General features: G+C 45.0%; 1 protein-coding gene and 1 long non-coding RNA gene across 3 annotated transcripts; one reads left to right on the plus strand and one right to left on the minus strand.

Annotated features, from left to right (window-relative positions):
* Window positions 1-25,988: 25,988 nt before the first annotated feature.
* JCAD (junctional cadherin 5 associated) lies at window positions 25,989-66,221 on the minus strand. 2 transcript variants are annotated; one of them, XM_041766107.1, is made up of 4 exons: window positions 66,083-66,221; window positions 53,640-53,984; window positions 35,664-39,445; window positions 25,989-30,894 (listed from the first exon to the last, which is right to left on the minus strand). In XM_041766107.1, exons 2-4 carry the CDS (start codon window positions 53,924-53,926, stop codon window positions 30,860-30,862), a joined length of 4,104 nt encoding a protein of 1,367 aa, XP_041622041.1. In that variant the 5' UTR covers window positions 53,927-53,984; window positions 66,083-66,221; the 3' UTR covers window positions 25,989-30,859. The 2 variants fall into 2 exon arrangements, with proteins under 2 accessions (XP_041622041.1, XP_041622042.1); XM_041766108.1 differs by lacking the exons at window positions 53,640-53,984; window positions 66,083-66,221 and adding an exon at window positions 53,436-53,626.
* Window positions 66,222-66,811: 590 nt separating this feature from the next.
* On the plus strand, window positions 66,812-81,386 carry LOC121496567. Its single transcript, XR_005989267.1, has 4 exons — window positions 66,812-66,923; window positions 68,280-68,432; window positions 77,178-77,554; window positions 78,619-81,386. It is a non-coding gene; the product is annotated as an uncharacterized LOC121496567 (long non-coding RNA).
* Window positions 81,387-144,179: the final 62,793 nt, after the last annotated feature.

Raw genomic sequence — 144,179 nt, forward strand, 5'->3', positions numbered from 1 at the left:
AAGCCTCTCCTGAAGAGCAAGGAAGAATTTGCTTGTTAAAGCACAGGCTGCTGGGCCCTACCCCCAGAGCTGCAGATTCCTTAGTACTAAGACTGGGGCCCCAGAATCTGCAGTTCTGACAAGTTCCCAGATGAGGCTGATGCTGCTGGTGCAGAGAATACACTTAGAGAACTTCTAGAAAGAAAGAAGGAAAGAAAGAAAGAAGGAAAGAGAAAGAAAGAAAGAAAGAAAGAAAGAAAGAAAGAAAGAAAGAGAAAGAAAGAAAGAAAAAGAAAGAAAGAAGGAAAGAAAGAAAGAAAGAAGAAAGAAGAAAGAAAGAAAGAAAGAAAGAAAGAAAGAAAGAAAGAAAGAAAGAAAGAAAGAAAAAGAAAACGAGAAAGAAAACCCATGAGCATCAACTAGCAGACTGGTTTTCTTCTGTGAGGACTCTTGGCTTCTTTTTAGTTGTCTCCAATAACCATGTAGGCCTCCATAGGCAGAGAAGCAGAAAAATGGGGATGGTGATGGGGTTGGTGACACAGAAATGGACATCCAGAGACCCAGGCCAAGCCCAGGAGATGGCAGTGGAGCCCATGGGCAGGATGGGGAGCTAAGGCAAAGCTGGGAAAAAAAGGCAGGTGAGCCTGGCAGGTGGAGGGGAGACCACAGAGCTCTAGAATGCAAATGAATCATTCAGAGATTTTATGACCATGCAAATTCATTAGGGCTGGGTGGGACCAGAGAGACTAACAAGATCCTAGGTGACATTAGTATTGCTGGTCATATTTTGAGTAGGAAGAGTCTAGAAGGCACAGGTGAGAGGTCTTAGCATTAAACCCAGGGCACATGTACAAAAAGGAATTGGAAATAGTGTTTGCCAACTTCACCCCAGAAACTGCTTGTACTCCTGGCCAACACAGAGCACTGCAGCGCTCCAAGCCTACAGCAGAAAAGACTGTGTGCGTGTGTACAACAGCATGGCCCACCCAGAAGCAAAAGCTTGAATGAGGAAAGAAGGTGGATTCCATTGGTCATTAACTCACAGAATGACTTTAGTCAAGTCTTTAATCTACACAATATCTTTATCTGAAAATCGGAGAGATCTATTTGAAATGGGAAATGCTTACAAATGGCCTTTAAAAGTCCAAATGAGGAAATGTTACTTTTCAGGTGACTACTCTTGAGGCTGAATTGCAAAGTCAAAGAATCACAAGTCACAGACATCTTAAGGACCTCAAAACTAGAAGCTCCTATATGGCCTGGTATTCCAATCATCTGGAATAATTTCATAAAAACATGGGTCCCGGGGATCCTTGGGTGGCTCAGCGGTTTTGCGCCTGCCTTTGGCCCAGGGTGCGATCCTGGAGTTCCGGGATCGAGTCCTGCATCGGGCTCCCAGTATGGAGCCTGCTTCTCCCTCTGCCTGTGTCTCTGCCTCTCTCTCTCTCTCTCTCTCTCTCTCTGTGTGTGTGTGTGTGTGTGTGACTATCATAAATTAAAAAAAAATTTAAAAAATCAAAAACAAATCCTCTATGTCTATCATAAATAAATAAAAATAAATCTTAAAAAAAAAACGAATCCTATGACCCAAGCCCAAGAGAATTTGAATCCACTGAAAGCACACAGGTTATTATTACATCCATTTCTGCTTTTCAAATCCCATTTCAACATTGTATTTCAAGCCTGGCCAACCTCATTCCCAAGCATTCCCAAGTTAATTTTTTCAGTTACCTTTTTTTTGAGCCAATATTGATGTATTATTAAAGTTCATAGTTGACCTTAGAGTTCACTTTTTGTGTTGCACATTGTATGGATTTTGACAAATGTATAATGACATGTATCCACCATTACATTACCTTCATCTGTTAATCCCTCCCTGTCCCAACACTAGCAACCACTGATCTTCCATCTCTACAGTTTTGCCTTTCTAAGAATGTCATGTTATTGGAATTGTACAGTTTGTAGACCTTTCACTTCTTTTACTTAATTATATGCATTTAAGATTCCTCCATGTTTTTTCATGGTTTTGGTGGCTTATTTCTTTTTATCACCGAGTAATATTTCATTGTATGAATGCACTGTTTATCCATTCACCTCTCAAAGGAGTGCTTCCAGGTTTTGGCAATTACGAATTTGTGTGCAGATTTTCATGTAGGTGCATACCAAATGAGTTGAAAATACCAATGAGTTGAAATACCATGGAGCCCAATTGATGGACTGTAAGTTAGAGTATTTTTAGTTTTCTAAAAATCTGCCAAAGTGTCTTTCAAAGTGGCTGTACCATTTGGTATTCCACCAACAATGAATGAGAGTTCCTGTTGTTGACTAGTATTTTTCAAATATTATATTGATCTAGTCATTCACTTGTTCAAAAATCTTCCGTGGCAAAATAGCAAATGTTGGCAAGGATGTGGGAAAAAAGGAGCATGTGTGCACTGTTCATGGAAATGCCAACTGGTGCAGCTATTGTGGAAAACAGTATGGAGTTTCCTCAAAAAATTAAAAATAGAACTACTCTATGATCCAGTCATCACACTACTGGGTATTTACCAAACAAACAAAAAACCCATTAATTCAAAAAGATATGTGCATCCTTAAATTTATTGCAGCATTATTTACAATAGCCAAGATATGGAAGCAGCCCAAGTGTCCATCAATAGGTGAATGGATAAAGAAAGTGTAATATATGTATATACACATATATGCATTATATACATGTAATGTATATATGTGTGTGTGTATATGTGTGTGTGTGTGTGTGTGTGTGTATATATATCTTATTCAGCCATAAAAAGAATGAAATCTTGCCATTTGCAATGACATGGATTGAATACAATGCTAAGCAAAATAAGTTCGCCAGAGAAAGACAGATACCATATGATCTCACTCATATGTGAAATTTAAGAAACAAAACAAATGAACAAAGGGAAAAAAGAGAGAGACAAACCAAGAAACATACTCTTAACAATAGAGAACAAACAGATGGTTCCCAGAGGGGAGGTGTGTGTGTGTGGGGGGGGAATGGGTGAAATAGGTGATGGTGATTAAAGAGTACACTTATCATGATGAAAATAATAATAATAATAATAATAATAATAATAATAATAATAATAAATCTTCCATGGCTACTTGCTGCTTCTGTATAAAACCCTGGTGTGCTGGAGACAGATCTCAGCACAACGTCAGTGTTGTTTTGGTTACTTCCTCTTTCTGTAGCTTTGACTCCAAAATCCTCCCATCAACCCAAAGGACTATTCCACTGGAAATAGAAATAGAAACGCAGACGGTGGAGAAACACTGCCCTGGAGGCTCTGTGCATTTCTTCTTTCCATCTTTCCTCACATTGCTTAACAGCTTTTTGTTTATCTGATGTTATCTGGCTTCCCAGTCAAAGCAGAAGTATCATTGCCTCCCAGATGTCCCTAACTGCTTTCTCTTCCATCCACCAGCACTGACTGCTAGCATCTCCTGCCATATTTGCAGTACCCTCTTTGAAACTTCATGGGAACTAGATTATTAGGCATTTTAAGAACTTTCTCATAAATTAGGCTTGAACCGGTGAGTCAAACTCAAGTAATGGATATTCCTACAAGTATGTGCGAAAGATAAACATTTGAGTGAGCATTATTTATCTCTAAGGGAGTTAGTCTGGTAGTCCTCTTTGAGTCTTCAGTACTAATTTACACTCCTTAACCCCTGAGACTTCCAGAAAATTCCAGCATTATTGGAGAAAATGCTTGACTCCTTTCAGGATAACATCTTTATTTGATTGTACTGGTTTTAAGAGGTGATAATTTTATTTTATTTTTTTAAGAGGTGATAATTTTATGTTTAAAATCAGTTCTGCTTCTTTATGGTGCTCTCCTGCAATATTCAATGAATATTAGACATAGAAGAAAAAAGAAAGAAAATGAATTATTTCTTATTTAGAAGCAAAAATACTAAATAATTAAATATACATGAAAGGAAAAACAAACTATTTTAACACACTGAGATACTTTAACAAGTCTAAGGTACTTTCTATGTAAAACATCATAAATTTTTATAATAAGATCTGTTATATCCCTATTTTCTAAGGTCTGGAGTTAAAACCATATTTCTGAATATCCCAGAGACAATCAAGATAGAATCCAGGCCTCCTTTCCAAATCCCATGATTTTGGAGCTCACCATCAGATTTGATATATTAACATGAATAGTCAGAACAGGGTCTGGTTGCCGTAGAGGGCCCAACACTCCCTACAGAGGGGCACATAACATGTGCTCTCCATCCATTATAAGAAAGAGACTCACACCATGGCTCTCTGCTGCTTCACAATTACAGAGTCTTCTTTGGGTGTACAAATCTCTTTTATTCATGGAAAAAGGTAAACACTTCTGGAAAGCAAATATGAAACTCTGGCAGCCATATTGAATTCATTATGGGGGAGTCTGTGAGAAACTTTACAGGAAGTCTTCCAGGGCGAAAAAAAAAAATTAGAGTCCCAGGGCAGTGAGACAAAGTGGGAAAGACCTCAGGAAGAGGAGGCAAGGAAGAGAGGAGGCAAGACTCTGACTTTGTGATGGTGCAAGCCCTTTACCGTGTGTGGAAGACTGTCTGCCCTGCCCACTGTCTTCTCCTATTCATGGACCAGATGGGGGTGGGGCAGCAGAAGGTGGAGCTGAGGGGTTGGGGTGGGGAGTGACAGGCTGTGTCTTCAGAAATGTAAGCAAAACTCCGAGCCTCGGCAGACTGTATGGTAAAGCCAGGTTGACAGCACTTGGAATGATTTCTCTGCTTTATACAGCTTGACTTGTTGAGAGAATGAGGCCTTTTAAAATGAGCCATTAAATATCACGGGGCACCTGAGTGGCTCAGTTGGTTGAGTGTCTGCCTTCGACTCTGGTCATGACCCCAGGGTCCTGGGATGGAGCCCCACGTCAGGTTCCCTGCCTGCTTCTCCCTCTGCCACTCCCTCCACCTTTGCTCCCTCTCTGTCTCTGTCTCTGTCTCTCTCAAATAAGTAAATAAAATCATTTTTAAAAATACATACACTAATACATATACAGAGGCAAGTATTACATAGCTCTTCTTTAAATACACCTGCACATATTTGCAAAGATACGTATACATTTACCATTGTCTTGATTTTCATAAATGGGATCACACTATACGTATAGTAACAACTAACATTTTTGGGGGTATTGCTGTCATAAGTCCTTAACATGCACAACTTGTTTTAGTCTCAGAATAGCCCTGTAAGTACTATCTGTACCCCATTACACAGATGGGGGAAAAGGCACACAGAAAGAAAGTGGCTTAGGTCGCATAGCTGGGGAGTGGCAGAGCCAGGATTTGAGCTCCAGCTGTCTGGTTGTAGAACTCTTGCTTATGACCAAATCATACCATCTCTCCCATCGGTTCTATAACTTTACAGTAACTATAAAATTTTGTACATAAAAATGTCTTTGGAGGTACCTGTGTGGCTCTGTTGGTTGAGCATCTGACTCTTGGTTTTCACTCAGGTCCTGATCTCAGGGTCCTGGAATTGCAAGCCCTAAGTGGGGAGTCTGCTTAGGATTCTCTCTCTTCTTCTGCCCCTTCCCCCGCCCCACTCACAAGTGTGTATGCTCTTTTCCTCTCTAAAATAAACAAATAAATCTTTTAAAAATGTCTTTTGTAAATATATTTCCCTATCAGTTCACCTCATCCTTTTAAATGGCCGAATAATGTATAAAATTCCATTCTGCCTATACTCTGTATTTTACTTAATCATTTCCCATTGATGTTCAGATTGTTGTTTGTTTTTCACTCAGGATGCTGCAATGAACATCCCTCCTCCATGTACACAGGTCTGTGTGCACACATATACACTCCTAGAACTGATTGCTGGAAGAGACGTTGTGCCTCCTAAAACCTGTAATCAATTACTGCCAAATTGCCTCCAATTTACCCTCTCATCATCTGCGTGTGATAGTATCGATTGCCTCCCCCCGCCACACACACATAATAACTCTGGATTTGGTCAGTTGTAGAAATTTTGGTTTAGCAAAGCAATTTTAAGTCATCATCAGGCTTTATTCCCTTCACTCAAAAAGGGACAAGAGGAGGACATTGTGTGAGTGCTTACAAAAGACCCGGCACTTCAACTTCTAGATCCACACCACCAGCCCCTGCTCTGCAGCTCTTGCATCCCCACACACCACTTACAAAGAATAAATTGGAATGGTTTTCTTTTTAAACTATGAATTTATTTAATTGGGTTATTTAAAGTAAGGGACTAAATGCTTATAGTAAAGCATGTAAAGTGTCCTCTGCTTAAGCATGCAGCTTGGTGCATTTTACATTCATAATTGACCTGTAACCACCACCAAAGCTAGACATGGGACATTTCCAGCACCTCAGAAGCCCCTCATACTCCTAGCTCTCTCCACAAGTGTCCACTATTAGCTTGGCTTCTGTTATTATAGATTAGATTTGCCTATTTCTTTTTTTTAAATGATTATTTATTTAAGAAAGAGAGAGCGCGCGCATGAGCAGAGGTGGGGGGTGGGCAGAGGGAGAGGAAGAAGCAGACTCCCTGCTGAGCAGGGAGCCAGATGTGGGGGTCAGTCCCAGGACCAGGACGCTGGGATCATGACCTGAGCCAAAGACAGCTGCTTAACTGACTGAGCCACCCAGGCACACCTGCCTGTTTCTTAACTTTATATAAATGGATTTGTAAAATATGTCCTCTCTGTGTCTGGTTTTGATCATTTAATATTGTGTGTAAAATCCATTCATTTTGTCACAGGACTAGGCTGCTTGTTAATCTTCATTGCTGTGTATATTTCATTGCATGGATATACCGTAATTTAGTTATCCATTTGTATTGTTTCTAGTTTGGGGCTATTCTTGCACATCTTTTGATCAATGTATTGGGTATAGACTGAAAAATGGAATTACTGGATCCTAGGGTTCATGTATGTTTCAACAGATACTTGCAGCCAGTTTTCTGAGGCGGTTGCACCCATTTACAGACCACCGGCAGAGCTGGTAGTTGGCATTGCTCCATCTCTCTCCAACACTTTATATTCCCAATCTTTTAAAAAATTTGTACCATTCTAGTATAAGTGTACAGATACTACGTTGTGGTTTTAATTGCATTTCTTTAGTAATTAATGAGATTGAACACTTTTTCATATGTTGATGCCATTTCAATATTTTCCTCTGGTATGCATTCAATATTTTTGTAATATTTCTTTGGGTTATCTGCCTTTTTCCTTATTGACTTGTAAAAATTCTTTATGTATTTTAAATCTAATTTTTTTTTGTTGGAACATGTATTGCAAATATATTCTCCCACATTGCGGCTTGCCTCTTAATTTTCTTAGTGGTAGGTTTCAACTGAAAGAAATTCTTAATTTTAATATAGCCCAATTTTTTTTTAATTTTTAAGTCAGTTTTTTGGTGCATGCTTAACAATACTTTGCCTACCCAAAGTCATGAGGTATTCTGTTGTATTAGCTTGTGGAACTTTATGATTTACCTATCATAATTAAGTCTAAATTCCAACTGGAATTGGTTTTATTAATAAACATAAGGGAGGTATAAAATTGATTTCTCCCTTACATAAATATCCAACACCCCTAGGCACAATTGATTGAATAGAACATCTTTTGCCACTGCGCTGTCATAAATCAAGTGACCATGTAGGTGATGATCTGGTTCTGGGCTTCTCCTTTTTCACAGGTCTATTTTTTTTCTCTTGGGCTAACAATTATGTAGCATTGTAATAAACTTGATATTTGATACTGCATACTTCACAGCTTTGTCCCTCAAAATTGTCTTTGCTACCCTTGGCCCTTTACATTTCCCTGTAAGATTTAGAATCAGCTAATTTCTACAGAAAATGACAGGTGTTTTAAATGGAACTGCATTGAATCTAGGTTCAGCTTGTGGAGAATTGGGGAGAAAAGTGTAGTCTTTATGATATTCAGTCTTTGTCTCAATACATGAACATGAGATACCCCTCTATCTATTTAGGTTTTCTTGAGTTTCTCTCAATATTTTGTAGTTGTTGGTGCAGAGATACTGAATGCCTTTAGTTCCTAGATATTTGACTTTTTAATTCTATTACAAATGTAATTTTAAATCTAATTTTCTAATTGTTTGTTGCTATAAATACAATTGAGTTTTGAAAAATTAAAATCCAGTAAGCTTAAGAAATTCACTTACTTATCTGAATAGTTTAATCACTATGTTCAAAATCGTAATGCCTGCAATAATGAAAGTATCATTTCTTATAAAAGTGATTTATTTATCAATTTATTTTTCTTGCCTTTCTGCACCTGCTAGGACCTCCAGTAACAGAATGAATAGAAGTGGTGAGAGCAGTTTCCTTCCTCATGTCAGAGGTAAAGCCTTCAATATTTGACTACTAATAAGCCTGTTTGCTGGCGGTCTTTTTAGAGTTACCCTTTAGCATATTAAGGAAGTTCTATTCCTAATTTTCTGTTTACCATGGATGAGTACTGAACTAAAAGTACTACATATTTTACTTATTTTGTTTGTCTATATTCTTCACTAGAATGTCACCTTGCTGAGAGCAGGGATTTCTGTCTGCTTTGTTTCTGTTGTTTCCACAGTGTCTAGAATAAATACCTAGAGTAACGTTCATGAGGTTGCGGGGCTAAATGAGATAATGTACGTAAACCAGCAGGCATGACATCCAAAGCACAACAGAACCTCATGAATGGTAGTGGGGTTGTTGGTTCTTTGCGTTTTTTTTTTTTAAATCATTGTCCTGACTGTGTTGTGATAGTGCCAGATGACTTGTCTGTAGCTCAAATTCTGTCCAGGGGTGTACCTGGGGCTGTCCACCAAGAAAGGCTCCCACAAGAAATGTGAAACAAGGTACCTGTTTTACCTCTTCAGCCACGAGACCTTTCTGAAGCCTCTCTTCTTGCTCCTACAGCAATTGCTGCCCTTTGTGCCACCCAGAGCAGGGCTGGAGAGACTCCCACAATCACACAGGTGCTGTTCATTGACATCTGGCATCTCATTATCAAAATCGTGCAGGACCAGTGAGGGAGCAGCAGTTAGAGAAGAGCTCTGGTTCCAATCAAGACAGCTGACAGGCTGGTTTACAAGGCATGGCTGGAGAAAGGACCACTGAGAGCAGAAGATTCCACCAGGAGAGCAACTATCCATGTGGTGCAAGGCTAGCAAGAGGAGGATGTTTCTTGAAACACTCCAGGATAAAACCAAGGAGAGACACTTTGAGATTGGCTGTTGTGGGGTGTCCCTGACAACAAGAAGCAGGTCAGCAGAGTTCTTTTTTGAACAGGAGAGTAGGAGCATATGTCACTTAACAAAAAAAATTAGGCAAGATAAAACACCGTTAATTATTGTTGATGAAACTTCCTCAACCAGCCCAGGATTGACCCAAATAGGACATCTTTGGTGTCGTGGATACTAGTACATAAAGGAAATTGTCAAGGATCCATGATCTTGCCATCTTGAGTTTGATTGGTCCAAAGGATCAGCAATAGCAGTTTATGTAACTTACTCGAATTAAAACTAAAGTAAACATGTGAAGGTCAGGGAAAGGGCTTGGTAGAGTTCTGGAAAGTTCATGTACAACTTCACCTGCTAATCGACTCTCAATAACCTATGTCTTAGAGCAGGGGTTTTCAACCTCAGGACTATAGATGCTAGGGGCCAGAGATTTCTTTTCTATGGGGACTGTCCTGCGCATCATAAGATATTCAATGGCATTTCTGCCTCTACCCACCAGATACCAGTAGCACCCCCCTTCCCCATCCTAACAATCAAAAATATCTCAAGACATTACCAGATGTGCCCCCCTGAAGGACAGAACTGCCTCTGGTTGGGAACCAATGCCCAAGAGAAAGTGAGCCTGAGAATCTGCTCTTTGCTCCACCTCAGAACCCAAATGCTTGTCAAAGTGTGAGTATCTTGTCACACTAAACATGATTCAAAGGCATTTCTTTGGGGCGCCTGGCTGGGTCAGTTTGAGACCTTGATCTCAAGGTTATGAGTTTCGGCCCCACGTTGGGTGTAGAGATTACTTTAAATGTGTGTGTGTATATATATATATATATATACACACACACTCACACAGAGAGAGAGAGATTTCTCCTACTACATGACTTGTGAATGCAACCCAAACACTTTATCCAGGATAGATGAAAAGCTGGCCTGTGGTGGGCTTATTAAGAGGAACTCTTGACATAGAAAGGCACTACCAGACTTGTCAAGCAGTACTTGACTCTACATGATCCTTGCTTTATGCTCTAACTTTAGATCCAAACCTCTAAGTAGGATGTCATTCCACTGTAAGAACCCTCTGCTGCTCTGGGATTATAAGGAAGATACATGGATGGAATTCAAGGCATTTTGAAAATAAAAGTATACAAGTTGCCACTCTTGGGAAGACAGGCATGAATGGCTGCACGAGGAGTGGACCTAGATACGGGGCATGTGGTCCATGAGACTTATATGGTGAGTGAGTTCATTTGGGTAGAGGCTATTCACTTGTAATAGAGACCCCAAAATTGGTGCCTTAAGGAAGACAGATGCTTCTTTCCCACTCATTAATAGCCCTCACACTGGGTGACCAGCTCTGTGAAACAAATTAGAGCTTTGACCCCTACTGTCAAGGACCCAGATGAATGTCTTGTGACCCTGCCATCTCCTAGGATGCTCTCCATGCCTGCAGGACTGAAGCCAGGTCACAAGATGTTACTGAACGGGAAGGAGTGCAGGGCAGCAAATTCCTTCTCGAGCAAGTGAGGCGGGAGTGGTGCATACCTCTCTCTTCACATTCCACGGGTGACAACTAGCTATGTGACCACACCCAGCCACAAGGCAGGCAGAGATGTGTATACATGACTTGAGTTGCATGGTCATGAACCCAGAAAGAAAGAGAGAACAGATCGGGGTGGGAGAACAGTGACTAGCGTTTACCAAGTGAGGAATTCCATTTCAAATTCTGAAGTGGTGAATCTCTACTTAATGTGTTAATTAATCTCCAATTAATGTGTTTTTTATAATCTCCCTAGATTGTACTTGATCTCCTCAAACTTGACACATTTTCCTTGATTTGGGACCAAAGATTGTTTAAAGACAGGCATCTACTTTTTCCTGAAACACAGTCCAAATTGGCATGAGGGAATGCCAATTTGGTAGGTTTAGGGGCCTCCCTAGCAATGCGGGGGATGTTCCTGAAGGCGATATGGGGCAAGGACTGTGGGAATGCCAACATTGGGCAGCCTAACATTTTTTTCTACCTCCCTAAAGAATTTCCGTGCTGAGGGAATTAATAATCTTCCCATCTTCCTCCTCTTCCCCCCCATCTCCAACAATCAGAGCTAAGTGTGCATAACACAAAGGCCCAGGAAAAATGATAAACAAAGACAAAGGGGCTTCCCTTGCCCTGGGTTTTTGGTTCAGGTACCTGAGCAAAGTCCACAGACCTACACCTGACTGGGCTGGGGAAAGGAAGAGAAGGGAGCACTCCTCTTACCTCCTGAGCAAGATCAGGAAGAGTAACCAAAGGAAGGGGTCTGTGGCAAGAACAAAAGGCAGATATGAGGCAGGGGGAGAGAGCAGGACTTGAGGCTTGTGTTTCCTATGAGGAACATTGGTCCCCATTCCACCCACAGTCAAGACTCCCTTAGGCCAGGTTAGTAAAATGTCACAGCCTGCTCATCATTCCACCACAGCCAACGCTCGCCCCATCACCTGCCCTTGGGAGTACCCAGAGGATGGTAGAGGGGGGATGTGTCCATTATGTGATGAACACAGCCTGGCCCAGCCAGGGCAAACCTTGATGCCTGATCCAGACCCCCGAAAGTTCTGATGAAAGGGTCTGGGTGGAGACAGGAGCAGCAGTCTTTCTAAATGTGTAGCCAGCACTGGGAACCAGTGTCATCCAGGACCTCAAGCGATCCTCTGTTACCCCATTGAGAAAAGTTGGGAAGTTTTATAGATAAGGAAACCATCTCGAAAGTGAGATGGTTTGCATAAGATCATCACAGACTAGTCATTCCATTCTTGTCCGGAAACCACAATTTAACTGCCCCTTGGAGGGAAAAGAGAATGTTTATCAGAGTGGATTCACTGGTTGCCCCTGCCTATGTGGTTTCTAGGGATAATATGATTTAACTTTACTCTTGCCATAGTAACTGAGGGAAAGTCATTTGAGTTCCTGGGGCCCCACCTGTGTTCTCTGTCACACTCGGGTGAGCCTGTGTGCAGGAGAATTAGGACATTCAGTCACTGGTTCACACGTTGCTAATGCATAAGTATTTGGGCCACAGGTTTTTGGTCTCTCCAGAAAGCTCAGCTATTAGACATTTGTGTCTTACTTTTTTCTTATCTGGCATAAGGCAAGGGCCTCTCCACTCTGGAGAATCCAACTGTCTCCTTCTGCTCTCAATCATTCACTCCCCCCTTCTGTAAGAAAATATCACCTTGGGGACTGAAAGCAAGCTGTGTGCTGCAAAGCCAGGGACATGTGAACCACAAACGGGGTTTGAACTAGAATTTCCTACTTGAGACTTCTTGTGGGCATCAGAGGACATTTGTGTACAATTATGGAAATAATCTGGTGTAGAAAGACCCGGCACAGCAACAAGACCTTCATTGTCTGGGGACCCTGACTTGTAAACAGAGGACTCCTCCCACAAGCCTAGCAACTGCTGCTACAGGGATGGGAGGAAACCGGCAAGCTAAGGACACTATCGTCTCTGGAATGTTAAAGCAGGTGAAAGTGTTGTGCATCATCACCCCCCACTGCAACACATGGTCATCCCAACACACATAGTACTCGCAAAACACATGCATATGTAATGCACGCTCATGCAACAAACACACAACACATGTTCTTGTAACACACACTCACACAACCTACACTGCATGTAACACACTCTTGCAATGTATATACATACATGCACGACACACAACACATGCATGTGTAACACCTGCTCATGCCACTCAGAGTACACACACAGTGCACATAACACACTCATGCAATACACAACACAGAGCACATGCACATGTCACACACATTGATGTAATTCACAGTATACACACGTGTGCTCACATCTGCACCAAAGTTGCTTGAGGGACCTCACCAAGCATTTACAATGATCAACCAGCAGGGGACAGCATTGCAAAGGCTTTGCAGGACCAGGACTTTGCATCCAGAGGCAATAAGCCTGGAGGTTAACTTTAAACCTGCATCAACTGATGGCCTGTTGTGTGCCGAACATTGTGCTAGGTGCTGCGGGGTGGGGGTGGGGGGGTGGGGGGCACAACCAAGACAGCAGGAATATCTCTAGCTTTGGGACTAAGTTTCCTTCTGAAACTCTCACACGTGGGGCTGCATCTAGAGCCAGCGTGTGGCCTACTGACTCTCAGGCCGTCGTGGGTAGTGGCGGTGCTGCCTTAGATGGAGCCCTGCACTCCACAGGTGTGTGATAGTAAGCAAGCCACTTAATCTCTGCCCCTTTTCTGGAACACAAAGTGGCTGATAGAGCAACAGCATCCAGTAGAAACACAGTATGAGCTACAAATGCAAGCCATGTTGGTGACTAAATTCTCTAGTAGCACCCTTGAAATAAAAGAAACAGGTAAAATTAATGTTAATAATGTGTTTAATTTAACCCAATATATTAAAATAACATTTCGATGGGTAATATAAAAATACTGAGCTATTTTACATTTCCTTTTTGCCTGAAGTCTTCAAATCCGGAGTGTAGATTCCACTGACAGCACATCCCGGGACAGGCCACAGCATAGGTGCTCCATAGGCACATGTGGCCCCTGGTCGCCACGCTGGACGGAGTGGCCTGAGGCCTTGTGGGGCGTGAGAACCAGCTGGGGAGCTACTAAAAAATCACAACACACAACAAACAAACATGGAGCCCAGGCCACACTGTACCAGTTCTATTCTGTCAGAAGCCTGAGGTGATCACCAAGTGCCAAATGCCAGGCTAGCCCTCTCTTTTCCCTTTCCCTAGAGTTTACACTTATCCTTCCCCGCCACACGTAGATACACAGACACACACAAATATACACACACATACACACAAATATATGCACACATACAGACACACACAGACACACACACAGGTACACACGGACACACACAGACACACACACAGGTACACACGGACACACACAGACACACACACAGGTAAACACACACATAGGTACACACAGATACACAATATCTGGGACTTAAGTCAGAGGTTTGTTAAAGTTTCCTTTTATTAAAAAAAAACACAAAACAAAGGGATGGAGAGATAATCAGACTCGGGCATCGCCGCGTGGCTGCCCTCTCAGGCCCGCTCGGCCCCCGGGCTCGGGCTGGGGTCCCCTGGGAGAGCTCGGTGCTGCCCCGCAGAGCCCCTCCTCCGCTCCTGCACCCGCTGCCTCTTACCTCTGCCCTCCAGGCCGCACAGGCCGGACGCCCCGATGCTGAGGAAGCCGGGAGTGCCAGCCACGGCCTCTCGTCCCCTGACTGAGCTCATCCCCCGCCCTGCCCACTCCTCTGCACCCACAGGTGATTTTCAGGGTCCCCAGGCATCCCCATGGTGGAGGGAGCCCTGCTGGCGGGTGTGGCCTGAAGCTGTCACCTTGAGGCACAGGTGTCCGGGTGTGTGGCCGGCCCAGGGGCCCCCCGCACCAGGGAGCCCCATGCAGGAGGGTGGCTGAAGGAAACCCCGTGTCCTCTGGCCCCTGGGGCGACAGGATAATAAAACAAATCCCATCGGTACTGCTTATAGAAGCCAGCACCCATGTGACTCCCAGCCACCCCATCCAGGTTTGGGAAGAGGAGAGAGGTTTGGGGCAAACATTGTTTTCACTTATCACTGGCCCTGGAGACATCCCTAAGCTTCCCGAGCCTCTGTGGCCTCACCTGCAGAATGGAAATCCCGCTGTGCCTGGTGCTGGGGTGGGGGTGAGGAGCCTGGAAAGGACCCCCCCCCACCCCGGGTCAACCTGGTTCAGCACAGCGAGGCTGCGGACTGGGCCTTCCTGGGAAGCTGGCCGGTGAGCCTGCCCGTCCCTGGGGCCGTGGTGACGACACAGACTCCCGGGTCCCAGATGAAGGACTCTACTGCCCACAGCTATGGCAGCGGGCAGGGACCAGCGCTTCTCACAGGCATTCCTGGACCCCAGCCCCCACTGGGAGCCCTGGGACCCGCCCAGGGCGGGACCCCGCACCCAGGAAGCCTGCGGGGCTGAGGATGGGCGGGGAGCCCGGCTGAGCTCTGCCCCAGAGGGACACATTCTCTTCATTCTATTGTGCAGTGCACCGACCTGCCTTATGTGCAGACAGCACTGCCTCTGTCTTCCCAGGCTGTCGGCTCCGCAGACACCCTTCAAAAGCTGGTCCCGAGCAAAGGCCAGAACAAAAGCAGTCAGCTCCTCTGTGGGCAGGAACAGACGGGCAGGAGACCCATGGAGAATGTCTCCCCACAAAAGTGCTGTGTGAAGGGTGAGTGCTGTGCACACGTAGTGTCCTGCTTTGTTCATTCTGACAATCGCCCTGAGAGGAGGAGAGGCAGAAATCAGCATTTTGCCTCTTCTGTGGATCTGGAGCCTGGCGTAGGAAGAGGTTAAGTGTTGCCCATGGCCACCCAGCCACTTGGTGAACTGCCATGTCTAACACTGAGGAGTCTAGACTCCAGGCCACTGGCAAGACGATCTCTCATTCATTCGTCCCCACTACAATCTACAAATTGTAACACCCGGGAGCACTCAGCAGTAGCTGCCGTTAGAATCTTCTGAAGCTTCCAAGGCTGAGCTCATTTGAAAACAGGTGATATGGGCACTAAATAACTAGGCTCTGTTCTGGGTTATCAGAATGATTCCAGGGGCTGCCCTGCCAACTTGGGCGTCAGAGGGATGGGAGAGAGCTCACAGCCACCCAGAAGCAACCAGGCCCCACGGGACATCTGCCCCCATGAGCCAGCCTTCTGAGCAGGAGCCGCGTGGAGCCTCCTGGGAGGAGCAGGTCTGTGGTGGTGGTGGGGGGGGTCAGCCGGCACCCAAACCTCTGCTCCATCCTCAGGGGTCGTACCCAGAGGGGTTCCTTCTGTGCAGCTAAGATTGCCAGGCTCAAGAGGCCCTGTGGCCTGGGACTGAGGTCTCTGCTTCCACAAATGTGGTGCCCTGGAGGGGCTCTCACTGCACCCCCTACAGGGATGGGTTTGTGCAGGAGCAGCAGCCTGCCAGCTCTCTCTCTTCAGGAGGCTCCTGCCCAGTGGGGGCTTCTTTCCAGTCCACCGGTATGACTGCTCGCTAACACTGGTTGAGCAGGTGCTGTGACAAGCCCTTGCATGCATCATCCTACTTAATCCTCCCAAGAGCCATTTCTGCGGTGACATGCTCAAATCACACGAGTAACAAAACTCCAACTCATCAGAGTCTCATCCACATATGCTTCCAGCCGAGGGCTTGTGGGTTATCTGCGCGTTTCCACAAATCAACTAGGGGGCCGGGAGCAGGATCCCTTAAAAGTCTCTCCTCCGTGCCAGCCCGTCTGGGTCAAGTTCCTCAGCTCAGCTCCGTAGCTGAGCTGCTGCTCCTTGGGCTCTGGTTGCAGAAAGGCTGCAGCCACGGTCACATGCAGGAGGGACCCGAGCAACCACGTCCTTGGCATGAGCGAACGCTGCCCTCTAGTGTTCAGAGAGCAGCGGGTCACCCGCGGGCTCCGGGCGCGCAGGGTGGTCTTCCCTGGAAGGGCAGGACCCACCACTTTCCCCCTCCCAAGACTGGGCCCCTCGCCTGCGGGCTCTCCCGCACCCACAGCGAGGCCCCTGCGTGGAAATCCTGAGCGTCCGGGCGCCCCCTGCACGCTCAGCTCCACCAGAAGGGATGTTTCTCTGACGGGGACTTTTGTGGCTGTCCTGCAGTCACCTCCTTTATCCCAACGGCTAATGGCAAGTGTTGATATGGAAGTATTTTCAGCTTGGATTCCACAAACCTCAAATATATTTCCTATTGTTTCCCACATCACCATCTCTTTTGGATCCTAGTTCTAAAGACAATCATCTGTACGCTAAGGAACAACACAACTCCTCATGTTAGGATTTTAGAGAAATGTTTGAGTCGAAGAAATGTAAGAGGACAAGTCTGAGTTCTACTTGACCACCAGGAATAAATGGAGGCGGGGGTGCGTGGGGAGACCTCCCAAGGCAGCATGCCTGCATTAATCTAGCATTCGAGTTTCCAGAGCAGGCTCCCGATCAAAGGGCAGAGAGAGAGCCTCTTGAATACACATATCAAGAATTTCCAGAAGATTCTTGATACTCCTGCAGGCCCTGACCTCGGGCACATGTTCCCCTTGGATACAATGATATATAAATAAAAAATGTTAACTAGCCCATGTGGCAGTTAGCAGCACTGCCATTGTAAAACTGTGTAACAAGTAAGCACAAGCACTTCAGGAAGGAATCCCAGGGAGCATTTGTTTTTCTCATACATCTGTGGCTTAGCTGAGCTGACCCTACTTCAAGCTGTGCATCTCCACATTGACTGCGGTGGCCCAACTGTCTGTGTCTCTCATTTCTCCGGAATGAGGAGCTGCCCCGGGCATATTCTCCTGGCAATGGGAGAAGCACAGTAGGGAAAACCCAACCATGTGAACACATTTCCAGCCTTTGCTCCAATCACATCTGCTGATACCTCATTGGCCAAAGCAGGCCATGTGGCCAAGCCTCAAATCAGTGGCCTGGATTTATTCTTTGTCTTCAGAGTGTGCACTGAAGGGGAGAGTGAAGATCCGAAAATAAAGATTTGTTCAACTCTGATCCAAACAATTACACCCTTTGGGACGCCGATGTGCCTTTGACTTAATCAATGGGTGGGACACACATGGCCATGTGGAGGTGATGCTGCACTGGCTGTCCGGTGGGTGACTATTTGCTATGTACCAGCTTCAGACAGGGGGATTTACTTATGACCAATTGCTGCTCTTCATAAAGACCACTCAAGAATAGACAAAACTGTTGAGGCCAAGTTGGCAAGGGGGATGGTCCAGTTTCCTAGGGCTGAGGGTTCAGGGTTGTCAATGAGGGGCCGTCTGTGGAGATGCTGCTCTGTGAGACTCCTGGTTCTCATCCCAGAGCTCACTCTTCGAAACGGGCAGCCTGGCACAATGAACAAGGCATATTGGAGAAACCTGCATTTTATTAACATTTTATACTTTTATTTGCCATACAAAGACATTTTCTCTGTACTGTGTGTGATACTGGGATCTACACCATGGTTCTGTGACCTTGAAACTTCTCTGGATTAAGAAAAAACCTAACCCCTCCACAGGCACCATCCACTGGAGGTACCCGAACTTAATAAAGATGGTCTATTATAGAGAGAATAATTTGATAAACTTCAGCTTAATTTTTCTTCATGGTACAACCTTACATATATGGGATGGGTCCGAACCAGAGATAATATGGGCACAATTATAACTCTGACAGGGAATCTTCCATGTAGCAGACCTTCATCATAAAGATGGTCATTTTTAAAATAGTGGTATAAACTGTGCGGCCCGCAGGCAGGATTCAAACTCAGCGTTCCACCCAAGTGCGTGCATGCAGGGCTTGTCAGAGGCAGAAATGACTCTCCTGACAGCTCCCACTTGTTCTTCCAGAGCTGAAGCCCAAAAGAGCCAACCCTACAGTGAAATTATGAAGCTGTCAAAACGAATCCTCCCAGGCCCCAGTCTGACATTTCTTCTTCTTTTCCCAATGGCAACCACAAGTGTCCCTTTGCCTTTTGACTTCCTCGCTCAGTTTAAGGTCAAACATCCAGGATCAGATTTCCATTTCTGCAAAACAAATCACCTCCGAATGCAGCAGTTGAAAAGAACGGTACACATTAGTTATTTCACCTCATTTCTGTCAGCGGAGCCTGGGGGCTGGGCGGAGCCCAGTCTCTGGAAGGCTCCATGGGGCGAGAAGGTCTGCCTCCACGGTGGCCCCCTGGCACAGCAGGCAAGCTGGTGCGGGCTGTCAGTGGGAGGCCTCGGCGCCCCCCCCAGGGCTGCGGGCACGTCCCCCTGCCAGGGCAGCAGGCTTCCCTCGAGGCATCCAGGAGAGCAAGTCGGACACCACAGTGGGGTTTTTTATGATCCAGCTTCAGAATTCACACACCATTAAGTTTTGCAACATGCCGTTGGGTACAAAGTTCAGCCTTCCTTCGTGTGGGAGAAGGCTCCATAAGCACGGGAATAATTTAGAGCCAAGAGCATTGGGGCCATTTTGGAGGCTGGCTGCCAGGCCTGCAACTCACTGTCAGGGGCCTTTTAAAAAGAAATCCCTTTCTCCTGTCCAAATGGAAATTAAAATCAATTATTGACACAGGCTCCCCGGGCGGTTAGATTTCAGAGTGAATGTCAGGCCACAGTCGCATCAACCAGCACTAGCAGCACAATTCTCAGTTGTCATAAGAGGTTTTGCCCCCTACTGAAAGGATATAGGAATGCACCGAGAGAATGGGGATGGACCCTAGCGTCACTTCCTGCTGACATAAATAAGGTCGGATGTGAGGGGCAAGGGACCGCCCCTTGGGATTGGGATAAACTGGGATAAGCTGTGTGGCATCTGCCAGCTTTCTGCAGTGGGGGCCTTCCCTTGGGCCCTCAGGACCCACCGGCAAGACTGGTCAGAGCCAGCCCAGGCTGCTTGGGACGGAGGGGAGGGAGGCTGTACCTGCTCAAGCCCTCCGCCCACTTGCCCTGCGACCTGGGGACAGAGCTGCGACTTTTTCTGTGTTTAGAAGTCTCCAAGGGCCTGAGTCTCCCTCCCCAGCAAGCCCCCTTACCCCATCCAATTTCCAGAATTCCTACCACCTCGCATCCACGCAGGCACCTTTGGCCCACCCCCCACCTCAGGATCTAGTTCAACTCACTGTCCACTGTTTCTTCTCTCTCTCTCTTTTTACCCGTCCAGGCTTGTTTGACATGGTGGCTGCTCCATGGTGATGACTTCCTGCTCTCCTGAAATACAACAGAGGAGTAGCCTCTCCTCTTCTCTTGCATCTTACTTCTGAAGGCTTATTGCTAACCTAGGTCGTCAGTATGTGCAAGGGACTGTGTTAGGCTGTGTGGATGCACAAGACGGACATGATGCAAACCCTCAGAAGCTTGTCACCTAGGACAAAGAGACAGTGACATCTGATACTTTAAGGACGCTCCATCACAGTCATTATGGTCAGTGCCTTACAAGAGAAAAGCATCCCTTTGGTCTTAAGAGCGACCCTACCTGTCTTTAGCCGTCTCAGGCTGCAATCACAACACCCACAGACTGGTGCCTTACAATGAAAATTGATTTCTCACAGTTCTGGAGGCTGGAGGTCTGAGGTCAGGGTGCCCACGTGGTTGGGTGAGGGTCTTCTGCTGGGTGTTAGACTTCTTGTGTCCTCAAGGGGCAGACGGGACAAGGGCACCCTCTGAGGTCTCTTTAAAAGGCTGCTAATCCCATTCACGAGGGCTCCACCCTCCTGACCCCATCAGGACCCAAAGGCCCCACCTCTTAATCCCATCAGGCCATGAGGCTTCAACATATGGATTTGGGGGGGACACTTTCATACCATGCCACCACCTCATGTGGCCAGGTCAGGGAAGCTGTGGCAAAACCTGAGGTTTCATCTTAGAAATGAAAGGCCCGTGGACATTGTCCAGGGAAGAGAAGGGGCTCTGAGTTAGGAAGGGTAGAGGGAAGCTCTGGATCTGCCCTTTGAATTGCTTCTGAAGACTCCAGAAGAGTTTCCTCAAATGTCTGTGGGACAGTGGACTTGGAAATTACATGCCCACTGGTTAAAGAAGTGTCCTAGTTGTCACTCCAGAAGCACTAAAACTAAGCCTCTTTTTTTCTTTTAACAAGTTCCAGGAATTGGGCTACACACTCAAGTTTGGAAGCCACAGCCTGGGGGCTGCTCCTCATGCACGTGGGCTGCATGCTCTTGGAGGGCAGGCTGGTCATTCCAGAACCATCCCCGCAGGGCCTTAGCTAGGGAGAGGGGGTGTTCGCGAAGTCTGGGAGAGGGAGTGAAGGCCAGTTATTGCATCTCATCAACTGGATGGGCACATCTCTTTCCCCCATCTCTGAAATTGGGATGAATTTATAGTCAAGGGCAACTAATAATTTAACTGACAACATTTTCTTCCCAACAAATAATGACATATCTCCTAGGTTTGTCAAAATTTGGTAATCATCTTTCCCTACCGTCCCCTAGCTTCTCCTCCCTTGCTTAGCATAGCACACCCACCCAATTTGAGCTCATCTCTTCCGCCCCTCTTGGGAAGACCCACCAGGGAGAGGATTCTACATCCAGAATGTTCGCCACCGTGCTGCTGGACCAACAGTGCCACCTGCCGCAGCTTTCTCCCCTGACCTCTTGAAATGTTTTCTTGTGGCTCCTGTTTGATTTTTGTCTTTAGTCATGAAGTCTGAGTAAAAAATAAAAGAGTTCCTGGGGCACATCTTCTTCCATAGAGCCACATCTATAAACGCAAATCTCCATACCCAAGAAAGGGCTTCGGGAACCTTCCCTTGCAACGTCCACTGGCTGAGATTATTAACTAGAAAGGCAGAAGATTCTGCTGTAAACCCTGCTATCTGAACTGCTCAGAGCTCCATTCCGGTGCCCTTGTGGTAGGCCGCAGGGCTTCCAAGGCTGAGAGGGTCCGTCTTGGGCAGGAAGGCATTGGCATAAGCCCTTCAGGGGACCTTCCCGCAAGGATGTGGGAGGCCGAGCTGCTCCATCTGTCTCCATGGCGTCGGCCCCAGGCTCGCCCACCAGGCGCCCCTCCCCCTTCCCTGGGGGGCTTCCCTAAGGACTGTTGGGTCCTCAAGGAAGATAGTCCAGAGTTCAGTCTGTGCCCCTGGGCGGAAGGTGTGATGACGCAAGGGTAAACACAGTCTGTGGTTCTCAGAACCCAGCGATCATCTGCACCGGTATCTCCACTCCGGTGTTGGCCATTTGCCTCTCCCCACATTTCCTTGTTGTGAGTACGAAGAGCACCAACGTGGAAAAATCATTTCCTTCCCCTGAGCATGGATCTCCCGGAAAGTGAGGGTTTGCTTTTGTCAGACCCCAAGAGTGGACTGCAGGGGTAGCTGCTTACAGCTGCTCCTTTTGGCTTGGTGGTTGTTCCCTTCTTGGATTAAAGGCACTATTAAAAACTCTCCACTTGGGGCAACATGTTTAATCTTTCATTAGACAAAATCTTCGGTGCTGTTTGTGAAGTTCTGCCACAGAGCTTTCCACAGAGACCGAGAAGGCGCATGGACTGCTCTGTGTTGTGGCTGGTGAGCATCCATCTCTCCGGGGCTAATGATGCCTGTAGGTAGTTTAACTGCAGCAGAGGCTGCTGGTTGCCAGTCAATAACTATCATTCCTCTCTTTGTTACTAATAGAACTTTGATTTTATTCAGACCTGCGATGTGCCCAGTTTAAAAACAAAACAAAAATCCCTGCATTTCCCAGCCTCCCTTGCAGCTAGTTTGACAGTGTGACTGAGTTCCAGCAAATGGAATATAAGCAGAATGGTGTAAGACACCCTGGATGTCTCTTTAGGGGAAGCTAACTCATTTGCAAGGAGGATTTTTCCTCCTGTCAGCTACCTGGAAAATATTTGAGATGGCTGGCACCCTGGTAGCCATCTTGGACCATAAAGTTACCTTGAGGATGGAAGCCACCATGTGAAGACGCTGCATGGTTGGTGCAGGATTTCTTTTTCTTTTTCTTTTCTTTTCTTTTCTTTCTTTTTTTTTTTTTTTTTTGGTGTCTACAGTTCTTGGTCACATTGCTTCAAAAAATGAAGAGGTTGACCAGACAAAGAGTGGTGGGTGAAAGAGCAAAGTTTATTGCATGATAGTACAAAGCTCTCGAAGATAGAGGGGACCTGAGAGGGCTGCCACTGGAGTTTCTAAGCCTAGGAGTTTTTAGGGGCTTATTGGTGGGCTGTTTTAACCCGATTAACCCTCCATGAGCCTGTCACTCAATCAGGTTTTTATCATCTACCTATCACGTGGGAAAGGGTGGAGGGCTCCTTGCAGGGTGGTGTAAAATCCTTTAAAGGGTGGTTTCCTTTTGTCCCTGTCTTTCTTCCAAATATCCTTCATTCCTGACATGCTAGCCCTGAACCCTCTGGTTCCTTTGAAATGTGAGAGAAATGAGCTTCCATCTCATTAGGTCACTGTTGTTTCTAATTTTTTGATGTAAGCAGCTGAATCTGATCATAATGAATGTATTTAGTATTGTAAACTGTTATCCTTGAATTTCCTAGCTGGAAGATCATTGTCCATCCTCCTGGGATGCAGCAAGCTAAGGTGAGCAGCATGGACTTTAGGGTAGAGAAATCGGCTTGAATCCCTGCTCTACTGCTAGCCACATGCTTCAAGTTTCTGCCTCCCCTTCTCTGTTTCTGTTTATCTTTTGTAGAGTGACAGGCATTAAATTAGTCCATGCATACAACATACCTGGTGCACCACAGGGACCTAACAATGTTTGTTTCCTTGTCTTCCCTTCATCTCCGTGTTGAGCATTTTATTTTATTTTTTTTTTTAAGATTTTATGTATTTATTCATGAGAGACACACAGGGAGGCAGAGACACAGGCAGAGGGAGAAGCAGGCTCCCTGCGGGGAGCCCAGTGTGGAACTCGATCCCAGGACCCCGGGACCACGACCTGAGCCAGAGGCAGACGCTCAACCACTGAGCCCCCCAGGTGCCCCGAGCATTTTATTTTAAACACTCAAAAGAAACTCTAGGTAAATGAACATTTGAGTTTAAATCTCCACAAGTTGACCCTGCTGTCATGGCTGGAGAAACACCAGTAGGGTTAGGCTAGGTTAAAAAACAAAACAAAACAGGGATCCCTGGGTGGCGCAGCGGTTTGGCGCCTGCCTTTGGCCCAGGGCGTGATCCTGGAGACCCAGGATCAAATCCCACATCGGGCTCCCGGTGCATGGAGCCTGCTTCTCCCTCTGCCTGTGTCTCTGCCTCTCTCTATCTCTCTGGGACTATCATAAATAAATAAAAATTTAAAAAAAAACAAAAACAAAACAGGGACGCCTGGGTGGCTCAGTGGTTGAGTGCCAGCCTTTGGCTCAGGGCATGATCCTGGAGTTCCAGGATCGAGTCCCACATCAGGCTCTTTGCATGGAGCCTGGTTCTTCCTCGCCTGTGTCTCTGCCTCTCTCTTTCATAAATAAATAAAACCTTTATTGAAAAACAAACAAACAAAAACCCCAGCCACAGTTAAGGCCGTGGGAGCATAGGACACAGGGAAGTAGCCCAAAGAGGAAGCCAGTGGAGTCTGCACGTGATCCGGCACAAATCTCTCACGTAAAGAAAAGTGAGACTATCCGGCTGAAACCAAACCAGTGGCCCCACTAGACGTGGAGAGCCGATGCTCCCAGGGTTCCATGGAGTTGTTGTCTCCCAAATGCTGAGTTCTGGGTGATTTGACAGCATTTCCAGCCTGTGGGACACAAGCTGACCCCCTTGGGAAAGATTTCTGTGAGGGACTGAAGCAGAGAGGCCAACTTAGCTGGTAAGTCACACATATCTCCAAACCCAAGTGCATTTAAAGGGACCCCGAGCAAGCCAATTGTGAGAAAAGTGCTCTGTGCAGACGCTGTAGATGAATGCTTTGGGCTGCCAGCCAGGCCCATAAACACCCAGTGCCCTGCTCTCACATAAGAAAAATATGTTTGGGAGAATTCAATATTGTCAGTCTCTTGGCTGGTCCCAAACTATGAGAAGGGGGAGAGAAGTATGATAAGTTATTGGAATGGGGAAAGGACCACCCTGGTGAAAGAAATAATGGCAGGGCTCCCTACCCAGCGATGACCCGGTCGGTCCTCAGGCCTGTACAGTGGTTTTCACATTATTTTACTCTTGGACCCTTCTGGCAGGACAAAGACCCTATGGACTTCCAATTTTGCCAAAAAATAACTACATAATATTAGAATTGGAAGAAACCAGTTAATTTAGTTCAATCCCACTTCTCCACTTGTCAAGTGTTCCAGAGAGAGCAGGGGAGGTGGCCGGAGTCACAGCTAGTTCATGCAGAGCTGGGCCCGGACAGGTCCCCCGATTCCTAGGCTGTGTGTTTCATCTTACAGCATTAATTTGGTCAAGGGACTTCTTTTTCAGTTTTATTTTCTTATGCGGATTCAATTACCAACCAACTGGGAATAGCTCTTACTTTAAAACCCGCATTTGAACATGATTTGAAATTTCAGATTATTGAGAGGGCCTGGGAACCCTCGAGCGTGGAGACCCACACATGTGGAGACTCAGAAGGAATGAGGACAAGTCTCCAGAAGCAAATGAGGAAGAGAGGGGGCTTAAGCTGGAAAGAAGGACCAAATCTATTTTTTTAAACTCAGACACAACTGCTTCTAGGTTTCCTGGGCTACTAGAAATAAGTTGAGAGCATGATGCGGTGCCGAAATTGCATCTGCTTCCGGAACTGGGATACTAGAAACAAGGTGAATCCCTGTAAGAGAATGACGGCCTGGCTTTCAAAACCTACAAGCTCCCAGACAAGCAGTTTCCCCTTACCCTGTACGGCACAGGTCAACCTCCATTTTTCATTCATTGGACACTCACAACATGGGCTTTTCTAGATGCTTGGGTCTTATTATATTCAAGGAGTAGGAGAGGTGCGTGGGGAAAACAGAAGCCAGGAATGGGACATGGGCAAGACCACTTGGCTAATAATGGAGCCCAAACTCAAACCCAGTCCCCAAGTTGACCAAAGGCCTCTTTCCACCCTGTAGTGAGTCTTTGCAGGGTAGATGTCAGAGTTGCTTAAACACCCAGGAAATACTTGGTGGAGGCCAAAAGGTGCTGGACCTCCTGGGACCACCGGTCCCCATATTATGGCATCTGAGCAGCAGCAGTCTGTGCCACCTGCTGCCCTCTGAGGACCAGCCTTGAAGGGCTCACAGGGCAGCTCCTGCTCTCACAGCCAAAGACAACGGACAGAGGTACTTCCATGCAAAATGTTTATTTGGAATGTGTGCTACGAGCAGGCCAACCATCCTGAAATAGCAAGTCTTTACATTGTGCAGAGATACAAGAGCTCCTGGAAGACATTCATCTGTGCCCTGTGGGCATGACTACTCTACCCATCTCCACCGCTAGTCACATTAAGGCCTCTGGTGCTGCTTGATGGGGGGGGGGGGGGGGGGCGATGACCCGCAGCTGGTGATTGGCCATTACCAGGTGTGTCTTTTCCTGGAATCCTCTCCACCTGCCTTATGTATCAGTGGCACTCAAAGAAATGATGAGCAAAGTTTCTGTGGGGTTACAGAGCCTTGTTTTCACCACATTTTGGAAGTTTATTCATTTATTTATTTACATATTTGTTTTTTGAGATCCCTCTGCCTAGCTTTCCTGACACATCCGAGTGTAGTGTGAGGGCTCAAATTTCAGCTGCCCCAAGTGGGAGAGTAATTCGTTGATTTTTATAATCTGTAGGTTACTGCTTTTCTCTCTGGCTGGGACATATGGTTTTCATTTCTAATTTCTGCCATATGCTTCTCAACTTGACTTGCCTTTGTCTCGCTCTTGCTGTGACAGGGAGTGTCACACGTGTTGGCCCTGCCACAGGGTGGGCTGAAGGATAGCAGGAGAGAGAAGTCTTGCTCCTTCGGCTTTGCTGCAAGCCCCAGCAGACCTGGCTTCTGTATGGAAGCAGGGATGGGTCATCTTATGGGGAGAGCTTCCTCCTCACCCCCTCAATCAAGGCAATGGGACGAATGGTTGGACAATCTGGACTTGCCTTTGGGTTCAAATTTCAATCACTGAGCAGAGGCCACAGAACAAGGCCCTCCCTGTCTTCTGTAACAAATACAAGTGTGACAGGGGCTCCCAAAAGTCAAAGCCAGGAATCTGCAGGCACTCTGCCCACCTCTCCGCACTGCTGATGAACCCAAGGACTGTTTCAATGGGCAGTTGGTTAGACCATATTGACCTTTTTATGAGGTCTTGATCTGGATTGTATTCTTAACCACTTTTTTCTTCTTTCTTTCTTTCTTAATTTCTTTCTTTCTTCTTTCTTCTTTCTTTCTTTTCTTCTTTCTTTTTAACAAAATGTGAAGGCTGGGGCCCTATTCTCTCTTTTTAAGCTTATTTTACCATCCCCTCCTTCTTCGCTTGGTGGGTCCCAGAGTGGACCAACCCACACTCCTGGAACAGGACCTCCCACCATGCACTCTTAAAGGTCACTTGGAATCTGTCTCTTAAATCCTGTCCTGAGTAGCAACTCTCCTCCCACAAACAGATGTACAGAATCTGCAGTTAAAAACAAAAGAAAAAGCAAATGTGAAAATCCCCCAGGCGTGCAAGAGCAGCCTGAGACTCACTCCCACCCCTCCTTCCATCCCTCTAGCACAGATGGATCTGCAGAAAATGGCCCAAACACTGCAGCAACTGCTCACCAGCACTTAGAATACTGAGAGTGTTTCTCTAAGCCCGGCTATTTAGAGAGTGGGAACTCTGCTCTACTGGTCACTTTCCAAGAGCTGCTAACCTGACACTTAATTGTGTCCTACTTCATCATTTTAAACAAAACAAAACAAAGCAAAACAGCCAAGACACACAAACACAGTCTTTGGCGGGGGGTCCCAGACGAAGTGGTGGCCTCATCATATTTTCCATCAGTTCTTTCTGCTCTGAGCTGGGAAGCAGTCGTGTCAACAGCAGGTCAGCTTCACCCTTCCTCCTCCAAAGCCCAAAGCCAAGCTGCCACCAGAGTCAGTCATCCTGCTGCGGCAAAAAGCGGTCAGGGGCTAGTTCCAGAGTCATCTGAGTTTACGCATAGGAACTTCCATGAACAGAAACACTCCAACCAACAGTCAAAGAGGATAGAAAAAGTTCTACTTAGAATTTGCCCATGGATCAAAACCCTAACCTACAATTCTAGTAAGGAAACCAGGATCTCCAAGAGTAGATGCATTTTCAGGGACTTTTAAAGAATTCCATGTGACAGGCAGCATGGAACAGAGTTCTGCAGACATGCGCCAGAACTGCACCCCCTTTAGTGGGAAGGTTCCTGCAATCCACAGAAACCTGAGGTCGAAAATGATAATGAAGATACCTGGTTTTTGGCAACCTGAAAATTTTCTTCAAAGAAAGGTAATTAGAGCCAAATTACCAACATGTTCTCTTTCCCTTCTTTTGCAAATCAAAAAATACAAATAAATTTCATAGGCAATTCCTCATGTAATGTTTAGTCCAAATGGTCAAAGGTAGAACTTTTAATTTCATAAGCCCAAAATCATGAAACACCAACAGTTAGCATACATATGAGAAAACAATGACAAAGACAAGATAGGAAAACTTTTTTTTTCAGGCCACAAATAATAATGGAGAGTTATATATGCATCAGAAGTAGTAATAATAAAATAATAATTAGCATTAAGTTCAAAACTTCTGGGAAAGCTATTTTGGATTACAGGATGTATTATTTACCTCAGAATGTGCAAGCTTAAAACTCAAATTGTCAAAGTTATCCCCCAACACACACCAAAAAGATTTATATACAGGCTTAAGTCCAGAAATTAAGGTTCAAAGTAGAAATACTGATAATTTCAACAAAATTCAGAATGGTTTCAGAAAGATGGTACAATTTAGAATAAAAACCAGAAGACCATCATTATATTGCTTTGTGGTATACATAGGTTACCATGTTTTTTCTCTTCAGGATCCTTTTCTTTCTCTTGAGGAATAAGCTAAAATTTGATTACTTTCATTTAAAGAAGTTTTTAGATGGGATCAACAAATTTAAGAAGTCAGAGTAGAGTTAATAGACATGTATATATGTATGTTTCTATATGTGTACATACATACATATACGTACACCTCACCTTCTTCCATTTGTAATTTAAGGAGGGAAGCACACCCCACAAAGACCTCCAGGTAGCCACCCTCATTTGGTTTTAGCAGATGACTTGAGTGATTCACCAACTATTAGAGTAACTGACCTCTTCCCTATTAAAATTTTCCTGGGGAAAAAGTTTCCGCCATTCCTAATGCTAAGACTTGGCCCATCTCATTTGTTGGGAAAGCAAGAGCCTAGTACAACTTTTCACAAGAGCCAAAATCTGGAAACAAGTAATAGAAGACTGCATAAGAGAGGTAAGGACCAAGAATGCAGATAAGTGTATTTGAAACAACTGTTCAGAACTACTTAGATTCTGTGTTGTTTATTATAGTCCAAATACATGAAGTTTTTATGAAATAAAATCATATGGTACAGATAAAAATGGGCCATGAAAGCCCAGTCGGAGTTGTTTGCAGGCCAAATTGCAGACCACCCAACAATTTACATCTTAGGAATTTGAAACATCTAAAAATAGAGAAGGTGGTTTCTCAAAAAAGAGAGAGGGAAGGAAGGAAAGAGGAAGGAAGGCGACAAAAAACCATTCAGGAAGTGTTAGCTAACAAGATACCCTACTTAGAAAGAAGGGACAAATGCATAAAAATGCTTAAAATTTGTGCAGGCTACTGCAATAGTAAACACAGTAGAATACATAGGCCTCGTAGTACTTTTGTATTGGCATATATATAATGTCTCTAGCACTTTTAAAAAATATGCAGAGACTAATAATTAAGGATCATTCTAGATAAAAATACAGTATTTCATAAAGGGGCAGGGGGCAGTGGAGAGGAAAGTATCGTCTCAGGGGAGATCCCCACAGACATACCGAGATGAAACTATGTTTTTTGGTAATTCTAGTGGATATGGCAGCAAAAATAGTTGTAAGGATGTTGGCTGGTTTTGAGAGGGTTATTTTCAAATATAACCTTACAGCTACATTTGCGAAAGCATCTTTGTGAAAAGTTCATTTTATTAACCCTGTAATACAATGTCTATATTGACATCTCTTTTTAAGATAACATAAAAGTAGCTGAGCTGTGAAGGGGTAAGGGGTGTGTGCTTTAAAGCAAATGTGAACCCTTTCTGGGTTCCTCTCACACAAAGGGATACAGACTCTTAAATAAAATAATACTTCCTTAAAAATCTGCCACCTCATAATTGTTTACATCATAGAAAAATAGCATTTTTGTAAAAAGAAATATAGTTACTTTGTTAAAATGGTCTATTTTAAACCAGCAATTACTTTTCATATAAAGAATTTCTAAACATCCATACAGAACATAAAAATAGATAATACTGAGGGCAAAGCAGACGATGGCATGTTTGCGAATGATCAAAGTATTTCATCGCCAGATAAATAATACTCTGAATACATTATGGTACAATTTTTAATCTTTTAGAAACTTAAAAGATATTGCTTTTTATTCTCTGATGGCAAGTTACTTATAAATAGAGTTACTTGCAGCAGCAGAAGGCCAAATTGATTAGAAACGGGCATATAGATTCATCCCATTTCCCCTAAACTCAAAGTGCTGGAATGCCGGGCAGTTGGCCCAAGTCCCAAACTCCTTAACACGAGCATGGGCCACAGGCTATGGAGATGCAAAGGGGAATTAATGACATTCACAGTCCCTTCAAAACCATTCCCGTTTGAATTTTACATGGAACCAGATTAACACCAAACTATTTACCAGCTTGGCTAAATCCATCACTAAGGAGAGTTTATGCAACTCCTCTCTACATACAGGCATTAACTCTTCATATTATAAAAACAGATGGTTTCAATAGACTAATGCTTTATTTCCACAAAGTGATTCTGGAGGGATGGTGAATTTCTTGGTGGCAGTGGTAGAGGATGCGACAGTACAGTATAAGCCGGCAGGCGCCAGCCAACACACGGGCAGGCGGGGCGGACAGGCCAAACAAGAAGATACCCAGTTAGTAAACTCTAGCGATCCGGTGCTTCACTGGCATCTCCTCACACCCTCTCCACTCTGCTAGGGTCATATGAATCTATAAAAGAGAAAAAAAAATTAGTGGTATATTCAATTAGAGTGTTTTCTGTTCAATCCTCAGACATACATAAATATTTTGAGGGAAAAAAATTCACAGGTGTAAAGTGAACGCTTAGACATTTAAACAATATGGTTTTCACTGAGGAGTAAGAAACTATCATCAAAAGGCTGTTTTAAAAGGACACTGTATTGGTCATTGTACATTGTACAATTGGTACATTGGTCACTACCTAATCAGAGAAATGGAACATCATTCAACTTTAAATGTAACACTAGTAGGGCACCTGGGTGGCTCAGTGGTTGAGTGTCTGCCTTCAGCCCAGGTCATAACCTCTGCATCCTGGGATCGAGACCCACATCAGGCTCCCGGGTCAGTGGGAAGCCTGCTTCGCCCTCTCCCTCTGCCGCATTCCTTACTCATTCTCTCTCTCTCTCTCTCTCCCTCAAATAAATAAAATCTTTTAAAAAAAAAGAAAACATGAAATCTAGGATTGGTACAATTTGACAGCTATAAAAACTATTGTAAAACGATTTCTTCTTAAATGTGCCTGGACAACTGTGCAATACGAAGGCCGTACCGATCCCAATTTCTCCAGCAGCAAAACGCCCTACCACGTCTGCTGACAGTCTCAGCTTAGCCATGACATGCTTACTATCCAGACGACACACCTGTGATGGCTAAGACCGTGCTTACAGCGCTGAGTCAGACATTACAAACCAAATAGGACAACAGTGCCTGCATTTAGGAAAAGCAAGCGGCCTGCTCCTCCCCAAATGTGATTTGCTGCACCAAGTGCCCGCGTGGCTAAAGCAAGTGGAGCTCAAGTGGGTTGGCTGCCTTCTGATTTTTTACACTCAGCAACACCCAGTGTGATAACATCCGATATGAACAGCTGAGTGCTACATTTTTGTGCTCAGTCAGCCTCATTGTGTGTGGATTTGGAGGGGGACCTCCTCTATGCAAGAACAGTTTTTTCTCTGCTGGAGATGAGGGGGGGGGCGGTCACTTCCAGCCGGTGAGAGGCCAGAAAGACGCTGAGCATCTATTGAGCATAGGTTACATCCAGTGGGCACCGAGCAGTTCACCTCGGGCCAGGTACAGGGGGACACCTCTGCAGAACAAGTCCACACCCCACAGCCCTACTGATGCAGCTAATGGCCCGGAGCCAGGGAGCCAGGGAAAGAACTCTGTAGAACAATGGGCTCCTTCTGCCAATCACAGACAGTGTAGGTCCAATAAAAATATAATGTGAACCACATAACATTATTTTAAATTATCTAGAAGGTGTGATAAAGCAAGTAAAAGGGAACAAGTGAAATTAATTTTAATAATATATTCTATTTAACCAAATACATCCAAATTATTATTTCAACAGGTGATCAATATAAAAATTGAGAAACTTAAAAAAATTTTTTTTTAATCCTAAGTCTTTGAACCCTGGTATGTATTTTACACTTGCAGCACACCTTACTTTGGATAAGCCCCGTTTCAAATGCTCAAGGCCCCACATATGACCAGGAGCTACCATCCTGGCATGTGGAGATCTAGAGGACAGAGAGGCTACTCTGAGTAGTGAGAATCCTGGTTCCAGTGGGCAGGATTTCGGGTAGAGACAACACACTAAGGCCTGCCCTTGTGGGTGTTTTGTGCATCAACATGCTGGAGAGCTACATCCAGCCTTCCCATGAGTGGCATTGCTTGGCATCTCACACCCTCCCAAGATGCACCCCTTTGGGCCCAAAGCAGTCTCTCCTTGTTCTCCTCCTGCGCCCAGATGGATAGAGTATGCCACGGAGGTTGACAGAACCAGGGTTCTGAACACTACCAGTTCCTAAGATTACACTTCCAAACTGGAACACGATCCATCTAGCAGAAATGGCATTTTGTCACCTGAGTTAAGTTTTGAGGTGCTGACTTCTTAGCCAGAGGCCCAAAAGACCACTAAAAAGATATCAGTTGAAAGGACCACCTTCAAGGATCACTGCATGTGGAAGGGCATGTGCATGTGTGTATGCTGGGCGGGGGTTAGATATACGGTGGCATAAACTTATTTTCAAATTCCAGAACAAAAATCTGAATTCTAAGTGGGCTGTGAATTCGGGAATAGTGAAGTGGTTCCTACACACTGGGATGACAGGGGCAAGGGTGGGTTGGGGGATGGAGATGCTGATTCTTATGTAGAAAATGATAAACTATATCAAGAAGAAAACATGTCCCACAGTTTATCAGCAAAAAAAAGCAACAAGGCTTTATTCTCACTTGTGAAGCAACAGTGAGGAGAAGGTAAGACATCTCAAGTTTGACTGTCATAGTCATATGATCCACATTCCTCTCAAAATGATTCTGGATACGCCTGGTGACCATCACATGAAGGAGGTGCACCCGAGCTCCTCTTCCTGCATGAAATTGTCCCTAATGGTGTCCTGCTCTGCCATTATTTAAGAGTGCCAGAGGGGACTGTGTGCATCATGAGCAGCTCTCTGCCTTTAGATTTGTGGTCACTTTATTATGTATTAATAAATGCATCAGATGGAGAAGAGGGAAAAAAATATTTACTAAATGTCAGTAACTACAGTTTATTTTTTATTTTTTATAGATTTTATTTATTTGTTCATGAGAAACACACACACACACACACAGAAAGAGAGAGAGAGAGAGAGGCAGAGACACAGGCAGAGGGAGAAGCAGGCTCCGTGCAGGGAGCCTGATCTGGGACTCGATCCCGGGTCTCCAGGATCACACCCTGGGCTGAAGGTGGCACTAAACCACTGAGCCACCCGGGCTGCCCAGTAACTAGTTAAAAAAAAAAAAAGTAATGGAAGAGGTGTTCCTAGTGGTTAACATTAAAATTGGCATTACCTACATGTTTGCAGATACCTGTCCAACCCTCTTCACATGCCAAATGAGCTAAAAATTGAGGGAGTGCTTTATTGGACTAGAAGTTTCGTGTCATGAAACATTCCCTGAAATATGTGGCCATGAACTGAGAAAGAGAAATCTTGACAAACTGGTAACAGGATTTGCCTCATTTAAAAATCCTTACAATCTTCAGGATGAGACCAGACTGATGAAGAAACTCATTTTAACTCACACTCAAAAGCGAGTGGGCATATTTTGCATGGGAGGAGAGAGGACCCATTTATTAGAGCTGAAGCCTAATCCCAACAGCTCAAAAAATGGGTCGTATAACACTTTTTCCCCACCATTATGGCAAGAGTTCCACATCTTAGTGTTCTCTTGGCAAAGACCTTTATCAAGTCAGATGATCCAAGAGGGCCCTGACAAATGGCTTATTTCAATAATGTATTTCATGTAAGAAACTAAGAAACACTGGCCAACACTAAGAATCATACTGCATTCGTGGGAAAATTTAAGAAATGCCACATGGATGTTTTGCAGAACAAAAATTCTGGATTTTTTTAGCTGAAACAAGTAATCTTGTCCATTGACAGAGAAGAGGGAGTAGGGGCGCTGCCCCACTGGGGGTTGCCTCAGGAGGGGGGCTGGGGGCCCAGGGTCAGCATGGTCACACACACAAGGGCAGTTTCCCCCTTGCTGTAAAAAGGTCTAAATGAATGATTTGAGGTCCCTCCCTGTGTGTGGCTTATGATGCAGGCCTTCTGACATATACCTCCACTCTTTTTCTAATCAGTGCTAGCATAAATGATTTCTAATTGCCCAGCCTCTGAAGAAAATGCTGGAAATGGAGATGCCTGTCTACATCAGAGCTGAGAGGGTGAGACTGTTTGGGGACAATCCCCGTTGCTGCCCCTGATAACCTGCCTGGTGGTTTGACCTGGAGCAGCTCTGAAGGCATTAAGGTGACAGAAGGGAGAGGCCCAAAGGCCTGGGGGTGCCCTCTGTCCTGGGCTTAGCCCTCAGACCTTAGGACACCTTATGGGACAGAGCTAATGGGTGAAACTTTTAGGGGTGGGGTGCTGAGAAAGTGCAAACTGTTCCTTCTATCTACTAAACCTTTTTAAAGTTTCATAAATGGTGTGGTAGCAAAAACAGATAAAATGGGACAAAGGACTTTGGAAGGTTCGGTGTAAGACACAGCAGCCCGGCTGGGTAGTTTATTTAATTATCTGGGTATCTCTTTCTTATTAGGTTAATAAAGAACACGCAGGTGGTCCGGGTGAATGTTGTTTGGGAGAGAGTGCAGAGCATGTGCGGCACGGTCTCTACAAGGTTCATCAAAGGGTGGCACCAAAGCTGGGATACTTTACTGATTTACCTCTTCACAGTCAGGGACCCAAGATTTATTTATACAGATAATTGTATATAATTGTTTGCATAGGTAATTTCCATAAAGACATAATCATTTATGATGTACCACGGGATACTGATTTTTAAGGAAAGCTTCTGGATGACTCTTTGGAAAATGAAGAATCTTCTGGTATGATAATTCACAAACTCAGCTTTACCAATACAGGATTTTCATCATCTGACAACCTGGTATTTTTGTTTTTGCTTTTTGTTTTTTAAGATTTTATTTATTTGAGAGAGAGAGAAAGAGAGAGAGGGAGGGAGGGAGAGAGAATGAGAATGTGAGGTGGGGAGGGGTGGGGGCAGATCGAGAGAGAAGCAGACCCTCCACTGAGCAGGGAGCTCATGCAGGGCTCAATCCCAGAACCCTGGGATCACTGCCTGAGCTGACAGCAGAGCTCAACCGCTGAGCCACCCAGGCATCCCCAACCTGGTGTTTTTTATACTCTAAGACCATCAAATTAATACTGAGCCCTGCCTGCGGCCTGCCTCCTCACCTGGGCACCAGAAGTCCTGCTGGACAGTCTTCTCTCTCTGTGCTGCTGGATGCCCGTCTTCTTCCAACGAGGGGGCCCCCTTGGAGACAGGGAGGGGGTGCCCAGCCTTCAGGTCCCCCGCATTTGGAGATACCGGGCCTCCGGGTGGCACCCTCTCGGCCTTCAGGTCCTCGGCCTCCTCCACGGAGTCGGCGCTCCGGGAACTCAGGAGCCTCATCCGAGACACAGAGCTTACTTCCTTCATCCTCATCAGGCGGTCGGGGTCTGCTCTCCGAGGGGGGGCGGCCAGTTTCTCTTGTAAACTTTCGATCACTTTGGAAGTGCTTCTGAGCCTCTTTTCTGCGCCTGCCACGCTCGGGGTCCTTTCTATAAAGTGGAACAGAGTGGACCTGAAGGGTGGTTTTGTCTCCGTGTCCCTGTGATCGCAGGATGTGAACTCCTGGGGGCTGGGCTGAGGCTCAGGACTGGGAGCCTTGCTGGGGACAGTCCTGTCCACACTCACGTGCTCAGCGGTCGGGGCAACCCGACGGGCACCGTCCCTTTCCCCTACAAAGAGAGGGCTTTCGGTCCAGCCACACTTCCTCCTGCCATAGAAGGCGTCCGTGGACACCGCGGGGTCATCTGGCTGTGCTGAGCTGGATGCAGCCTCCTTCCTGGGGGCCTCTGGCCTGCAGACACTTCCATCAGGCTCAGGGTGCTCGTTCTGCCCTGTTCTCTGGGCACCTGGCAGTAGGGATTCCACAGCCACCTCGATGCCCAGGATCCTTGCAGCCCTTGCTTGCAGGGACTCATTTGGGGGGATTTCTATGGCACTCGCTTCCCCTAAAGAGCCATCTGACTTCTCAGCACTCCGCTCTGGTGCAGGTAGCAGCCCCACAGACCTCAAGTCTGGGGCGGACAGTCCTCGGGCTTTGCTGGCAAGAAAGAGTGGGAGCCGCGGGCCCTGGTCCCCTCCACCACCAGCCTTCCGAGGGGCTGCTGCACCTGGCCCACCAGAAATGGACATGCCGGGCAGCTCCTGACTTTCCCCGGGCTGCCTCAGCTCAGCTGGCTCAGACGAGAGCACTGGCTTCGTGTCATTGGACTTAGAGGACGTCACTGCGTTCACAGGACCCAGGCTGACTGCTGGCTTGTTCATCCTGTGCTTGGCCTCCTGGTCTCCGTTCTCGGTGACCGGGCTGGTGCGTGGAGACAGTGAGGCCGCAGCCCTTCCACCTACCACTGTCACGGGGCCCAGGGACCAAGGGGGGACGTGGGGCCGGCCCAGCTTCTGCTCCTCGCTCCAGCTCTCGGACTTACTCTTCACTCTTCCCGACCTGGGCCTGGGCTCCTCGGGTGCCAGCATCCCTAGGGCAGCCTCAGCTCTTTGTACCTGGCCTGCCTCACCCAAGCCCCGGCTCTTGGCAGTGGTGTCCGCGTGGCCTTCACACCGCCACTCCGTGTCACTGTCCTCGCTGCTCCTGCCACTGCCACTGTGACTGCTCTCCTCCTCCTCTTCCTGAAGCTCCTTGTTAAAACTTTCCAGCTGGCTTATCAAATCCCAGGGACGCCGGCTCACTGGCTTCAGGAGAAACTGGCCAAAGAGCTGCTGACTATTGCAGGGGCCGGTGGTCTCCCCCTTCACCACCTCGCCCCGGGGCACAGGGCTGGCGTCGCGTCCGCGGCCATCCACGCACGGCTGAGTGGGCCCTGTTTTCAGAATAGGTGCGTGGCTTATGCAGGAGGAAGTCTTCGAGAAAGCGCTGTTGCTGGAGGGGCTGAGGGACATCTGACCTTTCAGGTGATGAGCATGTGGCCTCTGGCTCTGGTGGCTGGAAGCTAACACCCCAGGCAGGTGAGCTTCGGAGGCAATGGGGTCTGAAAATCTGGGTGTCAGTACTGCTTTTGGGGACCCTCCCGGCTTCTCGCATGGGAGGGGCAGAGGGCTTTTGGAGTCCTCGGTGAAAGTGGTTTGTGTTTGCTGATCTCTGTACTGGTGCCCTGGCCATGAGCCAGAATACTTGAGCTCTCTGTGCTTTGTAGGGTGAAGGAATCTGAGGTCATTTGTTTGTTTCCCTTCTTCTGGTTCCCCCAGATCTTGTTTCTGGAACTCTGTTCTCCCAACCATACTTCCTGTGAGAGCTTGCAGCTCCAGGTCCGTGGAAGACATGCTCAGCAGACTTTGTTCTTGCAAAGCCGGGCTCTTATCAAGCCTATTCTTTTTATCAGAGCTCTGTTTTAAGTCATTGTTGTTCGTATCTATATCTGGCAGATGTGATTCGGATTTAACTGGGATGGAAACCAAACAAAATATCGTTTCGTTCATTTTTTTCTTTGAACTTTTCTTGGTCTGAATCCCAGTTTCAAACTTCTTGAGCGTGGTTCGAGTTTCGCAGGTACTCTCACCCTGCGGGCTTGGGGAGGGGGCCGGGCCTTCTGGGTGGCCACGCGGGCTGCCACCCACGGCAGGCCACTGTCCTCTCACAGCACCATGGTCTCTTTGGTCAGGAAAGCTGCCATTCTCTGCATCCCCGGGGAGATGGCCCCATAGCCACCGGGGACCAGGACTGGCTGGGGCGGAGCTGCTGGCGTTGCCTGGTGGGGTCCTCACGCTCCGTGGGCTCAAGACGGCGCCGTCCTGTTGACTGTTGCCATGAGCAGGTGCTGGGGCAGTACCCGGACTCGAGCTGTACAACATCTCAGCAGCCTGTGTTTCTGGATGGAAACCCTGGGGCTGGGCTAGTTTAAAATGTCGTATCCGGGGATCATCAAAGGGAATATACAGGACAGAGCTGTCATAAGCGGTGGTTGGCCGGGGCTGTAGAGGGAACGCTCGAGGAGAGCGCGGGCTCGCACCATACTCGGTCCCGGTTCCCAGCGGCCTGGAAGGAGGCTGACCCCCGGCACTGGGCACCTCCGCGGGATGCTGCTGTTGACGGGGCCCAGCACACACGGGCCTGGGGGCCGCGTCGTCCCCGTAGGGGTTGGTGATGTGCTGCAGCGGTGACCTGTACGACGGCGGGGGCACGTACACCGGAGGCTCTAAGCCGGAGTCGGACGCACAGAGCTCCAGCCTGGGCTCGTTGGCTCTGCTCAGGTAGGAGGCACACAGGTCTGCCTGCTGACCATCTGGAGAGTCACTGCTCTCCATGCCCACTCGGGAGTTCTGGTGAGAGTCGTAGGACGGAGGCTTGAGGGGTCTCCCAAACTTGGGCCGGGGCAAAGGGGCCGAGGAGCCACTCTTCTCGAGGTTCCTTGTGGATTCCAAATTGGGGGCACAATTTGGAGGGTAAAATGGCATTTTAGGAACACTTGGAAAATGTCCATCATTCAGTGGAATGGGAATCTCCATGCAACTCAGGCCCTCGGGGGAAAGAACCCTGGGCAAGGACTGGGATTTCCCTTTGCTTTGAGAATTCAGCACCTGTTCTCCTTGCATGAATGGGTACAGATCTTGAAACAGTCTCTCCCCGTCACCATCAGACATCTGCCTCCCTAACTTCCTTGGCTGGTGCCAGCTCTCAAGGCTTATAGTCTGCCACTTGGCAGGTGCTGCCATTCTCAGCTCTTCTTCCCAAACTGCCTTCTTCATCACATTCTCTGTCCTTCCTCCAACTTCCCATGGACTCTCCCTCATGTGGACAGGCAGACTGTGGGCTTGGGCCATTCCTCTGCCCTCCAGGTCTTCTCGGTCCCTTGGCCCCAGGAAGCCACCAACCTCCTGTCCTCTTCTTCTCCAGTAGGCGTGGTCGTGAGCAGTCTGGAGCTGAGAGGACCACCTTAGCACGGGCTGGTGGTAAAACCTACAAAACAGACAGGCACAGAAGTTATAGCAGGGGAAGACCCATGCAGGAGAAGCATTCCTTCGTCTGCTCTATGACTGGTGCTCCCAGTCAAACACAGGTCAGTGCTTCTGCAAAATATATTCCCAACCCAAGTACTTATTGACTTTAAAGAAAACATGTCCCACTAATTATGGTTGGAAGGCAGCCATGTGTTTTGCCACCAAGGGCCTAGGAGTGGCAGCAACAGGCTGCCCACAAACACATCAGGACACTGGTGATACTTGGGAGATGTCAGGGCTCTCATAATGTTCAAATGCCCAAGGGAACAAGGGTCAACTCGAGAGTAGTATTTCTCAAAGTGTGGTCATGGGCCACTGGGAGTCCACTCTCCCCCTGAGTCCTGACCACTGAGGTCTCCTGGGAATTTGTCTGGGAACCGGCTTTTTAGAACCCCACCCTCGGGCAGTGGTTCTTAACCTCAGCATGGGCAGGAATCACGAGAAAGGGTTGTTCAGGCACAGACTGCTGGGTCCCACCCCCAGTTTCTGATTCAGCAGTTTCAGGTAGGACTCTACAGTATGCATCTCCAACACGTCCCCAGGCGATGGGGGTCCCAGCACCCCACTCTGAGAATCATCACTGCACGTTAGACTCTACAGGGACTTCCCAGGTCTTGAGGCCCAGCCAGCATCCCTGCTGCATCACGCTAGAGTCCCAGAGGCAGGAGACTTGGCATCGGGGTTTCTCGGGCACCTTAGATATGCCCACTGTGCAGCTAGACAGAACCATGGCTTCGTCAGAGTTCCTGCGATTCCCTGATGGCAAGAATCCCCCCATGGGCTCCCTAAATACACGTTACCAAGTCCCTCGGGTAAAAATCCAGATTTGGTAGGTCTGGGTTAGGGTCCAGGTGCCCACATTCGTAGCAAGCACTCTAGGGGAGTCTCACCTTAGGTGATGTGGGAAAAACTGCTCCGGCTGATTTCGAAACTCAGCCGGAGAAGAGGGGCTCTGTCCATGTGCCAGAACCCCCTGCCAGGCAGGACACAGTAGCACCAAATTCTAGCCTGGTTCCAGCCTGCTGCCCATCACCTGGCCACATGTCAGAATTTCCCTGTGAACCTTTAAAAAATATGAAGGCCCAAGGCCCACCAATCTAGCAAGCAGCACACCCCCAATGTATTCCGACATCATCCAGAGTTCAGAATCACTGTTCTAAGGCAGATGAGGAGGAAATCAGAACAGCCCTGTTAACCCTGCACAGAAACAGTCAGCTGCTAAGTGACAAGAGACCAGGACTATGACACTGGAAAACCCAGAAACTGTTATTTTGATATATATCACGTAGTCTTGGTGTGGGTGAGGGTGCGGATTTTCGAAAAGCCTTAGTTCTCTACCAGGAATCTGGGTTCTTGGGGACATTAAGTGCTTCCTGCTTGTTAACGCACCCTCACTCCGCTGAGACAGGTACTGCTGTCATTCCCGTTTGACAGAGGAGGAAACTGAGGCACAGATGGTAAGTCATTTAACAGTAACATGCACTTGGCTGTGTCAGGCACTGTGCGAAGGATGCCAAATGAGCTGTATGCATTTCCACTGTTTGTTCTCCCTTTTAAGGGACTGGGGCATAGAGAGATTTAACATCTCTCCCAAGTTGCACAGCCTGGAAGTTAGTAGGGACAGCTTCAAATGCAGTCAGTGTGGCCCTAAATAAAGCCCATTCAGGTAGCCATTCCATTTCACAGCTCCCAATGTCATGCAAAATTCCTCAAGTGAATAATTTTAACAGATGAATATTGTATCATACATACAGGATTGTATGTATGTAACAGATGAATTGTATGTATGTAACAGATGAATATTGTATGAATTGTATGAATTGTATGTATGTAACAGATGAATATTGTATCATACATACAGGATTACTTTAAGGGCCTCTCTGTAGATGACATTCTCAAACACTATGAGAAACGCTATTGCTTGCAAACACTAAGCAGGTCTCGGGTTATTTAGAATAAATCCTTAGAAAAGGAATTAATAGATCAGGGGCTTTATATTATCTCTATTGTCAAATCTGCCCTTAGATCAGCGGTTCCAATCTACTTTCCCACCTGTGGTGCAGAGGAGAGCCAATCTTGCCAGACCTTTTCCATCTCTGGTTATTACAATTAATTTGTTTCCTTATGAGAAAAGTGGAAATAACTTCTGATTGGTTTTAATTTGCATTTCATTGATTACAAGTGAGGTCAGCTTTTTTTTTTTTTTTTCATGTGCTCAGGTGTCATTTGTGGTTCCAAACGATTTCTACAACACAGCCCACTTTTCAGTTGATGGACAATGGAGGGAGGGTGGTAGGAATAGGAGGAGCTTTGGGGCCACTGGTTCTGGGCAACAGCGGGAGGCCTGGGAGGCAGGGGAGTAACCTCCAGGGACAGGCTGAAGGGGGACCATTCCCAACACACTTGATGGAGGCTGCTGTCCTTTAGGAAGGAGCCTGGATGGTCAATAAAGAGCGAATATCTATGATGATGACATTACAGGCATACCTCACTTTGTTGTGTTTCACAGATATTATATTTTTTACAGATTGAATGTACAAGACTTCAGTGGAAGAAGTTATTGCAAATGGGGTGGAAACAGCAAGAGAACAAGAATTAGAAGTGAAGTCTGAAGATGAGATTCAATTGCTGCCATCCTGTGATAAAACTTGAATGGATGAGGAGCTGCTTTTTATGGATGAACAATGAAAGTGGTTTCTTGAGGTGGAATCTGCTCCTGGTGAAGATGCCGTGAAGACTGTTGAAATGACAATAAAGAATTTAGAATATCATATAAACTGAGTTGATAAAGAAGCAGCAGGGCCTGAGAGAATTCAGTACAACAGTGAAAGAAGTTCTACTGTGGGTCAGATGCTATCAAAAAGTATCACATCTCTCGGAGAAATTGTTCATGAAAGGAAGAGTCAATCAATGTGGCAAACTTCACTGCTGTCTTATTTTAAGAAATTGCCACAGCCACCCCCACCTTCAGCAGCTAACAACCTCAAGGCAAGATCCTCCTCCAGCAAAAGGATGATTTGCCGAAAGCTCAGATGGTGGTTAGCATTTTTAGCAATATTTTAACTTTTTAATGTTTATTTTTTTAAGTAATCTCTGTGCCCAATGCCGGGCTCAAAGTCACAACTCTGAGATCAAAAGTCGCATGCTCTATCGACAGAGCCAGCTAGGTGCCCCAATTTGGCAATATTTTAAATTGAGGTATATACTCTGCTTATTTAGACATAACACTATGTGCATTTAATAGACTATTGTATGGTGTACATGTAACTTTAATATGGATTGGGAAACCAAAAAATTCGTAACTGAAGCAGCAACATCTCCAAGGCATGCCATCATTAGTGTAGTAATAGTAGTAGTTAGTATTTTGGAATTACTTCTTTGCCTCAAGTCCTGCTCCCATCCCCACTCCAGATAACTTTTTAAGCAGCCACTTAAAGCAAAGCTGAGTTATGAGTTGAAAAAGCAGAAAATATTTAAAATCAATGTGAGGTAAAGCATTTGCCACCGAGCAATCAAAATGCTTCTGCATTTATTACTTTTTTTTTTTTTTTAAGATTTTATTTATTTTTTTTGAAAGAGAGAGAGGAAGAGAGGGAGCAGCAGACTCCCCACTGAGCAGGGAGCCTGATTCAGGGCTCAATCCCAGGATCCTGAGATCATGACCTGAGCTGAAGGCAGATGCTTCACAGACTGAGCCCCCCAGGCGCCCCTGCATTTACTGCTTACACATAGTGTCAGCAGTCTTGCTGCTTTTGTTGTTATCAAAATCTTGTTTTGAGCACTTAGGATTTGAATGCTTAGCAGAACACTTCTTGGATCAGTTTCTGTAAGGACTGGTCAAGGTGGAAGCCATCATCTCCACCCTCCTTGCACGGCCCCCACCCCCTACCCTGGTAAGCCAGCAAGTCGCCAGCATGAGCTCTGGAAGCTCCAGGCTTTTCCCTGAGTAAGTCCTCTGTGACTGTCTGTCCATCACAGATGTCCTGAGAAACACCAGAAGATGAACTGATTGTGGAGTCATAGGCTCTACGCAGGTCCTGAGAAACACCAGAAGATGAACTGATTGTGGGGTCATAGGCTCTACGCAGGTCCAAGGGCAAGACTTAAACATTGCAACTTAATAAGAAGTGACAATTGCCACGGACCCAATTAGGAGAGAGTAAAGAATCTCCTTTCTTGCCTCTGTTCTTCAGCAGATGGTGAGTGGGCTTTATATACCACATGGCTTTAATGAGCACCGTTCTTAGTGCTTATAGGCCTATAAACATTTTCCTGGGGCACTCAACTTTGTAAGAAAAACCACATTGTGTGGCTTTTGCTCATTTCGAGTGGATTATTCTGGTTTCTCAGTAAATATGTGGTGTGCTTAAGTGCCAAGAGGTGGCTGGAATCCCAAGGTGCTATTTGTCTATGTACGTGCTACGAGCGTGATCAGAAGACAAATAAAGAATGACATAAATAGGGCAAGAATACAGTCAGACCTAATCCATTTTCTTCCCCACATAAAAAGGTTACATTGTATCACCTTCACCTTGTCAAAACTGCCCTATCGAGCCAACTGAAATGGCTAAGCATTCTGGGTTCAACTTTTTTCTATTAGTACAACACACCAAAATCCCAATTTAAAGTAAATACAGGTCATCTGAGAAATATTAAATAATCTATATAATTGAAAACGCTAAGGAAGGTATTTAACAAACATCTATCCTGTACCCAATATGAGCCTGACTCTGACAGGTTCAAGTGGCCTCCACATGGTAATAGTTCCGCTACAGTTCTCCCTCAGACAAGTTATCAAGCATGGATATCTACTGGCTTTGATATGTGATGTCCATTCTCCATTAAATTGTGTGTTCCCTCACGTGGCTTCAAAGCCAAGAACAGATTTTCTCATACCTTTGAGGAAATGAGATGAGATCAAATTTTTCTTTTTAAAAAAATGAGTCCTAATAATTTACATCTTAAAAAAGTGAACAATGGGACGTTTTACAAAAACATGCTGAACACATGTATTAATGTGGGGAAAAGGGTGGGAAAAAGATAAGAAAAACAAAGTGGAATCTAAGAGCTCAAATAAATTGTGTGGACAAGTTCAAAGAGACAAGCAGGGTCTTTATGCAGAGCCCCTGGGAAAGCACAACAGAGGTGAGACACACGTTACAGCTGCTAACAGCCCCACGCCTTATCACAGAGAAGAGACATGATATCAACAAGACAACTGATAAAAACTGTTTGGAAAATATCTGAAATGTGAACATGTGAAAAACAACATGTCCAAAGGAAAACAGGCAAGCCCATTTGCTGTATAAAAGGTAATGATGAAAAAAATTAGAAGACATTTCTATTAGTGCACTCATGACTCACTTTCAACCAAAACAGAAAATAGTGTCCTTCTTTTTTTTTTTAAAAAGTAAAAGCCTACAATAGAATGACAATATTTGACATGACTTGTAACCATGGTTTCACACATCTTCTCATTTCACACACCATCTTCTCATTGGACCCCGAGATCCTTAGAAGCTGCACCAAACTTGTTATCATCCAGGCACACTACAGCCTAGCTCTGCATTGATACTGGTGGGCATGGGAGAGATGTCCTCCTTCTTCCATGAACGAAGTCCTGAACCCAGTTCTCCGGGGGCAGATCCCAAAGTCTAGCCAACTGTGCTTCCCTGTGGAGGTCCTGGTGGAGGGTGGGAGGTTCCACTAAAGTAGACTCCAGGTCCTGTGATTTCTTCCAGTTGGCAAGCCCACCAGCCTAAAAGATGGTCACATCCTACAGGACGTGGGGGACGGTTGTAGCACTTTGCCAATGCTATTCCTTCAGAAGCCACTCCCTATTCCAGATGGGTCCATCTTACCCAGATGCATAATCTGAGCATAAAGGTCACTTAAAGAGCCTTCTACACCTTGAAGGAGAAGCTCTCTTCTACTAGATTGGCAGAGGCATTGGGGCATCTCTTTAGAGTGGCTCATATTCACCAGTCCCTGTGTGAGATGTTTGCTGTTTCTGTGATGGAGTCAGCCATCTACTGCTACAGGATTTGCTCTTAATGTTCTCTGGGCCTGGAAGCCTGCAATTTTATTTTTCAGTGTGCCTTGGTATATTGAATATAATATACTGTGTAAATAATCCTCTGACCCAGGGTAATAGAAAGGTAATTTTGGAAAAGGGAAATACAAGGTCAAGAGAAGATTAAGACTCACACATGGAGGGCAGCATAAAGATCAGTCAGAAAAGATAAGGCTGCTCTGGAAACATTATGGATCAATATTGCTTATCAGCAAAAATTCAATTTGAACAAGGATTATTAGTTGTTATTTACTGTTGGTTACTAGTCACCTCCTGATGAATTTCTTAGCTGTCAGGAAGACAGGGCAGCAGGGAAAGAAGAGTTGGTGCCTGCATCCAAGGAGGGTTGCTCCAGGTCAACAGGATGGTCATGGTTGTGGCTCCACAAAGGGCTCAGGGAGTATCAGTGGCTTTAGGCTTCTCAGTGGCCAACAGGGTGAGTGTGGCAATGCTACCAGGGGAGTGTGAGCACCTGGCCCGGACACTGGCTTTCCAGCCTATGCCTTCCACAATAGAACGTCACTTCAGTTTGTCTCCAATTCTTCGTTTATACTCAAGGGACGGGAATAGTTCCTTCCTTCCTAAGTTTGTTGGGAGGGCTTAATGAGATAATACATTCCAACTGTTTAGTGAAGTGTCTAACACACAATAAGCCCTCTTTTTTTTTTAAACAATTACTACTATTATTAACTCAATTAAAATAAGTTCTCAGCGGCACAGATCATTTTGAAACTCTTTTCCTCACATCGTCCCAGGAAGGAGGTGAGGGGCACAAAGGAAAGACAGAAGAGCTGAGTGTTTGTCTTATGTGATGGTTATTTTAGATCCGTATTGTGTTTTTCAAAGTCGTAATCAATGGGCCTTCACAATAACAGGAAATAATGATATAGTTGACTGTCATAACAAGACTCTGCCCCTCCGGTGATAGCTGGTCTCTAAGGAAGAAGCTACACCCGCTTCCACAATGATGATGGAGAACAAACCAATATTTAGTTTATTAAAACAAAGCGGAAAGAAGAGCAAGCTCTGATACATTTTTCTTGCACATAAATGCAATAGGTGAGGCAAATATTGAATTTTTCTGTTTTCTCTTTCATAAGGACACACTTTTACTGTGAAAATATCTTCACCAGTGCAGTCTATATGGTGTCATCATCAATAATGAAAAAAAGCACCCCAGTTTCTTGCTTCTATTTCATGATTCCATTGTGCTCATGTGGACATGTGGAGAGTGCTCTCTGTGCCTAAGAAGCTAAGCTTACAGCAGTGAAGATTGGGGGAGGCAGCCACCAAAGAAGGTAAGCCAGGGCCAGAAGGGGCTAGAAGGAACTAGTCTCACGTCTGCATAGACAGATGAGGACACTGCTTCCACCATCACGTATAGCAAGTGCACATCAGTACAGCAGCTAGACCCTCTAGGGTTCTTTGTACCTAGTCAAGAACTCAGAGGTATCATCATCTCTGAAACAAAGTGAACTGGAACTGAAGATGCACTCAGGGCTTTCTGTGGACCCCCTTAACCATCCAGTGCCCTCACTTGAGTATCTCCTGGCTTCCTTAATGGACCCAATTCTCTAGCAAAAGAAGGAACTTGACTTACAATGCTCCTCTTGATGAGGACCCAGCTTCCCAGACAAATGAAGTTCTAGGCTGTGTTGCTGGAGCCTTCCATCAATTCTAGAGGTACCCCCCTCTTCCCATTGCTGTTCTTCTAGAAGTCACGTGTTCAAAGGGTCTAACCTGCTTCTTGTTGGGAAGAACTGGTAACAGTTGAGCAGCACGAGAGTGCATGCTGGAGAGGGGACTGGCTCCAGGCACTTCTGGATGGTGGCAGGGCTGACCAGCAAGGACAAGGCATCTGAGAAGAAAGGTTTATCAAAGACCCAATGGAAAACAGAGGGGGTCGGAACCTTCACTGTGTATTCCTGAGCTCACCAGCTCAAACAATCTATACTTTTTTTCTGTGGAGGGGTCAGAATACCACCACCTACCTAATAAGGAGAATATGGAGCAAGCAGCTAAAAGACAAATATTACTAGTGGAAATATAATTTTGTAAAGAAAAAGATATACATGGAAACAGATGTTAAACTTGAAGTCTTCCTTTCTGGAAAACCATTATAGGCAGGATGTGACTTGAGAGAAGTTTAAAAAGCCTCTGAAAAAGTGACTATTTATCATATCCAGTAGCACCATCTAGAACAGACGTTTGCTGATCAAATGTAAACCTCCCAAGATGAGGCCCTGACCACATCAGAGACTCGTCTGGATTGCTATGTCTCTACTTAGTGATGCCTGCTGCTGATGACAAGACATAATTGTAAGTCAATCTCATAGTTAACTTTACAAACATCTTTACCAGAATTCCTAGGGCCAAGCAGAGAACAATCTATTATGGTATGACTTTCAGATCCAAATTCCTGCTATGTTAAGTTATTTTACAGCTTCCTCTGTTGTAGTCTTTCAGAGGAAATGCAGTAAGGAAATCGTGAATGCCCGAGAACAGTCTTCTACATATTTTAAAGGTAGCTAAATATTATTCAGTAATGGCTACTTACATTTTAAGAATGCAGTTTCCTCCATGTATAGATAACAGCTCACTTTTCCCCTACGCCCACTTCCTCTGTTCCCTCCTTAATCTTGGGGTATGTGTATGCGTGTGTGTACGCACACATGTGTGTGTGTTGGGAAGCAGGCCTTTCTTGGAGCATCACAGTATGTGCAACAGTAGCTAAACTTCGTGCAAACTGATGAACTAAAGAATACTCCTCATTATAATCTTTGAACACAAATATAAATGTAAGCTTCCAGAAGCATCCTCTCCATATTGCCAGAGGGAGGACAGAGATGCCAACATATGATGCACTCAAGAAGTATCTGTCATTGATTATATGGCAAAAATTAGGACATAGTAAAAAATCTCACAACAAATCATTGGTTATATGGCAAAAATTAGGACATGGTAAAAATCTAGCACCAAATCATTTGATGTATAGAATGCTGTCTGCAGTTTTATGACATCTATGGTTTTCCAGCTATGAACCTATCAATCCTGCAGTGACATCTGACATGGCCTGTGAGGTTGCTCCTGTACTATCAGAGTGACTTTTGTGCAAAGCCTACAGCCAGCTGCATCATCACAGTCTGCTGACTGAGACCATTTAGGAGTGGTTTAACATTGAGATAAGCTCTCTGGAGTAACAGACTTAAGCGGGAAATGCCACATCTCTGGAGTTACTAAGTGAAGGACTTGGTGAAAAGAGCACGTTTGGGGTGCATAGTCAGCACTCACCTCCCTCACCTACAGCCCCTTTATGGAGGGCAGGTAAAGATCAGACACTTATATTGGTTCACCCCCTCCTTCCCACCCACCGTAACCAAGGTCCCAGCCCAACTACTGATTCCTTCTCTCAAAAATGTAAGAGGCATGGGCAGTGGTCACCAGGGGAGCTAAAGCATCACATAGAAGCAAACATAGAACAAAACTCACTGTGAGCCAAAGTCACTGTCAAGTAAGGGCCGCCGGTGGAGGGAAGAGGCTAGCCCGCAGAGGAAAGCAGAAGCACAGGGAGATGCAAAGCCAAGTCACAAGGTGGGACAGAGAGGGAACAGTCCCCCATGGGAATAACCCACAACCCTGAGAAAGGTCGACAGACTCCCAGTCTTGGGTCCTCACTTTCTCATTCCCACGTCAGTGAGGCCCGGCTCATCTTCACTTCCTACCTGAGGCGGCTCCATGAGACTCTCCTTTATAGTCTCACGACAACTTGCCCCTTATCACTCTGGCGGCTGATGTCTTACACCCGCAGAATCTACAAAGGAGGGGAACCTCCCCTGCCCAGGCTATTCAGCCTCATAGGAGTTTTGAGGAGGAGGAGTTTTGAGTCTGTGTCTGCTCCTTCCTTCTCTCTTCCTCCCTGGCTGTCCCCCAGGAGGCAGTCCTGTGGACAAAGCCATCAGAACTGCCACCTCGGCTGCCCGGCCTGGAAAGCCAAGCACCCTTCCTTTCCACAATGGAACCTTCCCAAACCAGCCTCACCTGGGTCCTCTCACTGGAAAAACCTCCTCTACTTCACATCTTATCTTCTCCCAATCTTCTCCCAATGTTCTGAGATACTCACACTTCCACAACTGCCTTGGCATAGAAGTACTAGGTTTCATCCAACTTATTAAAAAAAAAATTGGTTTGAGTGTTTAATAAATGCAAAATTCCTTAATAGGAGTTAGCAAAACCAGAGATGAATCTGCAAGGGTGTCACCTTTCAGAGAGTGGACCATCCTGGGGACCAGGATTGGGTGCTGGTAAGACACCGGGGCACAGGAGTGAGGCCTTCCATCTGGGGGAACCTCAGAAGCCCTTACCCTGATTGGAAGGGGTGCGGTGGGAGCTGGAGAGGGGGGCTCTGAGAGTTTCCAGGCAGGGTTCGGGCATAGGGAGCACCTGGTGGTTCCACACACTTGGCATCCTGGAAATGGGAGAGGACACAGGACTCGGGCTCGGAGGAGAACGTGGGGGGCCCATTCAGAGCTGGAGGCTGATGTCACAGGCAAAGGGGGCCAGGGAAGGGGCTGAAAGGCCCCTCTGTGCTTTAAATGCTCATACAGCCTTGACACACACAGTGCAACACCCCATGGTCGCCCTGTCCTCACTAATTCAGATACGTGCGTCCAAGTAAGAAGTGACTCTTGGTCCTGTTTCCACCACCTGCATACAAGAGCTCCTTGGAAAGCCAGAGGGTCACTCCCCTCCGCACACAGCACAACTGTTGCTCTCTTCCCATCTTGGGAGCTCAGTATCACCTGATCTGGGAAGAGTGCAAGCTCAAAGCACAGCCTCTTTCACAAGTTGGGAGACGTGCATACTGCATGTTTGAAAATCGAGTCAAGGTTCCATATTTGAGGGGTCTGTTTCTCTGAATTTTGCTGCATATAACTGGCCCTTACGTAAGAAACTCTGTTGGAAGCTGATGTTAATTATTGAAAGAAAGAAAGAAAGAAGTGCTATCATTCTCACCAGACAATCCTGACATGCAAGGCCTGCCCCAGATGCCAGACAGTACTGCCCTTAACAACACACACAGAGCACCGGCATTGTGTGCACGCATCTAATCGAGGCACGACAGGATGCTTTCCTTCTGCGGCTCCTCAGACAGGAAAGGGACGCAGCTGTGCTCTGACAGCCACTGCATATCCACACAGGCCACAGGACAAGGAAGTGAGAGAGGACAGTCCCCCTCAGGGCAACTGTGAAAGGAGCTCGGAGAAGCCAATGTCCATTCCAATGAGGACAGGTCTTGGGGAGAGCTGGCCCCACCTGACACTCTGCAGCACAGCACCCACGAGCCTCCCTGGTGGCCCAGAGCCTGAGGCCTGAGCCAGGTTTCCCTCTGCTGTGGCACAAGTGAGTGGCCCTTACAGAGTCACCACTGAACTCTGGGCTTTGTGTCCTTTGGCTATAAAATAATGACACTGCTCACATGCCATCCTACCAGAATAGAGCAAACCAGTCTTCTTTTGGTCCCTGGGGCCTTCTAAACCACCTTGACCACCGTCTTCTCCTGGAAGCCCATGGGACCTTGAGGACTGGCCCATGGTGTGGGGCAAACCTCAACCCACCTGGGAAATGCAGGAAGAGGAGGCCCTCGTGCTGCTTCCTGGCCTGACTGCTGGGAGCTGGGGCCCCACTGCCCCTCCAGACCTGGGGATCAGCCCCGCAGAGTCACCGTGTGGGACAGGCAGGCAGCAGGACTGCAGCTGCTCCAGTCGAGAAGCTGAAGGCTAGGATTTGGCAGAGTACCACCGATTCATCCAGATTCAGAACTCACATAGCCAAAGTATTGTGGGTTTTCTTTTTCTTCAATTTCCAGGCTTTAACTACTAGCACCTATTTACTTCCTCTCAAGGCACTTATTTTTTCCCTGAGAATGCTCCTGCCTACCTGTTTGCTTTTCTGTTTTCAGTTCTAAGTGACTAAAGAAAGAAAACATCTTTTCAGTTCAACCCAAGAAGCCCTGCAGCTGCTCTCTGAGGCTCTGGGCACTGGCACAGAGTTCTGCGGACATGTATGCATACTCTCCTTTTACCCTACAAGGCAACCTTCTATCCGAAGGTTAGAAGCCAACCTCAGAAATGGGGGGGAAATGGCCAGATCAGCTGAGAACTGTGTCATCTGTATAAAGACATGCCCGTGCTACCCAAAGCCACTTATCTGAGCACTTTGCTCATGACAGAAAAAAAGACTGACTACAGACCCTCGTATGCCTCCCTACGTAGGAGGGAGACTGAGCTGTGAGTGCTTGCGGTCCTCAAAAACCTGTTAGCACAAAGGCCTAGAAAGTCCTGAACAAGTTGTAGATGAGGCTGGGAGCCACACAGCCCACCCCGCCCCCAGAATTCTGGACAGGATTTTACTGCCCCCTACTCTGATCTCTGATCCAGCCCTCTGGGACTGAGGGAGACCCACACTGCCTACGAGGCCCATCTGCAGGGACTCCACTGCCACAAATGGAGCCTCCTGCTTTTTGACAGCTGTTACAGTGGTAGAAGAAAGAAGCGAGTCCACAGCACGTATGAAACACTGTGTATCCAACACCACAACAAGCTCTATAGCCAAGGGAGGAAGGAGTGGACCAGGCACAGCCTCAGTGCCCTGAAATCCAAGGTGGAAGGTACAGATACACTCAGCACCAAGCTAGAAGCTACGGAAGGCAGGAAGAGAGTCGGGCACAAGCTTGTGTAGTGGTAATTAAGGCTGCTCTAACTCTCTGCCAACTCCTCTGGAAGCGGCCTCTCCCAAAATCCAAGGTGGGCATGGCATGTTTTTCAGGAAACGTGGCTGAAAAGGGACTTATGCCCAAGACAGTCATGGGCACAAGTATGAGTCTGCAGGGCAAGGTTTAAGCCCTTTCCCATTTTGGGTTTCCCCCTGAGCCCACAGAAGTGGTAACCCTCGCCTCTGGCTGAAGAAATGATGCTGACATGGCAGCAGACGCCTGCCCTGACCACACTGGGCATCAGAAGACCAACCATCTTGGCTTTTACTCATAACCAAGGTGGCAAATGCTCTAAATTTTAAGAATAAAATCCCTCCTGTCTTCACCTGAAAGCCATCAGCCAGCAAGGAAGATCCTTTCCGTGAAAAGGGGACCTTCAACCCTGGAAGGCTGGCTCGTTCCCTTTAGACAGGAATTCACTTCCCTTCTTGTTTGCTTGGTTTTTTGTTTGTTTCCCTAGAAGATGGGCCTCTGCTTCCATTTGTGTGTTGGTCCATTTCTTGTCAGTTATGCACGATTACATAACATGATCTCACACCGACCGGCAGGGCTCTCCTCCCCCAGGCTGAGCCTGGTCCCAACGCAGCATCAAAGACAAACACACTTTTATGAAGTGATGACACGGGCTTCCTCTAGGTTGGATAGGGGTTGCAGGGGCTCCCCTCCCATGCTGGCTCTGTGGCAAGCTGCCCAAATTCCCTTTTTTAACCCCTCTCCTCCCCCAGCCAACCTGCCCTCTTTTTTGTTGTAAGAAAACACCCACCGATACAGCTGTATTCAGATGGGACACCCACACTGGGGCCAGCGTGTGCAAGGGAAAGATGGGTCAGAAGCCAATAGAATCATATGAATATACAAGAAGAAAGGTTTTCTTCTTCACAAATGGAGGGGGAGATACACCTCTTTGGACTCTCTAATGTACACAAGATCGAAACCCATTAATAAAGCCTAATGGACTCGGAATGTGTGCCTGATGGAAACTAGCTTTTCCAGAGTTCTGAAATGATGCCTAGTGAAGGCAACACGAGGAGCTTATTATAAGGGGGAATAGAGGGTGGGGATTAAAATGCTGCGTGTTTCACATGATACGAGGCATCTACTTACCACTGTTTACTCAGGGCCTCCTATGGCCAGGCCCCGTGCTCTGTGCTGCGGCGATGCCCCAAACACCCCAGTGGGGAGATCTTCTTGTCTCTCACCCTCTCCCTCCAGGCTCCAGTCAAACACAAGGCACAGAAGGATCTGATTTAGGAACCTGCTGCCAAATCCCCCAAACAAAGGAAGTGGTGGGTTCACACTGAGGCTTACCCCAGCTCCGGAGTTCTAGGAGCACAGGCGCTCTGGGGCTCGCCGCGGGCTCTGGGAGCGCGGTGGCTGCTTTCAGAGGTGCTGGCGTGTCCCTTGCCCAGCGACGGCCTGCTGTGGGGGAGGGCGGCAGGGCCATCGTCGCACCCGTTCAGCAGGCCCTGGGCAGCTCGAGCTCGGGCACGGGCCCTCGCCTGCCGGCGGCCCTCTCGCTCCTCCTCAGGCGGCGCTGGGACGCTTCTCGACAGCTTGTAGCCATGAGAAATCAGGAGGTCTTCGACGCTGTACATAATGCACCGGCTTCATCAAAGCTCAGCCCCTGGGAGCAGCGCGCTGGCAGGACCCACACTGGAGGGACAACACAGAGGGTCTGAGAGGAGTCGCCCATTCCCCCCGAACCCAGCTGACGCCTCCCATGCCCTGCGCTCCGACCAGGCAAGACTTGGGTTATGAACACCGCCTGGTGCCCACAAGGACGGGGAGAAGAGTGGATCGCTCCACCCGAGGTCGCTCTCCATCATGTTCCCCCGCAGAGCGGGGCGCCGCAAGGGCGCTGCAGGACGTGGCGGGAGGCTGGGGCCCACCCCCCGCCGGCTGCCTCTCGCAGAGGAGTCTGGAACAGTGTCTAAGCAACGAGATGATTAACGGTGTCCACCATTCCCTGGCCCCCGGCATCTGAAAACAATGGGCAGAAGCAGGAGGACAAAATAAATACAGACTCGGAAGCTGCAATTACTGGGAGTTTCTAAAAAGAGCAACAACCAGCCACCGGCTTTACCTTGTTACACTTCCCGCTTCCACCTCGTTGCCCTACCCCTGCTCTCAGAGGGCGAGGGCGAGGGCGAGCGGGCGCTGCTGGTGATGGGCTTAGGGGTAACCCTCTGCGTGGCCACTACACCTGGAGGCCAGGGGAGCCTCGGAAGGCAGAGCTGAAGTCTTGGGGCTCGCTGGCCCTGCACACCCCGCCCGCACCCTGCAGCACCCCACATGCTCTCCCCCTGGGAAATCTCTAAGAATCACATTTCTCCCCCAGAACCCTTGGGGCAGCTCTTCCCTCTGTGGGCTGAAGGTGGCCACACCCCCAATCCCAGATCCCACCAGGGTCCACGGGCTCAACAGCGGTCACTCCCCTGGGGTACATGGTCCGAGGCCACAGCCCTGGCAAAGAACAAAAGGAACCCACTGGAGAGCCCGCGTGTAAAAACAGATGGGGCTGCCACAGTTATTTTTACACAAGAGAATCTTCTTTCCTGTATCTGCGGATGGTTCGTGGAGATGGGCCGCGGCCTGGGGCCTGGAGGGAGCACACGGAGGCCGGGCCCACTTGGCTGCTGCGCGGAAACAGCCTGTGGCAGCCCCGCCAACAATGGCCAGGAAATGCCTGGCGGTCTGTGTGCAGGTGAAAGGGAGACACATGTGCTTCCTGTCCTGGGATCTAACTGGGCCTGCCGTGCAGTTCTGCTGACTGCAAGTCCTCGCTCTTCATCACATGCTAGACGACGGGAGGCAAAAGAGTCCCGGTTGTCAGTACAGAGAGCATCAAACTTGGGAAATTGAGAAGTTCCCATCATGTGCCTACATTTTATGGAAGGTTGACAAGCCCTGGGGTTACTGTACTGGTGGGAACGTCTCCGTGGCGATTCTATCATTCCTGACACTCCCGCTACCTGTCTCGCTGGGGGCTGTACCACTAGTGTGCCCCTTGTGTACCACTTGGGTCGTTCTCCTAGGAATGGAAGGGCCACTGGTTCTTTCATTCAATTGAGCAAGTCACTGGACTACAGTCTGTGGGGGAAAGTGATCCCATTACAAACACAGGGCTATGGGAACACGGGGGCAAGGCCATGAAGCCAGCGTCCTCATTTTGTTCAGTGCTGTACCCCCAGCATTTAGCACAGAGCATGCTCTCAGTAAATAACTATTGAATGAATGCAGAAATAAGAGAAAGGGACATGTGATCTGGGTTTTTGAAGACTGATTAGGAGCTCACTAGATAAACTGCATGGGTGTTTGTGTATGAGAGGGAATTGGTATATAGCATAAATCTGGGGTACAGTTACCTCAGAAGTAAAGAGGTGACATGGCCACAAAATCCTAGTAGCCCAGACCAGGGAGGGTCCCCACCGGGACTGGCTCAATGTCACACAGCCAGTTGGCACCACAGCTAACCCTGGAATTTAGGTTGTATTAACACTCAGTTTCTCTCTCTTACTATGTCAGGCTCTTTAAAAGCAAAGTGTACTATACTCCAAGTGGCCATGCGACACACAGAGGGTGGAAGAAGAAAAGGCCCTCGTAAAGTACGCAATGTGGGTCATTTTCCTACTGGGAGAGGAGTTGTCCTAGTTGGTCTACTATGGTCACATCTGCATGATAATTATATTTAGCAAACCCTCAAGTGGCAATGACAACCCAGGCCAAGTTGTCTTTCAAAAAAAGACTCAAACAATAAGAGCCATAACTTGACCTTACAGGTCTGAAGTCAAAGCTGTATTGATTATTGGATACGTCTAACTTGTTCTATCTTCACAGAGGTCAGGAACCTATGGGGGGCAGGAGTACAAAGTACACCAGCTTCCACACACAGGACCTGGAGCGATGCAGGTGAGCCAAGAGGAGAGAGGATGACACACAGGCCTCACAGCCCCAACGAGTGTTCCCAGCCACCATCCAATCTCCCTGTGGCTGACACTCGACATGCTCTGATCCCAACTCAGAGCCCAGAATTCACCCCTTTCCCACACCTGTGCTAAACATCACCACTCCCCTGAAACCAATCTCTGAACAGTTACATCATTTTTCTGATCCCTATCAGATTTAGCTTAGTTTCTTTAGCGTCCTTATCTACTTAAGGCTTAATGGGCTGCCTCAAGAGGCAGCAAGAGGCCCACCATGAACACATCAGTCAGAGCTGCCACCAGGAGAAGACGCTGACATGCTGAGGAGACAGGCATCCAATGAACTGCTGCACAAAAAGATGTCCCTTTTAAAGTTGCTTTCTGATCCAGAGATACCAGCATCCTAAATCAACAGCATTTAATTTGATCACCCACTCACCAATTCAAAGCGCTGCTATAAAGACAAACATATAGCAAAATTTGACATAAATGTAAGTTATTTTAACATCAGAGTTAACAACTGGAAAAGGTATGTGTGCAGTTAAAATAGCACAGTAGCAGGTGCAATCCTTTTAATCCCAGCATTAGTGCTGACACCCAACCCCAGCTATGACCCCTGTAGTAAGTTACTAACTGCACCAAACCTGTTTTCTGATCTGCAAAACAGCAATGTTACTATCTTCCCATCCCACCAGACTGTTTTGCAGATCAAAAAAGAATATGTATAAGTGAAAATCACCACGCAAACATGAGATGATTTATCATGCTACAATGACTCTAGTTTGTCTCTGAAGAATTACTTGCCTTAAGGAAAGACTCCACATTGGCTATTAATTTTCATCATGAAATTCAGACCATTTCCTAATTCCTCTTGTATCATGTAGGATGTAACTTTTGATTTCCAAGGTCATACCTGCTTTATATCACCCACATATATTGTCTTTTGTGAATCGATACCTCAACCTCCATCCAAGTCACTTAGAACAGGATTATTTTATATCCAGAACATTAAGACACAATTCCTGAGTGCCTAATTCACCAGGCACTGAAACTATAATAAAGAATGAGATCCATTCTTCTCCCTTGAGAGTCTTACTATCTTGTTGTATAGACAGCAAGAAAATAGGCAGAAGGGTCCCTAACCTAGTCTCAAGGGGTCAAGGAAGCTTCTGGAAGATTGCTTCAAAGCTAAACAAATCCTCCCCATCAAGGTAGGTCTACGCTATATGATTTTCCAGATAGTTCATTGAAGAAATTTTTTCCTTCCGTACTTTTATTTGTTGCCTTGTATCAAAAATCCATAGTGAACATCTAGGAAGAGTGGTCACAACAGTAGAGGTGTCTAGACACAATCTCAGGTAAGGAGGGGACTTCTAGCATTGGCTGGACCAGAACACAAGACACAAATGAACCCACTTTGAATCTCCTTCTAATTCCATGAATATCTAAACACACATTCACACAGAAGAAACATTTAACAAAGAACAAACAGGTAAAAAGAGAAAGCACACTTCATTTCATCTTATGCTCCCAGGAAACTTCTAAGGTAGCCACGAATGTTTCCATTTTACAGACAAGAAAATTGAGGCTGAGATCTTGGGCCTGTAAGTACAGAGCTGAGGTTCAAACCAAGGTCTATCTAGCTTCAAAACCCTTGCCACTTGCTACTCTTTTAGGCTCACCCTAAATTTTCTTCCTTAATAACAATAGAAGTTTCCTAATTTACCAAATAATGCATAAGAATAAACAAGAAAAGATGGAAGGCATAGTGGCATCAAAATGAAAAAGGAATATTTAAAAGGATATCCTACATTTAAAAGGAAAAAAAAATCTCCTTTGTTCTCTTGGATTCGGATGGCTCTTCTACAGAATTCTTTCCTTATGCACACAAGGCACACACACACACACACCATGCGTGCACACATACATACATACACACACAAGACCTGATGCCTCACTTGACTGTGATGTTTTCATGGCAGTGCTAGTATTAATTTTAAATGCTCAGTAATAGGACTCATGTACAAATAGACCGTGTCATTGCTTGGTGACCTTCAGCAGACCTCAGATCATGTTTGGTTTCAGACTCCTACAGAGCTATTGCAAAACCTGTTGTGTGAATCTGAGAAGCAAATTACATCCATGATAAATGGGAAAGGAGTGAGTAGCTTTTAGGGAAAAAAAAAACCACCCTAAATTCTAAAACAGAAATTATCAACAATAGTCACTCTTATCTACAACACTGATAGAATTTGGACTTCATCTGAGTAGGCAATGGGAAACCACAAAAGTGTTTGGGCAAGCAGGGGAAACACTGCCTGACAATCAATCTGACTGGAAAATAGAGGATGAGAGTGGTTAGAACAAGGACAGACCAGGGGACAAACAGTTATAAATCTCTTCTATTGTAATGTGCAGGGGTAGTAACAGAGGGGGTGGGGAGAAAGGAATAATAAGAGCAATTTTTGAGAAAGTAATTTTCAACATACCGTGGATTTTAGTCTTTGGTGACTAAGAGAATGGCCAATTCATTTAGGAGAAAGACAGAAATCAGAAACAACTATTGATTGAGGATAACAGGTCATCCCATTTTAATTGAACCAACCTAGTTCCACAAAATTTTATTTTCCCCACATCAGTGTCAGACAGATTTCCATCAGATTATTTTTCCCATCCAAGAAACCTGAGACTACTTAAAGTAATCTTATTTTGTGGTGGATTTCTAAGTTCTTTAAAGATTAGCCATGATTATTTAAGCATAGGGTTGTCCACCCCTTCACTGTAGGGATGAGTTTCTGTTTCTCCACGTTGCTCAATACATATTGTTGGGTTATGTTGAATTGAGCCTGGGACACTGCACCAAAGAAGGGAAACTCCTTGGGCTTCAGTTTTCTCCAGAAGAAGTAAAATAAGAAGGTTCAACTAAAGGTTCTATAGGGTCCTTCTGGCTCTAGAAATCGGTCCCTCTCTCTAGCTTGCTCACCTTGTGATGAACAGCAAGCATTTCTAAGTCAGCTGGCCACAGTAAAAAGGATACAGCTTGTGGCCATGACACAGAACAAAGCTAAATAGGTCATGTGAAGACAGAACCTCTGACCTTGGCCCCATTAGCACCCAGAGAGGCCAACCAAGAAAGCAGAGCTAAATGGCCACACACTGTGAAGAGGCGGCGGTGAGGGTTGGGACTGAGGCCATGGAGTTCAGTACCACCTAGCAACTCTCCATCCAGAGGTCCCGGAGCACAGGTATTGAACATTTCTTCCAACTTATGTCACTTGGGACACTTGTTTTACACTGACTGTGCCAGGCACCGGTCTCTGTGCTGGAGAACATAAAGACACAAGCCCTGTCAACAGCACCCTTGCAGATGCTCGATTCTAGGTTGTGGTGTGTCCATCATGGGCATTCTCATCACCAAAGGTTCAGATTGGCAAATGGATGTTACTTTATAACAGGTACCCTTCCTCCTCCTTTATATTTATAAAAATAAAAATTGTTTTTATTCTCATATTTACAGGTACAAGGCTTCCCAAGACAGTGAAATAAAACTATTAAAAACCTCATTAGATCAACCAAAACTTTTCTTCCTTTTTTTTTTATATATATATATTTTTAAATTTTTATTTATTATTTATGATAGTCACAGAGAGAGAGAGAGAGAGGCAGAGACACAGGCGGAGGAAGAAGCAGGCTCCATGCACCGGGAGCCTGATGTGGGATTCGATCCCGGGTCTCCAGGATAGCGCCCTGGGCCAAAGGCAGACGCCAAACCGCTGCGCCACCCAGGGATCCCCTTTTCTTCCTTTTTAAACTAAAAATTTTATTTTTAATATAAAAATAACACAAATACTCATTTAAAAATGTAAAATGTTTACTCTCACCAGTAATTAAAGATATGTAAATTAAACCAAAATCCTATTATTCACTGATCAAATTATTGAAGCTTTCAGAAGGCAGTATTTGAAAAACAAACAAAAAAACAACAAAAAAAGGCAGTATTTGTTGTTGGTGAGGGTATGATGAGTTGTAAGCGTTCTCCTATTTGTGGGTATATCACTGTGGGGTTGGGGTCTGTGTGTAAATGGATATTTCCTTTCTTAAAAGTGATCAATATGTTATAAAATCTTCGAATATCTGACACTCTATGGGCTAATAACCTCATTTCTTGGGATCATCCTAATGAAATAATCAGAGATACCCACAAAGTCATCTATAAAGATATTTACTCAAGTCTTAATTATGATAAGTAAAAAATTGGACCAAATAAATGTCCATTTAAGATACGGTTAAAAAAAAATCCAGATGCATCCACATGGGAGACTAGAATATGCATACACATGTATAAAATTATGTTTTCAAATATGCAATGGCACAGGAAAACGCTCATGGTACCATGTTAAATAATAAAGACAGGATTCAATACAGTAGTAATTTCATGCATGTGCACGCGCACACACACACAGGAGAGAAAACACCAAAGGGAAACATACTAAATTATCAACAGTGGTATTGGATTCTGGTTTCTTTTTTTTCTTTCTTAATGTCCTTATTTATACTTTACTGCATTTTATGATGTCCCGTGATGAAATATATTTGATACAAGCATATGAAGTTGCCATGTTGCAGGAAAAAAATGGTCAATATAGGTACTTTCATGTACTTTAACTTGATACAATCTCACCATCAGAAAAAAAATTAGGGGGGATCTCTGGATGGCTCAGTGGCTTAGTGCCTGCCTTCTGCCCAGGGCGTGATCCTGGAGACCGGGGATCAAGTCCCGCGTTGGGCTCCCTGCAAGGAGCCTGCTTCTCCCTCTGCCTGTGTCTCTGCCCCTCTCTGTCTCCGTGCCTCTCGTGAATAAATAAAATCTTTAAAGAAAAAAACTAGGGGTGCCTGTCTGGTTCAGTCAGTAGAAAGGCAACTCTTGATCTCGGGGTTGGGAGTTCAAGCCCCACATTAGGATAGAGTTTACTTTAAAAATAAATATTTTAAGAAAATAAAAATAAAAATATTTTTTTTAAAAGAAAACAAAATTAAGAACAGTTTCTTAATTAGGATTAGGAATATATATCTTTGAAAACTTGGAACACTTAATGAAAATAAAAGAAACACTGAAGAAAAGAATAAATGAACAGTGAATTCTATAAGGTTCTAAAGGTCTAGTATATGGTACACATGTCTTGTCTGCTACAGAGATTCTTAACCTGTTTCCAGTAAGCCGAAAATTACATGTTCTGCTGATTAAAATCTAATACAAGATTACAAACAGCATTCTACAGGGCTTGATTAGACACTGCTACTCTTCTAGAAAACCTAAAACTTTTCAGTTATAGTCACTGACATTCCATACTTAAGATGTAATTAATCCCTCAAATTGTTGGCAGTTAACTGTAAATATTTCTTCAACTGACAATTTTTGGTCTAATGTTATGATTAATATATAACAAAGTACTTTCTTTAAACAAGAGGTAAATAGCTAAGACCTAAAACAAAGCAGAATGGGGCACGTTGCTGTTATATGGACATTTAATGCTTTCTGTAGTTTTTTTTTTTTTAATGATAGAACTATGTATTTTATTATGAGCAGCAGGACTGCCATTTCTCTTTTCAGTCTTAATAATTAAATAAAGAACTCCATAGTCCCAGCTTATGTATTGGGACAGGAAGTGCTCACACACTGCTGTTAGCTACAACAGTGTGATGGCCAGCTCTTACCAGAGCCCTCAAGTTGTTAAATCTCCTAAACATAGAAAGCGTATTTAATCTGTGAAGTAATCATTTTAGTAGAGCAAACATCACTAAGTTTCTTTAAGGTGACACGCCAAAAAAAAAAGGGGGGGGGGGAGGTGGAAAGTTTGGGTCTAAGATCAAAAGGATCCTGGAATGCTAATCTTGCTGGGTTGGTCAGTGTTAAGGCATCGATTCCAAAACACAGAGAGAGAGAAGAAAAGTACCAAATGTTATGCACTTTATTTTTTCATAAATATTATCTGTCTTTTCCCCCTGTACATGTGTGAACACACACACACAACTCCTGTCTTCTCTTTCACCTCTAAATTCTGCAACACAATTAGTGCTTTGGTGACCTCTCCTTTTTATGAGACCCTAAGTACCTCATTAACATTTCTGAAGGATTAGCAGTCATTAAGAAAAAGTGAAATTGGTTAAGATTTTTTAAATCTTCTGGAATTTTTGGCTATTTGCAAAAATAACTGTCAAACTTAGATTAGACTGTAATCCCACTACCATCATGTAAATTAAACTTCACACGTAAAGATTCCTGCTACAGTCTATTAAACTTAGAACACACTAGTTTTCTTTTAAAATAACGTTTGAATAAAAGAGTCAAGGTCTTATAATAATATTAAGGTTTAAATTATTTCGCATAACTTGTACATTATTTTCTAATTGCAAAAGTCTTGTAAAAGTTATTCTAGAAGTAAACATTGCGAAATTCAGTATTTAAGTAAAAAATTAAAGTTCCCAATAACCCCATTGTGCCAAGAGATAACCACCACCAATAGTTGGGTTTCCATTTTTCCTACTATTCCTTGTATACATATAGTTGCTTTCTGTCTCCCCACCCCCTGCCTTTTTTTATTCTTTGAAATATATCTTGGTGTGTCTCTCTCTTTTTTTTTTTTATTCATTTATTCATGAGAGAGAGAGAGAAAGAGAGAGGCAGAGACGCAGGCAGAGGGAGAAGAAGGCTCCACACAGGGAGCCCAACGTGGGACTTGATCCTGGTACTCCAGGATCAGGCCTTGGGCTGAAGGCAGGCGCTAAACCACTGAGCCACCCAGGGATCCCGGGTGTCTCTTCATAACAAATTATTCCATTTACATATGGAAGAAACAAGCTTATAGGTAAACTTTAGAGAGATCACCAATAAGCAGCAAATTACAAGGGTATTTGGTGGTCTAATAATTAATCTTTACCCGTTTGACCTGGCTGTTCCCAACTATATGATCTACGGAAAGTTTTTGTAAAATATATTTAAAGAAAGTAAAGGTAATAATCCAAATTTTAAACAAGATACCATCAATTTAAATCAAAATGATTGAGATTCTAGTATCAGAGCGGTTCCTATAGTTTTTCGATGACTTTTAGCATTTAAAGGCTATATCAGAGTATTGGAAACTGACCTCACCTCCCCTGGGCTGCTGGCCTTAGCAAGTGAGTGTCCCTCAGCATTCCTTAACTCAATAGACTCTTGAAACAAAGCACAATAGCCACATTTTAATGAGTGAGATAACCCTTGCCATCCAAAAGGTAAAAAACAACATCTGTTAAAAAACCAAATAAACTGCAGTAATGGGTTCAGCAATAGGCCTGAAATAGGATTTCAGAGACATAGTCTTTGCTTATCAAAATAAAAACCACAACAGAACAATTGTTTCAAATCCAACGCTCTGTGTTCTAAACTCTCCCTAGATTAATTAGTGTGAAGTCTCGCCAAGCTCATTAAAAGAGAAACTCTGGACTCCTAGAGCAGGGTTGGTGTTTACTGTCCTCCCAAACTAGAGGACTCTCCAGCAAGGACAATGAGAACTTGGCGGAACCACAGACTTCTGGGCTTTCTTTACTGATAGCATTTCTAGTTTATTTTTAAACTGCACTTAAAATTATACTCCAAGGATCTTTTCAGATTTGTGTTGTTTTTTTTTTTAAACTGAAAAACTGGTCCTTTATTTATTCTCCTTGTGTACCTCCAATCTCTAGTTACATTTTATAGCTATTGAATGATAAGCCCTATGCATCTGGAGTCTGCGACTATTCAGATGGTCATTAGGTAACTCTGATTGTGAAGCCCTCCAGAGCATGTGAGCGCTCCGGGCACTTTACATTATATTCCAAGGAGGTAGAAAGACATATATATATAATTTTGTTTTTCTTTTCTGGCACAGGCTTTCTCCACCCATCCAATCCCCTGAAATCTCTTGGGCTTGCCAAAGGCCTGACCTTCCATTCTCTGCAGCACAGGGTGAAGTTTGCCAGGAGAAGGCCCAGCAGATTAAGGCCTCGTTCAACAAATATTTGCTCACCCACTCTTGGGGGAGTCAAACTGTTTGCTACATGCTATCTGCCCAGAGTAACAGTTAGGGACCTTCCGGACTGCTGTGCAGCTGGTGGCCAAGACTGAGACACCTAATATCAAGGTAAATATAAAGTTCAAACCCGTACAGCATTATGAGAAACCAAATGAATTTGCCAAATTCCCAATTTCACATGCAAACTATCACAAGTCCCCCGAAATAAGAATCTGCATGTGATTTCTAAAACAACTATACACGCTTGCCTTGGTGTATGGTCTTAATCCAGTCATCTTAAATTCTAAACCTGCCTGATACAAGGCACTGTTTTCTTGAACTTTAGCCTGTGACCACTTAGGTCTGAATACTGAGTCTGCCGTTTTTATCTAAGTATTTCTGGCTGCCTAAATCCCATGTCCCTAGACTCCCAGGAATCCTCCCCGTCCGCCCCCCACCCCACCCCACCCCACCCCACCCCACCCCACCCTATCCCATCTTCCAAATCCTCATCTCAAATCAAATTTCCTTGCAAAAAGCCTGACAAGAGAAGACATGAAGATGTAGGGAAAACCTCGCAATTGTGTGGTTCACGCTACTTCATCCCTCTCCCAAGACAAGCCACTGGATCAGGGGAGGCACAAGCGGACAGGCCAGCACGGGAGTAGAGGGAGGAGATGCAGGGGATGGGAGCGAGGGTGGGAGGGTGTGTTGGGAGGGGGAGGGGTGATCTGCCGAAGCTAATTCCCCCAAGTCCTCTGCTCCTCGAGAGCGTTGATGAGCAAGGAATAGGCTCTGACCAGGCTGCGCTGGCGCAGAGTTTCCGTTTTGGGTTTTTTTCTTCCAGTAGTGAAATCACAGCTTCTTTTTCAGCCCCCCCAGAAGAATCCGGGGCGCTGGGCGCTACCTCCAGCGACAAGGGGCAGGAACGGAGCCCGCAGCTGTAGGTGCGGAGCCCCCGTGGTCCCGGCGCGCAGCAAACCCTGGCAGGGGAGGGCGCCCGGGGGTCGGAGAGCGGAGACGCGCGCGGCCGGCAGGCTCCGGAGCCCAGAAACGGGCCGATCAGCGAGATTCACAGCGCTCTCGGGCGCGGCTCTTTCCTTTCTCCCACCCTTCTCTCTCTCTCTCTTTTCCGCCTAACCCCCAGCAGCCGAGAGGCCGGGCCGCCCCCGGCAGTGGCCGGGAAGCCGCGGCGGTGAGCGCCCTAATCCCCGGTCCTGACCCGCCGAGCGCGGCGCGCAGGGCCCGGCGAGACCCGAGCAGGGAGCGCGGGCGGCGGGCTCCCAGCGTCCGCGGGGGGCACCGTGGGACCCGGACCTCGGGGGCTCCGGGCAGCGGCTGTCAGCCCCTGTGCTGGCGTCCGCGCAGTCGGGGCGCACGGCGGGAGGGGCGTTGGCGGGAGCGGCTGGCGAGGAGGGCGCCCGGCGCGGAGACGGCGACCCCCGGCGGCCCGGCCCCACCCCCACCCCGCCCCCGCCCCCGCCCCCCGCGCCCCGCGCCCCGGCAAGGGGCCACGCGAGCGCCAGCGCCCGCCGCCGTGGAGACCCGCACCCGGGCGGCACCTGAGCGGCGGGGACGCCCCCTCCCCGCAGACCGGGCTCCGCACCCCGAGGCCGGGATGGGCACCGTGCGGGACGCCCACGGCTGGGGCGCCGACGCCCCCTCGTCCGGGAGCAACGTCCGGGCTGGAGAAGTTGGGGGCGACCGCGGGACACTGGGGGCGAGGCCCGCGGAGCGCCGTGGAAGCAGGCCAAGGGGACGGCGGGGGTCAGGAGGCGCGAGACACGCCGGCACTTACCGAGCAGCGGCTCCCTCATGCTGCCCCGCGCCGCCGCCGCCGCCGCCGATCCGGCCGGCCGGGGACCAGTGTGACCCGCCCCGCTGGCTGCCGCCACGGCCGAGCATGCCCGGAGCCGCCGCCGCCCGCCCCGCCCCTCGCCCCGCCCCTCGCCCCGCCCCCGCTCGCCCTCGCCCCGCCCCCGCTCGCCCTCGCCCCGCCCATCGGCTCGCCCTCCGCCGCCTCGCCCCGCCCCCGCTCGCCCTCGCCCCGCCCATCGGCTCGCCCTCCGCCGCCCGCCCCCGCCCCCCGCCGGCTCGCCCTCCGCTGCCTCGCCCCGCCCCCGCTCGCCCTCGCCCCGCCCATCGGCTCCCTCGCCCCGCCCCTCGCCCCGCCCCCGCTCGCCCTCGCCCCGCCCCCGCTCGCCCTCGCCCCGCCCATCGGCTCGCCCTCCGCCGCCTCGCCCCGCCCCTGCTCGCCCTCGCCCCGCCCATCGGCTCGCCCTCCGCCGCCCGCCCCGCCCCCCGCCGGCTCGCCCTCCGCTGCCTCGCCCCGCCCCCGCTCGCCCTCGCCCCGCCCATCGGCTCGCCCTCCGCCGCCTCGCCCCGCCCCCGCTCGCCCTCGGCCCGCCCATCGGCTCGCCCCGCCGCCGCCCGCCCTCGCCCCGCCCATCTGCCCGCCCTCCGCCGCCTCGCCCCGCCCGGATCCCCGCGCCCCGCCCCGCCCCGCCCCGCCCCGCCCCGCCCCGCCCGCCTGGCGGCCTCCGGGCTCGGGCTCCCTCCGCCGAGGGCGGTACCGCGTGGGGAGCCTAGCTCATCGGCTTCCTGCGGGCCCGGCCTGGGTGGGTCGCCTGAAAGCACAGGTGAGCCGGACACCCTTGTCTCTTTTCCTGTCACTTGGGTGTGGGCGGCTTCGCCCCTGCGCTGATGTACACACACACCCAGGACATTCACACACAGATGCACACAAACACACCATCTGCAGTCACGCACAGGTGCACACACTCTCATAGACAGTCACGCACAAACTCACAGTCATATTCACATATACACAGACACACACACTTTCACAAAAACACAATCATGGAAGGCGTGAGGAGCAGAAAACTGTGCCGGTGGCAACAGCTTAGTGCTTGGGATTTCCTTGTTTAAAAAAAGACCTCTAAGAGTCTTAGCTATAGGCTGGAGGAGACTTTAGAGGTCAGTCGGTCTAGCCTCTCCTGAGATAGATGGGGAAACTAAGGCTGGAACTAGGATTTGCCTAAAGGCAAAGAAGAGTAGGAGGAGGTCAGTGGGAGAGTTCAGACTAGAATGAACAGTGACTCCAGGCCACTCCATGTTTCTCTGGCCTCAGTGATTGAGACCTCTGCCCCATCCGCTCAGCCATAGTACTGGCACATAGCAAAAGTGCAGAAGCTGGTAATTCCTACCACTGGTACCTGTACTAATGGTGTTCTGTGGGCTGGAGCCACCAGGAAAGGCTTTGTGGGGGGCACCTTGGACGACAGGTGGGTTGTATTCTAGGCAGAGGCAGAGGGTATCACTTCCCGACTGAAGGAGTAAGATGAGAAAAACAGAAAATAAATCACAGAGGCTTTTGAAAAAAGTCGTAGTCCTGTGCAATGGTGCCATTACTTCTTGCCATAAACGCATCTTTCAGGGACAGAGTGCTTCAATGGCATATACCATTCCCATTTGCCCGCAATTTGCCAACTCACTGAAGTAACTTTTTCTTCTTGTGGAACACCTATAGGTAGGTGCCCAGCACCATGCAGATACATATGAAGCCAAATGTTCCTGCAAGATCATTTATCAGCCAGCAAACCGATTAGAACAATGTTATATTGTTGGGTTTCTGGGTCAACCCCACAGAAGTTTTATAATATAACTGAAATGCTGTATGTTGCAGTAGGAAAAAAAAAAACAAAAAACAAACCAACAACCCCAAAACATTGAAGCAATGCTAGGAACTAAGCGAAACCCACCTAAATAAAGTTTAATAAATTATGTTTCAGCAGAAAGGTTGGTAAAGGCAGATTTAATTAGAAGGAGCTAATAAGATTGAGCTGCTGCAGATTGTGAAGATGACTTTGCAATTTCAGAGATTTTTGTGGTTTCTGAGCCCTGGCTCTTTATCATGGCAGCCTCATTTCAAAATGTTTGCCTTCCCTCTTTCTCCTGCACTGATACATTACTAACCCTGCTCTATTGCTTTCCAGCCATGACTAAGGCCATTTGAAGTGAACAAGCAGAATTTAAAAAAAAAAAAAAAAAAAAAAGGATAGAAAATGGTGGAGGAGCTGGGGAGCAAGGAGAAAGTTGGGAGAGATTTTTCCCGAAGATTTGAAAATAGAATAACGAAGAAGAAGGAGGTAAGGTTAAAAAGATCCAGGAGTCTGAGTGGGTGGTTATCTGAATTACAATGTCAGACAGAGACAAAGGGGAGGGAGGTGCTTCCCCAAATGAGGATAAAAGTTGGTAAGGTCAGTCCCTTGGGCCAGTTTGCCACAGCCTCGAGATGGTGGACATGGCATGAGAGAAACCAGCTCTACATCTGCGTGTAGTCTTATGTTTTTTATATAAGCACATACGAATATGTTGGTTGTTATGCTTTCAGAAAAAAGGAATCTTTTTTTTTTTTTTATAAGTCAGGACTGGGTAATGCAAAAACCACCTGTGTAAGTTTTATTCTGACTGTAGGAAGAATCACGCTCCTTCTCCTCATCACCACCCACCCTTCTTAATGCAACCGTAGTCTCTTTCTCTTACCTACTTGATTTCAACACAGGGAAAAATATCTTCTCTGCTACTTATGTGATAAGAGATATCAAATGTGATTTAAACCAACTCTGAGCATGATGCTGTTAGAAACCCAGCGCTGGCCGGGGAATGTGTGCCAGGATCCAGCCCCAGGTGCCCAAACATCCCGCCTTTCTTTGAGTCCTGGAGAAGGGATTTCACAGACTCAGGAAGGAACTCAGATTATTGAGTCATCAGGACAGATATATGATGACCAGAGAAAGGGCGTCTTCAGAAAAAAGAAAAAAAAAAAAAAGGACAAAACCCTTGTTTCTTTAATTCTTTGCCTTTTCAAGGACCTAAGATAACCCTCCTCCCTCCTTGCTTTGGGGCTCTTTTGTGATGACCTACTAATAAGGTTTCCTTTAGCTGACTTAGATATTCTTTGATGTTTTTCCTAGTCTGAAAAACACTACCAGTTCTCATTTTTTAAAAGATGAAGGTCCTTGATAAAACCTTGAAGTCCTTCTTGTTGTTTTGTTCTAAAAGTCGGACAATAATAATTATACAAACACTGGAAAGGCTTTTATGTCCACAGGTGCCAATAAACCTTTTTTTTTTTTTTTAGATACTGACATGCTGTACATTAATTCCGAGGCTATTCTGCATCACTATTTTTAACCATGAACTAGAAATCTGTTTCTCAAAGTGCATTCCATGGACTCCTCATTTTCGATTAACTGGGGATTTGACCAAAAGCCAGGTACCTGGCCCCAAGACACATCAGACACAATCGGAATTTCTAATCTCTACAATTGAGACCCAGGAATCTGTCCTTTAAGTAAATGTCCAGTAAATGTCCAGATGCTTCTTACACATTGGGAAAGTTTGAGAAGCAGGGATAGAGCGCAAGAAATAGAAATAGTGTGTCAAAAGCCTAACAGAATGACTGACACATGCTAAACATTCAAAAAACAGTAGTCATCACCATCACTCTATGATGATGAGGAGCAGCAGAGCAATGTCCTTTGGGAATAAAATGCAATAGGTGTTTGTTAACTGTTGATTTAGAAGAATTGGTACCAGCCCAGACTGAAAATTGTAATCCTGGGGATTAAGAGAAGAATAACAAATATTTTTTTAGAACCTGATACCTTCACTCTAAGAAGAGTGAATCCACATGGTTATTACATGAGAAAAATAATTTTTATTTATTTATACTTTAGAAAAATAATTTTTAATTATTTGCTATCTCTTTGTCAGCTTTTTCCTCTGTAAGGCTACATGTTAATGGGAAACAGCCTCTCTGCCTCTCTCCCAAGCCCTGTCACCACCCTTGCGAAGGGTTACTATTTACCAGTGGTTTACAGAACATCCCAAGCATCTCCCTGCCTGTAGTCTGCAATTCTTTGCCAGATTCATTAGGAAAACCCTGCGTTCCTGTCCTCTGGGGAATGACAGTGGCTGGCTGGGGTCCCACTGGTACAAGGGAGATGCACACATGGCTCCAAGAAAACAGTGGTGTGGCCAGCACCAGAGTGGTCCAGACATGGGCATCCCTCTCTTCCCATCACACGCCAGCCAATCAAGAATCAATGAAAAGTAACTCCAGCATTTTCTCTAAGCCCACGTGACTTCTTATTTAAAACATGGGAATTATGTGAATAACAACGAAAGAAGTTGGTTGCCAGTATGAATTGAAAGAAAGAAAAAAAAAGCTTCCATTTGGAATCATGGTGACATATTGGCCTTTTATTAAGTTGGCAATGGCTAGCAAGACAGAAATGACACCAAGTTGTGAGGGACAAGTGTGAACTACCTTTCATTCACTGTTTCTCATGTGTCAGGCACTTGGCTGGGCCTTGTCTTATGTCCTTCCATATATATTACCAGGGTGTTAGGATTTTGAAGAAGTGATTCTAGTTGAGCATCAAAGACAATGGAAATCTCCCATATAAGAAAGCTTTCTGTGACTTTGCTTATTTGCCTCTGTGAAACTCCTAAAGGATTCTGTTTAAGCTGCTAGGTTAGCATCTGGCATGGTCTACCTTGCATTCACTCTATTGGCATATAACATATGTGCTTAGTTCAGCTGCTAGATTCTGAGTTCCCAGAGGAAGGGCTTGCTCACAGCTACCCCCTCACCCTGTCCCAACCATGTTTTCCTCAGTTCTGTGTTTGGCCTCTATCAATTATAGTAAATGGCCAACGTAATGGCCACAGCTGTTTCCAAGCCCTCTGTGATGCAGAGCCCATCCTTTAAAGCACTTCCTTTCCTACCCACCACACATCAAACCAGTATGTTCCCTGGCTCGGGACGGCCTCTACCCCCCAAAGCCCACCGGAATTATTCAGACCAGCCGATACTCAGCTGTTTCCCTAGCTCTGCCTTGTCTTTTTTTTTTTTTTTTTAAGATTTTATTTATTTATTCATGAGAGACACAGGGAGAGAGGCAGAGACACAGGCATAGGAAGAAGCAGGGAGCCCGAAGGGAGACTCCATCCCAGGGCCCCAGGATCACGACCTGAGCCAAAGGCAGATGCTCGACCACTGAGCCACCCAGGTGCCCCCCTGCCTTGTCTTTTACACAGAGACCCCAAAAAAGGCCATGTCTATGCTTTCCCCATGCTCTTTTCATCTTTTGATGGACACTGGTGCTCTTTCTGTGGTCCTGCATGGCGGGCCACGCCCCATGTTTCTGGGGGAACTGCAAGGAACTTTACACTGACCTTTCCATGTTGTCACTCAGTCACCTTTATACATTAAGACCTGGTACAAATCAGTCTCTCCGTTTACTACAACCTAGCACCATACCTTTGGCATCTGGATGAAACAACTGTCTATTGAATTGAGTTGGCATATATCTCTGAAGTGAAAAAATGATCATGGAAACTCACACGGTACAAATACTGAGTTATAAACCCTCACCATACGAATGGGGTCGAAATACTCAGCTGAGGATCAAAGGTTACCAAAGGAAAAGTGGCCAGCACTTTTAGCAAATGATGAGGTTTCCTTGGGTTATTTGCTTGTTTTTAAATGTTTTGAGGTTTACTTTTGCTTTTTCCATGCTCTGCCTTAAAAACAGTCTACTGTTCTCAAACTCCGTTTATTAGCCTCTAAGTACCTGGTTGATATATATCTCAAGTAGATTGCATGCTATTTGCCTGTTTGGTTTAATCGAACAGAAATTAAATTTTCTAAAAGCAAACAATATAAAATATGCAAATGCGAGAGGACAAAGGGAACAATTAGTAGTTTGGAGGAAGGCAACCAATAGACATGAAACATAATTCAGAGAAAAGAAAACAAATCATTAGCCAAAGTCAGCTTTTCATCAGCAGTGGTTAGAAAGTAACAAAGTCCGAACCCAGTGTCTCATCTGGCTAGAATGTTGCTTAGTAAACTCCAGGATAGCTGCTAGGCAAAGTTTCTTTTGTCACCCACCCTCCCCGGATGACTTGGTTCATTTCTGCCCAGTCCTAGCTGAATAGGAGGGCCATCACCAGAGCCTCTGCCCTGGGTGGGAACCTGGAGCACACTTCTGCCATCAGAGTACAGAGTACAGTCCTGAAGTCAGCTGGAACTGCATGTACTTTCTAGTTTTTGTCAAACTAGTGAGTGTATTCCTTCTCTGTCTAAACATTTCTACCGTCTTTCCTATAGTTCCAGATGCCTGGAATGTGCATCAGACTTTTGCTGAAACCACCAAATACCTGAAGGTTACCATAACTAACTAGTCACAGATGGAGTATTAAATCCGCCCCTATTTTTTCCTTCTCTATATAGCATATATTGGAGCTATAATATTCTACATTCTTGGAACAGATGATATGCATCAACAAAACTAATATCCTATCCAGAGAACACTGCCTTATTCGTGGTCAAGGGCCACCTGTTTATTTTATCAGGGGCCACCTGTTTATCAGTTGGCACACCTCTATATGAGGTTATGATGGACCTTATAGGTTGAAGGATTAATTTAAAATGTCGAAGAACATTTCCTAATTATGAATTCTTTGCTGCTACCTCATAAGATATTGTCCCATTACTGTTATTATTAACTTTTCCCAGCTTTCCAAACGAACTGTAGTGTGAACAGGGTGCTAGCACGTGTGGAAGGGAAATGCTGATGGACTGAAGAACGTGGGGATGAAATAATGTTGAAGTGATTGCAGGGTGGTAAATCTGATTTTCAGCCATCTGACATCAAATGTTAAGGTCTTAATAACTATGTTTAAAGGAATATATTTAAAAGTTGAAAGACGGGGGCCTGGGTGACTCAGTCAGTTAAGCAACCGACTCTTGATTTCAGCTCAGGTGATCTTGAGATCCTGAGATTGTGCCCCGTGTCGGGCTCTTCACAGAGTCCGCTGGAGATTCTCTCTCCCTCTCCCTCTGCCCCTCCCCCACTCACCTCTCTAAATTAATTAATTAATTAATTAATTATCTTTAAAAGTTAAAAGACAGATTTTTTAGAGGTAGAGTTGAAACACCATTACAAAGACAGTAAGAAGGACACCCCTTCCCCCAGACACCAATATAGCATTGCTTTGGGAAGACAAAACACTTTCCTCTCTCTTATAAAGGCAGGTGCTGTGAAACATCTTTAGTTCACAGTTAACTCCCACTGCTGAGTTATGACTATTTAACATTCCCACTTTCTAGGTTACAGGCTCCATTTTGTGTTCCACACTACAAATATCTCAAAATAAGGGCCTGCCTTCCTACAGCATCCTTAAGTGGCACAAAGGCCTCCCTCATCACACCAGATTGTGAGTTTCCTAAGGGCAAGATATCTGAGGACAACTGCCATTCATGACATCAACCATTAAGACTAGAAATGTCATCCTTTAAATCTGCTCACATATGAATTGGTAGAGTTGTGGGCTGTTGGCAAAAGAATGAGTGGTTAGCTGTCATTGGCCAGGAGCCTAGAGGTGGGGCCCAGAAACCTGCCTTTAACCAAGTTCCGGGATTCTAAAAAGCACCCAAGTTTTAGAGTAGCCACCTGTGACCTATCCTAATCTTAGCTTGCTCCTACTGGCAGGTTCTCCTGGTTCTTCGCTGGCTCTGTGGTCTCATTAACCACAAAGTGACTGGTTGCCCCATTTGAGGAGCTGAATATATTGACAGTAAAGTGCCTCCCAATTCCTCTGCTCATCAGGAGATGACATAACCTGAAGGAAAAAATCTTTAGGCTCCAGAGTCCGAAGAATCTGGGTTGGAGCTACACGTTGCCCTGTATGAATTACAAAGCTTCAGTTCTCTGAGCCCCAGTTTATAAAATAACAAACTATAATCTGGTTATGAGGACTAAATGAGATACTTTGTGAACATCTTCAGCACAGAGTCAGCATTCCATAAACGCAAGCTGTTCTTTTGCTGCCCTCTTCATCGGGTTCATGTGAGAATGAATGCGGGGAAATGCAGAGCACCTGGTGCATCCTAGCACTCTGCAAACGAGAGCTATTAGTATCTTCAGTTTCGGGCAACTAAATATAACTTATGAGCACAGTTCCTTCATTTGTTGAGAACCAAGGGAGGAAACTATTTCTATATTCATTTGCTTTTTATAGGAAAAAATGTTACAGAGATACTAGACGATTAACAAATTTTAAGAAAGACTGTTCCATTTAGCCTTTTAGATGGAAAGCAAGATTGGCATTTCTTTACTTCCTTCCTTCCTTCTTTCCAGGCAAGAGAATGGTATGCATTTTCAGGTTAAAACAAAGTGTTAGAACTTCTTAAAGCTATTGAAATAAAGAATTCAGTTCAGACACTATGTAAAGCAGGGTGTTTAGAGCTACCTTCATTTTCCCAGGAAGCCCAGGTAACACAGGATTCCAAGAGAACACTTCAATAAGAGGACTCTTGTTGGGGCGCCTGGATGGCTTGATTGGCTAAGTGTCCAATTCTTGATCTCAGCCCAGGCCTTGATCTCAGGGTCATGAGTTCGAGCCCCATGTTTGGCTCCACACGGGGCATGGAGCCTACTTTTAAAAAAATAAAAAATAAATGAAAGGACTTTTATTTAATGTGAAATGTGAAGTCTCAGAGCTTAATCTGAGCATATGGCTCTGTGTGTGTGTATGTGTGTGTAGGGCAGTTAAAGAACTAGCTTTCAGGATTTAGAAGACCAGTTTTGGCCCAGTGACGAGAGGATGAATAAATGTGTTAGAAATCTTGACAAAAATACTGTGGACAAAATAGCCATCTGATACTAAGCCAAGTATATCCTACATGAGCAGGATAAATTTACATGACTCTTTCTCCAGATATTAACACCTACTGTACCTGTGGCTAGCACGTCGTTACTCCACTGCCTTTCACCCCTTCTTTCCAGTTTTAATGGGAGGGTGCCAAGTAGGCAACTGGCCAAGGAAGAAGTGATGCAACCATATTATAAATCCACTGAAAGTCTCAGTGATTTCAAGATTAAGTGCTCAAATGTGTTTTGGGCCAAATTCTCTGGCTTAAACATCCAGAAGAGTCAGCCTGACAATCTAGGCCTGGTTTTCAAACATTCCCAGGTGGACAGACAGTATCTCACCTTGCAAATGAGTGGGTATAGCAAAGGTGATGCTACTGTGCATGGCTCTGCATCCCCCCAAACACACCACAGCAATGGTTTCCAGGGTAAGACAAAATCTGCAGCTGTGTGTGTACCTCCAGCTGCCAGTGATCCCCACATGGAGGAGAAATCCAAAAATGCTGTGGACTCCTCTGAGCAGGGTTGTAGCATATGTTACCTGTGGCTTGCCCACTATTCCCTTTACCATACCAATCACTTCCCGATGGGTGACGCTTCCCATATGTGGAGCAGGACCTGCTTATTCTTAGAGGGCAGACCCCCTCTCCGTTTCTCACATCAGATAAAGGCTTTATTTAAATTCCAGTTACAGAAATGGGCGATCTATATAGACTTCCAGGAAGCATCTTATACTTCCATGGGAAAAAAGGCCTTGGAATCCAGAATGGAATGTGGGTCAGGGTTGTCCTCACCTCTGAAGGAAAGAAATGTGCTTTGGAAATTAAGGATATAATGCAAGCACAGTTCTCCTCCGCTCCCAGGAGAAAGCCCTTGTAACAAACTCTCTGACATGTTGCTTTCAATACATTTTTAGTAGAATTCTTTTTTTTTTTTTTTTTTTTAGTAGAATTCTTGAGGGACAACATGCTCTTCTCATTAGACCTGTTAATCTGGTGTCATTTCACACAGCTTTATCCCAATTCCATGGAATGGCTTAATTGATTTAACATTCCTGTTCGTACTGATGACCATGGATAACTGTTACATAATAATTGAGCTGATGGCTAACTAAGGAGATAGAACGCTCCAAGGTTTGTGACATTGTTGGATTTTGAAGCAAAGTTGTACCCCAAAGTCACTCTAGGAACTTATATTCATTCTGGATAAAAACGTTTCCATAAAATGAAGCCAGTGTCACATCAGAAATGCCAAAAACCAAACACTGGCAGATGCCAACCTGTCAGAATCATGCCATCAGATTATGGAGCAGCACACTGGAAAATTCTGAAGCGAGGAAGGGGGGAAATGCACTCGAAATTAGGGCAGTTTGTTTTTGCTTTACTAATATCTGCTAAAGGGGGAAGAAGTCCCTTGGAAGAATTGGGGTAAATAGCAATGGAGCTGTCATGCCTCTGCATCTGCTGTATTCTCCACAGCCTGCCACTGCTGTATCCTCATTATATTATAACACTTATTCCCAAGCATTGTCATTTGTTCTGAATCTTCTCGACTGAGATGACAAATGGAGTTAGCCTGATGCTTCCTGGGGCATACGTGTTTTCACTTCTAATTTATAAATATGGTTCAAACAGGACTTTTTGAGCATTTGGTGCCTACTCAAAATCTGACAGAGTTACTTCTTTCTAGAGATAGAATGCCAATCCTTCTATTTTGTCAAAACAGCTACACTGTCAGGTGATTGCGGAAACCATAGCTAGAGCTGAGTCCTCCAAGACTATAGTCTTCCAAGACTGAGTCCTCCACTCAGCCAGATGTAGAAACAGGGTTTCATACTTCAGCAAGGGATGCATCGTAGTGCTGTCTGGTTATTCCTTCTCGAATTTTGCAGTGCAGTTGGGGAGGGCTATCTGTGTGCAGTTAGGACAAGATAAGGATACATGTGTAGTCCTGAGTAGCATGGCATTGCGAATCACTAGAGTCTGTTTTAGATGGGGATTGACAGAAGGCCTGTTATCCTCAACTTCACAGGAGTAAAAAGTCAGCATGAGAGCAAAGCCATCAAGCTTGTCAAGGGTAGAAGGAAACAAAAGACATACTATAAGCTGGTAAGAACCAGCTGGGAAGGCTGAATTGCTCAGACCCATGTTTTATTCATTTTAAAAGGGTGTCTCAGGGAGAGGAGAAGGCACATTCCCCAGCAGAACTCGCTTGCCCAGAATTGCAGGCAAATAAATGGACATGTATGTGATTGAACTTGGAAAAATCTAAGAAGACATTTGGGATTGCAGAGAATATTAACAAGGCTGCTGCAAGCCAGCCGGCGTGGTCCAGTGAGACCTGTCTCCCAGAGTCTGAGCTTCTAGTCTTCTCTGTGACAAGGTGACACATGGGTGTGGCTTCTTTCAAAAACCCTGAGCAGAAGATGGGACACAGAACTCTGCTGCCTATGCCCTTGGCAAGGAATTACACAGAAGAAATGTACTTTTCCACGTACTTCTTCCCACCGTTGCAACTATTTGGAAGCATACAATTCAGTAACAGTAAGTACATTCACGATGGTGTACAGACACGACCACTGTCCACGTTCAGAGCTTTTTCATCACCCCTAACAGAAACCCTGTAGCCGTTAAACAATAATTCACCATTCATTGCTCCTTTCAGCCCCTGGCACCTTCTATCCTATTTTGTCTTTAAATTTTCCTACTCTAGGTACCACATTAGAGGTGGGATCCTATGATACTTCTCATTCTGTGACAGGCTCGTTTCACTTAGCATAAAGATTTCAAGACTCCAGGTTGGAGCAGGTGCCAGAATTTCATTTCTCTTTAAGGCTGAATAATAATAGTCCATTGTGTGTAGAGACCACATTTGTTTATCCATTTGCTATCGATGGGCACGATTGTGAATAAGGCTGCTGTGAACAGTGGTGCAGAAATAGCTGTCTGAGTCTCTGCTTGCAGGTTTCTCAGTATATACCTGTGAGCGGAGCTGCCGATGTTACGGTAACTCTATGTTTAACTTCCTGAGGAACTTCCAGACTGTTTTCCACATTGGCTGAACCATTTCACATTCCAACTGGCAATAAACAGGTTTCCCCATACCCTTGCCAACACATTTTTTTTATTTTCTTTTTTTTTTAAATAGTCACCTGAATGAGTGTGATGCGGTATTCATGGTGGTTTTGATTTGCATTCCACTCTCTTAATAATTTAGTCACTACAGGAAGATAGGGACGGCTTGTCGGTTGAAATTTCAGTAGCTCGCCCTGGTCAACCAAACGGGGGGTGTATGTGTGAAGCCTATTTTCCTGACAAATCTCGGAGCTGCTCTGCAGGATTCCACCTTGTAGCTGTCACAACCACATAGCGCACCAGGACTGATAGCAATTGTAGAAAGGCAAACATCTGAATCAAGACAGACACTTTGCGCTCCCAGCGGGCCGGATGAAGGGTTTCTTTTTTTAATACGGCAGCATCAGAGACCTGCTGCTTAGTGCAAACCAGGCAAATTACCCATCAAGCCTGTGGAGATGGTTGAAATAGATTCTTTCACAGCTGAAAAGCTAGACAAAAGGTGACCATTGCAGGGCTTTCTGCTTTTGCAGGAGAAGCTGATTGCTCTGACCGGACCGTGAGGCCAGTAAATTATACCTGTGATAATTGGAAAGAGCTGTCTGCAGAACCGTCAATCAGAAGAGTTGCTTCTCTGGTGATCGGCCGGTGGCAGCAGGCCCTTTTATACTGCTGCATAAAAAGGCTACAGGACCACCATGCATTCCTCTTTTGAACGAGATGTATCAGAGCATGTCTCCTTGGTGACACTTAGGAGGATGGTGCCTCTGATGCAGGGACCGGTGCTGTCAGCACTCAGGAAAGAAGGGGTGTGACCAGTGTTCTTAAGTACACCTCGGTAAAGGATGCTGAGATGTCACAGTCATCGTTTCTGAGTGCCTCCGAAGCAGGCAACTGTATCTGAGGTGGTGGAGATGGTGGTAGTAAGAGCTCCACAAATCTGGCTTCTGCCTCTAGTTGTCAGACTCTGGTGAGACCCTTCCGGTCAACATCAGGGAAGTTGCTGGTGATCCTGGTCTAGGGATCTGACTTACTTCTTTAGTAGGTCAAATAATTATAGGAACTTCTGGCTAATTGGCAGCAGCCTACAGAAAGGTACAAGTGAACTTTAGAGTGATGGAGATGTTGCTGTTCTAGATGGGGCCCTTTGATTTTCTAAGGAAGGGAATTTCTGAGAGAAAGAATCTGATTAGTTCACTTAATCACTATCATCTCTGGGCAGAGCTATTTGTCCCCCCCCCCCCAAACCTCTTTCTAGACGTCTGACTGTGGATTGGCTGACCGTGTGTCAGCTCACTGACTGGGTTCCCAGGGGCTGTGGCTAGGGGGCTGGCTCACGTGACACACAACGCGACTGCTCCTATTCAAATACTAGAGGGCAGTGGGCAAGAAGGTTTCTGGAGTATCACACCTGTCTCGATGAGTCTAATCCACTCACGAAAACCAGACACTAGGACTTCACATTTGTCTTCCCTGCTTAAAACGTAGAATGATTTCTGCAGATTATGAGAATACGTCATAAAAAGAATTTAGCTCAGGTCTTGCTTGCACAATTATTCCCAATTATTATCCACCATTTGTTTAGTTTTTCAAACAATACCACCCTCCTGAAGAAAGAACAAGAATGAAAATAATACCTATATAGCTCTCTTGACAGGAAAAACAAATTGCTGAGAGGGTTTTCTTAATGAGTTACCTAAGTTGAGTAGTTGAGATGTCTCCTAGAGGGAGTCCAGATGAAATCAATCCTTTTACTATCCAGTGGTTTGATCTAATTGTCGCTAGGTTAAAAAAAAAAGAACTGTTCTTTCAGAATCCTGGTCATGGAAGAACCACCAGGTTTCTGAGTATCACTTGAGTCTTTTTTTCTGAGAGAGTCAGTGTGGTTCCTCCTCTCACCCTCCTGTTCCCATCTTCAAGGAGCTCCAGAAATGGTGCCCTCCTGTCAGTTTCTGGGGCTCACAGCCTAGAACCAACTCTAGCCCCTCCCTACTTAAATGTCTTTATTTCACAGAAAGTCATCACTTTGTGTCCTTCTGGCCCGTCCCTTGTCCCTTCCAACATAGTCCTGCAGCTTTGGCAACAATGTCTGGGGCTCCGCCATTGGCCTAACTACTCCCTCAGATTCCCACACAAAGCCTGGAGAACGATCTGACACAAATCTCACGAGGATCACCCAACTCCTGTTTGCAAACCTGCAGGAGAGCCTCTGTTGAATTCAAATCTTACATCACACACTTCCTGAATTAAGTTCCTATTCATGTGGTTCGTGGATGATCACCCCTCCCACCCCGCTAGGACAGCCCCACATCTGACCACTCTGCAGTCCACTCTGCTCCCTTCTCAGCCTTTCTACAGGCCATTGCCTCCTCTGGAATGCTCGCTGTTGTCATCACTCTCTGGGCCCCCTTTGATTCCAATTCCAGCAGGAATCCCCAGAATTATACCCCAGGTCTGCATGTACTACAGCCTTCTGTGACCTGCTGTCCTCTGGCTCAGCCTGGGTCTCCTTGTCTGTGGTAATTCCTGCCCAGCTGGCTTCCTGAGCTCCTCTCCCACATGCAACCAGGAATCTACCAAGATATGTTCTCGGCTTACAGAAAGAGGAAATTGAATTCTCTTTTCACCAGGGTAGTCCTGCTTTAACGTTGTACCAGGTATTGTTCATATGCCAAATTCACTGAAGAACAATACAACGTATCCTTACCATGGCCAAAATCTCCTTACTGCTGACCACCCATAGTTCCCTGGGTATGGGCACACTCCTCCTAAGGTCGAGTTTAAGAGGTATCTATGTTGCCTGGAAGGGATGAGATGTTATTGGCACCTAGTGAACACATACCACAGACGAGTTTGCCAAGTAGAGTAAACTAGAGAGTAAGGAATAAACTAGACGGAAGGTCATTCTATTTTGATATTTTATCCATCAGTCAGGAATTTTCTTTGCTGAAAATGACAAAAACCCAGTTTGAACTAGCATGACCATATCAGACATTTCATTGGATCACAGGGTTGAAGAAAGGGTTGAGCAAACAAATCAGGTAGGTTAGGGCTTGGAGTTGAATCAGAACCTGGAATTCAAATGCCAGCAGGTACCCTGGTGGCACTAGTGTGTCTCTGGCAAGAAGAGAGACCTGTGTAGCAGAGACACATCCCTGCTGTATAGCCACTCCTGGAATTAGCAGACTCATGTTTGGAAGCTGTAACTTGTACAGTCCTCCCCAGCACTTCCTGCAATTCTGTTGTAATAATAAAATGTTCTTTTAGTTTTCAGCGATATCAAATGTGTGTATAACTAGGATTCGCCAGTATATTTGTTTAGATATTATATCTTCGAAGCCTAAGTGTAATTGTGTTTTTGCCTTTTTCTTAGAAATGAATAATTATTAACATATATTTATACATCTTACACATGATGGTGATAATAGAAACCTTTAAAAGTGCCGTGGAGCAGATGGTAGTTTTAGAACAAAACAGATCCATTAGCTGTCAAATGCAGCTTTCCAGAAGGATGAAAAACAGAGTCAGATCTTAGGTAGTGCTAAGAAAAGCTCTCACTTATTCTAACCCCTTAGGATATGGATTCTTTTGTAAAAATTCTGCTATGGGAAGACTATGACAACTTGCTATTAAGGAATGTCACAGAACGCAAAAAAAAAAAAAAAAAAAGGCTTCTGATCAAATGGTCTGAAACCTAATTCAAAATGTGTTTTAAAAGGTGATGCAGGGGAGCCTAGGTGGCTCAGTTAGTGAAGTGTCTTCCTTCAGCTCAATCATGATCCCAGAGTCCTGAGATCAAGCCCTGCATTGGGTTCCCTGCTCACTGGGGAGTCTGCTTCTCCCTGTCTCTCTACCCCTCCCCCCACTTGTGCGGTCTCTCTCTCTCTCTCTCCCTCAAATAAATACATAATATAATATATATATATATATATATATATATATATATATATATATATATATATATAAAGGTGATGCAGTTGATTCCAGACCAATTCCAGGTGCACAATCCAGGGCTTCCAGAAATGCAGAGTATTACTGTCCCCATTTATAGAAATAGTTTATCCCTTACATTAAGTATAAGAAGAGAGAAAAAAATCTTCTATTTTACAAAAGTAGAGTTTTCTAGAACTGGAGAAACCCTCAGATATAATTACAGATGAAACAACTTACTTGTCTAAGGCCAGACAGTGGTTTAGAGCCAAATATGTAGTAGAAACCAAGTGTCTTCTCCGGTGCCTTTCCACCCCACCTCCACCCAATGCTAAGCAGCCACTTTGTAAAGAACCATTTCTATAACTAGTCACTCATATTAGATTTTCTGCCTGTGTGTATTTATGTGGATCAACTGAATGATTTGATAAAAGATTCTTGAACAACATTTTACATGACCACAAAGAGTTTTCAAGATTTCAAATACATTTATTTATGGATGTCTCACTCTATTCAATAGAAACAGCAGAGTTCTTTGTGAACGCCAGAATAGAGGGCTACAGACAGCGGGAGAGCTTCAATTTAATAGTTAAACCTCAAATGTCTATTTGCTAAGTCATCCAATCTGTGTTTAAACAACTCGATCCATAATTTTACATGGGAATCAAATGAAACTTCTGTCTACCAGCCGTAATGCAAGTCAGTCCTGAATCAGTACAGAAACACAGGCATTTAGATCATAAGAAAAAACATGCAATTGGACAAAACAGTTTTAAAGAACCTAAGAAACAGGCCACTTGGGTGGCTCAGTGGTTAAGCATCTGCCTTTGGCTCAGGGCATGATCCTGGGGTCCTGGGATCCAGTCCCTCATTGGGCTCCCCATAGGGAGCCTGCTTCTCCCTCTGCCTGTGTCTCTGCCTCTCCCTCTGTGTCTCTCATGAATAAATAAATAAAATCTTTTTTAAAAAAATAAGGAACCTAAGAATGTCTATTATTCATGAGGTGGGAGGGTAAATTAAATTAATTTGATATAAAATCATTTATGCTCTGAAGTCATCACAGTCACCCAGTCCATGTTCGTTCCGTTCTTTACCTTCATCAGGTCTTCAGACTGGTTGCCCTCACATCTTCCGCTACAAAAACAGTCCTGATCCTAGACCTAGCAGGACACTCCACTCCTGACACTAGAAATACAGGCCAGTACTCTGCTCTTCACCATTCTCTTTCTTTCAGTTACATAAACCTTTCTGTTGTTGTTGTTAATTAATCTTTGGTTTCTTTGTGAACTCAAGGTCAGTTTTTACGTTTTCCATATTTTAAGAGGAGGAACATGGTTGTCTTTTGGTATGACCTAGGCTCTTGGTGCTAAAGACAGTGCCTCAAACTGTTAGTCAGGCAAGGCTTAAATAAAATGATCCACTATAAAATGAGCACATGGTGGCCCAGTTCTGGGCGGGCCATCTGCTTTATCTACCGCTATTTTTATGTGACTTTGTATTGGTCTCTACTCTCCAGTAGTATTACTACATTTGTCCCTTTGTCTTTACTGTAAAGTTCTCTCTAGCTCAAAAATTCTGTAACGAATAAAAGTCATTGACTTCAATACTTTTCCATCAAGTTAAAGAGATTGTAACATGGGACACAGGTTTTGTGGAAACTCAGAGAAGATAGAGGCCAGTGAGAACCATGAAATCACAAAGGCTACTTGAATCACAAAATGCCCTTATTGGATGGGAAGAAGGAAGGACTTCCAAGTGATGATACAAAGAAATAAGAATGAGTTTCAAGAACCAAAGATGTGTGTCAGAAACTCTATGTGTGAGCTGGAAATGATGGATTGACATTAAGAGTCCCTCCAGTCACTGCAAATAGGCCAAGCAGCCTAATCTCCAGCATCACTGATGAATAGTTTACCTATTCTGTCTAAGAGTGCCCATGGATCTAAAGTGATGGTGCCCAGTCCATGGGCTTCTAAGTGCCCTGCTCACTTGCAAAGCAGGAATCTATGGCAGCAGAGAGAATTAGTCAAATTCAAACACCCATCTAGGCTTCCCTCTAGACAGTCTATTTATTTAAATGAACTCCTTTGAAAGGTTAAAAATTGCAATGACATGGCAAATTGGTTAGGACTGTAGGGACAAAACATATAAAACTCTATCTCTTCCAACTCTTTTGAAAAATGGAAAACTCAGAATTTTTTTTTTAGCATCAAACTGTCCCCAGAAAAATAAACCAGTACATTTACATTTTTTTTAAAAAAGAAATTTTCCTCAAAGAAAAATGAACTCATATAAAGTACACAAAAGATGAACTGCCCAGCAAAACAATTAGAAACAAAGTCTACTTATTGTCTGCCTCTTTTGGGACATCGAACTTCTCCCCCTCCACAAAAGACTGAGTTGTCCTTTGGCAGACAAATCCGTGTAAACGGTGTGTCAGCTGTGCAGGGCATTAACCCAAAGGGTGCATTTTACTGACAGGGCAGAAAATAGAGTCTACTACTGAGTTTGAAATGAGCTGCGTTAGATAAATCAGTCAAGAGGTCGCTTCCTTTGGGTTTGCCTGCAGGATGATGTCAGTTGGCCCAAGGTGGGAAGCTCAGTTATCTTAGCTTCGGATTTGCAACAGTGACTTTTGTGAGCTGAGAGCCACGTCACAAAGCCAGATCCTTAACCGCTACCCCTCGGGTGTAAATCCAGTCCCGCTATTGAAAAAAACTGTTTGGGGACACCTGGGTGGCTCAGTGGTTGAGTGTCTGCCTTCAGCTCAGGTTGTGATCCCGGGGTCCTGGGATCGCGGTCCACATTGGGCTCCCCACAGGGAGCCTGCTTCTCTCTCTGCCTAGGTCTCTACCTCTCTCTCTATGTCTCTCATGAATAAATAAATAAAATGTTTAAAAAGAAAAAAGCTGTTTGATGCTTTTTTCCAACTGACAAAAGGTATCCTTGCTTTTTGACCATGGTCCTTCCCATGGCTCATACCTTGGATGAAGAGATGGGGATATCCACCTACCTTTTCCCAGTCAGAAAATCTGAACTCTTCTAATCTGAGGCATGTGATTTTAAAATGTTTATACTTTTTATAAACAAAGAAATTCAATCGACCCCATAAGTCAGAAATAGCTCTCTAAAGGGCATATTGCCATCTCTCTCTCTCTCTCTCTTTTTTAAGGATACAGTAAATTTCTTAGTTTTTGGTGGAATTTTATGTCTTGCTAAAGAACTCTGCTGTTTCCTGTCAGGAGAGCAGGGTGGGAACAGTGGACTGAAACCCAGACTTGGGCTCTGGAAACTTAGGCAGAAATCCTGGCTCTTCTGAACTAGGAATGTCTGTACAATGGAGGAAGCCCCATTCCCATTGGTGACACAGAGTCACAGTCCAGGCTCTCCACCCCCATCTATGCTGTACTGCAGGCACAAGGCAAAGTGGTATGTAGAGTCTGGGAGGAACTGAACACAACTCAACACCTTCTTTCTCCTTCCTCCTGAACCTGCCAGTCAACATACACCATGTTAGTCACTCCTCAAGGCTGGTGGCCATGGGTGTTCAATAGCAACACTGTCTGTAGCCAAAAGCAGACCTAATTTAGGGGCCTGGTATTAAGCCCACTTGGCCAGTAGACTTGAAACCATGTTCTCCAATATCATTTTATCAGTAACCCAATCTCCCCCACTAGACAGGTTCCAAATGTGAGAAGAGAAAACTCAGGGGTGTTTTTCCTTCATCCCTATTTAAAAAGACCTAGCATGGAACCAGGAACCTCACTGAACATGAGTAAATTTTTGCTTAAAATTAATGAAGACATGGCAGGGTGGATCTGGTGGGGAAAAAGCAAAGTAGCCTAAGTGTGGACATTATAAACAAACAGTATGAAGCAATTGATCCAGCTTCAAATACCCAAAGATAGATCATTAGTATCAGTGCAGAAAATCTTACTATTTCTCCCCATGGGAAGTTTAGGATAAAATGGTCCCCCTTAGATGTGCGAGAACACAACACTGTTGTCAGTCTGTGGGTCTCAGCCAAAACTGAAGGAATCCTCTCTGCAAGCTTCCTGACTCCTTTGTTTACTTAGAGCAAGTGGCAAGATCTGCTAGCTCAGTGTTCAGGTTTTAAATCAAATAGTTTGGAAGAAAAAAAAAATAGTTTGGAAGGTACTAAGATAAAGGCCTTGATTCAGTTTCTTCCTCTTAAAAAACAAAAACAAAAACAGTTCAAAAACACTGTGATTCAAAAGCAGGAACTAGACAAAGTCCATTTGGCTCCCAGGCCTTGAAATCTATCCCAATGAGGGAGGTGATGTATAAAAAGTAACTCTCGTTAACAGAACTCAAGAAGGGTTTTTTTCCCCCTCTTCAGGACAAATTTTAGAAGCCATGGGTGTCAGAAGGGCTCTGGTTCCTGAGCCTGTGGTTAGCATCTGTGATGGGTACAGTGCCCTGGAGAATGTTAGACTGGCCGCTAGACTGGGAGGCAAGAAACTGGATTTTCCTAAATCATCCCATGTCCTTGATAAGTCACTGTCCCCATCTGCATCAAAGTTTCCCCAACTGTGACATGAAGGGCTGGGCGGCTTTCTTCCTCTGGTGGTGAGGCTGGGCCTTCTGCCTCCAGCTGCCTCTGTGCCGCCAGCCGAGCGGAACCACAGCGGTATTGGGGAGCAGCTACCTGCGAGAGCGCAGGAGGGGCATCTGTCTCTCAGCATCTCGAATAGCACCTCTTCTCTCCCTGCTCTGTTTGGCTGCCCTATTTGGCAGCCACTTGCAAAACTACTGCTGTGCTTCCATCTGTCGAATCTCAGTGGAACACCAGGGAGAAGGGGTGTGAAATGTGGATGCTCCTTCCATATATATATTTTTTTAAGTTGCTGCTAATGGCTATCTAGGGACAGAAATGTTGGAAGACCTTTTTGGAAGTCCTTTCTGAAATACATTAAAAAAAAAAAATCTAGAGTTCACTGGATGATCGTTTCATAGAATATAGGCTAGCCACCACCATTTTTGTAGCCAGTGACACCATCACCGTTCTGATTTATCCAAAAGAGAAGTCACTGTAGATGAGTTAATCACTTGGAATAGAGCAGCAGGTGCCAGCTGTCTAGCAAACAGCAAGACTTTCCTGTACTGGGGGGCTTTTACAGTATACACACACACACATCAACTCTGCTGTATAAAAGTTATTTGCAAAATATGAAAACACAATTGTTTCAAAAATAAATTCAAAATGACTGGTTCATTTAATTACCAGTTACATTTGTGAAAATGATCCAAAGAATATCTGGGTCCCAGTAGTTAACATCAATGATCCGTAACCTGGTTAACTTTTACCAACAATCAGAGAATAGGTTGATATTTTCCTTCTCAACCTAATAGGTAGTTATTTAAGTATTATCATCTTTAATTTAGGGGTTATTGGCCAAAAAGCTGCTAGTCCAGCAGTGTGATAAATGGTGTACTGTAGGCTCCTTTGTTTCCAAAGCCAATGACACTAAAAATACTCTAAGAATACATCAAGGTCCAGAACTCATCCTGGACACCACCTGCTTACTTGCTGATTGTTTGAGGAACTTTTTAAGAGAAATATTTGCACAGGGGATAGGCAGCCACAGAGGGATGGGTGGATAGAAAAGAGTTAAGGGAAGAGAGTGAACATTCTAGATCTTATCCTTGTCTACTTCTAAATCCCTTTCCATTCTCTTTCAAAAGTCCTAACAGCTCATGAGAAGCAGGACCCTTGAAATTGAAAATCAAGTCGCTGTAGTACATCCGGGTCTCTGGGACATAGTTGTCCTCACCAGGCAGAAGGGTGGGCCATGATTAGCTCATTGTCTGTTAGCTTCTGCTCTAATTCACAGGTTATTGATGAATAAGATCCGGGGCATGAGAGGGAATTGGAGCTGGGCCAAGGCAGGATTAGAAACGGCAGCCTGGCTCAAAGAAGCCCTAGAGACCAGGGAGCACTGGCCTGGGCCCTCCCAGCCAGCCTGGGCCACGCTCATGAATCTCCTTTCCGGGCCACAGGTACCGATGCTTGTATTCATTGTCATGGGTAAACAAAGGCATTCAGACTGGAGGAGTAACAATATGGTGACTTAAGCCGACGAGTGTATTTGTGAGAAGCTCTGCAATATGATTTCTGACAGTTGTTTGGCATAATTAAAAGATCACTAAACAGCACTAAGAAAAAACTTTTCAAAAATAAATGTGGATTCTGGATGAGATTCTAATGGCATAATGGAGTTTCTGTTTAAATTTATCTTTAAAGGAAGTTCCTGTCAGAAGGAGGGGGTGCTAACACATGGGAACTGACGTCAAATTTTCTCGGACGGGTGTAGGAGTTAAGAAGGTGGAAAGGCATATAAAACTATTTGAATTTCCTCCTGATGGCAATAACCATATTCTAAACTCTATTCAAGTTCTCCTCAACCTCCTTTATGTCTAAAATCACAGAGTACATTTTCTATAAACCAGAGGGATCCTCCGGAAGGAGAAAGGTGAGTGGAGAGTGGAAACAGGGGTGAGGCAGGGAGGTGGGGAACGGGTTGCGGTATTTGGGGTTCCCAGTAGGGCATGGTGGCAGGAAGGGCCCAAGACGTGTATTTGCATGGTGGTGCTGAACCGCAGCTCCTGGCAGAGCAGGGCAGCTGGGAGCCACCATGGTTGTCACAACCACCACAACCACCCCTCACTCCCCATCCAACCCCCAAGCCCACAAACAGGAGCCAGGAGGCCACCCTGAGGGAAAGACACACCTGAGGGCTCTCCTCATGGACACCCGCATCCATGGCAAACATCCTGAGCCAAAGCCTCACCTCTGAGCACGAAGCCCAGCACTGTGTCACACAGCCCCCCACCCCCCGGGAATGGTCCAAAGTTTCAAGAAAGAAGCCTTTTCCTTCCTGAGGGCAGGATTAATAGCAGTGCCAGAGCTGGCATGTGGGTTGCTGGGCACTTGCAGCTCGACTGTTGCTGGTGTTGATTCTCTGTGAACATCCCCCAAAGCCTGGGATGTATAATGATTTGTCCTGCTGAGGCACTAGAACAGTCTGAGAGCAACTGTTTGGAGTGAGCCAAGCCATTGAGCTGGTGATGAGCTTAGCCTACTGCTTATTATCTACATTTCAACTCAGTTTCCCCCATGTTTCTGCTCAGTAACTCTTGGTGTTTTTGTTGTTTTTGTTGTTTTCAAAGATTTATTTTTCATTTTAGGTACAGAGAAAGAGCACGCACTGGAAGGGCAGTGGGAGAATCTCAGGCCGACTGCCCTGAGTGCATAGCCCCAGGCCACGCTCAATCTCATGACTCTGAGATCATGACCTGAGTTGAAATCAAGAGTCTGATGCTCAATCAACTGTGCTACCCAGGTATCCCCAGAAAATAGACACTTTTGAGAAATTAAAAAATAATGGAAGGGACATACTATAGAAGGAATTCAACATCATCCGTGCTGATATGCCAAGGTCCCGGATGTTAAGTCTACTGTACTTTCCAATTTTGTGATGTGAGAGGCCTGTGCTCTGATAAACATCCTGCGACCAAATTAGAAAAGGAATCTGCCTTGAGCAGAAACTGAGGTGTCACTCATGCAGGGCATGGTTTAAATGTGGACAAAACCTGCAGATGGTCTCCTAATTTCTCCGTGTGGATCCCAATGGCCTGCCTATTCCAGGCTGACCTTCTGGTGCTGCTCACAAGCCCATTGTTGGCCACATCTGGACACCCACGTCAGTTTGGATCATTTGGAACTGGCAACTCCTTGAAATCGTTGGTGCAGACGAGCTGCCTGCGGAGAGGTGTCAGACAGACATAAGGCCCACAGCGGGTCCCGTCAGGACAGCAGAATGGAGAAAGGGACTGGGCAGGGTGCTGAGTCAACCAGGAATATCTGCGAGTAGGATTGCTCAGTGCTTTGCCTCCCTGAATTCCTGCAAATACCTCCTGAACTCCAGGCCCTGGTGTGTGACCCTCTTGAATCATCAGGGCAGCACTCTGATGCTCGAAGTCTGGTGGCAGCAGGAGAGCTGGGAGGGAGTCCCAGGGACGGAGTATGGCTTAGGGACGCAGCAACTACTTGGAGTCAAGGCTCTTTAATAAGCATCTCAGAAGTAAGCTCCAAACTCGTCCATTGTGTAGAATATTGTTTTATTGGCTATTACTTGCCCTAATTAGACCCTCGCCTGAGATCGTAGGTATCTGGTTATAGAGGGAGGGGACTGACCTCATGCTATCTTTCATGGCACTTTGCTGGGCCCACAGGGACTCGGTGAGTGTCAGATGGTCCTGCCATGTGAAAGAGAAGAATGTGATACTGCTCTAAGGGTCACTATAGGATGTCATCAGGAAGTTGCCTTCCTGCTTTGTCCCCACTCCTATTGAAGCCGAGGGGAAAACTCATCAAGTGTGGACGGGGGAGGGGCTGCTGAGAAAAATGGAACATATTGGGACACATCAGACCACCAGGTGCCGTGAGGTTGCTATCACTGCCCTAGAAGCTCTATAGAATATTCGTCTTCTGGTTGAAGGCCTGGTAGAATATTCGTCTTCTGGTTTGCTGCTGCCTGCGCCCTCCCTTCATGCCGTCTTGGGGGAGGTGGCTGGTGGTCTTACAGAAAGAAATTGGTCTTCTTCCCTCTGTAAGCTAACGCGCCATCCTGGCCTTCGTGAAGACCAGCCACCCACTCCTACCTTCTTGTCTTGCCCACGCACCGCAGATTTAGCCTGCCCGTTCTCTCCTTTTCATTATCTAGTCTCCTGCATGAATTTCTCTCCCCCTGATCTTACTGAAGTGTGGGGTAGTTTCCCATCTTTTCCTCCACCCACACTCTGTCTGAAAATCAGCCTCCAGAGTCCCTCACTCAGGAATGCAAAGGAGAACATCCAGTTCTCAGCAGAGAGATGTTGCATCCAAACTGTCGGAGGAGGATGTTGGACCCAGTGGTTCAGACTTCAGTCCGGCTGAGTTCAGGCTGGTGCATCGTAAAACCGTGGTGGAATGCTGAGGAGCCTCTGATCAGTTCATCCTCTTCCCTAGTATTCCGTGTGGCCTTGGGACAAACTTCATGTCCATTCTTTGTGAACTCTGTGTCCTTCCATGGTCCATGCTCTCATTTTCTCTCTCCTGCCTCAAACTTACAGTTCCCAGCATTGCCTGATGGATGAACACGTGACTCTCATCTCTTAAAGTTATTACCTGATCCTGGATCTATTTCTTCACTTCTAGTTCAGTATTGCTGATAGATATTTACTAGTCAATTATTAAAGCTGATTCTGTCCCTTAGTGAACCATGGTTTATAAAACCATCATCGTGGGGATCCCTGGGTGACTCAGTGGTTTAGTGCCTGCCTTCAGCCCAGAGTGTGATCCTGGAGTCCCAGGATCGAGTCCCATATCAGGCTCCTTGCATGGAGCCTGCTTCTCTCTCTGCCTCTCCCCGCCCCCCTCACTCTCATGAATAAATAAATAAAAATATTTTTAAAAAATTAAAACCATCATAGTATATTAATTCCTGGGCAAGCCTCCCCAGTGGCCCTGTAATGGGTGCCTGTGTCCTAGGCACTTCGTCTGTGTTGCTCAGCACTAGCCATAGCCTATAGCCTGCTCCTAGCTTGTCCTGTCTCTAAGCTTGCACCCCCACCCAGCCTACCCTAACTTGGAATTTGGGGTTGAAAGTATACACTTGGTACTCAAATCTTTTGCATGTCCTATGTCCTCATATGGTAACATTTATCTTGTTTTGCTTTCATTATTTGCTGACCCTTGGCCCTCCCAGGCCAGACCACAGACCCCTCTTGGGCAAGGACTGTATCTCACTCATCCTTGGATCCTAAGTGCCCGACACAAGACAGGTACTCAGAAAATATTTTGAGCCACTTGGGTTAGCAGTTGAGGTCCTCTAAGGGAAAGACCTTACAGAATTCAAAAGGCCCAGCCTTGCCACAGCCAGTACTTTTTCCCAGAAGCAGTGGTGATGACAAATGACCAAATTAGCAAAAGATAGGCTGTTCACATTCATCCCAGAGAATTGTTTTGCAGGTTTGTTTGTGTCTATTTGCTTATTTGTTCACTTTTAAATAAAGTAGAACTTCTCTCTGAAACTCATGTCGAGTCAGCTGACTACAATAGTCAGAAAAAAAAAAATGCTGTGTTCCACTTTTTTTTCCTCACTGTCAGTAAAAGCCAAGGTTTAGTGCAGGCAAGTCATACAATCACCTGAGGAGCTACAATGAGGAGAAGCTTCCAGAAAGATTCGAGTACCCTGGACCATAAAGGCTTCCTTTGCCTGTCACTCTGCCTTGGTGTGTGCATTTTCCTAACCCACCTCCCAGGAGACTGGGGAGCATGCACCTGAGAGCAGAGCCGTGGGGGCATACAAGTCACAGCAGCTTAGGGACCAATCCCCATCTCCCTGAACCTGTTTCCTCACCTTTCCGATGAGAATGCTGCCTATCCTACAGAGTCGTCACAGGGATTAGTAATCCTGTAGATGTGTCATTATGATTGTGATGATTATGGAAACCTCTGGGCATGGACCACATTCTCAAGCTGACACATACTGAAAATCAAGGCATCTCTAATGCATTATTCATCACACCTTGACATGACTTTTCTATAACATTCAGCCAGAGTATCTTCGATCTCTTTCTTTCTCATTTGCTATTCTGAGCTCAGAACATAGGATAACTAGCTCATCAGTTCAACAAGCTGTTTTTTTTTTTTTCAAGCATCTGCTTGTGCCAAGATCTTAGGTTCCCGAATGTACCTTGTTTCCTGAGGTTGAGGTATAAACTGATGGAGGCTCAGGTGGTGTCATGGAATTTCTCAAATAGATCATTAAGGCTGCATGGCATGTATGCAACGTGTGTCTATTTGGAGACACTGTTGGAAGGTGAAGCGAGCAAGAGCTCCGATTTTTCCAGGGAGCAACTGTAGAATTTTAATGAGCTTTGAGTCCATTTCTCTGCTGGAAATAGCAGATCTCTAAGCATTTCTTCAATAGCATTACAGTAATTATAACAATTCTGAAAGGAATAATTTACGGGGTGTATTTTTGTAAGCTCGGAGAAATAAGAAAGGCCACATCCACTTCTTCATTTGGTAAATGCCTAGAGTCACCATCAGATAGATGTTTAAAAATATTAATGACAATAGTGTAGATGATTTGGTTCACGATCTCCACCAACACCTTGAGACAGTACTGCCTAATTCAACTTTCTGCGATAATAGAAGTGTTTGGATTTGGGCTGTCTTGTATGGTGGCCTCTGGCTACATGTGGTCATCGAGCACTTGAAATGTGGTTAATGAGACTGAGGCCTGAATTCTGAACTTTATTCAGTGTTAACTCATTAAATTTAAATAGCTGCATGGGCATTGGCTACCATACTGTACAGCGCAGCCCTAAGGCATCAACTGAAGCCCACTCCAGCCACCCTGAGGTTTAGAGCATCAGTGCACATAGTGGGGGATACCCAAAATGCACCTGGAGAGCCACGAAGCCCATGTACTCAGGCTGAACTGAAGCCTCCTGATTTGATTCTCTGATTATTCTTTCCACAACAGACCAGGGCATTCAACTAGAGAGAGAGGCAGACACAATGGCAGCAACTGGAATGAAAAAGGTTGAACACAGACTAGGACTCAAAGAGAAAAACTGCCTAGGATAACTGAGCATAAGGACAAGCAGCTTTTATACCTCAAAAGTACAGTCTTTGATGCATTGCACCATCAAAAGAATGTTAAGAGTTCAGGGACAAGAGCCTCAGAAAGGAGAGAAAATGAGCAAGCCTCATCTAAGACCTTTGTCCATCAAAGGCAGGAAAGATGTAGACACCCTGGCACACAAATGGTGAGTTTTGGTTATCTGAAGAGTCCAGCTACTGGGTGCATCTCATTCCTCCCATAAGGAAGAAATTGTAGTTCCCTGTGATGTCCTCCTGCTCTTGGGATGAAACCCTGGACAATGACCATGACTCCCTGGGCTCCTGGATGTGGCTTTGTTGGCCCCTCCCACCCCACCTCATCCCAGCCTCCTGACTCCTTGTTCTCCAGCACCTTCTATTTCCTGAAGGTGCTATGAGCCTTCCTCCATAGGGCTTTGCATGTGATGTTCCCTCTAGAAGGATTCTTTCACCCAACCTCCTTCTTCTCCCCACTCCAGATCCTGGTTCACATACTACTACTTGGAAAGCCTGCTTACACCTTCACACCTCCACCTCCTCCCCAGCCCAAGAAGACATGGCTCCTTGGTTATCATGCTTCCATCTGATCTCCTTTGCCTGGAACACCTACTTGAGCATATATATTCATCAGGGAGATTATATGACTTATTCACTTGTAAACTCTAAGAAGCAGGGATTGTGTTTCGTCTGATTCATCCACATTTGTTGTATCCCCAGTAGCCAGCTGATGCTTAATAAATGCTAAATGAAAGAATGAATGAATTCTGGTTTGTTGGTTAGCTTTTTGTGTGTGACAGGTGTCCTCCAATTCCTAACACATTTACATCTTTTTTATAAAGTCTCTAGTCTCTGGAATGACTCATCTCTTTACCCGCCATGCCAAAGTTCTTCCGGTCCATAACTTTTTGCCATGCAATCTCCAGCCTAAATATTCCACCCACCACTCTGTTATTTGCTCCACTTACTACCTTCGCCCCCGAAGCTTCCCATTTCCTTTAGACAGTTGGCTCTCGTGCTGGCAAGCTGAACTGCATCTGTGCTGCTTTCCTTAACGGTGCATTTTCTTGATTTTTTTCCCTCCCACTGTTTCCTTCATTTGATTTCACTGATAGCCTCTGAACTCCCTGTTTGCAGTCTTCCTGCCAGGAGAGCTGCGTTGTCTTTTGGGATTTTTAGTTCCTCCTCCACCCGGACTTTTTCTATTATTTCTTCCATAGACTTCCTCTTCAATTTTCAACCTGCCTACTTTTTATTCTTGTCCTTCACAGTATTAAAAACTGAAGAAGATGAAATCTACAGTTATCCCCCATTCTTCTTATTCCTCGCCTTCGTAATGTAAAACGACAGTATGAAAGAAAGGTCTCAGATAATCATTTCCAGAACCTTCAGGGAAATCCTATCTTCCCATTTTTTTGTCTCATTCCAGTCCCTCCCCCCCCCCACACACACACACATCAGGGGTAAAAACCAACCAACCAACAAACAAAACTTCCAGTAGTCCTAACCACCCCCTCCCAAAACCCAATCAACTTCAGGCCTCATTCTCTTTTTCCAAATTAGCTTCCTTCACTGGTTAAATGATTTTCTCTATCTCATAGAGCTTATTTAGTACCAAATTCTTTTTTTTTTTTTTTAAGATTTTGTTTATTTATTCATGAGAGACACAGAGAGAGGCAGAGGCACAGGCAGAAGGAGAAGCAGGCTCCCTGTGGGGGGATCGAGTCCCAGGACCCAGGGATGACAACTTGAGGCGAAGGCAGACGCTCAACCACTGAGCCACTCAGGCATTCCCCAAATTCTTGATATAAATTTCAATTGTCTTTAGCAAGTATTTATTGAGCATCTACTATGCTCCAGGCACTGTGCTATGGAAACAGTAATGAATAAAATGGAGGAAATCCCTATCTTCGTGGAGAGTACGTTTTACAAAGAGAAGTATAATACACATGAGCATAAAATAATTTTACATAGTGAGAAGACTAACAAATAATGTTAGGTGGTCATTGCTACATACAATGATAAAATGTCTGAATTTGTAGCTCGTAACCCACAGGAGTGTGACAATTAAGCGAGCTTATATGTTCATAATGTATAGAGGAGGATTCATTACTCGGTGGAACCTGTGGCTTTGTTTTTGTTTTTTTTTTTAAGATTTTATTTATTTATTCATGAGAATACACAGAGAGGAGAGAGAGAGAGAGAGAGAGGCAGAGACACAGGCAGAGGGAGAAGCAGGGTCCATGCAGGGAGCCTGACGTGGGACTCGATCTCAGGTCTCCAGGATCACACCCTGGACAGAAGGCGGCGCTAAACTCCTGAGCCACCCGGGCTGCCCTGTGGCTTTGTTTTTAAGCACAGACCCCTGCCATAAATGTATTTAAAATTATTAGTGTTCTTATTATTGTTATTGGATGAAAGGAAAGATTATCCACTCATTCAATTAAGTGATATTTATGGGGCGTCTGCTGTGGGCAAGGTACTCACATGCTTGTGAAATGGTACAATGGAGAAGAGAAAAACTGCCACATGCTGACTTGAAAAGCAGGACTGAAATAATGAGCCAAGTCCACTGTGGCCCCTGACGGGGAAAAGCCAACTGGGCCGGGGGCCAGCCAGCACACTACCCTTCAGACCACTCTTGGTGACTCACCTCCTGCCTAGCGAACTTCTTGTGGCTCTAGATGGCAGAGCCCTGGTTATGCTCTTGCCATAATATTTAGAGGTGTATGGGAAGGGTAGGAAGGCCTGTAACTCAGATTCATAGATCCAGAGTTGGAAGGAACTTCACATGTCATTTGTCTATTTCACAGATAAGGGATATATATATATATTTATAAGCATATATTTTTATTTTTAAATATATTTATATATTATATAATATACAAAATATTTATATATTTATTACTACATTAGATATTATTTATATTTATTTATTAATATATATATATATTTAAAGATTTTGTTTTACTTATTCATGAGAGACACAGAGAAAGAGAGGCAGAGACACAGGCAGAGGGAGAAGCAGGCTCCATGCAGGGAGCCCGATGCTGGACTCGATCCCTGGGTCTCCAGGATCACACCCTGGGCCGAAGGCAGCGCTAAACCACTGAGCTACTGTGACTGCCCATATCTTTATATATTAAAAATATTTTATATATTTTAATTAATATGTAAATCACACACGTATACACATGTCTACATACACAGACTTAAATATTCAGTTCTTTGGATCCCAAACAAGCTGCTTCTCTACTGTTACTGGAATGACCTAGAACTAGAGCATCAACTTTTTTTTTTTTGAGCATCAACTTTTTGATTCAATTCAGCCAACGTTTTTTGCTGTTCGGTTATGTGCAAAACAGCTTGCAAAGTATGATAGGAGGCATGAAAATGAGCATGATCTTGTTCCAGATTTCAAGGAGCCTGCTGTATCACACAGGAGATAGCAATTCAAAGTGAGCCCGGTTGGTGCTACAGTCAAGGCGCAAAGTATCACGGAAATGCACCAAAAAAAACCTAACTCCAGCTTGACTGGCTCCCGTCAGAACTAATGCGCAGAGAGAGCTGGGGAGGAAAGGGCACCAGGGATGGGGCGACCAGGAGGGAACTCACAGAGGCCCTGGAGCATAGGACTCTTCCAGAAAGGGCTGTGACTTTAGGAGTGCTGGGGCTGGAGAGGGTTGCTAGTGGGAAGGGAGAGTGACCCAGCTTCGAGAGAAGCTCCCCCACCCCACCCCACCCACCCCACCCCGTGGCACGCTGTAGGGGTTTGCACTTGATTCCATCCCGGGCTTTGAGTGGAGGAGTAACTTCCTCAGAGCTGTGCTTTCTGACTAAACTCACAGGAGGGGAGAGAGAGGCAGGCTGGAGGGTGGCTGAAAGACGGCAGCTCATTCCGTTACTCACTGTTACCTGTGATAATAATAGTTAACATTGATTGAATGCGCTAAGAGCTTTGCATACATTAGCTTCCTTCACTGTCATAACATTCCTGAAGTCTAGGAGCTTTTATTATTTTGATTTTACAGATCAGGAAACTGAAGCTTAGGGAAGTTAATGTGCTAGAATAAGAGGCAGATTGGAGAACCAACCAAGTAGGTTCTATTTCTAAATCCACCCTCTGAAGGGTGGTGCTATGTTGCCCTGGATTGCTAACTCCAGTTGGCAATGATTTTGTTGAGGAGTACCCAGGGGAGAGGTGAAAATAATTTTTAGACTCTCTTTTATGGCTGGTATCAAAAAGGATGACAAGAAGACAAAAGCTGAGCTTCGCTATGCTTATCACCAGCCCCGTATTGTGGGTGACATTTAACCCCTAAGGGGCTCCTTCTGCCAACTTTCTGGCCCAATTCTTCACCTTCAGGTTGTATGTGCTGAAATCATAAATACAGTTTTAATAAGAAAAGTAAGAATCAGGAAGGTAAGACTATTATAAAATAATTCATATAATACTTTTTGAAGCCCGTGGGGTAGTTGTTTTATGTTAATCATCTGCCATTATAAATTAACAATGGGATTAATTGATACTACTGCTCTGGATAAATATAAAAGATTAAAGGCTGATTTTTTACAATTTATGTGCAAAAGTCCACAGTGGTGGTTTTACATTTTATCTCCTGAAGTGGCTCAGGCCCAGCATTCACCCAAATATGATGATCCTTCCACTCACTTACATCCTAGTGGCAACATCCAGGAAGGGAACACATCACTCCTTTAGGACAAAGCATCCATGACACTAAGACCCCAGCCGGTATTTCTATTCCAACACAATTCCAGAACATTGAAAACCATTATTACAGATGATGTGTTAGACATCTTCTCTTATTTTAAACAGATGTTTTACAACACGGAAGGGTGCATCCGGTAAAAGCAGTGTATTCTGTACAATTTGGTCACTGCAATAGCACAAAGGGTTAATTTGGATAGCACAAAGGGTTAATTTGGATAAACACTTTGGGCCCTGTGGATCTTTGAGCTTGGATGACATGCATGGTGCCCATTCTCCCATTTAATTTCTCAGTTATTATCCTCCTGGCTGGACATGCTAGGGAGGTGGCCCCCAACTCAAATGTAGGGGAGGCCAGAGCTATGTGCAAGGAGCCCTCCATGTTGACCACCCCCTGCCCCCCGCACAGTGGGTTTCTGTGCACTTCTCTTCTGTGGTCTCTTTTCATCTCCATGGCAGCCCTAACTCTTTATTAAGACTTGAGAACAGGGACAGGGTCTTATATCTTTCTCCCAGTGGGACTTTTGACTGGCTTTTTGGTGAGCTTACACAAATATTTGTTAGATGAATAAGTCTTTAAATTAATGAACAATTGACTGAAATTGGAAAATGGTATCATCCAAGGACATCAGTCCTGACGCCCCATCATTTCAGAATGAAGACAGAACTCTTACTTGCTTTTTAATTACATAAGGGGCAACTTCCTGAAAAGTTTAAAAAATGTTGGGCAGTACTGTCTAATGAAATATGTACCCTATCCTGGTAGGTTCCTCTACTGCCTGGGACATCTTGGTAGGTTATGTTCCAGAAAAATGTCAAGAGCCCTGTTTTGTGCCAAAAATAGCTGCATAGGGGGTGGCTGTCGTGGGGTGTCAGTACAGTGTACTTAGCTTTCAGAAGTTTCTTCTCTATTCGGGCTTGGAGCCGGAACAGGATAAGCATCCAGCCTTATGATTAGTGAACACTGCTTTGCAATGGAGAGATGATAATTTTATCAGCAAGACTCTAGGCAGGGAACAATATTATACACTCCAAGTGGGAGGCTCACAGGACAAGGTGTGCCATCGTCCCCAGAATTCAGTTCCTCAGGTAGGGATGATGGCAGGGGTCATCCCCTCCCTGGAGTTTCCATGGAGTCCATGAGAGGAGATTTCTGCCACTAAATGTTCTTCCCCAAGTCAGAGTTTTCCATCCTGGGTAATAAGTGCCTTCTTCATAAATACATGTCAGCCTACATTTTGATGGAAGAAAAACCTCCCATATCCTCAACGTTAAAAAAAAAAAAGGAAATTAGGTTGCACATGCTTTGGGCAAGTTCCCATAAACCTGCTCCCCATCAAACACTTTGGGAGTAGATATTGTTTCACTGAATCCGGGTGCAGCTGAGCGTGGAGTCCTTGGCCCAGCCGGGTCTGCTGAATGCACGAACCAGAGCTGTCGACAGAGGACCTCAGAGCTGCTCTCCCACTGTCCTCCAGGGCCCGAGCATCTTCATTCTTCCCCAGGCTGCTGCCTCTCTCACATGCCCTAGTGCTCAGGGATCTTTAGATACTTCGTTGTTTGCACTGAAATCATGCTCTACCAGGGCTCTGCTGAGTGCAGAGAACACCCATGGGCCCAGCACAGCTTTGCTCCGCGGGACAGGAAGACTTCCTATCTCAGGAGCATCCTTCCAGACTCTCCAAATGAAAGTCTGGACTTGACTTACTAATAACCTTTCACCTGGAAGGTCCTGGGCTGCAGGTTATCAGGTGAGGCTATTTAGGGTGTTTGAGGAGCCTGGGGGGGAGAGGGAGCAGGGAAAGAAGGTGGACCCCCAGGTCAATTGCCAAATCTCTGTTCCCCACTTTCTTGCTTCTGAACAGGTGGCAAGTATTCTGGAATACCAACCCCTCACTGCTTCCTCTTCTTCCTCACGGCCTCCCTGCCCCACCCTGCTTCCCTTTGTGGGTGCTCCCTCATCTGTGTCCTACTTCCCCCTCCTTTCCCCTCTCCCGCCCTGACCCTCTCCCCATGCCCTGCCCCCTGCCCCCCTTTCCGTTGCTCACCCCCCTTCTACCCATCCTCACCATAGCAACACTAATGTGTTTGCCCTCCCTTTCTGCACCTCTCTCCCCTCTCTCTGAAGCTCCATCCATTCTCCGAGTTTCACTGATACCCGGGATCCTTGGAGCCAGGATCTCCATTCCCTCCTCAAGTCCTCCTCTCCCCTTCCAGCGCCAGGGCTGTGTCTGCCGCCAAGAACACATGGGCACAACCCTGCTCTTCTCAAACTCGTGTAAAGCAAGCCTCCTCCCTGCTCCCAGAGACTCTCCAACTGCCTTTCACCATTAAGGTGTCACCGATTTCCCAGGCTCCCAAGTTCAAAATTTGAAGTTACCTTGATTGACACATCAGCCAGTCATCTAGTTTGATTTTTCCTGAATTCCCCCCGTCCTATGTATTCCTCCCACGCTGATCTCCTTGCTGCTTGCTGCCTTAGCTCTGGTTCTTGTGACCTCAAACCTAGATTATCTCCAAAACAACTGGGCTGCTCCCACTTCTCTCCCCACCATCCGAGGGCTGGCAAGGGCACTGTCGCCCTGACAACCAGGGCTGGTGGGGGTTGGGGGGTTGGGGGGTGGGGGGGTTGGTGGGGGAGCATGATCAGGACTTACTGGGGACCAGCTGTGGCTCTGCCCTCACCGTGCTGCCCCTCTGCTGACCCACCAGCAGGGAGGAGAGGCCCCAGGCCCGGGGCTGGGAACAATAGCCATAATTTGATCTTCAGTAATTCTGCAAATCCATACCCAGTCCCTGCAATACCCAAGCCTACCCCAGGTACTGAGATACAAGAATGAACAAAGCAGAGCAGTCCCTGCCTCATGGAGATTACTCGGTCCCAGGAGAGGTAGAAAGTAAATAAACATGTAATGTGACAGGTGGTAAACCATAGGACGTATGTATCAAGAATAGAGCCAAGGGGCACCGGGGTGGCTCAGGGATGGAGCCGTTGTCTGGCTCCCTGTTCAGCGAGGGGCCTGCTTCTCCCTCTCCCTCTGTCCCTCCTGCCACTTGTACTCTTTCTCTCTCTCAAATAAATAAATAGAATCTTTAAAAAAAAAGACAAATAAGGGACATAAAAAGTGAATGGGACAAATGGCCCACAAACACATGAAAAAAATGCTCGATGTCATAAGGGAAATGCAAATCAAAACCACAACAACATAGCACTTCACACCCACCAGAGCGGCTACAATCAAATGAAAATAGAAAGGAACCAATATTGGTGAGGATGTGAAGACACTGAAGCCCTCATACACGACGGCGGGAACGTGAGATGGTGCAGCTGCTGTGGAGCACAGTTTGGCAGTTCCTCACAAAGCTTAACGGAGAGTTACCACAGGACCTAGCAATTCCACTCCTACACGTTCACCCCCAAGAATTGAAAACAGGTGTTCAAACAGAACTGTGCCCATGAATGTCACAGCTGCACTGTTCGTGGTAGCCAAAAGGTGGGAACCTCTCAAATGTCCATCCGTGATGAGTGGGCGAGCAAAATGTGATGCCTGCACCCAACGAAATACCCTCAGCCATAAGGAATGAAGTGCTGATTAATGCTACATCCAAGATGAACCTTAAACCATGATGCTAAGAGGAAGAAGCCATCTACGAGAGGCCATATACTGTATGATTCTGTCCAGATGGAACGTCCAGAATAAGCAAATCTATAGAGATAGGAAATGGATTGGTGGGTTGGTCCTCAGAGCCTGGGGGTGCTAGGGAAGCGGGGACCAGATATCCGATTTAAAGGGTACATGATGATGGAAACGTTCTCTGGAACTAGATGATGGTCATGGTTGCACCGTGTTGTGAATGTACTAAATACCACTTAATTGTGCATTTTTTAAATGGTTCAAAATTAAATTTTATGTTACGTCTGTTTTACCACAACAGGAAGCAAATGGCAGTGGTCACAGCTGCTCCTCTGATAGGAGAGGCCAGGAAGCCTCTCCTATGAGGGCGGAAGCCTCTCTGCAACCTGAGGCAGGAAGGTATGAGCCCTGCACTCACCAGGAAAGGCAGGGAGAGGCACAGCCTGCAGATGGCTCTGAGCACTGTGGCTGGTGATTCGACCCCCTTCCTTGTCTCACCCCCCAGGCCAACAGCACCATGCTCGTCCAGTGCCCAACACCTCTGGCTCTCAGCATCCAGCACTTCCCTGCAGCCCCCCATTGCCACTGCGCCGACCCTCCTCCCTTGCCTCTTGCCCACAGAACTGCCCCTTCTGGCCATTTGTAGGCTGGACAACTGTTTGGGGCCCAGCACACAGACCCCTTCTCCTGGGGCACATGTTCTGATACCTGCCAGAGCATGAGCACTGAGACTTTGAGCATAGAGTCTACTGCGTATAAGCCACGTGAGGCTGGGTACTCGTCCCTTCTCTGGGCTTCAGTTTTGCCCTGTATGTAACATAGGGGCTATTGAGAGAATAATAAAACGACACAACTGCAAAGTGCTGAGCTTAGTACCTGGTGAGGAGTGAGCTCTCAGGAATGGCAGCCCTGTCATCACCTCAATGTCTCCTATAATCTGAAGTTCGAAATTTAGCACTTCGTTTCGGACTGATTGTATTGGGTCATTATTTACTGTACGGAGGAGTCAAAATACATGACAGACGTCGTGACAGGACTTATCTTCCCCCAACCCTGGTGACTATTCCAATACAGAGCATGTGGATCGAATAAATGTTTGGTGACCGATGATTGATTGATTGATTGATTTGTCTCTATCACCTAATAGGAATAGAACTTTCTTCAAATTAAGACATAAAGGGAAACATGATGTGGGGAGAGGGGAAGATAGAAAAGGAGGGAAACACACACACACACACACACACACACACACACACACACAGAGGGACAGTGAGGGAGGGAGAAAATCTGCAAGTGAACAAACACCTTTTACAAATAACCTTTAACAAATAGATGTAAGACAAATCCTCAATGTTCTATCCCTGGAGAAAGGTATGAGTTGAAATGTATTTAAAAATGAGATCGCAGGGGCGCCTGGGTGGCTCAGTGGTTGAGCATCTGCCTCTGCTCAGGTCGTGATCCCAGGGTCTGGGATCGAGTCCAACATCAGGCTCCCTGCATGGAGCCTGCTTCTCCCTCTGTGTCTCTGCCTCTCTCTCTTTGTGTCTCTCATGAATACGTAAATAAAATCATTTTTAAAAAATGAGATAATAAGCTACATTTCCCAACAATTTAGAAGTGGGAGACAGACACAGGTAAGGGTGGCACCCAACTGCTTGAGGAGAAAGCAGTGGGGGAAGGATAATCTGTTTGTTGTATCGGGTAAGATGTGATGCCCAGATCAGACTGGGCTCCTCCACCCCTTGCCCCTGTCACGTGACCTACCTCCAGCCACTGCCCCACGTGAAGGAGACCAACCCAACCACTGTTTCCTATTTTTACCACCTCCACAAACCCAAAGGTGGTTTGCTGCTCCGCCAAGGAGACGCATCTGTTCCCCCAAAGCCCCAGCCCGTTCTCTGCCAACAGAGAATTGCCAGTGCAGTTTTCTTTCCGTGCAATTCTGGGGTCAGACTTTATTCCCCTTTCAGAGAAGCAGACACAAGCCCCGTTCAAGAGTCAAAAGCTACCAAGCAGCTGGCTTCCTCCAATGTGTGCAGATGCAATTTTCTTAATCATTTCTTTTCCCCTAACAAACCAATGCAAAAGAAAAAGAAGCTGTTTACCTGCAGATCCCTGATTTCTTCTCGAGACGCTAACACTGGGTATTGAGAAGCAACTCAAAAGCACCTTCTGAGACTTCCTTAAATCCCCAATCTGCTTCTGGGAGCAGCTCTAAGTTTGAGCTGTGAATAGAGGCTGTGTGTTATTTTAACCACAAGGTTTCTAGTCAGTAGGGAGGAGAGATGGAAATGAGGTACATTGGCAAGCAGAAGCGCCATCCACCTCGGGTGAAATGAGCTCGCTGATCTGATGTGAGAGCTTGGGGACAACTGGAGGAACCCTCAAACCCACTTTTCCTAAACCAGAGGTTAAATAGCTGTGGAAATTCCAAATGAGTAAGATAAGACACTTCTGGTCTTTTCTTAAAAAAAGACATGTTGGTATGCCCTGTCTGATACTGTCTGAGGGGAAGCCCTGCACAGAGCTGGCCGGAGCAGGGGGCGGGCAGGGGGCCAGGGCCTCAGCTAGAGGCAGAGACACCTGGAGACAGCTTTGCTCCACACAAAAAAGGAGTCTTCCAGTGGTTAAAAAGTATAGAATGTCAAAGGAGACTGGCCAAGTCACATCTTTTGTATAAAAACATAACCAGTGTCTGGACACCTGGGTGGCTCAGCAGTTGAGCATTTGCCTTTGTCTCAGGGCGTGATCCTGGGGTCCTGGGTTCAAGTCCTACATTGGGCTCCCCACAGGAAGCCTGCTTCACCTTCAGCCTATGTCTCTGCCTCTCCGTGTGTGTGTCTCTCATGAATAAATAAAATCTTAAAACAAAAACAAAAACACAACCAGTGTGATGGCAATCCATATGAAGTTATAGGGTGAGGGGGTAGCTAGTCTGGAATATGTGATCATGAGAGATTAACATGTGTGAGTGTGTGTGTGAGAGTGAAAGAGCATGAGTATGTGTCTGTGTTCTCACTTCCCAAACAACTTAAAAAGCAAAGATCCAGCCTCAGCTCAGACCAGTTGGAGATCTTCCTCCTCAAGCGTCTTGGCAAATACAAATGCCTCCTTGGCCTTGGAAGAGGAGAATGATTTATCGCATGCAGATCAAGAGCAAAAACTAGAGCCGCCGGAATGGCCAACAGACCTTTACAGCCAGCCCTTCGCAGATGCCAGAGGGGTTTAACTCCACTTTTGGAAAAACTCAGCAGTGCTCCCATTAAACAGGGTCATAACTCAGTTTTATATAGAGTCTTTCATCTCAAAGGAGCTCGAGGTGGGTTTACACCAAAATATAAATTATCCTGTGCAAAGTCACCTCGGGAGCAAACCACGGCTCCTGCCTAGCAGCAGCTGGCCCCAACACAAGCAGTCAGTTTGGAGCCGCAGCGAGACAGCAGGCGGGCGGCCAGGAGGCACTCCGCGGGAGGAATGAGTGGGACCTGCCTTTAACCTGGCCCTTCCCGCCCTAGAGCGAGGACCTCTCTGACCCGCACCCCCCGCCCCCCCCCCGTGAGCCCCGCCAGCGCCCATCCCCAGCACCTGCATACGCAGCCTCAAAGGACCTGAAAACCGCAAGCCAGGAGTGAATGAGGGCTGCGCTCTCAGATCTGATCCCATGTTGTTGGGGTTGGCAAAGCAGGACTCTTGGGCCACATGCACACACTTTGTAAGTAAAGTTTTATTGGTACACAGCCACACTCAATCAGTGGTGGACTTTCTGCGACTGTTTGGGTACTATAACAGCCCAGGGGAGTGGATGTGGCAGAGATTGTAGGGAGGGTGTTTGGTTTTGGGGTGGATGTAAGGAAAAAGGAGGGGCCCCCCGGGTGGCAGTCAGTTGAGCGTCTGCCTTTCAGCTCAGGCTATGATCCCAGGATCCTGGGATGGAGCCCTGTGTTCGGCTCCCTGCTCAGGAGGAGTCTGCTTCTCCTTCCCCTTGCTCTTGTGCTCTTGCGCTCGCTCTCTCTTTCTCTCAAATAAATAAATAAAATTGAAAGAAAGACAGAAAGAAAGACAGACAGACAGACAGAAAGAAGAAAGAAAGAAAAAAGAAAGAAAGAAAGAAAGAAAGAAAGAAAGAGAGAAGAAAGAGGGAAAGAAAGAAAAAGAAAGAAAGAAAGAAGAAAGAAAGAAAGAAAGAAAGAAAGAAAGAAAGAAAGAAAGAAAGAAAGAAAGTCTCTTGCAATAACCTCTAACCTCTCTTGCATCAACCTGGGGAAGACAAACCTACTCATATCACCCAGCCCATATTCAGGCCCAGAGTCTCCATTTGAATTATTTGTTTATCAGAGAAACTCTTTAATTCAGGCATTGCCTAGGCACACTGCTCCAGCTTCATCCCCAAGGAACTGCAATGGCTGTGTCCAACTGTTCTCTTCAATAGAAGCCCTGGAAGCACCGTCAGGCCCTCCCCATGGCATCCCCAAACACACCTTGTCTTTGAGACCGGCTCTGAGTCTCTCCAAACAGTCAGTTGCTCCCTCCTGCAGGCTCTCCTCACATTTTGTTCATTTTTCTCTTGTATTTCTTGTAGTTACAGGCTAGTGGTCTCTATGTTTGCCTTTCGTACCACACTTTGTATTTTCTGCAAGTAAGAATGATATCTTATTTAACTTTTCCCAGACCCTAAGACTATAAAAGACACATCAGTAGACTCCACTCCATTAGTGGTTACTGCAAAAATAACTGAGTCGGTCTTACTCCACTGGAACCTAATGGCAAAGGAAATGAATGAAAGATTGTCCGACCCTCCTTGAAAATGAGGTGTTCTTAAAATAGCCCTCCCAGGGATGACCCAGGCTCTGTCTTTCTAACACTTGTCCCCGAGTGGGACCAACTTTTACACACTCTTTGTTAGTTGTTTCTTGAATTTTGAATTTGTAGATGAGCTTCCTTGCAGAAATGTCAATGGTAGTTACAAAAAGAATCTTTGTAACAGCTAGAGCTGTTCCAAGACCTGGAAGGATCTGGCCCTGGGTGAAGCAGAGGCAGCATATTCTTCTCTAAGCTTCCTTTCTCATGCTAAGGTTTGGTACAGCCTAGTTTCCCTGGTGTGACCCCATCAGAAGACAGAGCTGCCACATGGCTGAAGGATGCAGATTTGCCTCCAGCAGATCTAGGGCGCAAAGGGAACCAGTGTTCTCACGTGACAGGAGCAATGGCACTGTACCATCCCAGTAGCTGTGTCACCACTCTTGTAATTTGTATCCTCTTTAATGGTCACAAGGGTGGGGAGACCTAATAACATTCTGGAGCAAACAAAATTTGGCCATGTGGTCACAGTGGACGGTCATCACATGTGTGGTCACTCAACGTCTTGTGAGTAGTCATCCTTGGCTGAACTTGGGACTTCCTACACTGAGTCCTCATCTCAGTCTGCACAGGTTGCCATGACAAAATACCATGGACTGGGTAGCTTCAGCCACAGAAATGTATTTTTTCATGCTTCTGGAGGCTAAAATTCTGAGATCAGAGTGCCAGCACAGTCAGGTTCAGCAAGAACTCAACTCCTGGTTCGCAGACTGACCGTCACCTTCTCCCATGGCCTTTCCTCGTTGTGTGTACGGGGACATCCCTCTCTTTTTCTCTTCTTATAAGGCCACCAATCCTATCAGATTGGGACCTCACTTCATGGCTTCATTGAACCTTCAGAACCTCTTTTCTTTTTCTTTTTTTTTTTAAGATTTTATTTATTTATGACACACACACACACACACACACACACACACACACAGACAGAGAGGCAGAGACATAGGCAGAGGGAGAAGCAGGCTCCCTGTGGGGAGCCCAATGTGGGACTTGATCTCCGGTCTCCAGGATCCTGGCCCTGGGCTGAAGGCGGTGCTAAACCGCTGAGCCACCTGGCTGCCCTTAAGAACCTTTTAAAAGCCCAACCTTCAAAAACAGTCAGATCGGGGTTAGAGCTTCAACATATGAATTTTTTGCAGGAGGGGAAAGGAACACAATTCACCCCATGGTAGTGATCCTTCCTCAAGCTAGAAGCCAGACTTTCTCTTTCAGCCTCCTTTGAAGCTGGGGTGCAGGTATGTGTCACAGGCTGGGCATTTAGCTGCCTTCAACTTAGTAAAGACCAGGAGGAGGCAGGAAAGGGGGTGAATCCACTCTGCGGGAGGTCAGTGCCAGTTGGCAGGGAGTCATCAGCTCTCAGAGACAGCTCCAAGGAAGACCAGTCATGGTGTCTGGTACAGATTATCTGTTGTGTGAGTCCAGGGGCCTGGCCCTGCCTCTGCAACAACAGCAACTCTTCCCTGCAGCAAAACTCGTACTGTGTTCCCTCTTGGTCCTACAGCTTCCACACCTGACATTGGTCTCCTAGAGATTCTGTGACCTATTAATAGTCTTCAATAAATCAGTTTTTAGCTCCCTATAGCTGGAGGTACTATTTGCAACTAACAATGCACTTGTGCATGGCTGATGCGGGTACTTAAAACCAAACCATTTAGTTTTCTTTTGCTTTCTTGGCCAGAACTTCCAGAGGATTTTCTTTATTTGCCTCAGTGGCATTTTGAATGGATATTTGGCAATGTGATTTTGTACTTATTTTTGATTTGTTTGCCCTGGGGCTCATTCCTCATACTTTCTCTACTTCACTTGGGATCATAATGGGGAGGGGGGATGCTCACCGTTCCAAGTTGTGTGTCCCAGACTCTCCAGAGACCTAGTTTCCAGCTGGGTTCAACCAAGGAGAGGTGTTGGAGGGAGATTGGAAGGCTGGAGTGAGGAGAAGCCAGGGTACCCCCCGACCCCCCCACCCCCAGTGCTGTGGATAGCATCTCCAACAGGGCTGCATCTCCTCCTCAGTGACCTTGGCACTGTGGGACCAGGCCCAGTGGGCCCAACTTCTACCAAATGACTCTGGCTCTGTCCTTCAGCCTAGGGATAGAAGTGATTTCCCACCTTCGCTAATCTTTCAATTGCCTCACCAGTCTCATTTGGCTTTGGGGCTTTTCCATTATCTGTGTCACTACCTCATTGTATTAAATGTCTTCAGTTTTAGATACATAGAGTGGTTCTCATTTTCCTGGTTGGTCCCCAATTGGTACAGCTATCTATGCCATCTCTGTTTTAGGTAAAAAAAAGAAGAAGAAGAAGAAGAAGAAGAAGAAGAAGAAGAAGAAGAAGAAGAAGAAGAAGAAGAAGAAGAAGAAATCTGCCCAGGGGCACGAGTGGGACTCTGCTGTGCAGCATGTCATTCTGTTGGGTGAACTTTCTCTTGTTGCTTTGGACAGCATCATGTCTCCAAAGTTGACAACTGCAAGGCCAGTGCTATCAGGCTATCTACATAATTCTTCTGGTCTTTTCAGGGCATTTAAAGATATTTGTTGAGAGAAAAAGTCATGATTAGAAACAGCAGCTAATTCCTTGCCTCACTGACCAGAAGATCCCATGAGGATAAAGCAAGATAAAGCAGAATGGGTGAGCAAAGCCTGATAGATACTGAGTGTGTGTGGAGTTTAGAAAACTCTGCCTGGCTTTTAGAAAACCAAATAACTATAAACACTTTCTCCTTTAATTCATAGGGTGGAAAAGTCTGCATACATGAGGTATTCTTGATGGTGCTACTTATTAAATAAACCTAAATGTCCAACAGTAATAAAATTAGAATTTTCATCATGAGATGCTTTGTCCCATGGGCTAATTTACAACCAGTAGCAAAAATAATTATGAAAATGACATAACAACTTGGGAGCTCTTCACAGCAGTGTACAATAAGTAGAATTCACAGAGAAGCACCGGATGGCTCAGTAGATTAAGCATCTGCCTTCAGCTCAGATCATGATCCCAGGGTCCTGGCATCAAGGTCCCGCTGAGCAGGGAAACTGCTTCTCCCTCTCCTCCCCATTTGTGCTCTCTCAGTCTCTCTTTCTCAAATAAATAAATAATAAAAAATAAAATCCTATGTGTTCTTGTTTCTAGATAGGGCCTGAGAGTCACTACAAGTCCTTACTACCTGGTGTCTCAGTATTTCTTCTTTTATTCTCTTTCTATCTTTGTGTCCTCTTCAATATGCCCCGAGTGCTGGTAGCTGGCTGCCACTCGAGTCTGCCTGTCTTCTTCCTGTCATTGCTTAGGGTGGCACAACCAAGCATAGATAGGAAAGGAACAAAAGAAAAAGAGAGAGAGAGAGAGAAGGAAAAGGGAAGAGATCAGGGATCATGACCTGGGATCGTGACCTGAGCTGAGGCAGATGCTTAACTAATTGAGCCACCCAGGTGCCCCAAACATGTAAGATTTTAAATTGGGGTTCAATCACATGTTGCAGCTTTCACATTTAATGCATTATGTGCACTTCCACATCTGGTCCTCTGGAATTAACATAGAAGGGGGCAGACCTTCCTTGCCACTGCTAACAGCAGAAACTGGAGCTAAGAGATGTGAAGTGACCTCCTTCATTGTACACAGCTGGAAACATCTTCTCTGACTCGGAGTCCAGAACACTGCCTTCCACACATGGTTCCTTCCAAAAAACAAAGGCGGTGGTTGAGCAATCCAGTGTCCTCGACAATCAGAGATTCTTCTTCTCCTGTTCAGCCTCGAGAGTCTCCTTGAGCTGCTTGGACATAGCTTGTGTGTCTGCTCCTCTTTCCAGATCAAAGTTGTCTCTGCAGTGGGATCTTCTTCTCTCCCACTGGGGAAGCTTCCTGCCTAATGAAGTCTGCTTGCTCTCTGCAAGTGGATTCCCAGGCTGGAGAAGACCTGCTCACAGAGAGCATCCAGCTGCTCTTAGGAAGGGCTGCACAAAAAAAGAGCTTCTGCCGAGAGGGGCGAATTATAGGACCTATTCACAGGGCAGTTGTAGGATTAAAATTTTTTAAATGTGTGTATTGGATTTAGCACAGTGCCAGGCACGTAAAAAATTGGCTAGCTAGCTGGTAGAAAGTCTCACTGGTAGTAAAAATGGGAATGGCAGCAATTAACTAGGGATTACGGTTTAAAACAACCCCGTTTTCTTCAGAAAGTAGGAGCAAGGAGAAAGGTTTTCTCCTTTATTCTCCCAGAAACTTATTTGTTTCCTCATTCTAAGTCACTCATGTCCTTTCTTTTTAGCCCAAGCTGCAAGAAGACCCCATTAGCTCAGGTCCTTTTCAGTTTTTTTCTGCTCCAACTCTCAGCCTCTTTGTATCTTGCTTCCTATCTTAGGTCTTAGAAATGGTTTGATAATAAATCTGTTTTGGAAAAAGGTGGAATAGAAATTAATTGATTACAAAGCAAATCAGATAGTGACTGTACATAGCTCAGCAAAGGCATCTATACTCAGGCATGTCCTTTGTCTCCCTGTTAGATAGTGAATCAGTGTTTCCACAGTGAGTGTTTATATACTGAAAATAATTTACTTCCTAAATTACTAATAATTTGCTTACTAATAACTTACCAAATAAGTAATATTTAGTAAGTGCTATTAATTTAATTATTACTCAATAAATGATTACTACCAATAAAAAGATTAACCTTAATGGAACTATTTTTTTTCCTACACTTCTCATGTTGCTCCCTGATGAGACAGGTTCATGCTTCATTGATAAAGAAGCTCTGCGTGTGCACTTCTTCTTCTCCTAAATGTGCTCTGCCTATATTCCAAGGCACAATTCCTATCTTAGCACCATCCATACAGTAATTCATTTATTTATTCATTGGCAAGTATTTACTGAGTACCTGCTGTATTCCAGTTTCCATGTCATAGTAGGTTCCCCATGAAGCTTGCAAATGCTTCATGGTCAAGTGCTCCTTCATATCCTAAGGGAGATTACTGACTGAGCCATTCATCTGGTACTTGATGTCTCCTCTGTGGCTTTGTAAACTGCTTTTTAATGAATAGTTTCCTTTATTTACCACCAGAGTGTGGTCCTCCCTAGAGCAAGGACCTTATCTTATGAATCTTTGAAGTCTCAGCACCTACCTAGTACATTGTCCTATGCATATTAGGTTCTCAATAAATGGTTTTATTAATATTGGTATTATGTCATTATGGTAATCTAAAGTAAAATAAATGGATACCACATGAGAAGTGAAATTTGATGCCTCCAGTTTCAGAAAATTTTTCATGTCTACATATTACAGCATATCCTAGGCCCAAGATTAGAGGCTTATAGAAGCATCCAAACCACAGATTAGAAACACTACAGGCAAACATCTGAGCAAAACTGGCTGTGTGTGTCTAAGGTTAGATTCTACAGCCTAGACTATACTTGAACAAATGAATGGCCCACCACCACATTTAAGTGGGCACTGTCTAGAAAAGCCTCCTGGATGTGGTAATGACAGTGGTCGTGATTGTACCTTCTAAGAGTGGACAAGCACATCGTGAACAAAACCATTACTAAACACTAAGTTGAACAGAATCTATCCTGTGTGTTGGCCAAGGAGAAGCCATATTTTATAGTAGAAGGGATGGAATATGATAGTTGCCAAGCAAAGCCTGTTCATCTGGATGCTAAATCAAGTGGCTAGTAAGACCAGTGATACTTAGTTTGGAGGTGGATGTGATGCAAAATAAGAAAAGAAAAAGCCAGCATCTTGATGTATACAGTGTCAGAGCAGCCAAGTGTTTTCATGGACTCCAGTGGTGAAGACTCACAGTGCACCTCTTGGGAAGAAAACTTTTTTGGTTTTGTTAGACCAAGTCAAAGGCTCAGTAGCTCTATCACCTAAGTACCAAAAACTTGACTTGACACAGATTCCTCTCATCATGGTAGTTCTCAAACTTGGACCTATCATCAGACCTTCATCACCACCTGAACATTAAAAAAAATTTAAAACATGTAAAATATGTAAGAAGCTGATTGTTGGGCCTCTCCTCTGGAGATTTTGATTCAGTAGATATTTTTAAGAATTGCTCAGGTGGTTCTGGAAATTGACTGGTTTACAGTCCACTGATCTAGAGCTCTGCCCTCTGTACTACACACCCCTGAGGGCTTGGGAAAGAGGTGGCCCACCTTCAATGATGAGTGATTGGGAAGACAAAACTTGCACATCTGAAGAGGAGAGAATACTGACAGTGAGAAAGGGGGCCTCAGGGTAGATTTAAATGTCTCTGGAGTACAGAGGGGGCAGGGCATCCCTGGTAAAAAACAAAAATAAAACAGAATTAGCAAAGCTATGGAAAGAGATGAAGCCAGGAGCAGGGAGTAGGGCCAGCTGACCGGGGTGGAAGGGACACAGACTGGAACAGATGGAAATAAATCTGGTTTCCGTATATTTAACAAGTGGCTATGTAATCTCTGAAGAACACTATTCTGAGACAGTGACCCTGTGGAAAGTGTGACTTGAACCAATAATTCCCAACCAAGCTGGAGTTAGAAGACATTATAATTGTTGGTTTGATTTCACAATGTCCCACTTTTTCCCTCCATATCTCTCCAAAGAGCTCATCAGAATGGAATCCAGACCCTAAGTAGATCAAGGTTTCCCTTTGTGAGGTTTTGAAAATACTTCCCGAGAATGTCCAACTCTAGGATGAAATAGCACTCGGGTAAAAAAAAAAATCTATGAACCATATTTCCATGTGGGTACATACTGCCTGAGAGAAGTCACATCTATAGACCCCCTTCCCAGCCATGTCCATTTGGAAATATGGGAGAGAGGAAGTCTCTCAGGGAATGTCGCATTAGTCCTCAAGGCTTACCTGGGGCCTGATAAAACCTCCTACTTCTAGTGGTGTCTTGGAAAATGCATCTAACAAAGTTTTCTGAAGCTCTACTGTGAGCCAGGCATCATAATGAGTGCTGGGATAGAGAGCCAAACATTCTACCTTGAGGAGCTCATCTTTTGGCCACTAGATTTAAGTCCATATTTGGTTGTGAGTCTAGCACCTTGACAGGTTCAGAAAGATCCTAAGAGCTGAGGATGGTGAATGATGAGTAGCAGAAAGGGCTGAGACCCTGCAGACGATCATGAAGGGCCCCCTCAGCTCAAGTGTGGGGGTCATTCACTCATATGTTTGACTATGGCCATGAGAGCAAGGCTGATACCAAAACAACAGGAAGAGAATGGGCAAGAGTGATGAAGAAATCCATCCCTGACTTGTGGCGTTGGCAAGAAGTGTCCTCAATGACAGTCTTTTCAGATGTGGCTTTGGTTTTTAAGAGGGAGGTACAGCAAACAGGAAGGCAAGAACAGTTCAAGTAGGTAATAGAAAGGAACCCCAGGGAAAAGTTAAATGATTGTGATTTCTTTTCAGGGGAGGAAAAGGCAGAAAAGGGATTTAATCAAGCATTTAAATATAGGAGAGTTATTTTAAGGAGAGAACATTTCTCCATCTTAAAGTGGTTTAAATGCAAAGAAATGGCTTTAATTTCAAGAAGAGAGGTTAATTGACTTCTATGGCAGACTTTTGGACTCGAAGGGTTATTACAGATCAGATAACTGAGGAACTGGTGGAGAGACCTTTGAGATGAGGAGAGCCAGACCCTTAGCTGGGGTGACAGTCAGTACTCTCTGGCAGGGGAAAGATGAGGTGGGGTGGGGAGCACGGCCTTAAAAGTGCAGTGGTTCAGGCTCTGGCATCCTTGGAATTGAAGGTGATTTTCACAGTAATCGCAGCAGTGGTAGCTATTATAGGTAGTTTTTGTCTAGTACTTTCCACGAGCCAGTCTCAACTCTAGCGGTAGAAACATTAATTCCCATAATCCTCCAGACAACCTCATGAGGTCAGTTACTATCCGCATATGACAGGTAAGGAAGCGGACACGCAGAAGTTAAGCTGTGTGTTCAAGGTCACACATCGGGAGGGGCAGAACCGGGTCAGGGCCCCACGGTCAGTTTCTGAATTATGAGCGCTAACCCACCCTGGGAACCTGTACCTCCCCCGTGACTCCAAACAAGTGGTCCCCTTCCCATCTCTGACTCAGTTCTTCCAAAAGCCCTGAATAAGAAGCACTTTATTTCCCTGTAGTCTATTCTCTATAAACTGTCAAGCTTGTGGTTGAGGGAAGAAATCATTTTGAGACTGAGCCTCACCCCGAGACCTTTCTCTTCTATCCGAACAGTGAACAGGCAATAGTGGTGTGACCCAGGACGTGTAGCTCACCTCCTGATCCTGCTCGGGACCCATTGCTGGCTGTGAACCAGGGTTCAAATCCTGTATTAATTTATCTCCATGCGCCTTCTTCCAAAAATGATCTCAGGCCGTTCAGGGCTAAAAATCAATCCTTAGCTTCAAGTAAACCAATTTCTGAAGGACTTTCAGATATGTTTACCTGTTGCTAACCAGGTCTTATGGAAAACTCAGCTCACATCCAGTTTCGGGTACAATCAGACAAGTTAAGGAGAAGAACAAAGTTCTCTTATCATGGTCATTCTTGAGGAGTGAGAGGTGGTCTTAATCCATCTAAGGCAGGTTGTTTTCAGGTTGGGGAATGGGGTGCAAATGAAGGAAGGATGGTTAAAAAGAACTTTGTTCTCAGATTATTAAGGCCAGTTTTTCTCAACAAAGGACAAATGGAAAAACTGATGAGAATGTCACGGCTTTCCAGACAGTTTGAGAAAAAGAGATTGTGAAAAGTGAAGGCCAGATTTTCATCATGGCACCTCTTAACTCGGGGTCCAGCATGCTTATAATTGTTCATAATTTGAGGGAGGGGATTTCTAACATGACCTCTAATCAGAAGAAAAATATTTATTATTTAGGAACATTTGGTGTTTAGGGTTTTCATTTCCATACCCCTTGCCCGGCTCAAGTTTGCTCCACGTGAAATTCATCTTTCAGCTCCTACTCCAGGAAAATGAGTCAAAATGACCAGAGTCTGACTCGTGACTCTCACAACTTCCCTCTGTTCATGTTGAAGACCATGCCTAAAGGGTAGGTGAGGTCACCTGTGATTCCGAATGAAGCTGCCAGTGAGTCCAGCAGAGAGAGGCAGGGACCCTGGCTCGGCTGGCCCACTGACCCACCACCCCTCACCCCGGTAAGGCCAGACCCTCACACCCTATTGTAACACATCAAAGTGGGCTGGCAAGGAGCCTCCTCGGGCTCTGTGTCCAATGTCTCCATCCAGAGATGGTGCAGAATCCATGGAGAGTTTGGACACCACAGCACATCGCAAGGAGTGTGGCAGCTGGGCAGGTCTGCTGGCAGTCTGAGAGTCAAGGTTGATCGCTTTTGTGACCAGTCACCTGACCTTACCATCAAACAGGCCCTGGATTGGATTCCCATTGATGGAACAAAACAGAGTGGGTAGCAGGGATGGGGTAAGGCAAGAGAAAGCCTTTAGGAGGCACAGACAATGTGGTAAAGTGATATGACCCTGTGTCTTACCATTTTGGAGAGGCACCAGCCTTTCAAGAATCACTGAAATTATGCATTCTTTCTTCAGAAAAAATATACCACACATACCCACAGCATCCTTTTTTAAAGATTTTATTTATTTATTCATGAGAGACACAAAGAGAGAGGCAGAGACACAGGCAACAGGAGAAGCAGGCTCCCTGGGGGGAGCTTGATGTGGGACTTGATCCCAGGACCCCAGGATCATGACCTGAGGTGAAGGCAGATGCTCAACCACTGAGCCACCCAGGTGCCCCTCCCACAGCAGCTTGCGCAGTTTCAGAGGGCTTTTCAGGGACACCCCGAAGCCCAGCTGTGGACATGAACAAGAGCCCCAGTAGAGAACCCCTCCCCGAATGGTCAGACACACTGTCCCTGGGAAGGCAGGTAGAGGTTTGGGCTGGCTCTGTCGGCCCCCCTTCCTCAAACGCTCACTGTAGTCCCAGGGGGATAGAATACTCTGCTTCTGGTGACAGACCTGGCTTGCCTTGCAGCTCAGTTAACAAGCTGTCTGCTTTTAGCCCTGGTCGGTGACCTAGCTGAGCCTTAGTTCCCTCCTCTGAGAAATGGGGATAATGGTAGTGCTTACAGTGTGGGATTGTTTGAAGGTTAAATGAGAAAGAAGGTGGTTTAGCAGGCCCAGCGCTCAGTATGTACCAGCCAGAATCGGGTTCCATCAACATCCCACCCCCTACACAGTGACCATGAAATGATCAGGGCTTGACTGTATGGAACACCGTCATTGGCAGCCCCTGGATGTGACAGGTGCCACCAGACTCACACTCAGGGTGGCCTCCTGTCTGTCCCAGGCTCTGCACACTGTTTTGAGAGGGGCAGGAGTGGCTGAGGATGGGTATGCAGCCTCTGCTGCATCTGAGATGGGGGCGTGTAAGGAAATCCAGGGTCCTGGACAGTTTTACATCACTGTGCTTGTTTGCACAAGCAACACAAAACCCCCACAACATGACCTGTAAAGTACACACTGATACAGTAGAAACACTTGAGAAGCTCGCTGCAGCCCCGCTTCGCATTCTGCCAGGACAGCCGATGACAAGGGAAAAGGCATAAGGAGATGCTTCTCGGCTTTTTGGTAACTGCATCCCACCTGTCACCCTGCCAGGCTCCAGAGGGATCATCGTGAAGCCTCAAGCACCGAGGAAGTCCCAGCTCAAGTGATTCCGGCCTTTCCCAGGGGCTCAACTCACTGTGTCCCATTTTTGAAATGTTTCCTCGACAGCATCCATCAAAAGGAGCCCCATTTCTCCCACCCTCTCTTCGTATTTAAGATAATCACAGGCCTGGGGGTTAAGAGAACAGGGAGGCAGAGGGGCGGACCACGGAGGAAGAGGGGCAGGGACGGACGTGGAGGGGACCAGAAAGACCTCGTGCACAGACAGAGGGCAAGGCATCCCTCCGCTCGGCAGTTTCGGAGTGGGTAGGACTCGGCACCTGTGGTTCTCTAGGTGCAGATTCAGCACGGACCTCCCTAGCCTACGAGCACTTACGAAACAATTTCAGGCTGGAACCAAATTAATCTCTCTTCTAGTGAGCAAGATCACTCCTCCCTGTTGTCAGCAGGAGTGGGGGGAGGTTGAGCCCCACTGGTGCCAAAGTCAGGGCTTGGGGAAGGTGCTCCCAGTGGGCGGCATGCAGGTCACTCACAGGCAGAGGTGGAAGGCACAGGGCTTAGGGTTAATGAAGGAGGAGGACAATAATCCATCAAAAACATGCCTCTAGTCCTGGAGTCTTCATTCTAAATCTGCTCTCTTCCTCCCTTGAAAGTAATCGTGAGACAAAATCCCCCACAGAAGGGAGAACAGAGGCACCCCAGACCCTGTCCTGGCATTGGCAGTTCACTGCAGTGTTGTCATTCTGGGTCCCACCCCAGAGGAAATTTGACTCGAAATTTTCCAGCTGTTGGCCTGTACGGCCCTCCCACACTGCAAACTACACGGTGTAGAGACAGCCTTTACGCAACCTCCGCTGACTCTGGGCAGACTGAGGAGGTTTGATCTGGAGACTCTGAGGCAGCAGGCAAGAAATGGGGGCGAGCCCATCTGCGGACCCCACCTCAAGCCACACGACAGATCTCACCCGATCTCTGGGAGCAGGGAAAGCTGGGAAGGCCACAGATGGGAATGCCACTTGAACCAGGCAGCTGTAAAGAGGCTGAAGTGGAGAAAGCTCACCAGAAGTCCCTGGATGCTTGAGAAAAAGGAGTAAACATTCAGGCCAGGAAAAAGGTGGGGCTTCTCATTGTAGAGCTCAGGAAAGGCTGGTTTGCTTTGAAGCAAGGAATGCAGCTGGCATCTTCCCATCTTGGGGCAGAGTCTTCTCTCCACGAGGCTAGTCGTAGATCCAAAAGGCACAGGTGCCAGGGGCTGAGGCACTTAGGCAAGGCTGGCTGGATGCTTCTGTGGGGTAACTGCCAAATACAGGCATGAGTTAGGAAACTCTGGAAATGGGCCTTCTTTACAAAGCCAAGGTCATCATGTGCATACACACATGCTTACACACACACACACACACACACACACACACACACCCCACTCACATGCATACCACACACTGCAGATACATACATATATGCCATACATAGATACACACATACCACACACAACACAGACACACACACCACACACCAAACACACCACACACCACGTGCTCATGTACTGCACATACACACCACATCACACACATGCAGTCAGAGGCTTACTCTGGAGAAACAAAGTCCTCCACATGGAAAGTCCCCAAGGATTGTCACTGCAGGGCCTAGCCCAATGAGTGGAACCATGTACTCCTAAAGGAGAGCATATTTCATGTAGTTCCTAGTCTCCTGTCAGTCCTAGGGACCTGCTCTGACAAACCCACTTCTTGTAGCCTTGGGCAGGTCACACAAAGGGGCTGCGTGAAGGAGGCCCCTGAGATATGGAAGGTTAAGTGGAGGTAAGGAGCTGGGAGGTAGCAAGAAGTGACCATGTCTCTTGACACATGGTCTGATAAGGGAACAGGTATTTTAAAGTAGAAGTACCCTAGGAGATGGCAAGTGTGTATTGATGTGTATTGATGACATAAATGGTTAATATTTGTTCTCAAAAGTAGCTTTTATTATTGTTGAACCCCTTATTATCTTTCAGGCATTTTGCTGGGCACTTTACATAGATTACCACTAATCCTCATCGCTTGATGAGTGGGTGCTACCATCTTTATTGTGTCGATGGAGAAATGAGGGCAGAGGGTGCCGAAGATGTGGCATATATAGTAAAAGCAGAGCTTGAACATGTGTGTCCACCTCCAGAGCCCAAGTTCTTTACTTCAGAACTATAGTGCTGTTGGGAGATTTTGACTGCAACCTATGACACAACATACCAGTGAAGTCTAGGGAGTGAGATCAAGCAGATGAATGTGGTGTCAAATTTGTTTCTAATTAAACCTGGTACAAATTTTTTAAATACATTGTTATATGCTGAGTCGCAAAACAAAAAATATTTCCAACCGCCAGCCACAGCCACCACTTTCTCGGAGGGTTTCACCATCAGGCTGCCCTTATAGATATCTAAATGTAGAAACCCAACTGCAGAAGGGACTTAACCCTACAGCCCCTCACTGCTGTTTAGGCAGGAACTAGAAAGAGCTCACCCTCCTTTTGTGAAGACCGCTTGTCTGAAAAATACCTGTTGGAGGGTCAACTACATTAAAACTTAAAACCAGTTGTGGGATCCCTGGGTGGCGCAGCGGTTTGGCGCCTGCCTTTGGCCCAGGGCGCGATCCTGGAGACCCGGGATCGAATCCCACATCAGGCTCCCGGTGCATGGAGCCTGCTTCTCCCTCCGCCTGTGTCTCTGCCTCTTTCTCTCTCTCTCTCTCTGTGACTATCATAAATAAATTGAAAAAAAAAAATTAAAAAAAAAAAACAGTTGTGTCAGAAAGCTGCCACGAAGCCATCTTGCCCTTAACTGATACTTTGTGCTATTAATGGGGTCATCCAACAATATTGGTGTCGACTGCACGCACTTCTAGGGTATGTTTCCAAAGCAGTTGTAGTCTTTTGCTCCTTTCACTTAGGTGGCTCGGTGCCTTCCACGCTCATGTTGAGACCAGTGATCCAATGGGGACAACCCTATGATCTACCATAGTCAGATGTTAGAAGTAGTCTCGGGTTAATGCCACGCATGTGTGTTCTAGACACTGCCTCCTACAAGTCCTCTGTTCACGCTAAGCTGTAGGCAGTAACAGGGTCAGGTTGGTCAAAGATAATATGGCAAGGCAAAAATTTGACTTTCTTTAAAAAAAATGGAATCAATGAAGTAAGAATCACCAAGAAAGTTCAGCTGGGCTCTTGTAATTCTGACTCCTGCCTCCCTGGAGGTCCTTCTTTTTAGAGCTACTCTAGGCCAGCCTACAAGGACCTGCTCTTTCATAAGGCTTTGACCCAAATGTGGACGCAAAATCTTTTCATTTATTTCCTACAATGCATTTGCAATAGCACTGGAATTGTAAACTAAAAGGTTTTTGGATAACAAAAGAGAAATAAAGAGACTAATATATGACCAGACCATGTGGCATCTGTCATCTCATCCTTCCTAGGATGCCTGCTTCTTTTTCCTGCTCCTTGCCTGTCTCCAAAGGGCTGAGGTCATATTTGTTGCCTGAATGCATTATCCATCATGTTTAGGCACCTTAAAACTCAAACTCTTGGGAAGAAGATCTAGAGACACAGGAGTTCCCTCTCTCTTATGTCCCCTTGCTCTTATCTAAATGATCCATTAATTTACTCCTTGACTCATTAGATCTTTCTTGAGCATGTACTATGTGCTAGACATTTGAATAGGCTCTGAAGATGAAGTGGTGGACAGACACTTCTGCCATCATGGAGCTGCATTCACTGATCTCTAGGGTTCCTTCACAAGTCATGCTTCCATCATGAATAATTTTGATGTTTCTTCAAAAGTTTCCCTTGGTTCTTGACTCATTCGTTTCCAGTCACTTTAGTCTTTGTGTGAAGGGTAAAATTCTGAATTTAATCCTCAGAAAGAATTCCAATGGCCACTTTGGTTTTGATTGGAGTGGGATTGGTGAGCAACTGGATGGCCTGAGTTTCCTTGGTTCTACATGTCAAAAGCACAGACAGTGCCAACACACTCCCTGAGAGGAGACTTTTTTTAAACATTTAAAAAAATTTTTTTTTTATTTATGATACTCACAGAGAGAGAGAGAGAGAGGCAGAGACACAGGCAAAGGGAGAAGCAGGCTCCATGCACCGGGAACCCGACGTGGGATTCAATCCCAGGTCTCCAGGATCGCTCCCTGGGCCAAAGGCAGGCACCAAACCGCTGCGCCACCCAGGGATCCCTCTGAGAGGAGACTTTTTTTAAAAGTATGTTTTATGATTCTTCATTACAATTCGTTACCATCTTGGCCATACCTGCACCACAATTTGCTCTTTGAGTTTCTTGAGGTTCCAATGGAATCTCACTGGCCTTGGAAATTTGTCAACTATACCAAAATACCAATAGTCCAGGAAGTTAAGTGAGGGCCAAGGCCAAGGAACACTGGCTCTCAATTCAAGTCTGAGACTAGGGACAAGGCTCATCTGGGGTGAGAGGTGAGAAAAGAGCCAGAAGCCCCAAGAGCCAAACCTGGGGAATGCTTTATACAAATCCATAAAGTCAAGGGCAAGCAGGAGTTCTGTAGGACAAGGAATCAAGAGGAGGAGTTCTAAGCTTCTATGTCTAGAAAACAAGCATCTAGGATGATATAGGACATGAACAAAGTGGGTGCTACCTTGGAATTGACTAAGAAGCTAGATTCTGCTGCTGTATGATCTCTTATGCATCTGGAGTGGCCAGACCCAGTTCAGCAGGTGGCGAAGGAGAAGCATAGCACACAGCTCAGGATCAGGGGTGCCTAGGCTCAGTGTCAGCTGAGCTACTACATTTAAGTAGTTCTCATACCCACCCCTTCCCTAGAGGTCAGCCCCAAGTCCCTAGCTCTGTGCTTGGCCTCTCCCCCATGGCACCATGGGATATTCAGAGGTCTCAGTCACACCCATTACTTCTACCAAATGGAAGGAACAAAAAAATAATGGACATGCTTGCATTCCATTTTTCTTAAGTTTCCCATGATATTTCCCATAAATTTACAGCAAGTAATCTTATATTTTATTTAATCTTATATTTTCCTATGTATTCTAGACTATACTGTGTATTTCATTATCTGACTGCCAGGAGGATAACTTCCCACTGGGTTACTAATTACTATTTTTATTGTATTCAAGAGACTTCACAATTTTTTTTTTGTGATTTGTTTTGCCTTGTTATTAGATGTCGTGAATAAATTAGAAGAGTTTTAATGTGATCTTGGGGTTTTCTTTATTAATCACACTGAAAGATGAAAGGATCAAAGAGCCAGCAAGATAAAAATATAGGATATAGTTGTTACCTCATTTTCCTAACATAGCGGTTCTCAAGCTGTGGCCGATGAACCTCTGGGAGTTACTGAGATCTTTCCAGGAGTCCATGGAGCCAAAACTATCTTCCTAATGATACTAAAATGCTATTTACCTTTTCCTTTCTCTTGACATTCTTACGGAAGCAATGGTGGGTACAACTGTTTATGTCTTAGCACAAACCAGTCATTAGCCATTAAATTCTTCATCATCACAAACTCAGAGGGGAGAAAAAAAAAAAGGCTCAATTAAGGACACCCTAAATGCAGCAGTAAAATTAGTAATTTTATTACATTTCAAACCTGAAGCAGAGTACAAGAAAGAATTTAATATAACAGGATTTTTTAAAAAAATACTTTATTTTTTTCATGAGAGACAGAGAGAGACAGAGAGAGAGAGAGAGGCAGAGACACAGGCAGAGGGAGAACAGGCTCCATGCAGGGAGCTGGCCGTGGGGCTCCATCCGGGGTCTCCTGGATCACACCCCGGCCGAAGGCGGTGCCAAACCGCTACCCGAGCTGCCGTATAACAGGATATTAATAGATCATTGACGTAGTTTTGGATTCTACATTGCAATCGATCTTTAAGAAACTGCCATTGGTTAAATTCTGATGTAGTAAACAGAGAAGAATATCCACAATTATCTGAAAAGGCTAGTAAAATGTTCTTCCCTTTTCAAGCTACTGTAGCAAATATCCAGCATCTTCTATAAGCCAGACCACGAAGGAGGTTTGCAAAGTGTAAAACAATGCTACTCTTCTCTTCACTTTCATTTTGGAAAACACACATTGTACTTATTTTTCAATGAATTAATAAATTAATATTTACAAATGTCTCCATTTTAATTTCTAATGTGATAAATATTGATAGATATAACCTAGTTAAGCTAAAGCTTTTAGGGGTACTCAATAATTTCTAAGAGTATAATGGGGTCCTTAGAACAGAACAGTTGAAAACTTATGCTAAGATGCCCACATGTATACATTCTTCTGTTCTTAGCAGGGTAAAAAAAAAAAAAAAAAAAATCTTGCCTGATTCACTAAGAAGCAGAAGTCCTTGAACTGTTCATAACAAGAAGAATCCATCTAAACTTATGAGGGCCAGAATGACATCCTAGTTTCCCCGGGAGCCACCAGCAGTGGGCCTGGGGAGCCTGGATGAGCATGTCAGAGAGCAGGAATTTGGGATTCAAAGGATGGATGTTGCCAGCACCTTGATGATATCAAGATTGCTTTGAATTATAGGAGCTGTTCTACCATTTCTGTTCTTAAAGTCACATTTCCTCATTTTTACATAATGCTATGGACAACTGGGCCTGGCCTTTCTCCTGACATGCTTGTTACTCTTAAGTCTCCAGGAGAAAAGTTCTAACATCTCCAATGTGCAAAAATATTGTCTGAGACAGGGAATAAATTCTAGTATTTTAGAGAGTCAAGAAAAATACATGACTTCCTTCTAAGATTTACCCCTTGGGGAGACTTTAACTAGTACCTATAGTATAGGTTGGGCCCCAGTGCAGAATTAAATAGGCTGCAAACCGGGTGCTGTGAGAGCCAATGGTGCTAACCAACAATAGGTACATGAGATTCCATACTCTGCTGCATGCCTGCCTGAACCAACACAGGGTTCTGGATCAGTGGTTCTCGAAGTGTGGTTCCTAGGTCAGCAGCATCCGTCATAGCTGAGAACTTGTTGGGAATGCAAATGCTTGGCCCCCAACCCCAACTTCCTGATTCAGAGACCCTGAGAGCAGAGTCCAGCAGCCTGTGTTGGGACGAGCCCCCAGGTAACTCTGATACACATCAGATACGAGTACCACTGCTCTAGACCACCAGGTGAAAGGGATGATGTTTGTCTTGGACAACTCCAATCCATTTCAAGGCATCTTATCCTTTTCCCAATTGTGCTCTTCAACTCCCAGTTATCTCTCCTACTTCATAAGAGGATAAGACCTCATTCTTATCTCCACGCCAACCCTTCCCAAATTGAAATGTGAGCAAATAAGGTATCAAGTTTCATTTAATTAGGAAAGAAACTGCTAAATATGAAACTCAGAAGCACTGCTCAGACAGAGACTGACTACCTTAGCCTTGCTTTTTATCTATGATGCTTAACCATTAGGTTCCAGCTCTTCTATGGGTTTTTTCCTCTTTACAGAAGTATTTATCTTTAATCTCTCTTTAACCTATGTGTAACTACTACAAACATTCCTGACTGAGCAAGTGAACCTTGCACTATTGCTCTAATTTCTTCTGCCAATTTTAGAGCAAGAGGTATGGAGAAGATCCCTCTACATTCATTTGTTGCAACACGGAGGAAAAGGAGGAGGAGCTTAGTGGCCAGCCTGTTGGGCTCTCTTGGCCAGGACCATGTTGTCAACACCTGCTGTATTTCTGAAGTTCATTCAGCATCTGAGGTAGAACTGCTAAGCCTAGTCAGCTGTATTAAAAAATACTCCCAGCCAGTTAAATGCATTACCTTTACTGAAAGAATAATTCACATTTTGGGTTCTCCTGTTGGGGATGAGAAGTCTAACTCCCATGGGAAACAGCACTGGCTTAGAGAGCCAAATGGATCAAGATTCAAGAAACCATCCCCATAGTCTTCTACTCCACCTGACAGTGCTGCAGAGAAGCAAGGGAAGTACTGCTAGGCACCTTCAAACTACCTTCAGGTATGGGCAATTCTGAATCTTCCTGCATTGATGAATACTGTTGGTATAGTTCCCTAAGGTACCAAGCAAGATTTAACTTTGGATACTGGCACATACTAATCTTTCGTCTAAGATATGCCATTGGTTGCCACTTCTGTTTTATTTGTTGCCATTAAATATATAGTGAAGTGTCCAGAATAATTTCATCAACATGGGAACCATTTCTGAATCCCAAATAAATGCATATACTTACCCCACCACCTTCTTCCAGAATGTATATCTGCCTGTCACCAAAATTATTGCTGTATATGATTTTGTTGGAGAGGGATGTGGTAGTTCTTAGTCTGGCAAGGCTAAGATATGTGCATAACCTTGAAAGGAAGTTTAATTTTAAAATAGTAAGCAAATCTAGTTTTCTCTCCTTTGGTACCAGAAGAAGAAAAAGATAGGATGGAGGATGTCAGACACAGGGACTTATGTGTTCTTAGCCTACACTCTCCCATTGAACATCTGTAGTACACACAAGTCATCTAATATTGAGGAAAAGAAACCATAAAGAGCCGTATCTGTTGTCCTTTTGGCAGAACCACCCTATGTTAGATACAACATCATTGTGTTCTTTAAGATTCTAGAAAAAGATTCGATTCCTTCCTCTCTTTCTTCTAATGACACAAAAGAGGACACCTGAAAAATTATGCAGGCTCTTCTTTCCTTTATGATAGCACTTACCTCATATGAGGTGCTGTTGAATCAGGGTTCTTAGGGGCAAGTAATAGACACTGGCTAAGGCTCTTTAAAGCAATAAGGGATTAAGGGGATATTATCTGGGGCTCTCATAATTGGAGGGAAGCTAAAAGAACAGTCTTGGGATAGAAAGAACCATGAAAGACCTAGTGAGAAGCATCAAAATGTATAAAATAAGGCAACAGCTTTGTTATAGGCACAGTATGTTCAAGACATCACTGTGACAATGACTGGCGCCACTGTGATGAATCTAACTTCTGAAACTCCTCTCCTTCCTACATCACAGGCACAGAATCCAGAGTCCCCAAGTGTAAGCATCTGATTGGTCAAGCCTAGCTCAGTCACTGACCCAAGCTGACACTCTGGCTATAGCAGAAGGCAGATGGAGGAAGTATTTGGCCCCACTGGCCTCCACTGTGGGGAGAGGCAGGGAAAGGCAACAATCAGGATGGCCTTGTGGCCAAGAAATTCTCAACAAGAGAATGTAATTCCCATTAAGGAAATCGGTGGCTGGTGGGAAGGAAAATGGATATATTATAGCCCGTAACAATCAGATATCCGTCTTTCCCTCAAAGGAATGTAAGCATTGAATATTGTGGTGATAATCAAATCCTGGCATGAGCACTGTGAACTCTTGAAGGGTAGCCTTGGTCCCGTTAAGTTTGATTTCCATGCACTTTGATGGCAAAATTTCCTCATCACACATTTTCCTGATGTTTCTTGAGCTCCTAGATGAGCAAGGAACTGCTTGACAGTCCTCCCCTGTATTACCCAGGCTTCACTGCAAATATTGGGAAATAGTTTGCATTCTATCATTTTTTTCACTATTCCATCTCCGAGCTTGGCTTCTTAGAAGGCACAGTGATTTTAAAGGCATTTATCAACCTAGTTCTTGATGTCGGTAGCTTCTGTGAGTGTCTCAAAACAGAGAAGTAAGGAATGTTCTGTGGCCACAGATGAATCAATCTGCTGGAGCAGAAGGAAACCGACACAATCCGATGAATCCTACCAACTAAGAATCGATGTCATGTCAAAGGGAGGACCAGTGGGCCACCATAGTGCAAAGCATCTTCTACTTCTCATTGACCAAATGGCACACACATTTCATGATCTGAGAGCCACTATCTATAAGATGCACCATTTCTAAGAAAGAAAAGAACACTGTCAAACTATGAGACAACATTTTCGTATCGTGGAAAGTTTTTACCTTATGTGTATTAAAAGGATGATTTTAGTTTTATTTAAACACAGGTTTTATACTAACATGCATGTATAAAAGAGGAAAACACAAGAGAAATCCATTGAAACATCTTCACATTCCTACTCTAACTCTTCCAAACTGCTTTTTGATTCAGCTTCACTAAAAGCTGTTGTTTTCCTACATAAACTACCCTCTGTGTCATGAAGAGTTTTAATGCCACAGTGCACTCTAAAAGAATCCATCAAAGAGCTAGAAGCCAACTGTACTGATCTCCTAAGCTGGCTCTGCAATTATTTAGATTTGGTCTTCTTTTGAACTTCCTCTTTAAGAATTGCCAAACCCATCTGATTCACCAACTTTCCCTCCCTTTCTCCCCCACCAAAGAATCTGGCCTGTAGGGATTACAAAATGATTGTCCCTGGGATTTTCCAGACTGCTGCCACCCATGCTGCAGACTTTGATGCTGGTATTTTGAAGATTTAGTCAATGACACCAATTTACATTCCCACCAACAGTGCATGAGGGTTCCTTTTTCTCCACATCCTCACCAACACTTGTTATTTCTTGTCTTTTTCATTCTAGCCATTCTGAAACGTGTAACATGATATCTCATTGTGGTTTTTATTTGCATTTCAATTTCAATTTGAAAATCCATTTCAAATTTCAAATGCTACTATGGAAAACAGTATGGAGGTCCCTCAAAAAAATTAAAAATAGGAATATTATATGATCCAGAAATTCCACTACTGAGCATTTGCCCAAAGAATATGAAAATACTAATTCAAAAAGATATATGCACTCCAATGTTTATTGCAGCATTTTTTACAATAGCCAAGATATGGAAGTATCTCAAGTGTCCATTGTTAGATGAATAGATAAAGAGGATATGGTACAAAATATAATGGATTATTACTCATTCATAAAAATGAATGAAATCTTGCTATTTTCAACAACATGGATAGACCTAGAAGGTGTAAGCTTATTTCAAAGCCAGACAGAGAAAGACAAATGCCATATGATTTCACTTATATGTTGAATTAAAAAAAAAACAAATAAGCAAACAAACAAACAAAATAGACTCTAAAATTTAGAGAACAAAGCAGTGACTATAAGAGAGGAGATGATTGGAGAGATGGGTGAAATAGATAAAAAGAATTAATAGATACAAATTTCCAGTTATAAAATAAATAAGCTACAGAGATGAAAATTACAGCATAAGGAATATAGTCAATTACATTGTAATAATATAGTAACAATTTATCTACATTTACTGTGACTACATTTATCATAGTGAACATTGTCTAATGCATAGAATTGTTGAATTAATACGCTATACACTAAAAACTAGCATAGCATTGTGTATGCTAATTATATTTCAATAACAAATCGACTATTTAAAAAAAAGTCAGCAATGACAGTGGGGTAACAACTGAAACCTGGTCTACAGTGACTACAAAATACTGATTGTAAGATGCAAATAGTGGAGAAATGTTAAAAAAAAATATGAAAAAAATGTATCTTACAATTCTAAAATCTATTAAATATGAGATGTAAAGGCAACTTTTAAACTCAGAAATGCTACAAAATGAAAGTTATTAATGTTGCCTTGTAACACTTATTGCCATGCAGGACATAGGCAGCACAAGTGCATATTTTTATGGTGCCATTTTGACTCTGCCATTTTGATGAGTTTGTTTTGACATTCATACTTGTTGCATAGCCCTAACCACACCACTAACTGTCCAGTTTTGTGAGTTACCAGGAAATGTAGACAACAGAAACTCACCTTCTCCCATCCCTATCCTATTGCTCATCCTGTTCCTGTTATAGAGTCTAACCTATCCTTCACCCTACTTCTTCCCTGAAGTTGAGCTTCACCCTGAGGGAAGGTGGAGTGGAGTCAGGGAGGGAGTAAGGGTGCCTTGATTTGAAAGAGTTGACGTCAGAGAGCAGGTGGGCTTTGGGTATCAGTGGGCACTGGGAGTGGGAGAGGACCACAGCCTGGGCTGTAAAAGGGACAGTTTAGGGTTCAGAAGAATGTGGTAAACAAAGATCGATTCACAGGTTAAAGAATAAGGGATTGAATCAAGATCTAGAGTATCAGAGTATGGGTGAACTTGAGTATGGTCAAACCAGAGTAAAGATGGTTGAACTAAAGTCAAGGACTAGGTGGTTAGCATTGTCTAAGAGCACATAGGGAGCATAGGGAGTCCAGTGAGTTAAGCAAATTAAGCCACAGGCAGCGCCAATTAACTGAATACAATGAATCAGCAAGCCTTGGTTAGAGACTTCATATATACCAAGTGCCAGAGCAGATGCTAGTTTGGGCATAGGCTGGCCCAGGTCTAAAGAGATGAACAGTAGGTGAACTACAGCTGGTTGAGGGGAGAGAATTGGGATCCTGATTGAGTCTGATTATTCCCAGGGCACCTGTGGGGTTGACACACGATCTAATTTTTTTTTTTTTTTTGAGCATCTTAGTGCAATGAAGAGTTCTTTCTCTGGCTCTCAGAATGATTTCCTCATCATTTTCCATGGTTATTCCCCGGAGTCACCCTGACTATCCTCAGCAGGACAGCTAAGTTCCAGATGTAGAAACAACCCTGGATGTGTTTTCATCCAGCATTGTTGAGCCCAATAAAAGATTATAACAACTTGAAACAAAAATGAAACCTTCTTTAAGGCATAGCCACCCCACTTCCACACATGCAGCTGGAGTTTCCTGCTAACGTGATCCTTGAGTATCTATCTGGAGGTCCTGGCCAACTGACAAAACAATTTGCTCATGATGGTGGCTTAAGGACAAAGAGGAAATCTCTTATGGACTGCTGGGGCAGCAAAAAGTGTCCAAAGAACACAGCTTTGTGTTATTGTAGCCATGGGGAACAACAGGTCTAGAGATACTTTTATTTTCCACTGTGACTGTTCCAAAGATGACAAGCTCTGCAGGAAATCCTGGGTTATATATGTGCACATATATGTGTGTATATATATACTCACATATATATATGTATTTATGTATATATGTATGTATCAGCAGCATATATATAAAATAGGAGATATATATATATATTCATATATTTCTCCTGTTGGTGCTATTCAGTCTTAATCAAGTCTTATATCATCAATGAGTTTCTCCACAATGGAAAAAAAAGACAAACAAAAACCCAGGGTGCAAAACCCTGCACACAACTTGCTTTTGACAGCATTTCCCAATGCTCTCCAGGAGAGAGGAAGCTACGGAAATGTTTGTACAAGCAACAGCAGGGCAGAGAGCTAGCAGGAAGCTTAGTGTTTCAGTGATTTTTTTTTTTTATATAGCTTAGTTTAGTTCATTTTGGTTACTCCTTTGCTTGGGTCAAACTGTAAGCTTTGGGCCTATAAGCCAATCTTTTTTACAAGTTGAAGATAAAGGACACAGGGTATAGATATGGTACAATTGAGTATATTCTAATCTCCTGTGAAATAAGCTAAATTTATAAGCAAAAAAAAAAAAAATCCTCATGGGCTTATTTACTTCATACCAGGCCAGAATAACTTCCATGACTTTTTAAATAATTTCCTTGATATTATCTACTTTCACCTGATAGGAAAGTCACTCCCTTGAAAACATCACATAATATAGACTCCTGTGTTAGCAGATAGTTCTGGAGAGAGAGTCTCCTGCTGGCCTTGAAGAAGTGAGCTACCATGTTGGGAGGGAGCCATATGGCAGTAGACTATGAGCACCCCTCAGCTGGTAGCCAACAGGAAAACTGGACTGCAGTCCCACAGCCACGAGGAACTGAGTTCTGTACGAACTTGGAAGAGGAGCCAGAGCTCCAGAAAGGACAGAAGGCTGGCTGATGTCTTGATTACATTTCTCTATTACAAACCCAGCAATGAAGCACCTTCTATAGACATGTTGGTGTTTCTGAAGGGCCTATCATACAAAGTGGATTTTGTTAATAAATAGTGTTCCAAATTGCCCTCCATGACTGTACCAATTTACATACCCACCATAACCAGCCATGTTTGAGAATGCCCAATCCCAGGACCCTTTACCAGCAGTTGATATGAACATGTCTGAGATGACTAATGAGGTTGTGCACCTTTTCATATACTTATTGGCCACTTGGTTTTCATTTTCTGTAAGGTACCTTTGTATCTTTTGCACACTTTTCTGTCAGATTATGTATTCTTTTTTACTGATTCATAGAAATTTGTGATAAATTCTAAGTAGCAATCCTTTTTCTATTGTGTATATTGCAAATATATGATAGTTCCATATCAAAATCCATAGTGCATTTTCCCCCTAAAATTTGTGTATGGTCTCTTTTTTTATCATACAGAGCTTTTTAAAATTTTTTAAAAGATTATTTATTCATGAGAGACACACAGAGAGAAGCAGAGACACAGGCAGAGGGAGAAGCAGGCTCCCTGCAGGGAACCCGATGTAGGACTTGACCCCGGAACTCTGAGATCACGCCTGAGCTGAAGGCAGACGCTCAACTGCTGAGCCACCCAGGTATCCTCCTATAGAGCTTTTAAATAACTGATGTGCAGTCAAATTTCTTAATTTTTATTGAATAAGTAAATTTATTTACTTATTAATTCTGATCATTCAACAATTCGTTTTGATGTGGGGTTCCTTTCAAAGCCTTCCTACCCACAAGATTATAAAAAAAGATTCTCCTGTATGGTCTTATAATATTTTTGTAATTTTGTCCTTATGGTTTTACTTCTATTCCACCTGGAATTTCATTTTGCATCACCCACTCCTCCACCCACCCCAATCTGGAGGCCACCCTCGTCATTCACCTGATGTTGCTTTGTGCAAGCTCTCTAGTGATTTCTACATTGCTGAATCAAAAGGTCAGAACTGTTCTGGCCTTGTTTTATTTTACTTTTGAGCAGCACTGAAAGGAGTTGAGCACAGTTTTTTCTCAAAAGCTTCCCTCCTTGGCCTCTGGGACTGCATGCTTTCCTAGATTTCCCTTCAACCCCTGCTCTCCTTTATTGGCTCATTTTCTTCTTCCTTTCTCAAAATGTTGGTATTTCTAAGGTCTATTTCTGAGTGTCTTTTCTGTCTTTCCCTTGGAGACCCAAGTTTCATATAATCTCTATAATGATTCCTTAATTACATCTCTAGCCTAGATGTGTCTCCTAAGCTGCAGGTTGTGCACTCAGATTCTCACCTGACATTTCTGCTTGCATAATCCACAGTCATCTAAAATTCCCATGTTCAAGACTGAACTCTTGAGTCTCACCCCCTATTCCAAATTTGTTTTCTCTCTAGGCTTCATCACAATCTACTCCTTTGGCTCAATCCAAGACATCATCCTGGGTTTTTCCCTTTCTTCCACCGCCATAGCCAATCAGTCAATGGGTCCTGTCAACTTTATCTACCAAATATGTCTTGACTTGATCTGCAACTTTTCATCTCCACCAGCACTCCCTCATCAGGCCACTGTTAGCCCTCACTCATGCTTCTGCACCAGCTTCCCTGCTTCCATTCCCTCTCCATGCAGGAATGGTCTCCTTTTAAAAAGTAGGTCATTAGAGTTCCTGCTTTAAACTTCTCAGTGGCTTCTCATTGTACTTAATAAGCCAAACATCCTTCCAAAGTCACTAAGCCTGCGGAAGCCTGGCTCCTGACTCTCCCCCATCATCTCAGGCTACTCATCACCTTTCCATGGGTCCTCCCCAGATCTTTGAATAAACACAGATCTTCACCTCTGCAGGGCTGTCTTATTTCCTGGGGCTGCTGTAACAAATAACCACAAACCTGGTGGCTTACAACAACAGAAATCACCTCTCTCACAGTTCTGGGGGCCAGAAATCTGAAATAAAGTATTTTAGTGATGAGAAAACAGGGTTTAGAAAAGCCCTCACAGATTAAAGAATCATTCAGATTCTCACCCTCAAAACTAAATATCCACAAGACACAAATCATTTCATAAAGATAAAGACCAGAGAAAAAACTTGTCATACAGAGTCATTCAGTGAAGCAACTAGACTATAACCAGATTTAAAAAAGAAAAAGAAAAAAAAGAAGAAAAGGCTCTATTACTACACATGGAAATTACTGCAATGCAATGTCTGTGGATTTGTTACATTTCTGTTTATACAAAAGGAGAATTTGAGATCTAGAAGATAGGGCTGATCCATATGTATTGCCTCATAGGAGGAGGATTTCCTTAGACATGTTTGAATGTCCAGTTCTGTGTTTCACTCTAAGTTTCGTCTGTCCCCAAGGCTTTTAAATCAACCAAAGAAAGGGATTATAACTATTTATGATTCTGCCTACCAAACACAGCAGGGCTTGACCTTCTTGCAGGGGAAGGTCTGGCTGCATTTACACTTTCATCTCCCTGCGGCTGCTTTGAAAGGGTCTGCTTTTCTTCTCAGAGGCATTTCAGATCTGGACAGGCACACACTTTGGAGTTATCTTCTCTTAAGCAGATAATTCAAGGATTAACTTATCTCAATAAACACAGTGATGCTAGAAGGACAGCTAATCACCTCCCAGGAGACTGGGAAAACCTCAGGGGAGAAAGAGAAGTTATTCTAGGCCTCCCTCATGAAGTAAACAGCATAACGCTCGAGCATCCCAAGAGGTTCTGGGCCACATGCATCCACCCAGTGCCATGGTACAAGCAAGGAGGGCTCTTCAGGGACTGTTTCTGCTCTTCCTTACAGTAAAAGAGCAGGAGTTAGTGGTGATTTCACCATGCGTAGCTGGAGAACATGAATCTGTGGTTTCCTACAGCCCCTTCCCACCTCTACCACTCACCCTTCTAGGGCAAAAAATGATTCCACCAGCCATGGCTGGCATTGCTGGGACCCATGCGAAGGTTTCTGCCAAACCCAGCTTTCCAAATCCCAACGAGCAGCTGGTAGCCAACATTTTCATCTACTTTGTAGATATTTAGTCTTCAAACTTCCATATTCTCTCACCTTCTATGTGTTCTCTGGGCTACTACATTTAAGGACTCCTGCTGGTTGGGTGGTAGTTGCTTCATACACAGTATAAGAGCTCAGTGGGTGTGGGGAATTTTAGGCAAAGTCAAATCTTTCTTCACTACAGGGTTTCTCTGAGCCTCCAGCAGACTAATCTATATGTTAAATCTTCAAGAGATGGCTATAGTGTATAGGATTTCCCAACCCTGTGTGTTCACAGCACACCCATCACCTTGCAGTCTACTAGTGATGCAAAGAGCACAAGGTAGGAAACCTGCATTGGCCTCTCTGTCCTCTGAGCTCAGGAAAATAGGAAGAGAGGGAAGCCTAGTATTTACTTCCAGTCTGTGTATGTCAAGAGCTGTGTGTGCCTTTTGCAGGCCCTGTGATTAGTATGCAGAGTCCTTCAGCAAGACGAGTCTTGTCCAGGCCTCTCCTTAGATGAAAGAGGTTATCATCTGCAGCCATAGGAAGATCCAGACATTTAAAGCATTACAAGCATCCAAATAATTAAACTGCCCCAAAAGAATATTTTCATGATCACCCATTTAAAAACATCAGGCCATTGTACTGAGTAAGAAACAATCTGCCGTGGTGTGTGGTGCATGGCAGTGGTGTGCTCTGCCTGCTGGGCCATGAAGGACCAGTCAATGAGGTCATGTTGGCTTTGGTCATGGAGATGAGGACAGAGTGGGGGTGGGGCACCCATGGATACATCACAGATGACTCAGTCAGAAGACACTTCGTGCTGCAAAAATCTCTGAACTTCATGGAACAAAAGTCATTTACAACTAAATAGGGGCTACTGCAGATTTTCAGGCTAACAGAAAAATTCTGGAAAGAAAGGACTAGCGGAAACCAACTAGTGCTCTTGGGCACGAACCTGTTTGCAATGGTAAAGGAAAGGAGCATGCAGATGAATTTCTAGATTTTGAAAAGAGAATTGATAAACTGTATTATTGCTTTTAAAAAAAACCTTTTGGTTTTAAAAGAGTTTTAAAAAGTTGCAAAGATAATACACAGACTCATATGTCTGCATGAAGCCTACCTAATTGTTAACATTTGTCAAAATTAGTGAACGGTATTGTTACATCTTTACTAAGGCCCAGACTTGATGTCCTCTTTCTGTTCCAGGATCCCATCCAAGATACCAAGTTGCATTTAGTAGTTCTGTCTACTTAGACTGCTCCTGACTGGGATAGTTCTTGAGACTTTCCTTGTTTTTGATGATCTTGACAGGTCAAGTATTTTAAAGAGTGTTCTTTCATTTGAGTTTGCCTGTTGTTTTTCTTATGGTTAGACTAGGGTTATGGGTTTTAGGAGGAAGACAACAGAGGTAAAGTACCATTCTCATGACATCTTATCAAGGGCACATCCTAACATGATTTATGTTGATGTTGACCTTGACCACCTGGCTGTGGTAGTGTTTATCAGATCTCTCCACTGTAAAGTTACTCTTGCTGCCTCCCCCTTCTACACTGTACTCTTGCAAGGAGGTCACCATGTGTAACCCACACTTAAAGAATGGGCATTATGCTCCTCCTCCAGAAGGGAGTATCTGCATAAGTTAATAGGTATTTTTCTGCATGGGAGATGTGTCTCTTTCCCTCCACCTAAACAAATATAATGCATTCAGTCATTAATTTGTATCAGGATAGACTCACTCATGGATATTTTTATTGTACTTTGTACAAATATGTGTAAATAACATTATATTATTTATTTTGTTGTTCAAATTAGTCCAGCTTTGATCATTAGGGAGCTCTTGCATTGGTTTCTGTGGCTCTTAGACATGCCTCCATTGGTCTGTGTGTGTGTGTGTGTGTGTGCATGTTTTGTTTTGTGATGTTGTTTTATTTTTGTTTTTGTTGTTGTTGTTGCTTTTTGAGCCTGCTTTGCTTTTTAGCACCACAGAAAGCTCTAGGCTCATCTTGTGTATTTTCTATCCCTGCCCTTTTGAGAAATAGCCATTCTCTATGAAATTCTGTTCCCTTCTATCAGAGAATGGTATGAGAAACCAAGGCTAGATCTTGGTTGAATGTGCTTGCTATTACTGGGGAGTCCTTCCTTTGAGGTTCTCCTAGCAAATAGACAAAGAAATCATGTGTGTATGTAGGCATCTGTATCAAAATTAAGCAAAACCTAAATTCATGCTGATGTCCTCACTTCTAATCCAGTATTACATGGATTTATTCTAGCCTTCTCTATTTGTCTATAACCTTACAATCCCAAAGCAAGAAACCTGGCTCCTGCTGTCTGCCATACATTCACCTCACTATTCAATTTCAGGTTTTAAGAAAATCTTTTATTTATTTATTTATTCATGAGAGAGAGAGAGAGAGAGACAAATACATAAGCAGAGGGAGAAGCAGGCTTTCCTGTGGGGAGCCTGATGCGGTACTTAATCCCAGGACCCCGGGATCACACCCTGAGCCAAAGGCAGATGCTCAACCACTGAACCAGCCATGCAGCCCTCAATTCCAGTTTAAGTACCTAGTGGTTTCAGAACCCTGAATCCATCCTCATAGAAGACAACTTTACCAACCAGAGTTCAGTGATTATGAGCAATTCCTTTTGTCTTTGATCTTATGGTCTTCACTCATTTCCAAGGGTCCATGATCAACACCTTTTCTCCCGCCCCCTTCCGTGATGGGGCTTATATTCATGCATGCCTATATTCCAAACTGGGATTCCCTGCCTCCTAAATGATTTTTTAAAATTTGCTTACATTAAAGTTAACTCTGTGCTGTGAAGTCCTATGGGTTTTGACATATGAGTAAGTGTAACATATCCACCGTGATAGAATAGCTTCACCGTCCTAAAAAGCCGAAACATGGAAACAACCCACGTACGACGGAATATTATTCCGCCTTAAACAATGAGGAGACCTCAACATTTGCAACGACACGGAAGGACCCAGGGGGCACCATGCTGAGTGAAATAAGTCAGGCAGAGAAAGACAAATACTGTATGATCTCACTTATGTGCAGAATCTAAACAAACTCACAGGAAAAGAGATCAGCTCTGTGGTGACCAAAAGAGGGGGTGGGAGGAGGGAGGAAGGGGAATCAGAGGGAGTGGCCAGAAGGTGCAACCTTCTAGCTGGCAGGTGAATCAGCACTGAGGATGAAACGTACGATATGGGACTGCAGCCAACGCTATTGCATGGTACACAGGAAAGTTGTTAAGAGAATAGATCTTAAGTGTTTCCATCACAAGGGAAAAATATATGTATATATATATATATATATATATATATATATATATATATATATGTACTTACATGAGATGATGGACGTTAACTTACAGTGGTGATCATTTTACGATATGCATGAGAGCCTTGCGCTGTACACCCTAAACTTACACAGTGTAGTGTGCCAATCCTATCTCAATAAAACTGGAACAAAATGTCTTTATGAGACGCAGGATATGGTATGCCATGTGCTGCCATTTGTGTTAAAAATTAAAGGAGTGAGGGGATCCCTGGGTGGCTCAGCGGTTTGGCGCCTGCCTTTGGCCCAGGGCACGATCCTGGAGTCCCGGGATCGAATCCCACGTCGGGCTCCCGGCATGGAGCCTGCTTCTCCTTCCGCCTGTGTCTCTGCCTCTCTCTCTCTCTCTCTCTCTATGTCTATCATGAATAAATAAATAAATAAATCTTTAAAAAATTTAAAGGAGTGAGCAAGGAAAAATATTTCCTGTGCTTCACTTTTTGCACCCCCTCCTGTCCTTAGGTGGGTTTTTTTTCCATCTTCAAAGTGAGCAGATATTTTAGATGAATATCAAATAATACTATATACGACGTAATGTAATCTTTAATTGTGTACATAATATAGTTGTAGTACATAAAAGGCTGTTCAAAGATACTACTATTATAAAATGTTTTATTTTGTACCATGCCTCTGTAACATATTAGGTACAATATGGCAAAAACAAAACAAAACAAAACCAAAAAAAAAAAAAAAAAACCCCACAACATTTTATTTTAGATCTTTGTGTACTTTCAGAGTAGAGAAAGCTTAATTCCAGAACTTTCAGTACTCTTGAAGAGGTCAGAGCCTGGCCATGGCCTGGGAGCCATCAACACTGTAGCAAGTGGCAGAGCCAGTGTTTGAATGCAGATCCAACTTTTCTCTGTACCATGTGGCCTTCCAGCATTGCATAAATCTGGGGGCTTTACAACTTAGCAAAGACCTCTTTGCCCTGCAACCAAATCTGGCCCTACCCCATTTTTTAAGCCTAAATTATGTTTATTTACAAACTCTGAGTTTTACAACAAAAGCATCACTATGCCCACTCTGCAGCCAAGATCAGAGCAAAATGCAAAGGATAATTTATCTACCCCCACGCTTGTAGTCAAGTGCTATTTTTCATTGACTACAGCTTTATGATCTCCAGAGCGAGTCTCATGGAGGTAAAACTTTTATGACTTACATTAATTCAGTGTCCTCAGCTGTCATGTTCCTCAGCTTGTTGTCAAGACACAGAAGTATATTTTTAGGATATTTCTAAGGAAAGCAGAGTGAAGACTTATCAGACAAAATTTACAGCACCACTTCCTGAGAAGGTAAAGCAGGTGGATTCTGCTATGCACAGACACAAACACACGGCCTTGTACGTAAGCAGGACAGGAGATAATTTCTTTGGGAAAGGACACACATTACAAGAACATCCTTTTGAATGTATCTTATTATGATTTTCAGGGCTGGGTTTCCCCTTTGGAAGTCACTTCAAGCTCCATTGGGCATGGCACAAGGAAAAGTATGCTATGTTAGTATGGAAGGGAGGAAGCCAGAGGGGGAAGCGGTAAGACAGAAAGCAGATGGGAGGAAATGAGGCAGAAAAGTGAGAGGGAAGAAGGAAGGAAGAAAGGATGAGAGACCCAGGGAGAGAAGAAGGATATTTCTCAGGTACTTGCATTTCAGGTAATGGGCCGTCTGTTTCACCTACACTTTCTCACCTATTTCTCATGGCAACGTGACTAAAAGGATGACCAAAGTAACATCCGTGATGCTAAAAAGGTGGGAGAGAGGGTAGGAAATTGGTGGAAAAAATCAGGAAAAAATTTTGCCTTGAGTAAAGAAGCCAGAAGAAAGATCCTTATCAGGCAGCAAATCATTTCTCACAGTTTGACTTTTTTTTTTTAATATATAAACTCATTAAAAATTTCCAACTCTAACATGTCTTCTACAGTTCATAAACAATAAATGTGTAACTTTATTATTATATTATTAGTCACTAACCCTGAACATACCCAGAACCCTGCGCTCTTTTACCTTCATAGACTCTTCCTCCATTAAAAAAAAAAATTATATTTTATGAGCTGTTGATAAAAAGACAAATATGTTAATATTATCTATTGAAACATCTTCTCTGACCTAAAAGTTCATTTTTCCCTTCTGGTTTTAAGAAACAGTAAGACATTATTATGGGTCCCCCGAAAGCATTATGGGGCGTCAGCACTGCCCCCCCCCCCTTGTGCTGAATGAGTAAGTTCTATCCAGACATCTTTTGCCAACTCCTGAGAGAGCTCACTCATGTGACTACACGGTTCCTGGGTTTTGATTCCTGGGGTGCAGGGTCAAAGATGTGTGAGACCAGGGTGTGAATTTGTGTTGTGAAATGCCTGCCAGGATTTGAGTTCAATTGATTGACCTTCACAAGGTCTTTTCTGAAACACCAGCTGAAAACCGGTGCCACTGATCTCATACGGTTTACAAAAACAGAAGAGCTGGAGTTGACTCCGGAAGACAAGTTCTGCGTGTGGCTGGTGCAGCCCATCTCGGTCCTGTGCACCCTGTGCCCGAAGGAAGGGGACCTCCCAGAGCAGAGCGAAGTGACCTGCAGAAGATAGGATATCAGGAGCAGGGACTTGTCATTCTTCCCTCCTTGAAGATTCTGAGGGCACAGGCGTTGAAAAAACAAAACAAAAAAAGATAAGGTTAAGATAAGCATGCAAGCAAATTCCAGAGATTTTCCTTTTCTTCTTGAGAACTAAATACTGTCCCCCAAAGTCTTCCATAATTTTTGCTATGAGTTATTAGGACAGTCTTCAGAATAAAGCAAGGCATTTGTTTACCAAATTGATCTCTCATTAAAATACAATATTTACTCTTTTGAAAATCAAATCCCTAGAGAAGTTCACAGAAGAACTTTAGGAGGCATTATCTTTTAAAGTAATAAACCTCTTGTAATGCAGCCCTTCTGTGGGCTGCAGGGCGGACTAGGGGGTGGACAGGGAGTTCCCTTAAAAGCAGACACACCAGAGAAGTACAGCAGAAAGTCACTGTTTTTTTGTTTTTTTGTTTTTTTGCAGCTGAACCCCATATTTCTAGACCACATCTCCCAGATCTTTGCGTGACTCCTGTCTTATCCTTAAGGTCTGGCTCAGCTATTTCCCCTAGAAAGAGAACTTTCCTGACCACCCTAAGGTTGCTCTTTATGCCACTTCTGTATTTTATTTTCTTGATGGCACGTGTAATCATCAGAAATTATTTCGATTTGTTGATTGGTGGCTGGTTCACTTTCTTGCTGTTTATCTTCCACTATTGAAATTTAGATTTTTTGTTCACTGCTGAATTTCCAGGGTTGAGAATCATGCCTGGCATGTATTTGTTGTATGAATGAATGAATGAATGAATGAATGAATGAATGAATGAATGAATTTGAAGTCCCCTCTGAATTTATTGACCATTGAATTCAGGAACCACAGGAAACAGACTTCTGAATATTTTTCTGGAAGTAACAAGTGACCAGATCACAGGGTGTTAGAGCTGGAAGTCCTGGACAGTCATCCGACCCTACTGACTAATCTTACACATGAAGACAGCGCGTAGCCTAAAGAGGTAAGACTTGCCCACAGCAGAGCCACTCAGAGGTTCAGAGGGCCCCAGCTGTTTCCAATTCCTGAGGCAGGCCTCAAACCACAATTTTAAAATAAAGACACATGAAAATCAGACAGAGTACCAACCAAAGTCATCTTCTCTAAGATAAATAACAGTCTATTCTCACGCAGCTGATATTAATCAAGGCAAGACCATCTGAACATCAAAAACAAACAAGAGTCTCTCTTTTTGAGCTTTCAGCTCAAGCCAGTGATCTTGCTCACTCCTGCCCTTGGTTCCCCACTCTGCTTTGCTCAAGACTCCTAACAATGAAAGAGCTTGAATTTACTAAGGGTAAAAATTCAAGAGCTAAAATTTGCTAAGGGTTTGCTGTGTCTTGAACATTATGCTAAGTGTTTCTACGCTCTTCATCTCCAGGAAGGAGATAACTGTTTTCCCCATTTTATAGAAGGAGAATTTAGGCTTAAAGATGTTTGATAATTTGCCTGAGTTCACACAGCTAATAATGATGGAGCTGGGGTATGATCTCAGGCTGTCTGGTACCACAATTTGGATTAAAAGATTCCTTTTTTAACTTAATTTTTTGAATAAATAATGCATTCACTGTGTTCAAAATTCAAAAACTATGTATAGATTTTATTTTTTGTATATTTTTTATTGGAGTTCGATATGTCAACATATAGCATAACACCCAGTGCTCATCCCGCCAAGTGCCCCCCTCAGTGCCCATCACCCAGTCACCCCATCCCCCCGCCCACCTCCCCTTCCACTACCCCTGATTCGTTTCCCAGAGTTAGGAGTCTCTCATGTGTGTCACCCTCACTGATATTTTCACTCATTTTCTCTCCTTTCCCGTTTCATCCCTTTCACTATTTTTTATATTCCCCAAATGAGTGAGACCATATAATGATTGTCCTTCTCCAATTGACTTACTTCACTCAGCATGATACCCTCCAGTTCCATCCACGTTGAAGCAAATGGTGGGTATTCGTCGTTTCTAATGGCTGAGTCATAGTCCACTGTATATATAGACCACAGATGGATGGATAGATTTTCTTTAAAAAAAACCCAACTCCCTTCTACTCATAGCATAGCCTCCCAGTTTCCCTTCCCATAGACCACCAATATAATAAGCTTCTTGAGGATCCTTTTAGAGATATTTTATGCATATACAAGTCAATAGAGGGCTGTGTGTGTGGAACATGTATATGTCTAACATTTTCAACACCAAAAAATGGGCAAAATCCTACAATGGAACCCACATGTTCCCATCTCACTGCTTCAAGTAGTATCAATGCAAGAACAACCTGTTTCAACCACACTGGCCTATCCCCTCCCAGACATCATAGCATTTCACTCATAAATATTTCTGCGTATATATCTACAAGATGACTATTAAAATATAACCAAAATACAATAATCACACCTAAAAGTCAACAAAAATTCCTTAATATTAAAAATGTCCAGTCCGTATTCAAATGTCCAAATACTTCACAGATGCCTTAGTTTTTCAAAACCATATTTGAATTTGTTGATAGGCCTTTTAAGGCTTTTTTAATCTCCAGATACTCTCTCTACTTTCCTTCTTTTATACTCCTTGAAATTTATGTGTTGAAGAAATCATTTGTTTGTTCAAAAAATTCCCAACAATCTGTATTATGTGAAAGGGAAAAAATTCTTTTTTCATGGTAGCATAGAATTCATCCTCTTTGTAATTTTTCATTTAACAGACTTCATCAATCTATTGAATGAATAGATTGAGTGCCTAACACTTATTAAGTGCCTAACACTTTCCTAAACACTGGAAATAGAATGGTAACCAAAACAAACACACACAAAGAAAACATCCCCCCTTCATGGAACTTACATTCTAGTGGATTGACATGGGCCAACATAAACAAATCAGTACATCTACACAAACCTGGATTATTGTGTTTATAAGAAGAATAAAGCTGAGAAAAGGAGAGAGGCTGAGGAGAACTACAATTTGAAACAGCATGAGCAAGGAAAGCCTCACCAAGATGGCATTTGAGAAAATTCTGGAAGCAGGTGAGAAGCTGAGTTTTGTGGCCCTCTGAGGGAGGGCCCTCATAAGTGGAGGTGGGGCAAGTGCATAGTTGTGTACACACTAGGGTAACCAGCCCTTAGCCCATGAACTGCAAACGCCTTTCACTCAGTTTACCTTTTCTCTTTTGCTTCTTATATGGTGATCCTTACCATTTAGAAAATGTTGACTTTTAGAAATGTAGTTGCATTTAAGTCTTCTCTTTCATGTTTTCCTGGGCTTTGCGTCAGAGTCAGAAAAAGCTTAGATTTTTAGTCACCAGGTTACTCTACTGGCCAAGATTATGGAAGTTTAGCTACACTTATAAATAACCACAGACTCTCAATGGTTTAACATAAGAGAGCTAATTTCTTGCTCACACCATATGTCCCGTGCAGACCAGCTCAGCCTCTCATCAATCAGGGACAAACTGCAGGTGCATCCATGATCTCTGGGTCAGGAGGACTTGTGGCAAACTGCACACCAGCACTTACAGGCTTTGCTCACATGTCATTGGCCGGGGCGAGTCCTGTGGTCCGCCTGCACCTGCAGGGCAGTGCAATTGCAGGTGAGCCCATGAGAAGGAAGGGTCTGTGAACAGCCCTGATGATCACCACAGGCTCCTCCCCCCTTGCTGGAGTCAAGGTGAAGAACCGCTTTTTGATTAACCCCCATTCTGTGACTTTCCCTAACACATTCACAAGCCAAATAATACAATACAGACATACAAGTAGATATGTCTGACTGGTTTATGTGGTCAATTCGAGAATCTGTAGGGAGAGATGTTTATACAGCAGCACTTGCCCTCAAAGCACCGTGGCCCCACCATTCTCCAGCATGAGGAGGCTCCATCCTTCTCACTTCAGGAGCCAAGATGACACTGTTGCCCACTGATTAGGTTAGCCCTCTGGGGCGCCACA

This window comes from Vulpes lagopus, chromosome 8 (assembly GCF_018345385.1).
Source record: "Vulpes lagopus strain Blue_001 chromosome 8, ASM1834538v1, whole genome shotgun sequence".
NCBI classification, from domain to species: Eukaryota; Metazoa; Chordata; class Mammalia; order Carnivora; family Canidae; genus Vulpes; species Vulpes lagopus.

Bases quoted from the DNA above. Each gene is read 5' to 3' on its own strand.
- JCAD (XM_041766107.1), bottom strand. From the start codon at position 53,926: ATGTACAGCGTCGAAGACCTCCTGATTTCTCATGGCTACAAGCTGTCG. The intron at 39,446-53,639 runs GTAAGCCTCAGT...TCTGTTTTGTAG, and splicing joins CCTAGAACTCCGGAGCTGGG to GTTTTACCACCAGCCCGTGC. The intron at 30,895-35,663 runs GTGAGGAGGCAG...TCTCTTTTATAG, and splicing joins GCAGGACTTCTGGTGCCCAG to ATTCATATGACCCTAGCAGA.